Here is a 135,970-nt window from a genome sequence, read left to right on the forward strand (position 1 = left end):
AGTATTTGTGGCTCGTGGGCTCTAGAGCGCAGGCTCAGTAGTTGTAGCACACGGGCTTAGGTGCTCTGCAGCATGTGGGATCTTCCCGGACCAGGGCTTGAACCGGCATCCCCTGCATTGGCAGGTAGATTCTTAACAACTGCACCACTAGGGAAGTCCCAGGATTTTAGCAATGAGGAACAGGGAGCCATTTTTGGAATGTAGGAAAAGAGCAGGTCTAAGGCAGATCTAAAGAAGAAAGAACTATTTGAGAGTTAATGAGAGAACATGGCTGGTGTGGCCACTTTTCTTATTAGAGTTAGATTGGAGAGACGGGTTTGGAAAGTAAAACCCAAGTGGCAAGTGGTTGGTTGGTGGTAATTTCAGGTAGTGATGGGTGAGGTGGACTTTAGTGACTTAGGGACGGGCCCCAGAACTTTCGCTGTGGGGATGAGGTAATTCTGAATTCGGATATGAGAGAGAGGTATAGAAGGCAAGGACAGATGGAAAGAGCCAGGTGTGGGAGTTGGAGAGAGGATGGTCAGATGTGTGCAGTTCTGGGGGAAATATGAAGAACCATTTAAGATTTACTAAGTTGGGATGTCTAATTTGGGGAAGTTATTTTCTGGCCAAATAATACTGGACCTCAATTATGAGTTTTACGCTAAAAGTGAAGGTTTGGTGTGAAGATGATTGAAGAGGTGCCATTGGGTACATCTCCAAGTTAGATATAAAGGAACATCCCTCATGGAATTTGAGGGAAAAGCATCAGGGTCTTGTGCCAAGTAAAATGTTACATGTGAAAGTATTCTCCAGAATTCCACGAAGTAGGTCTGCCATAGAATAGTGGGAGCAGGCTTCAAGTCCACTACTAACGGGGTGACCTTGGACTTAGCCTCTTGGTACCTGTTTCCTCATTTGTAACATGAAGGTGATAAAAAGCACCTACCTCACAAGGTTATTAAGGGATTAAGTAATTATTTGTGAAGTGCTTTAATTTTTTTTTAACTTTTGTTACACGTATTTCATGTACACTCTATACTTTGCACTTAAATTTTTCAGTTCAGTAGTCTAGATGAGATGTTATACAAAATAGCTGGGAATGTTGTTTATAAAATGAACACCAACATTTTGCATTTTAAGTGTTTGATCGCTGATTTCACTACAAATACTTCAGATGCTCCAAAATAGCTTCCATCCATGGGCACAAGTTTTATTTCTTTCCTCAATATATATACTATAATAATGCACTTTAAATATGGGCAAAAGAATGCCACTTTTTCAAAAAGAGCAGCATAGAAATGGAACTCGAAAGGAAAAAAATTACACATTTACACAGTAGTACAGTATGTGGGTAACCCAAAGCCTGAAAAATGGAATTTAGTTAACAATTAAATATTTTTATTCATGACAGTCTTTATCACGTACAAATCATGCACTAATGTGGTTCATAATGAGCACCGTAGAAGTGTTTTAAAGATTACTTACTCTTCTCCACACCTTCCTAATGAGGAAGCAGACTCAGAGACGCTGACGTGCCCATGGTCACCCAGCCTGGAAAGGAGAGTTTCCTGGGATGGGGGCCCTAGTTTTCTGATGCCAGTGCCCTGGGCGTCCTCCCTCATCTGTAGAATATGGACAGGATGACAAAAGGATGAGTCCTTGAGGGGCACGAGAGCCAAGGCAGGACTGTGTTTTAGGAACATGTGAGACGTTTTAGGGAAGACTGTCAGCACTACAGCGGGAAAGATGAAAGTCAGGAAGGAGCCCTGTGGCCGTACACAACTCAGAGGAGGCCTGGGGATGTGAGAAGTTGCCCTTGTGCTGCCGGTGCTGGTGCAGCAGCTGAGACGCTTGAACTGGTGGCTGTTCTAGGGCAGTGGTTCTCAGAGTGTCCTAGACCAGTGGCAGCGGCATCACCTGGAGTTTGTTAGAAGTGCAAAGGTAGGAGCTCAGTGGTGCCTTTGGAGTATGTCACAGGAAACATGGTGTTAGGAGAGAAAGGGTAGGGATCACCTTTAGCTTGAGTGATTAGGGAAGACTTCTCAGAGGAAGTGACATTAATTAAAACCAAGGCCTGTAGGTGGAGAAGGAACCAACTAGATGGGTGAGAAAGAGCCTTCAGGAAGGCACCAGAATGTGCAGAGGCTCAGAAGCTGGAAAGAGCTTGACTTGGTCAGGAACATGGCTTGAGCTTAGAGCTTGAGCAGTGGCCAGGACACATGGGGTCTTATTAACGTTGATAGGGAGTTGGGATATGGTTCTAGGAGTAATAGAAGGCAGTGTGTACGCAGGAGTGTGAATTGACCTGGTTTTCATTTTCACAAAATTGCTCTGGCTGCTAGGTGAAGAGTGGTGGGTGGGAGGGAGACAGGGAGAGGAGATGCCAGGAGAGGCGAGCAGGAGGAGATATCCTCCTTCCTCTAAGAAAGGAAAGGAGATAATGTAGACTCATATTTTCAGGTGAAGAGAAGGGGAAATGGTGCTCACATAGGATGGGGCTCACTTTCTCAGGAGATTTGGTGCCAGAGAAGGGAGAGGAGTTAGGACTTGCCAGGCAGCAGTGAATGTTGAGTCAGTGCTAGTAATTTGTACTGGGCCAAGATGGTAGGATTTCATGGTTTTTCAACGTTATGTTTACTGCCTGGGAGCAGGAATGGGAGAAATAGAATAATGGTGATTCAGAATTGGAGATTGCACTGGTGTGCTTGGGGAAGAGTTGGCAGAGAAGTCAAAAGTTAATAGGTTATTTAGGGGTGGGGGTGGAAATGGAATAAGGAAGAAGAGACCAACAGAAGCGGTCGGGAGAGGTGTGCTTGCAAGGCTTGGTGAAGAAACAGAAATGGGTCAGTGGGTACAGTGAAATGGATGAGATGCTCAAATTGTCTCCCTGCCTAAAAAAAAAATTAAAAAAAGGAAAATCGTTGTAACAGGTAATTTGGATTTTCATGGAGAATTTGAAAGAAAATGACTGAACTCATTTTTAAATTAAAATAGAAAAAATTAAGCTCTCTGTAAAGGTTCTTGTGGCCTGTTGCAGGAGGTGGAGGGAAGAAGGTGAGAAGCAGGCAGTAGATGGAACCAGAAAGAAAGAAACACAAGAATTTTTTAAAAAATTATTTTTGGCTGCGTTGCGTCCTCATTGCTGCGCACAGGCTTTCTCTAGTTGTGGCGAGCGGGGGCTACTCTTCATTGCAGTGCGCAGGCTTCTCATCGTGGTGGCTTGTCATTGCAGAGCCTGGGCTCTAAGCGCACAGGCTCAGTAGTTGTGGCTCGCGGGCTCTAGAGCACAGGCTCCATAGTTGTGGTGCATGGGCTTAGTTGCTCCGCGGCATGTGGGATCTTCCCAGACCAGGGCTTGAACCTGTGTCCCCTAGCATTGGCAGGTGGATTCTTAACCACTGCGCCACCAGGGAAGCCCAAGTTAAAGAATTTTTAACTTTTTTTCACTTGAGTTGTGGACTTCGTTGGTATTTCACCTCTTAGCTTGGCCCTTAGATTACATCTTTTCAGGACCTCTCCGAGTGAAGAACAACAGTAGGCTGACTGAACACCCTCTTTCCAGAGAAGGGGCAAAAGGGAAGATAAAATTAGCACCACTGACCTAAGTGTAGGTGGGGCCTGTGAGGTTTAGGAAGTTGCTCCCCTCTTGTGGCCAATCCTGGAAACAACAGCCAAGAAACGTGTTTTAGGGCCCTGTCTTTTCAGTGTTTTCCAGATCAGCAGTCAGCAACACCTGGGAACTTGTTAGATATGCAAAATCTCGGAATTCATCCCAGACCTGCTGAATCAGAAAATTTGCTGAACCCCACCCCCAATCTCTTTTAAAGGCCCTTCAGATGATTCTGATGAACGCTGCAAGTTTGGAAACCACCATTCTCAACCTATACCCCAATATCCCTACCCTCCCTTTCCCTCTCCCAAAATGTAATCTCCTAATTTCTGATTACGAGAATAGCATAGCTTCCTATTTAAAGTTAATCCTTCTCCCTCCATGTTCTGGACTCCAAAACCTCCTGTCTCCCCAGGAATCTTTCTTTTTTTTTTTTTTTTTTTTTGGCGGGTACGCGGGCCTCTCACTGTTGTGGCCTCTCCCGTTGCGGAGCACAGTCTCCGGACACACAGCCTCAGCGGCCATGGCTCACAGGCCCAGCCGCTCCGCGGCATGTGGGATCTTCCCAGACTGGGGCACGAACCCGTGTCCCCTGCATCAGCAGGCGGACTCCCAACCACTACGCCACCAGGGAAGCCCTCTTTCTTTTTTTTAAATACACTTTTTTGGCCATGCTGCACAGCTTGCAGGACCTTAGTTCCCCAACTAAGGATCAAACCCAGGCCCCAGCAGTGAAAGTGCTGAGTCCTAACCACTGGATCACCAGGGAATTTCCACCCCTGGGAATCTTGTTCCACCAACTAGGCCCTCAATACCTGTCCTTAAGGTCTAAAAATTATCTTGATCCTGCATCTTCTAGCAGCAAGCCTATTTCTCTCTACCCTGCAGAGCCCCTTTTTGGGGGGACAAGCAGGATCCACCTATTTTTCCTTCCTTCCCCAGAAACTGCTTTTGGATTTTTCCTTTTTCAGCCACTCTTCCCTACTCCTCCCTTCTGCCCACCCTCACGTAAATCCCTTCCCTAAGCTACTCCACAGGGCTGTTAGGATCAGCTAGAATGGATGTGCCTGCACCTTCTGCAGCTCAGGTGATCTGTGAGCTCTGCCTTCCCCAGCTATGGCGTTTTATATTCAAAGTACTCCATTAGTATTTCACTTAACACCAACAAAGGATTGAAAACCACATTCCACAAAGGTTTGTATTAATGAACTTTCAACAGCTGATAATGGCTTTTTTCTTTTTAAACAGTCCAGGCACACCAGGGATTAAATACTTCTCTTTCCACTGTTTATTATTAATGTACAAAATATACAAAACCAAAAGAAAAAAGAAAATACTCATCCTCAAATCCATTGTGGCTCTAACCCAAGACCCTGCACAAAACCCAACCAATCCACTGTTTTCATAGAAAACAACTGATGCTGAGACAGGTGAAGGAGAGGGCTGGGAGAGGGCAGGTCATCTTATCGAATCCACCCAGGAAGGCACCTGGTGGGGACTCAGAGGTGGCTGACAGGACAAGGGAGCTGGAGGCCTCACACCCACAAGGTTCCAGATGGGGGCCAGGAGCACGCTAACTCCCAGAGGCAGTGCATGTAGTGTGACTGGCATGCCCAGCACACCGGGCTTCAGTTGAAAAGCTGGTCTCACTGAAGTGTTTTAATTTCCAGAATGAGCTGCAGGCAAGGGTGGACCACCACCAGTGGCCTCACCTATGCCAGCTAAAACTTTTCACCGGATGCCGATGTGAATTTGCCATCATTGAACCTAGCATACCCATGATGCAAACTTGGGTGTTCACGGAAGATTGCAACGTCTTACTTGAGTAAGGACTCAATGTAAAGCCTGTGTCAGGGGAGGGGTGGGGATGATGTGTTCCAGAACTCAAATCCAGCCTGATTTGAGTCCTCTCAGTGCAGTGGGATACACAATACCCCTTTCACCATCTCCCCACCCCACGAGGAAGCATGAATTTGGCGGGGATGATTTCATAAGTGCAGCTGATCCCGTGTCAGAGTTCTGTGTGCATGTGGAGGACCCACAAGAGGAGAGTAGAGGTGTTCTCCAGGATAACCAGCTTTAGGTTCTCAGGCATAAAGGGTAATACCGGAGAGGCGCTTGGCATAAAGGGCAAATCTCAAAAAGTGAAGCCAACCGGGTCTCCTCTTCAGCAGTCCAGGGTACAGAATGTGTCCAGTCTCTCTCCTCCCCATACTGGAGGAAAATATGTACATCAATGTGCACCAGTGATCAGAAAACCCCCAGGAACCCAGGCAGGTGGGCACTGAGGGGGCCGGCTCCTCATCAGCTGGGGAAAGGGGAAAATGGGCCTCACAGAAGCCATAAAAGGGTGGAAGGAGCAAGGCTGCAGTCCACAGGAGTGTGGGCGGGGCGGGCAGGTGGTCCCTAGGGCAGGGGGGGGCCATTGACACCCGGGTGGTAGAAGGCACAGTTGTTCTCATAGCGGCAGTTACCCTTCATCATGAAATGTCGACAAACAGGGCGATTTGACATGTCTGTGGGAATGATGGTGGAATAGTTAGGAAATGGCCAAGAGGTCAATGCCACCCTCATCCCACCCATCCAAGGCATCCTGAGAACTGTCTTTCAGAGAGACCTAATCTTGGAGACCTGGGGGAAGGGCTAAAGGAAGGAACTGCCATGCATGCTGGGAACTGGGAACGGGGTGACCTCATGTTCTGCCTGGCAGACCCGGGGTAGTGACGTTCCCCAGAAAGTTGTAATGGGACAGCAAGAGCCATATGGGGGACAGGGAGCATCCTCACCTCCTCCATGGCTGTGGCCTCCATCATGCCCTCGGTGGCCCCCTCCGCCATGGCCAGGGCCGTCATGGCCACGGTGCTCGTGAGGGGGTGGCCCTCGATGGTCGTGGCCTCGGTGACCAGGGCCATCATGAGGCCGGTGGCCATGGGGCCCCCCATGTCCAGGGCCTTCGTGGGGCCGATGTCCACCACCAGCACCCATTCCTCCACCAGGGCCTTCATGAGGACGATGGCCACTGCCACCACCCATGCCACCGCCAGGGCCTTCGTGGGGGCGATGCCCACCGCCCATGCCACTGCCAGGGCCTTCATGGGGACGATGTCCGCTGCCACTGCTCATGCCTCCACCAGGGCCTTCATGGGGACGATGCCCACCACCTCCGACCATGCCCCCACCAGGGCCCCCTCGTCCATTTGGAGGTCCTCCTCCAGAGCGACCTCCTCTGGCCCCTCGGAATGGAGGAGGAGGAGGAGGTGGTTCACTCCCGCCTCGGCCACCACGGCCTCTATGGTATGGCCCCGGACCTGGTCCCCCACGCATCGGGCCACCCCGCATGGGGTCACCTGGGCCATCCCAGAAGGGATCACCCCCCCGGGGAGGGGGTGGGGGACCCAGGAGACGTGGACCCACTGGCCCACCAGGGCCCCCAGGGCCCCCATGGGGACCTGTTGGGGGAAAAAAAAGGGAGAGAGACAGTATCAGCTACCTGTTGCACCCAGGGACCGCCATCTCCCAACCCAAACCAACCCCCGGCTTTGGTCAACCCTGTACTGTTACCAGGCCAAAATCAAGCAGACAAGCCCATTCCGACCTCTCATTCACCACCTACCTGGCATAGGTCCGCCAGGCCCAGGGGGGAAGTGCTGCATGCCCTTGGGGCCCCCAGGGCCTCCCGGTGGGAAACCATTGGCTATGGGACCAGGGCCTAAGAGTCCATGAGGCACTGTTAATGAAAAAGGCATGAAGCAGTCAGCAAGATGATTCTAGAAGAGCGGCATGACGTCTTCCTGCTTAGGTGTGCCCAGCTGAGCCCCTCAAACCAACCTGGCAGAGCACTGCTCTCTCTGTCCAGTCTTCCCCACCATGTCTTACCGCCTAGTGGCAATACCCCTGCTCCCCCAATTCCACTGCAGGCCTCCTCGTCCAGGCCCCGGGGCTGGCCCTGAGGATTACCCAGCATCTGCTTGATCTTGTCTGAATAGTCCGGTTGCTTCAGCAGTTCCTCTGAGGGATGACTGTTAGGGCTACCCTGTGAGGCAAGGTCATTAAGGGACAAGGTCAACAGAGAATAAGGGTAACACCCGACAGAGAAGGGAGAGCCCGAGGAGAAAGCAAGCGGGCAGGTGAGCAGAATGGGAGTAAGGAGAAATGGAGCCAGTGGGGAAGAAAAGGGAGGCTCGTACCATGATGGAGGTGAGGATCTCCTGCACATTGATGCCTCCTCCTCCAGGACCCTGGGGGCTCTTCCCGGCACCCATGCTTCCCATAAGATTGGCCAGAACAGGAGGCAACTTGGAACCGCCCGCCCCATCGGGTGAGCCACCGGTTCCCCCAGGCTCCAGGGTCTCAACATACGGGGTCTCATCCATGGAACATTCCTGAACGGACAGAACAGTCAGGACCAACAAAGAATAAAGAAACAGTCTCACATGAAAGACGCATTAATGTCAATCACAACCTCCATCACCACAAAACTCACCTCATCTAGGGGGATGAGTTTTGGGGGGATAGGCTCATAGGGCTCAGGATCAGGCTCGTGAGGACTGTCAGGAATGCAGCAAGCGATAGGAAAAAAAAAAAAAAAGAGTGACAGTCAAAAATTATTTATTCAAGCTCTTGATTTTCTTCTTAACCCCCACCCCCCTTCTAATTACCCCAGGGCACGTTCCCCTCAAGGGCTCAATACCTCAGGAGGTGAACCCCATTCTGCTTACCTTTCCTTGTTCAGGAAGAGCTCCTGAAGGATCCCCTTCTCCCGCTCAGCCTGGATGTACCGCTCCTGGCTGTTGCTTCCAGGGGTGACAAGAGGCGAGGGCAGCACCAGGGGCCGGGGGCACACCCAGGGCACCTTCTCCTCCATGTTGTCGTGGCTCAGACGCCGGGCCGTCTCAAACGCGTGTCGGTCTGACAGTATCTCTCGCTTAGCTGCCTCGCCAAAGTCCTTGATCTTATTCACATTCACTATTGCCAAGGAGAAAAAAAGCAAGAGGGAAAGTAAGCCCAACCAAGTCCTTTTTAAACTCTCTATACCCCACCTACTACAGAGGAAACTGGATCTCTAACCTCGTTCAGTTTCATCCAGTTCAAAATAGAAATACTCTCTCAGTTTGCCCTCCTCAGGCCAGGTCACAGCTTTCCTCTTCCTGCCTTTCCGGGTCAGCTGGCTAGGATCTCCGGGACTCTCCACTGGCTTTGCATCCAGAGCTCCTGGCTCCAAAGAGGCTGTAAACAGAAGTAGTTTCAGAGCAGATCCTTCCTTCCAGAAAACCCTGAAACCTGAACCAGTTTCTAGACTTACCAGTATCCATGAGCTCTGGGACTTCAACAGGGGGAACTGGGGTCCCTGGACGTTCTGTGTCCATAGCCTCAGAAGGAGGTGCTGGCTCTGGGGAAGAAGGTTTGGCTGTGCTCGGTTCTGTGCTCGGTTTCCCTTCAAATGGGCTTGGCTATTGTGAAAGAAAAAGAAGTTAATGAGCTGATAGGAAAGGCAAGGTCAAGGCAAGGCAATTAGTCCAGGGGCCTTAGCAGGATCACCTAACGGTTCCTATAAAGGAAGACTCTGTCTCTAACAGTGCTTTGCCACCAGTCTTCGTCTGAGATACAACTCCTCTTGTCCTCCCCAAGCATCCTGGCTGCCGGGCCCTTCCTTCACCTGTACCTTTTCTACCTGGTCACTGGCGCCCACTGCGCAGCACCCATACCTTGGCAGCTGTGGGTGACAGCACCTTCTTCTTCTTCTTAATTTTGATGCCTGGAACAGGGGCTGAATTGAGCGCATCCAGAAAGCCCAGGCCCTCCATAGCTACAAAAGAAAAGAGCATAAAATGGAATCATCAGACCTCCTTAATAATCCTATTCCTATAGACACAATCTGGGCAGAAAATTGGCCAATAGAGACCCTGCCTCAACTTTGGACACAATAAGCTCAAGGTGACCAGGAAGCATATGTAGGAGGATTTACACAAGAAATTCTTGTCATTATTCTATCTTTCTTTTAAAGGCAGGCAAGCGTGGCTTTGGATAGGAATCAGAGCTCAGGTAATTGACAAAGCCAGCCCCCATGACTGTGACAGCTGGGAGCGCACCCACCAGTCACTGAACAGCACGCCTCCCTACTTCATCTCTAAAATCACTCCTAAGCAATCCTATGAAGGACTCGTATGAAGGGAGTTCCAGGGGTGTAAACATTAAAGGACACCAAGAAACCAGATGAAAATGGAGGAAAACCCTTCATTTCCATGAAAAGAGTTTGCTCTCAATCCAAAGCACATCCCCCCCCTTTAGACTCACGCTGTGGCGGGATGATCTTCACTTTGATCTCTTTGGTGGCATTGGGTGTTGTGTTGAGTGGCTTGTATTTCTTCTCTGCAGGGGGCACAGCATCTCCTGCGGCAGCTATGGAACTGTTAGAAAGGGACTGGTCAACAACACCTGACTCGCCCCCTCTTCTCCCCTCACGTCCACAGACTCAGCCCATTCAAAAACCAAGAAGGTGGTCCATACCTCTGACGCTTGAGGGGGATGGGTTTAAGGTTGTACTTGTCAGAAACCACCACTGCACTGGCATTCTTCTTCACAGGCACCAAAGACGGGGTCTCCAGCTCTAGTCCTGGTGGAGAAGACATGGTGTTGGGGCTGGACTCACTCCACACTCTCCTGACTCTTCCTCCCTTAACCTTCATCAAGCCCTATAAACTCCCACAATGCTCCACCCACTAATCTTCCCTCTCTCCAGATTTACCGTACCATTAAGTCCAACTCTTCCACCATTAAGGCCCGGGCTGTGCACCTACCCACAGACCCTCCAGAGGCCAGACGGCAGCCTTACCAGTAGAGCGGAACTTGGCGTGACTGGGCGCCGTGGTTCGGAGGGACTTGGGCTTCTCCCTCTTCTTCTCCGGGGCCTCCTCGGCCCGAGTCTCAGCCTTCACCTCAGTCAACGGTCGCTCAGGAGGGGTGGTTCGACTCTTTCCCTCTTCTTTCCGTTTCTTCTTATCTTTCTCTGTTGTGGAAAAATAGAGCAGAAAAGGATTTTATTTAGATAAAGAGAAAGACTGTCAGTCAGAGGTAAAAAGCAGGTTAGAGGCACGGAAGGCCATATCCCAGTGGGAAAGAAAGAAATACAGGGATAAAGGGCCAAGGAGCTTACCAGCAGGCTGGGTACTGCTCTGGGAGCGGATCACTGCCATCCAGTCGCTGACAAGGACTGAGGCCAATTTCCGGAGCTCTGCAGGTGAGAGAAAGGGGAAATGCCTAAATAATGTAAGATACACTGAATCATGGAATTTTCCTCTATTCAGATAACTTTCAATCCTGATGCCATTATAACACCAGTGGCGGGGGGGGGGGGGAGCAAAAAGAAGAAACATTTATTAAAGTATGTTGTAAAAACTACACTAGTTGCTTTGCATACATCTCATGTAATTGTTATTACAACCTGAACATTTTTAATCTCCCTTTATAGACACAGAAGCATGGAGATTAAAGTCACAAAACTAGAAGATGGCAGAATGAACCTAGTGCCTATGCTCTTCCCCTAACCACTTATTACAATAAAATAAGGAGAAAGGCAGAGGGGCTCAAGTATCCAAAGGGCTACCAGATTTAAAAAATTTCAAGGAGGCAGATTTAGATCCTCGTAAAAAAAAAAGATTTTCTAGGGAAACTTTCTTTCCTAGAGTGTCACTAGTGATGACAGCCCTTAAAAGAATCAATTAAGTGTTACAAGAGTGAAAAAAGAGCTTAAAAACAAACCGATTTAGGATGAAGGAAGGAGAGTTTATCTAGAGAAAAAAGATGGTCAGAGAATTTAAAGATAAAAAACAGAATTTATTTCTAAATATATGGAAAAATGCATTTGTAGCTCTTTCCTTCTGTACTTGGCAAATAATATCTCCTATCTACGGGACCTCTCTTCTTGCCAACATTTCCACTATGGGCTGATTTAATAATGAAATTGTTGTAGAATATTAAAACTTAACTTTTTAAAACAGTCACACAACTGCCAACTCCTATACCTAATGCAATATGAACCCCAGTGCCCAGTGGGGGAATATCCTGAAACCTCTTTGAAGCAATCGATACTATGGTCCAGTAACACTTAACTACAGTCAATAAGGAATGTACAAATTTCAGTATCTAAAGGAAGCACAGAATAATAATTAAACCTATACTCAAAGACGGCAACACAATTAAGCCAGATGGAACAAGGACCAATATACCTCAGTGAAGAAACAAAAGATAGGCAATGATTTAATGGGATCTTCTGTGTTAGTTTATCCTACAAAGCTACTCTGAGATGTCAGAAAAACAGTGAAGTGCTCATTATATAAAAGGACCTAAAAACAGAATACATACAACTAAAATAACGGAAAGCTAGGGAATGTTTTTCACTTAAACAATACTGTGAGTTAAAACAAAATCGTGATCCTTTATCCTGGAAAATGTTCCCAGTGTTTTCTCCTCTAGCTAAACTTTCCAAAGGGACCTAGCATACCATTCCCCATAGACAAAGAGCGGGGATCAGCTCTGCTACAATGCTGCTCACTTGCGGGAAACCAGTGTCTTGTGCTCACTGGTTTATGCCTTGGGTGTAAAACTTTTGGGTTAACTCTTGGATATAAACCCTTTTCTCCTCTAAAGAAAAGCCTGTGACTTTCTGGCGCCAGGCTCTGTCTTCAAGCCAGAGCTGTATGGCCCTCGCCAGGAGCTGCAAAACCCTTTGTCTTAGCAAAGGAAAGAATCTGTTGCTGTCAAAGCTCTGATATACTCCAGCAGTCAGGATTCTGCCCATGCCCCACAGCAGGGTGTTTATTGGTAGAATGAGCATACCTGTTGTTAGGAAAATAGACATTGAGGGTCCCAGAATATGCTCTATTTAGTGATATTTAGAGAAACACAAGTAAACGATGACGAGACATTCTAGGATGACACTATTTCCCCCAAAGAATTTTAAGTGTATGGCTTTTACACCAAGAGATCTTAAGAAATGAAGGTAACTGAGTGGAAGTAACGGAAGAAGGCCCAGCACACAGAGGAAAGGACTGGCCCCTACCTTCATCCTCACTTGACTTGCTCAGCTGCTTCACCAGTTTGGCTGTGTTGTTCTACGAAAGGAAAGGAGCAGCAGGATGGTAAGTGCCAGAAGGAAAAGCAGCCCATTCAGAGCTAACCACTCCCACAAACGCACAATCTCTTAACAGCCACTAACACTGAGATAGACCTTCTCTCTTACACAGCCCTTGGAGACGTATTCTTACTCCTTAAAACAACCCAGTTAGGTAGGTTCAACCATTTCCATTTTACAAATGAAAAAACTGAGGCTCAGATATATAGAGTGCCCCATGTCACACACCTATTAAAGGACATAAATTTGAACCAAATCTTGATTCCAAACTCCTATTTTTTTCTACCATTCTACCTCACAGGCCCAAGACTGTAGCCACATCAGAGTTGATATGAGTTTTTCATCTGTTAGCCTAAACCAAAAAGGAAGAACCAGGATTGTAAAGACTGAAGGTACCTGCTTGAGATGGTCAACAGTGAGTGGTAGGTGCTGCAGGGTCAGGAGAATTTGCTGCAAGAGGGGAATGTTGTTGGTTGTCTTTGAATATGTCAGCCAATTGTTAAGAAGCTTGTAACCACCAACATCAATAAACCTGCAGGCAGGGAGGAGGCTCTGTGATGCCCTTCCTGGGTCTTGGGAGTATACCCCACCCTCCTAGTCCCCCATCAATAACCCAGGAACCCCGTGCCTCACCTCCCCCCGCCTTCTAAGTACCCAGCCACCCAGGTCCCCACTTACTTGACCAATATTTCTGGTGAACGGGTCTGCAGGAGAATGTTCAAGTAAGTGCATCGACTCACCATCTTTCGTGCTTCCTTCATCAGACTGTAAGAGATAAGTCAAGGTTAGAAATGAAGCAGCCTGAAAGCACCTCTTCTTTGAGCAGAAGCCTCTAATCTGGAGTACCTCGAGATGCCTGATGACTTGGGACTTCGCTACAGGATGGGGGGATCACACAGGCCCCTAGGAGGATGAGGTGGATCAGGATTGATGTGGAAACACCCAGAGGGATGGAACACACGGAGGAGATGCACTGAAGTCTCCAACCTGAGGAGGTAAGTGTCACTGCTTCTCTAACCCACAGGACACATTTGATTCTGCTTCCAGGTGAAGAGCCCTAGCCTTCAACTACCATCTCTTCCGACTGGCTTAGTCACTCTCTTTCTCCTGGAAAACTTGAGGATCCCTGAAGGAAAATGACATTTGGAGCATGCAGAATGCAACCCGAAACAGAACTAAGAATCCTGTCACCTGACTCCCCTGCTTGCTTCCTTCCTTCCCTTGGGACTGTGGATCTCCAAATATCCAGATGCCATAATGACCGGGGACCAAGGGGTCATCTTTTCCTATCACTAGTTCTAACATAATTGGATTTGAATCCTATTCCACTGACTCCCATTCCTCTTAGGGAACACTTTCTGCTATCTACCTTAATTATAGTCGTATTACAACACAAAATATTCTCTACTCACAACGAATTCAAAGGGTACAGACTTACCTGAAGATCTTCGAAATCCCATCCACACTCTTGACTTCCCCATCTCGGTTAAGGAAGCTATCCAGGCCCTTGAGAAGCTCTTTGGGGTCTATGGGACCCGAACCCATGATCGAGGTTTTCTAAGATAAGAGGATAAAACCCACAGAATAAATGGGTGGCAAGGACAGCCCCAGTTGCCCTCTAATAAATTCCATCTCTGTGTTTGACAAATTATTAGTGATTATTTAATCTACATTCAACTGCACTCACCATTACCTAGATAAGAAAAACCAACAGACCATTGTCCCTACTGAGAAAACAGCCCTGGCAAGTGAAGCACTGTGTTAATACATGACTGAAGGGGACGACAATCGGACCGGAGGACTGGGGCAGCATCTCTCCTCTCGCTCCCAGTTACATCCTTCCTCGGACAGCTGAACTTCACCAGATTGTATCAGAGCTAAGATTCACATTCCCAAAACAAACACTCAACTCTCCAAGTCATTTTTGCTTATTAGGTCCCGTTTCCCCTTAGTTGCTAATGAATCTAGCTTAAAAAAAAAAACACCAAACCTATAGCTTGATAAGAACTGGGCCAATCATGGATGTTGGGCTGTCTTCCAAGAGTCAACTCCTTTCTATCTTAGCCCATGAAGAGTCAACCGCTTGGGAGATTGGGATTGACATATATACACCAATATGTATAAAATGGATAACTAATAAGAACCTGCTTATAAAAAAAAAAAAAAGGTCAACCGCCACAGGTAGCAGGATATGTTCTGCTTGCACCAGGAGACAATCGTCTAAAGTTGTAGGTGAAAAGAGAAGGAAACAAAACTTGAAAACAGAACCTCTCCCCTATGGGAGTTAGGGGTGGCTCCCAGAAATAGAGACAAATGAGCAAAGAAAATCAAGCAGGTCCTCCTAAGCCTTGAAAAAATCTCACTCATTAACCAAACACTGCACGAGTTTTTATTGTTTCAAAGTTAAGGGCAAGATTGGTTTGTGGTTTCAAAAGCAAAGATGCAAATCTGACTCCTACTCCCCACCTAAATCATAATACCACCCAAGATCCCCAAGGAGGGCCTGAAATTAGAAACCATGGAGCCAAAAAGAATGGAACAAATAAAACTAGAAGCTGGCAAAATGCCATTAAATTTTAAGTAGCTGCTTTAGACTAGGTTAGAAAAGGAGTTAATTAAAAGCTGAACACAGCTGTTACGGGACAGAGACATGTGAAACAATTTCTAGGCCAGAACCAAAGTTTGAGAGAGTTAATTTAGAATCAATATGGTTCTGATTAGGATTTTTATCCACAATGCCTCTAAACATTGGCTTCTGAGAAGCAGAAAAGAAAGCCACCTTAGTAATATCGACATTTGGGAAATAAGACGAACACTGGGTAGGAAGGAGGCAAGAAGAAAGCCTCCTGAATCCCGCATCTAGTAGAGATGAAACACATGAGCCAGGCAGAAGGGTGGGAAAAATCAGTGTTTTACAAAGATGATTATATTTTCTGCAGAAAACAGGTTCCTTATAAAATCATGTTAATTAGTTCTATTTGTTCTATTTGTTCTCAAGCCAAAAGAGAAAAACAAGCATAATACTTTCAACCTTTTAATTCTCACAATAAAAAAGTCAATAAATCTCTACATTTACAGGTTCTAACAACCTAGGCCAAGAAGAGGCAGAGGCATGGGGGGAACTTGGTTCCTGAGATCAGAACCTGTGGGCTGAATACAGGGAGAGGAGGTGAGGTAAGAGATACTGAGAGGTGAGCAAGTCTGGGTTAACTGTGCTTTGCTGCTGCCCTGGAATCTCCACGCGGACAGGTAGAACCTAAGGTCAGAGGAAAAAACATCCAAGTCCAATACCAGATAAATTAGAAGTCCAGAGGCCAAATCCACTTAAGTGTGGTGATTCTTATACACAGACAGACATGGGGATAAAGGAATTTTCCCCATGTAGTAAGACACTATAAAATGAAATATAGACACTATAAGGACAGGAATACAATAAAGGGATACATAAAATAGATTTCCCATTTGCTGGAGACTGGAAAAGCAATGAGCGAATCCAAAGTAATAAAATATATCATCAGTAAAAAAAATATATGCAATTTGACAAAAGCTTTCAATTAAACTAACTTCACTTCCAACCAATGTCCCCTAAATACAGCTGGCCCCTCAGATTCAAACCCAGTTGAATACACAGCACCTTGGAAAAGCCCCTTTTGCACACCCACCCACCAGTTAAGTAAACAGGCCTGCTCCCCCTACTTCCTTCAGAAACAAAAACTGTCACCTGAGCTCAAATGTTCCTTTGTTTAAGAGGGTAGCAGACAAGAGAGAATAACCATCTTTAGAGAGAAAAGAAACCCGTGAGTACACAGCTAAATTCTATCCAGTGCCTTCTGCTGGAATGGGACCCAGGGACAACTTTTTAATTCCCATTCACAACAAGCAAGAATAAAAGACATTAACAGTCAAGGAAAATTAGAAGACAAAGCAGAAGAAATGTTAAATATTCATTTTCCACTGCACTTTTCCTATTATTTACATTCTGGAAACATAATTAACAAAACTATAAATTTTGTCTCATAAGCACCAATCACTTGGTTTTAAAATGTAAGGGGGTTTTCTCAAGACGGCTTCCTCCAGGCAGATTAGTTTTCACTCATTTAAAATTAAGGACCCCAAGTGTTTTACAACCTATTTCCTTATTTTGAAGTCATTACGTTTAGAAAGAAGTTCCAAGGCACTCAAGTGGAAAGGAATGAAGAGCCTAAATTCTCGGCACAGCCCTACAGGAGAAAAGGCAAATGACTTTACCAGGGAAAGAGGGCCAGTGACCAATTGTCATTAATATATCTGGAGCCTGGAACGAAAGCTTAAGCAAGCTTTCTGAAACCAAAAATAATCCAGGGCATGGTATGTTTTAATTTCCTTGAAGGCAGAACATACGGGGTGGCGGTGCGGAAGCAACCCCTGGCATCATCTCCACCTTGTCCTAAAGCTGGGCTCTCCTTATGGAGGATGTTGCCGGCAGACACGTGCAGACTCAAGGCACTGGGGAATTTTCTTACCAGAGATAAAATTAAGTCCAGAAGTGACACCAACTCCTGCCTCCAAAATAAATAAGGTGAAAAATATCTAGCTTGGCTAAAATTATTCCACACCCATCACCAATGAAACGAACTGAATTGGTTCAGGACAAAAATTCTAGGCGAGTTTAAAAACAATCACAACAATCTTCTAACAAAGGAGGAAGGTGTCCAAGCTAACCTTCACTTAGAGGTCTTAGCACTTCTGGAAATGAAGTGCTTTGTAGCTTACATTCCCCCCTTCCTTTCCAAGGTAATTGAGGCATTTCCTAGTCTGACTCCAGAGTGGACTGAATTATGTCTCTCGGGTGATTCACAAGGTCGCACCTCTCTTCAAATAGTAAGCTGCTCCCCCTCAAAATCATTCCAAAACCTGGTAGCACATGCCCTTCCCAAACGCTTATTTGCCTTTCAATAAGGGTGTAAAGTAACCCCCCACCCCTGCCCTCATAGGACAGGATCCCAGGATAGAACTGTGGCCACAAACTATAAGGATCAGGTTCTCCGACGTTCTCTGGATGGATGTGGTTTCCCTAGAAGACCTTTTTTTCCCATCTCCCATGTTAATGCAGATCTTCTTTATTATAATCCCCTGCTCACTAGAGCTCAGGAACCCCAGTGGGTAGAATGTTCAGCTCCCAAGGAAGGTATGCTGCAGAGGCACATGGCAAACTGCTTAAAAGATAAAAAACTTGTGGTCAGTAGGACATGTGGAAGAGGCCCTCCCATCCAATCCAGAAGTAATAGTTTGAGAATCCATACCCAGTAGAAAATTAGCCCTAAAGTCTCACCAAGTCACCACAGAACAGTTGTACAAAATGGCTTTCCAATTCTGCCTAGAACCTTCACACTTCAGGGCAGGACTTTAAAAAATGAAAAGTATATGGAGAGTCTGATAAAGATTTGACTTTGAAAAAGTTGGAAGAAGAAAGGTAAGATAGGGACAGGACACCCTCAGGTAGGGCATGGCTTTCGAACATGCACCAATTGCTACAGCACTGCACAAGTTGGAAAACGAAGAGGACATTATTTCCCCATTGTTTTTAAGGAATTTCTTTCAGAAGGGAAGGAAAAAGAAATTCAAAAAGGGTGGCTCTTTGGAAAAAAGAAATGAAGGTTGTGAAATGTAATACCAGAAAGGTTTTGCTTACCAGAAACCGTGGCTTGAATCCCCCTGCCTTGAGTTTACAACTGCCGCCTCCTTTCCTAAAGATTCACTTCTCATCCTAGTTACCAATGTACAGGAGCTAAGCAACTGGAGAACGTGATACAGCACTGAACACAGAGAGCTCACCCCCAAACCCAGAGGCGGGAATAAGGGCGATTTAGAAGAAAGTCCTAAAGTACCCACTCTCCCCCAGATTCTCATCATACAAAGCGACCAAATGCAAGAGGCCCAAGGACTGATTCCTGAGCAGAAACGGCACATTTCAGTGTCATTAGGCCCCAGCTGTCTATTCCAGTTACTCATTCACAAGCCCTTGTGTCTTCCTCCAGTATCCCCCAACACACAGATAAGACACACACACGCTCACACTCCCCTCAAAAGCTTCCAGTCCTGAAGTATAGCTGTTTGACTGGTTTCCACCCCTGGCAACTGAAGCGGGGAAAAATTCCAAGCAGTAGTGATGAAAGAGGGTGAAAATAAAAGCAACAGACTCGGGATCGTTAAATACAAAAACCAGAGCTGCCCAAGGAGACGGACAGCTTCAAGACCTAATTCCTATAAGCTTTTTTCCTTTTAAGATAATGGCTATAAAAGGTTATAAAGAAAATAAGGAAAATGGCTTTTCCTGTCTAGCAGCAGCATGCACAAGAGTCCAGAAGGCATCTGCGCGGGGTGGAGTTTGAAGAGGGTGGAGAAAGGAAGCAAGCTGATTACATCACCTTTCAATGCTGCTCCTCCCCCTTGACCAAGTTTCTAGGGCGGCCCTAAGCTCTGGATGGCAAAAGGGGGAGAAAAACAACAAAGCAGGGACGCCATCTTGTTACGGAGAAGAGGACTCAAACTTAAAAAGCTTTCCCGGCTCTGCCGGCGGCTTTTTACATTAAAAAATCTTGTAGTAAAAAAACCCCAAAACCCCCAAAAAGCAGCCCCGATCCTGAATAATCTTTGACCTACTTTGAATAAGAGCAGTGTGAAAATAAAAGCAATTAAAAATATTAAAAAGAACAATTTTCTGCGGGGAAGAACTGAATTTGCAATTGAGGTTCAACCTGCTACTGTCGAACACCCCCCATCCTCCCTATAAAGGGAAAGGGGGGAGGACTTGGACCCCTCTCAACAAATAGGGTTGAGGTGGGAGGACAGGAGAAAAATGGGTCAAGACACAACCTGCAACGCCGCTTGGAAGACAAAAGGACAAAGAAAGTCGCCATATTGAAGCAGGGAAGAAAAAAAATTCCTTTTAACGACACAAATCTTTTAGAAAGCTAGCATTCAATTGCACTAAATGGCTTTTAAAATTATACTCCTGAATTCCACATTTCCCCAACCTTTCCACCCTCTACTTAACTGTATTCCCCCCACCAAAAATCAAATTAAAATGTTACTTTTTGCTTTTAAATAACCTACGCAATCTGCAACAATTACAAGACATTCTTTACCTCCCCAACTATTATCTTGTTATGTATTGGCACTAAGATTATATTTTGCCCTGAACTAAGTGTCTTGCAATCTTTATTCCTAGATTGCCACCTATATTAACCACACAAATATACCCCAAACAAATTACATTAAAATTGAGTTAACAATCATTTAAAAAGTCATAGCCACCTATTTCTCTCTGCCCATCTCCTTACCCTGCAATCTTTATGTACAGATTGCTTATTAATCTGGCAAATTGAAAGGCGCCCTGCTTGTCTCACACACAAAGAAGTGGGACTTCTGGGCCACAAAATCCACCATCTTTTGTATGTGAGCTCATTAACCCTTTTGAAGACTGCTGCTAACGAGAGGAAGGTAACCATACCTCCTTATAAAAAGCAAACACTTATGGCTTTGGCAGTCTGGAAACTGGCTGGATTACCAAGGGTTAACCATCAAAATCTTAACTTGCGGGCCCTCCCTCCACCCTCTCCTAGCCTGCAGCAGAGCAGGGAAGAGGCAGGTGGTAGGGGAGAGAGAACACTGTTTAGACCCAAAGGCCCTTTTTAATGGAGATTAAGTGACCGCATCGGTCCTTCTCCAGTTCTCTATTTTGTTCTACGGTCTCATTTCTTCCTCTCATTATTTTTGGTTTCACAAAGGGAAACGTTGATTTCTTGTTGCAAGGCTGGTTTTTGAAAATTCGACACTTACTATCCAATTTTTTTGCGACGTCAGCACCTCGGGCTCAGGGGGGGAGGGGGTTAAAATTTTGGAGAAAAAAAATAAAACAACCAACCAGGACCCAAAACTCAATTATTTGGGGGGCCTCATTGGATCAAAAAGTCTCCTTAAAAAAAATAAAGGCCAACTCAGTATTCATTTCCCCCCCCACCCAACTCCATGTAGGGAGGGGGGTCTTAGAAAAAAAGTTCTGAGTGGATTAAAAAAAGTAAACGCTGGATGAGTGAATTTGGGTGGGTTTGGGAAGGGAGGGTGGTTGATTATTTTTGAAGTTATGTGGTGACGGTCCTTCGGCCACAGATTTCAAGTCCCAGGCAGCGTGGGCTGGTGGGGTGGGCAAGATAGGTGGGAAGGGGCAGAAGACACAAGTGGTTGGGCTGGTGGCTGCTGTTTTCCCTTTCCCCCCTCTCTCAGGATCCTTTCAAGGGCTTAGATGTTGCTGCGGCTTGTTTCTTTTCTCCTCGTGGCCGGCCCGTCTTTCTCCGAGAAAATTCAAACCTGGGATAAAAGGAACACAAGGGAGAAAGATATAATCAGTATGGGTTGCTCTTAAACACCCAAAAGTACAATCTTTGTTGTCCCCAAACACCTCCATGTCCCATCCCGAACACAGCCGCTTAAAAAGAGTCACGGCTCTCAACCGAGCCCTCGCCTAACCCATTTCCTAGGCCAACTGTCCCAGCAAAATTTTACCCTCCAACCGACAAAATGCCGAGACTTACCTCTAAACGAACCCCAGAATGGCGGCTGCCCGTTCGGGCTGAGTCTTTTATATCCGGACACCGCCCAACGCGCCCAAACGTGCTAGTGAAACGCCCTTGCGGCGAGAGACTGTGAGCGGGGCGTGAATTCATTGGGCAATCAATAAGACAACTCACCAGCTGATTGGCTATCCTGCCTTATCCTTCGCTCAGTCTCTTCCCCCGGGCACCCTCTTCCGCCTCCTTCCTGGCCTCCGAACGCGTGCGCTTGACCTAGCGGCCTAGCACCTCCCTTTCCTCTGCTTCCACCACTTCCGCCGTCGAGATCATTTCTCACCAAGGGTTGGTAGAATCGGACCAGCGCATGCGCAGTGAGAGGATCGCGGTCAAAATCGACTTCAAAATTGCTTAAAGTACAAACTGTAAGAGTGGGATCTAAGAGTCGTAGTGGCTGGTTCAGCAAAAACGCAATTGTGTGGCCGAATTCGGTTGTGACGCAGTTGAAATTGGCCCCTCCCTACGGCTCCCCTTTCACGCTTCCGTCCTGACGCAGATGCGCTGCCGCCTTCCGCACTGCGGGGTCGTCCTTGGCCCTACCCGCACCTATTTCCTGGAGCATGCGCAGTCGCTTTTCCTGCTTTATGCGTATGTCAAGATGGCTGCCTCCATATTGAACGTGTTGCTGAGGCGGCTTCCTAGCATTTCGCCCTACAGAGGTGCCTACGGAGTTCAGGTAACTCCTTGGGGCACATTTTGTACAACCCCAAATTTGGTTGTACCTTTTCGAGGTCGTCGCTCCACTTCTGGGAATCCAGGAGCGGAGGCCTTCCCGAGTGCTTCTACCTTGGCTGTCAAGGCAACGCTTTGCTTCCACCACCTTCCTCCTTCCCTTCTCATTCCTCAATACAGCGCACGTTTTCTAATCTCGAGTCGAGGGTAAAGAGCAAGGGTTGGATGTCCTCCTCTTCCCAAGTTTCCATGTCGGCTGAATAATTAGGCGGTGGAATGGATCTCTTGGCCATACACAAACCAACTCTTAACTGTACAGGTGGTGTCTAAATCTTCGATGCCAGGGAGTGTTCTTGGGTTGAGGGACACTAACTTCTACCAGCCCTACTATCTTCCAATAAAGCCAGGATACATTCTCATGACCTGGGACCAGTTACTCGGCTCTTTATCTCACTAAATCAGTTTCTTCTCAAAGCATACATGAGAACTTAACTTTGGATTGAGTTTTCCCTCCAGCCTCACGGACTCACCACCCTGGAGGTTATGGGCAGGGCAAATTCTGGGTGGGGCAGGGTGAGATGGGAAGGCTTGCCCAACTGCCACTCCCTAAAGTGGGACTGAAAAGTGGTGACAGGGGTCACCACAGAGTTAACTACAGGCCTGGTAGCTTTAGAGGTGGTAGCGTTAGGACTCAAGTTTGTTCTGCCATATGGAATGTTGACCTTCAACTTCTTAGAAGGCTGGGCAACTGAGTGATTGGATTGGATGGAGTTGGAGACTCGCATGTCCTTTGCATCCCCTTCCAGCCACACATCTTAATTCCAAGAAGATGGACATTCTCCCTTTTCCTCCAGTAGACATCCCAGAGTTTCCTCCAGAGTTCATCCCAGAAAGCATGAATACCTTATACGTGCCAGGTTTTTGAGGTGTCTTTTCAAATAAATTTGCTTCCCAGTCACCTGTGCTAGTTTATCTTCTAATGTTACCTTTTCTTTCAAGATCCAGTTGGAGGTAGGGATAGTCGTTGTTGATGTAAACAATCTCTCACAAAATGCTACCTCCCATATACAGCATATTCCTGCTGTATTTCATTTACACAGTGGGCGTGCCTTCCCCTTTCTCCCTGAAGCGTGGGCAGCAAACCAATCAGGTTTTGTCCTTGAGCTCATTGTCTCATTTCGCCTCTGCCCCTCCTTTTATAGGTTCCCCTCCAGACTCTTTGCACCAAAGCCCCCCTTGAGGAAGATTCTTTGCCTCCACTTCCTGTTTCCCCTTATAAGGATGAACCCTGGAAATATCTGGACTCAGAAGGTACTAAATGGGGAAGGGGAGGGTCAAGTGAGGTCTGAAATAACTGGACAGAGACCCGCCCATCACCACCACCCAGGAATAACTTGTATGGTCTTTCATTTCAGAATACCAGAACCGCTATGGTTCTCGCCCTGTCTGGGCTGACTACCGTCGCAACCACAAAGGGGGAATACCCCCACAGCGGACTCGAAAGACATGTATTGTGAGTTTCTGAGTGTGGCACGTGGATGTGGAATGGGGCTGGAGGCCATAGTGACAGCGGCAGCAGCACTTTTTTTTTTTAATTTATTATTTATTTATTTTTATTTTTGGCTGCGTTGGGTCTTCGTTGCTGCATGTGGGCTTTCCCTAGTTGCAGGGAGCAGGGGCTACTCTTTGTTGCAGTGCATGGACTTCTCATTGCAGTGGCTTCTCTTGTTGTGGAGCACGGGCTCTAGAGCGCAGGCTTAGTAGTTGTGGTGCACGAGCTTAGTTCCTCGGCATCATGTGGGACCTTCCCAGACCAGGGCTCGAACCCGTGTACCCCTGCATTGGCAGGCGGATTCTTAACCACTGCGCCACCAGGGAAGTCCCCAGCAGCAATCTTTCTGACAGGGCTTTGAACAGCTTCACCTGCCAGTTTCTTCTCTCTACAGCGTGGAAATAAAATTGCTGGGAATCCCTGCCCCATCTGCCGGGATCAGAAGTTGCACGTTGACTTTAGGGTAAGGAGAATCTTTTCTCCAGGATAAAGACTTGGAGCCTTTTTTGCAATGCTAAAGAGATTACCTTAGGTGCCCCGCTCTTCATATCCTGGTGCCCCTAAAGTCCATTTTGTATTGACTTTCTGGTAATATAAAAACATTCCTCCTTCCAGCCTTTTGCGCTCTACTATGGGTTTTACTAAAAAGTTTCATCCCTTATCTATGAAATTTACAGTCTAAATTGGCAAGAGAAATGCTTGTTTCTAATGTGAGGGCAATGCCCAAAGGTTTATTTATATCAATCACAGTTGTTAGCAAGTAGATTGGACTAGTTTTTTCCTGAGATTTTCTTTATTTCTTTGTCATGTTGATGTGTGGTGGCATGCTGAGACTTGGGGCTGGAGGGCAGATACATGAAGCAAGGTATAATATAGTTATTTTTTCAAAAAACCTTCATTGTGAGAAGGACAGAACTTGTTCCTTAAAGGATTCAAAAACCTTATTAAGAGGATAATGGAAAAGTGCCCTTCCGAGCTTGCAGTATTACGAGGTATTAGGGCAGAAGCTGAGTGGCTGGTCATCAGGGAAGTCAGAGGGCATTCAAGTGTCAGTCAGTCAGCAGATGGGGGTGTCTGACTGCTCTCAGGCTCCTTCTGATAGAGGTTGTAGAGGAGTCCAGAAGATACTTCTCAATTTCAGCTGTGTATAATTGGTTACCAAAAAAAGGCTATAATCATTTGTATACAGTTTATAACAAATTGCATGACTAAGGGAGAGAGAAAGATTACAGATTGAAGATTGCAGATGATTCTGCCTGCCATTCCACTCCACAGATATACCTGCTTTTTCTTCGGGAGTCTCACCACTTGTGATTAATTACTGGCTGGGAGTCATTCTAATAATTAAATCTCTAAAATTGATTTTAGTAAACATATACATTACATATACCATGCTTTTATATAAGTTAATAATTTGTAAATGTACATTATAACACGTACTACATTTTCTGGGTGATATCAGGGATTTTCCAACAGACTGTCCCTAATTTGTTGCATGAAGGGCTGACTTTAGAACCTAACCTCTGCAGAAGAGAATTCTATGTGAGTCTCAGTGACAAAACGTAGGATGTGTATGTGAAATGGTTGGAAGGCCAGGAAAGGGAAAAAGTTTGCAAGAATGTGTTCAGTAAAGGGATGGGGCTAAAACCAGGACCTGAAGGGAAGTAGCACCTGGAGAGATGTAGAAGGGTCAAGATCATTTGTGTGAGTATGCAGGGATTGTGCACTTTTAGTCTCTAATCGTCTTGCTACCTTCCCTTCCCTCTCTCTTGTTTCTCCACCACTTTTTCCTACAGAATGTGAAGCTCTTGGAACAGTTTGTCTGCTCCCACACGGGTATCATCTTCCATGCTCCATATACAGGTCAGCCCATCATCCCTGTCACCACCAGAATAGCTTTTCCTTACAGCACTTCTTATATTTATTAAGACAGACAACAGGTATTTATTTGGTGGTTCCTACATTTTTTAATGGCCTAAAAAATGTGATGGAACCTTTTGGAAATCTTGGCCTGATGGGGATACTCACATGCTAAAACAGTTATATGTGGAAAAAAGATACCGGCGAGTACCAGTATAAGCAAACTATCTAAATGGAACTATTAAAAGGTAAATGGTGCTGATTGTTTCCTTTCTATAGGGTCTCTTCACTTTTACGGAAGGCTTTCTCATAAATTGACCTTACTTTTATTCCATTGACAATTCAGTTAGATTTCCCAAATTTGGTGTAAGCTCACCAATTCAAGATTACATCTATTCCCTAACTACAGTCACAGGCCAAATTGGCTCACTGTCATGTTCATTTATTTTCATATTGTCTACAACTCCTTCCAGGCTACAGTGGCAGAGTTGAGGAGCTGAGACAGACTATAATATATGCCTAAAACATATGCCACCTTGCCTCCAGTATATGGCCCTGTACAGAGAACATTTTGCCAACACCTGCTCCAAAGCAAGATAAATTTGCAAAGAATAATCGGAATCCACCCTTTTGTGGCGTGGTAGCATGAACCGTGGAGTTTGGTTTGTCAAGGAGTTTGTTTTTGTTTTGGCTTAGTTTGTTTTTTTGTGGGGTTTTTTGGCCACACCGCACGCCTTGTGGGATTTTAGTTTCCCAACCAGGGATTGAACCTGGGCTTGCGGCAGTGAGAGCACAGAGCCCCTAACCACTGGACCACCAGGGAATTCCCAAGGAGTTTTAAGAAGAGTTCTATAGTCAGGCTGTAAAAGGCTGAAGGGACTATTTTGCTACTTTCTCAGATCGTTTTGCCCAGATCTGAAATCCATTCTTCCTTTATTGAATCTTTCTCTGTGGATTGTCCAACTCAGCCCTTTAACTAACCACACTTGCCCTTTGAATTGTGTTCTGCTCCCTGTCTTGAAACCTTTACTGTTAAGTGGCTTCTCTATAGTGGCTAGACCCTCCTAAGTCTTCATCCTGGTTCTCAGAGAGAAAGGGAAGGTTCTTCCCACTGGGCAGAAGGGGAAACAGAGCCTTGCCGAGGGGTCAGGGGAATGGGGTCATTAGGTAGAGCTAGGTCTTCCAAATCTAAGCCTCTATCACCATGTAGAAGCAGTTGTGTTCTTTATTTACTGTGACTTATAAAATGATCTCTTAGTTACCTTTTTTCACAGGGGTCTGTATGAAGCAACACAAGAAGTTGACCCAGGCCATCCAGAAAGCTAGGGATCATGGTAAGCATGAGAAGGGGCACAGCACAGTTTTGTTAGGCAGAAGGAAGGTGACTTAGGGCTGGAGGGTGGACATAAATGCTCCCACCTATCTGAGAAGGTAGCACCCATGTTCTTCCAAAGAATCTCTTCTTTCATCACTTCACTGTCCCTTGTTTCCTCTCCTGAGTCTCTTATCTTGTCATTGCCCTGTCCCCTTTTTCTTCCTCTTTCTCTGCCTTCTTATTTTATAAATGTTGCCCTAATGCCATGTCTAAATCATAGGAGGAGCTTTGTATAAATTTCTGACCCTGGGCTCCATGACACTTTTGCACAAATTAGGAAAAGGTACCCCTCTGTTAGGGCAGATGCAGCTTCATAGCCCTGGCACAGGCCTGCACAGCTTGTCAGGCAAGAGCCTGGGCAGCATGTCAGCCCACACTTGCCCCCTTGGCCAGTTGCTTCTGTGCAGCATACCACATGCATAAATGTACCCAGTGGCTCTGACTGGTCCCTCCCTCCCTTTATAGGTCATTTTTCTTATTATTTGTCTTAATCTGAAGTACCTGTCCTCCCTTCCCTGGCATTCTCTTTTTTTTAATCCCCCAGGTCTCCTCAGTTACCACATTCCCCAGGTTGAACCCCGGGACCCTGACTTCAGTACCTCTCATGGAGCTGTGAGTGCCACTCCGCCAGCCCCCACTCTGGTTTCAGGTGACCCCTGGTACCCATGGTACAGCTGGAAACAGCCACCAGAGAGAGAGCTGTCCCGCCTTCGTCGGCTGTACCAGGGCCACCTCCGAGAAGAAAGTGGCCCGCCGCCTGAGTCAATGCCCAAGGTTCCCCTCACAGCCCCAGTTGAAGCCTCCTCCACTGAGCAGGCGGGCCCCCAGACTGCTCTGTAGGAGCTGTAGACTAGGAAGGGAGCCGGAGGGTCCCTTACACAGTATTTCACCTTCAAGAGCTGTCTACATTGTGGCCAGTGGCAGGCCCAGGGCCAGAGAAAGGAAATGATTGTTGGTGAAAGGGATAAATACATCTGAGGCTGAGGGAGAGCAGTACAGACATGTATCCGAAGCCCCAGCCCCTATATGTTGTCAATAGATGGGGCTATACATTCTGCTACTGTTTCAGACCTGTGCCAACTGGGTTTTTCCACAATAAAGCTGTATCCTGTCTCTGAGCTGCATTTCTTTTTTTTTGCGGTACGCGGGCCTCTCACCGCTGTGGCCTCTCCCGTTGCGGAGCACAGGCTCCGGACGCGCAGGCTCAGCGGCCATGGCTCACGGGCCCAGCCGCTCCGCGGCATGTGGGATCTTCCCGGACCGGGGCACGAACCTGTATCCCCTGAATCGGCAGGCGGACTCCCAACCACCGCGCCACCAGGGAAGCCCCTGGGCTGCATTTCAGATGATTGCTATGGAGGACTGGGGGGCAGTGGGTGCTGCTGTGGGCAGAGGAGTGGTCAGGCTTGAGCCAGTCCGATCAGTGCACTCTTGGGACCAGAAGCCACCTGGGATGAGCAGTTGTGCTATTATGTGATGATCACTTGTGCCCCCGTTCCCATCGCACAGTGTTCCCACCATACCCAGCTGTTCACTTGAGGGGCTAAAGGGTTGGAAAATGGGACACTAGGCCTAAGAAAAATGCGTTGCTACGGCACCCACTGCCATGCGAGGCGCGGATGAAATGAGTGGCGTTGCTAAGTGACAGCTGGTCTGGCAAAAAGAACGGGGTCTCTGGGCCGGGTGCCGGGATGCTGGCAGGTGGTGGGTGGGGGGCGGTGGTGGTGGAGGGCGGTGGTGGGGGGGGGCGACCCCCTAGGGACCCGGGGGCGCGGCAGGGGAAGTAACGATTGCGGTGGGCGGGGCGGTGGCGGAGGGGCGGAAGTGACGTCGCGTGGGGCGGGTCCGGTCGCGCACAATGGGCCATGGAGTTCCCGTTCGATGTGGACGCGCTGCTCCCGGAGCGGATCACGGTGCTAGACCAGCACCTACGGCCACCGGCCCGCCGACCCGGAACCACAACGCCGGCCCGGTGACATCTCAAACCTGCCCCACGGCCCTTCTCTCCCGGTTCCTCTCGAAACCTGGTCCAGGCACCACGCCCCCTTCTCACTGACTAATGTCTGCTCCTTTTGATGTCCTGGCTCGGCTTTTTGGTGACCTTTGATCCTAGAACTAGTGGGGTTGATTGGGGCTTGAATCTGTCACCTTTCATTCCTTGGCCCTATGGTGGTCCCAACCAAAGGATGTGGTTGACCTGCCCTTCCTGCTTCCCCACAATAACTTAAAGGGAGGAGGGAGTGTACCACACTGAAAGGAGGTGTGGTAAAAGTTTGGGTTCCAGAAGAGTGGGGTGGGAAATCAGGTTGGAAGATTCCAAGGTAAAGGCAGAGGGCCTGAAGTACTGAACTGGGGTTGCTGTTATCGCCCAGATTCCCAGGGAGTGAGTGCCCAGGACCCTCTAATTCAGTGAGTATCTGACTCTTGATCTCCTCTCTTTCTGTAGTGTTGATCTGCAGCAGCAAATTATGACCATTGTAGATGAACTGGGCAAGGCTTCTGCTAAGGTAATGGGGAGTCTACATGGAGTAAAGGGAGGCCTCTCTGGGGACAGTTGGTAAGGGAGGCCTGGGTCCTGTGGAAGGGACTTGTAGAAAGTCTGTCTTCAAATTCCTGGCAGGCCCAGCATCTTCCTGCTCCCATCACCAGTGCATCAAGGATGCAGAGTAACCGCCACGTTATGTATATACTCAAAGATACTTCAGCTCGACTGTGAGTGCCAAATACCGTTCTACCCTATACTTCATTCCTCCCTCTCCCTGTTTTGACTCTACCTCTTCCAGATAGCTGCTCATTATTGTTATTTTCCCCAACCTACAGGGCTGGGAAAGGAGCCATTGTTGGCTTCCTTAAAGTTGGATATAAGAAACTCTTTGTACTGGTGAGTGTCATTGGAAACTGAAAGTTCATATGCCTTGGCTCCTGAGAACAGAAGTGCTGGAGATTGGAAGGTGGCCATGATGTCTGGGTCCTAGACGATCTTTCTTGTTCTTTTACCTCTTAGGATGACCGTGAGGCTCACAATGAGGTAGAACCACTTTGCATCTTGGACTTTTACATCCATGAGTCACTTCAACGCCATGGCCATGGACGAGAACTCTTCCAGTGTATGTTGCAGGTATTACTTATCTCTTCACGAGTTCATCCAAAATGGAGATCAAAGGCCCCTTGTCCTGAGTCCTTCCAGAGGCCCTGCTTCCCACCCTCCCACCCCCCATGTTCCCATATCCTTCCCAGGTGACTGGGTTCCTGTTGGCCTGCTTTCCTCATGCCTGCTCCTACCCTGAGTCTCCTGTTCCCTGCAGAAGGAGCGAGTTGAACCACACCAACTGGCTATTGACCGACCCTCACAGAAGCTGCTGAAGTTCCTGAATAAACACTACAACCTGGAGACCACAGTCCCACAGGTTAGAGGTTTCAGAGAGTAGACCCCACTGAGCATTCCCACTGAATTTATTATTTTTTTATGGGCAAACAAGTGGCACCTTCCAAGCACTCCTTATTCCCCATTATATAGGACTTATTTTATACAGCTAAGTTCTGGGGGGGCAGGGTACGATCTCTCATCCTGCAGCTATTTCACTCTCATCTATTTTTTTTTAAATTATTTATTTATTTTTGGGTGTGTTGAGTCTTTGTTGCTGCGCGTGGGCTTTCTCTAGTTGCAGTGAGTGGGGGCTTCTGTTCATTGTGGTGCTCGGGCTTCTCATTGCGGTGGCTTCTCTTGTTTCAGAGCATGGGCTCTAGGTACCAGGGCTTCATGAATTGTGGCTCACAGGCTCTGGAGTGCAGGCTCAGTAGTTGTGGTGCACGGGCTTAGTTGCTCTGTGGCATGTAGGATCTTACTGGGCTCGAACCCGTGTCCCCTGCATTGGCAGGCGGATTCTTAACCACTGCACCACCAGGGAAGCCCTCTCATCTATTTTTTTTTATTCTTCATCATGGGCTGTTGTGTACACCCAAAAATCTGTTTATGCCCCAAACATAGTCAGCTCATTTTCATCTCCTTGTTTTCACATAGACCATTACCCAGTCTATCAAGGTTTAGTAAGTGCTCAGAATAATATACATTCCCTGTCCTCAGGGAGATTTGGTCTATTTTGAGGAAGGTGGTTTGTTTATAAGTAGATGCAATATAATGGTGCTAATGCTGTCCATTCATTCAACATATATTTATTAGAGTACCTGGCCCTGTTCTGGGCTCTAGAAACACTTTATTCAATGAAACAGATAAAAGTCTCTGTTGTCACGGAGCTTATATTCTACTTGGGGAGACAGACAAACATAAACAAGTATATACTATGATTGATGATAAATGCTCTAGGAAAATGAGAGCAAGTAAGAAGGCTTGGGAGTGCCATGTGAGGATGGGAGTGTGTGGGACTGCAGGTTTAAATGGGATACGCAGGAAAGGCCTCACTGAGAAAGTGTCACTTGAGCAGTAACTTAAAGAAGTGAGACTATGAGCTAAGTAATATCTGGAGGGGGAGCATCCCAGGCAAAGGGAATGGCTAGTGCAAAGGCCATGAGGTGGGAGTGCGCCTGGAAAATTGGCTGGTGTGCCTAGAGCAGCATGAGTGAGGGGGGAGTGTGGTAGATGAGATCAGATCAGAGCAGTAATGGGGGAGGAAAGACATTTAGGACTCTATAGGCTATTGCAAAGACTTTGGCCTTTAAGTGAGAAAAGGAGAGCCATCAAAGGGGTTTGAGCAGAGGGAGAATATGATGTGACTTACTTTAAACCAGAGCACTTTGCCTATTAAGCATAGGTAGTAGAGGGGTGAGGGTACAAGCAAGTTAGGAAGCAACAATCCTGCTGGAAAATGGTGGTGGCTCAGTCTAAAATGGTAGCAGTAGAGATGGTAAGGAGTGGTCAGATTTTAGGTATTTTGAAGTTAAAGCAAATAATTTTTCTTGATAGATTGTTTGTGAAGAAAAAAGAGGGAGTTAAGGGTGATCCCCAAGTTGTTGGCCTGAGCACTTGGAAGGATGGCATTGCATTAACTGATGGAAGGTGGAGCAGCTTTGAGGGAAAATAGTAGGAGTCCATCTTGAATATGTTAATTGGAGATGTCCGTGATGAGTCCAGGTTGGTTACTTCCCTGGAGTTCAGAGAAGAGGTTCGGGGTGGAGAGTTTTCACCACACGTAGGGTACTGAAAGCAGTGAGACAGGATGAAACCGCCATGGAGTGAGTATCTGTAAAGAAGTGGTCCAAGGACTTGAGCCCTTGGGCACTCTTGGAAAGTCAGGAAGGAGAAGAAGCAGCAAATGCAGCTGAGGAGTGACTAGTGAAGTAGATGCAAACTTAGAAGTAAAGTGACCTGCAAGGCCAGTGAAGAAAGTGTTTGCAAAAGGAAGGAATGGCTTATTGAGTCAAATGCTACTGATCAGTAAGGTAAGAAGAGGTCTGAGAAGTGACCATTGGATTTAGCTGCCTGAAGCCACTGGTGTTCCTGACAAGCGGTTTCAGCACACTGGTGGGTGGAAGCCTGGATGGAGTGGCTTTAGGAGATTGAGAAGCTCAGAACTGGAGGCAGCAAGAATAGGCTACTCTTTTTTTTTTTTTTTTTTTTTTTTGCGGTACGCGGGCCTCTCACTGTTGTGGCCTCTCCCGTTGCGGAGCACAGGCTCCGGACGTGCAGGCTCAGCGGCCATGGCTCACGGGCCCAGCCGCTCCGCGGCATGTGGGATCCTCCCGGACCGGGGCACGAACGCATGTCCCCTGCATCGGCAGGCAGACTCTCAACCACCGCGCCACCAGGGAAGCCCTAGGCCACTCTTTTAAATGCTGCTTTAATGTGAACAGAAATAGAGCAAGAGCTAGAGGGGGATATGGATCAAGAGAGGGTTGATTCTTTTCAGTTGCATAAAAATGAACAGCATAAGAATGACTCAGTAGAGAGAAAATCTGATGATGTCAGAGTAAGTGGGAAGAATTGCTGAAGCAGTGTTGTTGAGTGGGCTTGGGATTGGGTTGACAAGCGAGCCTTGGGTAGGAGCACGGATAGTTAGTCCCTTGTAACATGATTAATTGGTGTGCTTACAGAGGGGGCATAAAGTGAGTTAGGCTTGACTTAATCTTGAAAGGTGTTCATCAGGTGGACAGAAGTGGGCAGGCTAAGGTGCTTTTCATGTAGGAACCAGCACGAGCAGAGTCAGAGAGAGATTAATCTACCTCTCAGGGCACTGCAAGCAGTTTTGTTTGGCTGGAGTGCTGGGCATGTGCTTGTTGGGGGAGGATGAGGGTGGGTGGGCTGGTAGATATTACAGCAGGGTGAAGGCAGGAGATAGACAGGGTCTCCTTAGAATGTGCTCCCAGAGTAGGACATCATTTTTCCATTAAGAGGCAGCAGAGAGCAATGGAAGAAACACAGTATCCAGCATCAAATGCATTACCCAGGTAACATGTAAGAGCAGGGCAGTAAAGAGTGTAAATAATATTGGGTTGGCCAAAGAGTTCATTCCAGTTTTTCTGTAACATCCGTCTGGAAAACCCAAACGAACTTTTTGGCCAACCCAATAACAACTGATGTTTCATGAGTTCTATGTGGTATCTACATGCATTATCTCTGTTGATCCTTGCACATTTCTTTGAGGTAGTTGCCATTATTGACCCCATTTTGGGTTTATACAGATTAGTGACTTGACCAAGTTTGCACAGCTACTAAATGGTAGAGCTTGAATTTGAACCCATAGCCCCCTCTAATGACTACACTGTATTCCTGGCTGAAATGTCTCAACTAGAATCAGGAGTCTGGGATTTGAGACCCAGTTCTGCCACTTGTAGCTACTAGACTTTGGGCAAGCCATGTCTCCAAGCACATATATTTCCAGTTTTCCTGGGTATATACCTAAGAGTAGAATTGCTGGGTCATATGGTAATCCTGTGTTTAACTCTTTGAGGAACTGAGAAACGGTTTTTCCACAGTGACTGCAACATTTTGCATCTCCATCAGCAGTGTGTGGTAGCTCTGGTATCTTGACATCCTCACCAAAATTTCTTTTTCTTTTTTCTTTTTATAATAGCCATAATGATGGTTGTGAAGTTGTATCTCTTTGTGTTTTGATTTGCATTTCCCTAATGACTAATGATGTTGAGCATCTTTTCAAGTGCTTATTGGCCATTTGTATATCTTCTTTGGAGAAATGTTTACTCAAGTCTGTGCCCTTTTTTTAAAATTAATTATTTTATTTTTGGTTGCACTAGGTCTTTGGTTGCTGCATGCGGCTTTCTCTAGTTGCAGTGAGCGGGGACTACTCTTCGTTGCGGTGCATAGGCTTCTCATTGTGGTGGCTTCTCTTGTTGTGGAGCATGGGCTCTAGGCACACGAGCTTCAGTAGTTGTGGCACACGGGCTCAGTAGTTGTGGCTTGTGGGCTCTAGAGCGCAGGCCCCGTAGTTGTGGCGCATGGGCTTAGTTGCTCCGTGGCATGTGGGATCTTCCTGGACCAGGACTCAAACCCACGTCTGCTGCATTGGCAGGTGGATTCTTAACCACTGTGCCACCAGGGAAGCCCTATGCCCATTTTTTAAATTATGTTTTTTGTCTGTTTGTTCTGGAAGAGTTCTTTATGTTCTGGATACAGTACCCTTATTAGATATATGATTTGCAAATATTTCCTCCTATTCTGTGGGTTTTCTTTTCTTTTTTTTTTTTTGCGGTACACGGGCCTCTCACTGTTGTGGCCTCTCCTATTGCGGAGCACAGTCTCCAGACGCGCAGGCTCAGCGGCCACGGCTCACGGGCCCAGCCGCTCCGCGGCATGTGGGATCCTCCCAGACCAGGGCACGAACCCCTGTCCCCTGCATCTGCAGGCAGACTCTCAACCACTGCACCACCAGGGAAGCCCCGCTTTTCATTTTCTTGATAGTGTCTTTTGACACACAGAAGTTTTTACTTTTGATGAAGTGTAATTTATTTTTTCCTTTTGTTGCTTATGCTTTTGGTGTCATATTTAAGAAACCATGTCCAAAGTCATAAAGATTTTCCTCAATGTTTCCTTCTAAGAGTTTCATAGTGTTAGCTCTTACATTTAGCTGTTTGATCCATTTTTAGCTATTTTTTGGTCCAAATTAATTATCTTGCATGTAGATACTCAGTTATCCAAACACCAGTTGTTGAAGAAGTTATACTTTCCCTATTGAATGGTCTTGGCACCTTTATTGAAAATCAATTGACCATAGACACATGGGTTTATTTCTGAACTCTATTCATTCCATTGGTCTGTATGTTTATCCTGTGCCTCTACCACACTATTTTGATTACTGTAGCTTTGTAGTAAGGTTTGAAATCAGGAAGTGTGAATCCTCCCCAAATTTGTTATTCCTTTGTTAATCTTGAAGATTATTTTGGCTATTCGAGGTCCTCTGCAACTCAACTTTAGGATCAGCTTGTCAGGGTCTGAGATTTTGACTGAGTCTGTCAACAAGGACAGGAAGGCTGGCTTTCGTTCCTCTCACTGTGGTTTTTCTAGCACAGGGTTCTATACGCAAGTATGTGCTGAGTGGCTGAATGGACAAATATATTTTGCTTGTTTCATCTTACAGGTGAACAACTTCGTGATCTTTGAAGGATTCTTTGCCCATCAACATCGTAAGTTTTCTCACCTTGTGTGTGTTGGTCAAGCAGTTGGGGTGAGGGGAAGGAAGGAGGTGGATTCTTGGTCCCACCGGACCCCTCACTGAGGGGCACCACCGCTTCCTTCCTCACAGGGCCCCCTGCTACCTCTCTGAGGGCAACTCGACACTCTTGTGCTGCTGCGGTCGATCCTATGCCCGCTGGTAAAGCTGCATTGAATGGGTGGATCTGTAGTGCTGTGATGGCTAGTCACTCTGGAGGCCACTGGGAGCTCAGGGCAATCTGTGGGCAGTTTGGGAGAATTCTAAAGCAACCCAAGTCCCCAGCAGACATTACCCGTATCCTCTGCTCTCATGGGAGCTCAGTGTATTTATACTTGGCAAGACTTTCAACTAAGCAAGCTCATTAGGAGCCTGTTTGACAGTTGACATTGATGGAGCCTCTTGCTGCTTCAGGCCCATCAAAATAGGCCAGAGTCATGTTCCTTCATAAACTCCTCAGGCTTCTGTCAGCCAGTGAGGGACAGGCAAGTGCAGTCAGCCCTTCCATTTCCAGTCATAGAATAGTGACATGAATGGTCCAAAGCTTAAATACTAGTTTTAGAAGATGACACTCAGAATTTATAACATTTCCAACCAAATAATGAAATTGATCTGGAGAAACCATACCTAGGAGGTACTGAAATGCTGCCCAGGTTCCGCATTCCATCCTCATCCACACACATGCTCCCTGCCGGGCTGAGCCCCACCCCTTCCTCCTTCTCAAGGCTGAGGGGCACAGCCTTCTGCTGGCCGTGCTGTGCGCACTTGCACAGAAGGGCCCTTTCCTGAAGGAGCTGGCTCTGTGGCTAGCTCTCTCACCTCCTCCGTGGCCAGGAAACAGAGTGACCACCACCCAGACAGCAATCTGTCACCAGTGATTAGCATCTACCAATGTCAGGCACGGAGAGGCAGTTCATATCCGTGACCGGCTCTGCTTTCCAAGGCTTCCACCATCTAGCTCCTGCTGACCAAAGCTGTGAGAGGGAGAGAGAGCCAACAGGGACGGTGAGGACCAGGTCCACACGGGAGGGACCCTAAAGTTTAAGTGGATCCGCTGGGCAGTCTCATTTGCCACGCATGATGGAGAAAGAAGCTCTTGAGAGGGAAAAGGAGGGGCAAGTGGAGAAGTGAGGAGGCTGGAGGCAGGGCTGGGACAGTCCGTTAGCCTCCCATTTACTCTGTCTGGTAACTCCTTTCCAGGTGTCTGTGTTTTTACCTCATCCTTTTTTTCACCTTATAAAACGTAAATCTCTTTCTATCTTTGCTCTGGAAGGGGAGGTTCTGCCCCACCCCAGCCTCCCCTGACCTCTCCAAAGCAATTCCTGATTAACCAAGGGCTTTGTCCATCTCGTCTAGAGGGACCTGGGGTCCTCGGTGGCCCAGCTGGGACCATTCCACTGCCCCAGAATCCCAGGGGGGCCTGACAGCGCCCACTGACAGTAAGAGCTTGCCTCCCTTGGCTGCCCTTGTGTCTCCCAGGCCCCACAGTCTCCCCAGATCTTTCCCCCCAACTCTGCATTCAGCCTACTCCTTCTGGCTCTCCTCAAAATGCTCCAGCCTTCCCCCCGAATTCCCTTTTGGTGTGATGGCAGTGCCACAGAGCTGCTTCTGCGGTGGAGCTGAAGTCTCCTTTCCCTGGAGAAACTGTGGTGTCAGGGATCAGAGGTTTGGGGTCGTGGGGGTAGTGAAGGGGTGCACAGTATGCCTCCTAATGCTTACCTTGCCTGTGTCCTCTCCACTGCCAGCTCCAGCAAGGAAGCTGCCACCCAAGAGAGCAGAGGGAGACATAAAGCCATACTCCTCTAGTGACCGAGAATGTAAGACTGGGGTAGGGGGTCGGGGTCTGGGCCTGGGGGGGGGCCTTAACCCAGGGGAAAGATTTGTTCTCTCTAAAGGCTCTGATTTCTTTTTTCTACTCTAATCTTTGCTGTCGTGACTCTCTTCCCTTTCCTTTTTCTTCTCTGTCTTGTTCTTTTTTCTCCCTCTCCCCAGTTCTGAAGGTAGCCGTGGAGCCTCCCTGGCCCTTGAACAGGGCCCCTCGCCGTGCTACAGCTCCAGCCCACCCACCCCCACGCTCCAGCAGCCTGGGAAACTCGCCAGAACGGGGTCCCCTCCGCCCCTTCGTGCCAGAGCAGGAGCTGCTGCGTTCCCTGCGCCTCTGCCCCCCGCACCCCACCGCCCGCCTTCTGCTTGCTACTGACCCAGGCGGCAGCCCAGCCCAGCGTCGCCGCACCAGGTAATAGGAGCTGGAGGGTTAGGGAATGTCACAACTGTCAGACAGGGTGTTAGAAATGGCAGAGGGCAGTGCAAATCCATCAGAGACATGAAGCAATAGGACAGGAAGACTGGAGCGTCCTGAAACCTTTCGAGAAGAATATATTGGAAAATATTTATGGGAGTGGTCTGGAAATAAATTACAGTGAAGGAGCAGAATAGGACTTTATGTAGAGTCTAGGGACTCTAGTTTAAGTGAGAGCTGGGAGGAAGCGCAGGAAGAACACAGATCCGTTGGGTGGGTGACTGAGCCTCTAAGATTGGGGAAATCATGGTTTAACATTTCCTGGGAAGGGGCAGGATCTCTGACACAGTTTGGGGAGCCACCAGCCCTGGGTCAGTGCCTTGTGTGGCAAGAGCCCATCCCGGCAGGCAGAGGGTGGGCCTCTCCTTTTTTTCTCTCCCCAGCTTTCTCTTCAACTCTGACTTCTCTTTCTGTTTTTCTCTCCCCCCCTCCCCGCTTCCCCTCTCCCCTCCTCCTGTCCATAACATCCTTCCACAGCTCCCTTCCCCGCTCTGATGAGAGTCGATACTGACAGACAGCTAAGCCCCTCCCCTCCCTGGGAGACCTGGCAAGGGCAGAGACCCCCTCCCTGAGAACCCCAGACCGGATCTTCCATTGTAGCCCCCAGCATCCAGGGGAACCTGACAGAGCCCAGAGGATTTCCTCTTCCCCTTTCTCGGACAACTGGGTTGTCAGGGTCCCAGATGGCCTAATGCTTTGTAGCTTTTCTTACCATAGAAAGCACCCCCTCTCTCCTAACTCGGGCTCTGAACACTCTCCCACAGACAGCCTATTTGCTGCCAGACTTCTTGGTTGGGCGGCTCCTACTAATTATCCAGAGAAGCATAGTCTTGCTTGCAGTCAGATTCTAGAACACCATGGAAGGTCCAAGGGCCTCCTCTACCAGGGAAACCTTTTGAAGAGTCTTGTCCATGGAATGAATCCTATAGTCCCACTACACTGTCTCCTGGTAGCTCTAATACTGCTTCGTGCTACCGACCACAGCTACCCTATCAGCCTGCTGACGCCAGCCAGTGATGAGCTCTGCTTCAGAGCAGTCCAGTCAGGTAGGACAGGGACTTACCAGCTCCCCAAGGGATCCACTCAACATTGCCAAACTCTTAATTTCCACATGTTGTGTGTATGTGTATCTGTCAGGGGACCCCCGAGCTGATGTCTGCTTTGAGGCTCTAGACTCACCACACTTCTACAGACACCACCACTTCCCCTGGGTCCAGGTTCTGTGAGGGAGTTTGTTTCTTGGCAGTAGATCCCAGCAAGCACCCTAGGATCACTCTTAGCCAAGTTTCAGAAGCTAATCCTGAGTCTCAAGGCTCTATTAGCTCCTGGAATACTCTCTCACAGCCATCGCTGCTCGGTCGCTAGATGCTGATAGATTCCTGTCTTGTGAGATTGTCTTGAGATGATGGGGGAACTCCTCCTCTGGCCTTCCTTTCTTCTTTCCTCCATAGCAAGAACCTTCTTCCCTGCTCCATACCCAGGGTATAGAACATCCTTCCCCCTCCCTACCCTCTGGATGTGTGCTAGTTCAGATACCCCTACTGTATTCCCCGAAATCCTTGGGAGCAGGATCTCCCTCTCTTCTGACTCATTCCTTTTTCTTCTCCCTCTCAGTGTTGTCTGAATAAAGTGTGAATTCTTTTGTGTTTTTTAAATGGACATTTTCAATGATAAAAACTACAAAAGAAAAAAAAAAAAAACACCAAACAAACCTTAAGGTCTCAGCCTCGTTTGTGCGTCACCCCTTATTTTCCTGGGATCTCAGCACCTCTGTCCCTCTCTCTCCCTCACCTCTGAGATCTGCAGATCTTCCAGCAAGGAGTCTTAGAGCTCCTCTTGCAGGATCTGGTGTCTGCCTGCCCCCATCTTCATTGTGGGATCTTCTGCGGATTGTCTCCTCTCATGTAGTCGCTGGATCCCTCTGTGTAGCCTTCTATATCTACTCCTCCATTCTCTCCAGAAACCTCTAGCTCTCCCTAGTCACTTCTACCCTTTACCCAGGCCAGCCCTTGCTGAGATGTTAAGATTTACTAACATCTCTGGGATCCACTAATTGCCTCCTGATAACAGTCCCCTAATTGTTTCCTGAATTCGTCTTCCCGCTGATTTCCTGGCCTCTCCCTCACTAAACCCTTGGATCTCTTTCTCAAGACAGTCCTTTTCCTAAATTCAGCCTTACCACTCCCTATTTCCCTCTGGCTGAGGTATCCTAAAATTAAGGTAATCATGTTTTCCAAACCAAACATCAGGGCACCTGGTCCAACAAAAAAATATTTTTTTGCATATATGTGAATCTGGTTATGTGTGTGTGTGTTTGTTTTTGGCCGAACCACGCGGCTTGTGGGATCTTAGTTCCCCGACCAGGCCCCAACCAGAGATTGAACCTGTGCCCCCTGCAGTGGAAGCATGGAGTCCTAACCACTGGACCGCCAAGGAATTCCCCTGAATTTGTTTTTATGACATGATTTGGAGCACATTTGGCCTTACTTTTAACACATTACCTCAACTAGGCATAATAAAGCAGCAAGTCAGGACTGCTTCAGAAAATCTTGGGGTATAAAATGAGCTCCCTTCCCTTTTCTGGGGCACAACTTAGATTAAAATCCCATAGGAATGATAATTACCCCTCTCTCTGTTCCTGTGCTGTTCCTTTTATTATTCTCCTCTGATTCCTCCATACCCACTCATCTTTCATCCTGTAGCCTTTTCCCCATCATCTCACATTTCTTCTACAGCAGGACTCCCCCAGGGCTGGTAGCCCAAAGCTGCAGCTATAGCCGCCATGGGCGGTTGAATTCCTCATCCCCCAATACAGGTAAGTTATTCATCTCCTTATCCTCAAATCAAGTAGGCCATGTTCACTACCTACTCCAGCCTTCCCACGCACATGCCTGGTATTTCCACAGGCAACCAAGAACTGAAGCAGGGGGAGCAGGAAACAGAGAATAGGTGAGGTCTGACCCCTCCCCTACCAGCCTCGCACCACCTCTGACTCCTTTCCTAGCATCACTCTCAGCTACTTCCTCCTCCTAAATCTCACTCTCTGAACTGGACACCAGCTCCTCCCACAAAGCCTTCCACCTAACACCCTACAAGCCTCTTTCCCCATAGGTTCGACTCGAGTGCTTCCCTTTGGCAGTCTCTGAGGGGTTTCAGGTTTGGACATAGCACTAATGGTTCCAACCTCATACCCCATCATACGTCCTCTACACAAGAGCCAGTCAGCCCTTTAAGAAGCTGTGATTTTAATTCTCCCTTTAGTACCCCTGTAACCCACTCTCCATCTCCCACCTACTAGGTCTGCCAGTGAGGAGCAGGTCTTGTCACAGCATGGGTCTGGGGAGGAACCCATGCACACAGTTCCTCCACAGGCCCAGGCTCCACCAGCCCAGTCCTGGACAATGGGTGGGGATATGTTCAACACCAGGTTCATTCGAAACTTGCAGGAACGTCGCAGCACCAGGCCTTGGTGACCACAGCCCCCTCTCACACCTTCAAAGCCAGTATTATTTCTCTCTCACACAGGACCTAGCCAAAGCCCGCCCTCACAATGGATGTATTCATTCATTCATTCATTCGACAGGCTTTCTTATCAGTGCCAAGTCATTTGTATCTTATTTTTAACCACAGCAATAAAGTATTTATTTTTATCACAAGAGTAACTGAAAACCGCGACTGTCATTATTTCAATCCCACCCGTCACTCTTCGCGCGCCCCGTTCAGCCCCATCCTCGCCCACTTTTGCGCAAGCGCCACAGGTGAGAGCAGTACTCGAGGCCGCTAATTTACTGCGCAAGCGCTCTAAGGCAGCCTCTGATCCGGCGAGCGCAGGCGCACTTACTGCAGACCCAGCGCCTCACCGCCTCCCTGGAACCCGCCGCAGTGCGCAAGCGCGCAACATCTCCGTTTCCCTCCCCTCAGCCCTTCACCCCCCCCTCTTTTCCCCTTCAAGAAGCCGGCTCCGGGGCACGCTCACCCCTGTGAGGAGGCCGGACACGGGAGGTGCTCTCTCCATTCCCGGAAGATCATGTACCAGCCCAGCCGGGGGGCGGCCCGGCGCCTCGGCCCCTGCCTCCGTGCCTACCAAGCTCGTCCCCAGGTGAGAGCAGAGGGGAAGCGGGAGGGGAGGAGAGGGGGCGGGGAGAGACCCTCCCCAGAGTCGGCGTGTGGGGCGGAGCGCGCGCCCCGTTTCGCGCAGGCGCAGTGACGTCCCACCGCTCCTTCCCACCTGTGCGGGGCGGCGCGTTTACGGGTTAGGGGTCGTGGGGATCCGAGGGCGGCGCCGCCAGCCCTGTAGAGCACGGGACGTCGGTCTCCCGGGCCTGCGGGGGCAGGCGGGCTGGAAGCGGGGGCGGTGGGGCGCGTCCGCATTTCGCCCGCGTTTCCGCGGTTACCTGTGCCTGGAGGTGATTTGAAGGGCAGGGGGCGGAGAAGTTCGCGGCGCCTCCCGGGAGCCGACCAGACAGACCTGCGGGCCGCGCTCTGCAGCCCGCGCATCTTGCACCCGGATAGCGGTCCCGGCGGGAAGGCCGGCCCGGGTGGACCCTGTTCGGGCCCCTGTGCCCGGGCGGGCAAGATGGCCACGCCCCCGGCGGAGACGGCGCCTCCGGGACACCGTCGGGGACAGAGGTACCCGCGCGGTCCGCCCGCTCTCCCGATAATGAGACCCCTCGGGGGGGTTCGTTGGAAACTCAGGGACTCGGGTCAGGCCTGGCTTTGGGTGACCTCTCCCTCATCGCAGTTTCGACATCAGTAAACCAGGGGCACGAGGTCCAGCCTTTAACAGTCTCCCGGGCCTTTTCGTGTCATTAGAGGAGCCCGAGTGATGAGCTTACTGCTTAACAGGTCGCAAAGTTTTATTTACAGTTATTATCTCATATAGTCCTCATAGTAACTCAGTGTGGTTTCATCGTCCTCGTTTATAGGAGGACATTCCCTCAGGCTGAAGGAATGAGATAGTGCCTAAGGTTACATGATAGAATTGGAACTCAAAAGTCTCCTAGTTCCAGTTGGATGTTCTTTTCTCTATATAACCTCTGCTTCACACACTCGTGGAATTGTGTTAGAGGCCACAGTACAAGAAGACCTGTAACTTATTCATTCATTTGTTCATTCTTCAAATATGCACTCTTATGATTCTTGCTGTGAGAGAGGCAGACCTGCCCGCAAACGGGTTTGGAATCTTAAACAAACCTAAAAGTATTTGCTAATGTTTGGGGGAGGTATTTGTACTTTTGTCACAGGAAAGTGTTTCCTCGTGTTTTAAGTAGAGATGGAGATGAATTTTCCCTCTAGTAGTTCCATCTCTCCTGTCAGAAGGAGCAGGTGGGACTGGATGCGTGTTAATGGGCAGTTTGGATGGCAGGGCATTAGGCAGCTGGATTCTTATCTTTTTCCCTTTTGTTCTTCCTCCTTAGGACCAGCTTTCTCCACGGGCCCTACCATTCCCACCTCTTTGGCCTCACTCCATGACAACCACTTCTCCATCTCTGCCTCTTTTCTGGTCTCCCCCACCCCCAAGCCCTCCCACCCGGCTGCTTCCCCGAGCTCCCCCACTACCTCTCCCTCAGGTCCAAGCCCTCACCTCACCATGGGTGGTTCTCCCCCCAGGAAAGGGGGAGGAGGGACCAGGACCCGAGTTACACAGCGGCTGCCTGGATGGGCTTAGGAGCCTATTTGAGGGACCTCCCTGCCCCTGTCCTGGGGCTTTGATACCTTTCCAAGCCTCTGGGACTGCCCACTCTTCCCCGGCCACTCCATCAGGAGATCCGAGTATGGAGGAGCACCTGGCTGTCATGTATGAGAGACTGAGACAAGAGGTAAGTCAGTTCAGAAGTGGCCTTTGTCCGAAATGGGAAGGGATGTAGGTGATTCTTAAAAATAGGGAGTCAGTCAACTGGATTATTTCTGGGAACCATGAGACGGGCATAGAAATATAAACATTTCCCAAGGAAAAGATGCTTCTCAGTTTGGATTAGGGAAGTTAAACATGGGATGAGATGACCTTTCACTCATGAATAAGGAGACACTAAATATAGGAAACTGAGAAATAGGATCATTTTTTCTTTCCTCCTGGTCTGATGCCTTCTTCCACCTAGCTTCCCAGTCTCTTCCTTCACTCCCACGACTACACTCTCTACTCATCGGATGTGGAATTCATCAATGAGATCCTGAACATGCGTACCAAGTGAGAATCCACGAATGGGTAGGGCCTTGGGGAGGAAAAGGACCCAATGCTGTTTTCACACATTAGAGAATGTCCCAGGCTGCTTCTCACTGCTGCTCCCCATCCCACTGTCAGATACCAGTTTGGTTTTCTGATTCTGCCGTCATGAGATTTCTTTCCCATTCCTTCCTCCCAGAGGCCGGACATGGTACATCCTGTCACTGACCCTCTGCCGCTTCCTGGCCTGGAACTATTTTGCACAGCTTCGGCTGGAGGTTCTGCAGCTGACCCGCCACCCTGAGAATTGGACCCTGCAAGCCCGCTGGCGGCTTGTGGGGCTGCCCATCCACCTACTCTTTCTGCGTTTCTATAAGCGTGACAAGGAAGAGCTTTACCGGTAAGAGAAGCGAGAAAAGAAACACACTACAAGTTCCTAATCTTACCCTTTTGGGAATCTATGGTCTAGGCTTCTAGACAATCCTGGATCTACCCTGACTTGACTGCAGGCTCCTTGAGGGCAGGATCTTGTTTTTGTCTACTTTAATCTAACAAAAAATAGGGACTCTGAATATATTAGGAAGCTTCTGAACTCCTGAACTCAGTTTCTTCATGTACATTACCTGGCACATAGTAGGTAGTCAAATACTTATTGAACAGATGAAAATTCCCGTCTCGTAAGTGGTGCCTCACAACCTTAGGTAAAGTACCTGGTAAATTTCTGGCACAGAGTAGAATCCCAAGAAATTCTTAGGCTCAGCCCAAACCAGTGGTTCCCAAACTTTGTTGCACAGTGGAGTCATCCAGGAATCTTTTAAAAATATGGGTGCCAGACATTCTGATTTAATTGGGCCAGGGAACAACCTCAGGATTTTTAAAAGATCCCCAGGTGATATAATATGTAGTAAAGTTTGGGAACTACTAGTTTAAACAAATGCTTGAATTAAACTTTGGGACCAGTCCCCTTCTCCCTCAGTGAGCCTTTCTCCCTTCACCAGGACCTATGATGCCTATTCCACCTTCTACCTGAATTCCAACGGCCTCATTTGTCGCCATCGCCTAGACAAAGTGAGTCCTAGGGCTGGGTAGGGGTGGGGTGACGGGGTAGAACATCCCACCAGCTGGCATTAACCTTTCTCCCTGCAGCTGATGCCTTCACACTCACCCCCAACGCCCGTGAAGAAGCTGCTAGTGGGAGCCCTGGTGGCTCTGGGGCTGTCGGAGCCAGAACCCAACTTACACCTGTGTTCCAAGGGCTGATCAGGAACTGGGGCAGAGGCAGCACGGAAGACTTGCTACGCACAAGAGGAGGAGGTGGAGGTGGCCAAAGACCTCAGGAGCCAGCTTCCTCCCCTCTTCTCTCTCCTCCTTTACTTTCCATCTCATGCTGTGTAAAGCTGCTGTGTAATTTAACTTGTAAATAATAAAATCTAAGTGAATATATGAGATCGAATTTCCATGTCACTTTCTCTGAATCTCTAAGGTTCCCCATAGCTTTACTCTAAAAATATTTTTATTAATAGATATTAAATAATGTACAGAAGGAAAAGGAGCTGGTGTTAACGTTCTGTTAGTTCTGTTATGTTCTCTGCTCTTTACCCTAGCTCTTCTCGTGTCTTGCCTACTTTTCTGGGCATTTTCTTAGCATGGGGATCTTCTAGCTCCTTGGCCTTGTAATAGTGGGGCGCCACCTCCAGAAGCCAGCTGCTCTCAATCTCCAATACCTGGAAGGGAAGAGAAAAAAATAAGCAGGGTTCCCTTCTGTCCAACCTAGTTTCTGATGTGTGTGTGTGATTTAAAAGAAGGTTCTCTTCTTTCCCCTTTGACTGCAGGGCTAGGGGAAAGGGTACCTGGCTCTAATGCTCTGGATCCCAGGGGCAGACGTACATCTCTACATGCTATTCAAGAGCACAAGTAAGCTAACCCTAAACAAAAGCCTGAACGTAAAGACTGAAATACACTCAGGATGGAGCTCATATCTGCTTTGTTCATTATCACCCCGGCACCTGAAACACTGAGACAATGGGCATTCAAATACTTAATGAGTGAATAAAGAGTTCTCAGATCTTAGTAGATGCTGAGACAGCTGTTAGAAAGGATGCATTTCTACCTTATCCTACCTTAAACCAAGGTGCTTTCCTGTTTCTCTGCCAGTCCCAGCAACTTGAACCTGGGTTTTTACCTTGCCAGGATACCATCTCCCACACAATCCACCTGCCTGGGCAGCAGGCACCTCCCCTCACCTGTCTCATGAACTCTTTGGTGGTCAAGACAAGTTCGTGGTAGAGCAACCAGCGTGGCTGTTCCTCAAAGAGGGAAGAGTTGGGATGAATGAACACTGTCTGCTGCTGTTTCACTGTGCGGTAGCCGCTGCGAGTCAACCGTGCTGTGTGGTAAAAGTAACCAGCAGTGATGGCCTATGGAGCAGGCGGGAAAGGAAGTCAGTGGGAAAGGCAGGCATCCAGGGACCCTCAGCACTCACTGCCTTTTTAGTTCAGGCTTTGGGAGAACTAGAAAGGTAAGGGCCTTTCAGTGTGGTCCGGGAAGAAAGCCCAGGGAGAGCACACCTTGCACAGGGGAAGGGGCACGTTCTCAGGCCACTGGCCCCAGAGGAGAAGCTTGCTCCTCAGGAGATATTGGGTGGACAGCAGAAGACTAAAGAAACATTGACCTTTCGGACACGGATATAGTCCCCCTGGCAGGAACTGAGACCGACTTCCACGCGTTCCAGGAGCCCCTCCAGCTGTTCCCGCACATCCCGGGCTCGGCGCATCGATCTGAACTGTACAAAGTTCTCGTAGCACCACTGGGAAGAGTAACCACTCTCAGCCCACTGTGAAAAGGGTTGAAAAAGGGTGGCGGGGGGAAGAGGGGGTGTTAAGTATACAGCAGGACCAGAGTCCCCCACGTCCCCCTCACTCCCACTCACCCAAGCCCAGTGACCTGTGTATAAACGTTCAGCAGAACCAGGTGGTCCCCACCAGGGAGGAAGAAGTTGACACGAGCATTGTCGGCATGGACGACCTTGTCCTTGGGTCGGTAGAAGATGGAGTTGTTGACAGAGAGCATGGCAGCCACTGTCAGGATCTCCTCCGAACAGCTGTACCTGGGGCAGGAAGGGAAAGGCACGGGAGTTCAAAGCGAGACACAGCAACAGGAACAGGCGCAGTGAGGAGGAAAGTGACCGCTGTGTGGTGGATGTCCTCACGTGGGGACAGCAAGTTGGGCTAACGGCTACAAATCAGAGAGTAGATTGATTCTGGTGGCAGGGGCAGCGGTATGGGGGTCAAGGAGGTGAGGGTCAGGTTATAGATAAAACGGTAACAGGAGAGAGATCCAGGGAGGCAGGGGCAGGAAGGCACCGAGCCCCTCTGAGGGTTCTGCAGTAAGAAGGTGCACATTATACCAATCCCTTTAAGTCCATGTAATGACCTTTAACCTCAACCATAGCAGAGGAATGGCATTTGAAGGTGGTCCCTCCACAGCTGTTTCTAAATGCTCTAGTCTGAAACCTTGGGAATGAGTAAGTCCCCAAACCAGCCCTCACTCAGCACTCCTCACGACGGAAAATCTTCCACTTTCATTCATGCCCCCAAATTTTCTACACGCTTGTTAATCTCACCCATCCGATAATCATAACCAAAGACAGGACAGCGTCTTACTGATCCCTGTGGGCCTCAAAAGGGGCAATAAAAGTTATCTAATAACTTGTTATTTGTTAAAGAATAATGTGGTGGAGAGAACAAGCAAGGTCACGAAGATGGCCCCAGAGACGGAAAGAGCCAGGGCCAGTGTGTGTGCTGGGGGCCCGGCCGAGTCGGGGGCTTACTTCTCAGAGGCCAGGATCATCTTCGACAGCATGGGGTCCACCGGCAGCTCTGCCATCTTTCGACCAGACTAAGGAGAGGAAAGAGAGAGTTGAGGCCACTCCTCCCTCAGGTGTCCCTCCAACTCTCGAGGGGTCACCCCAGCCTTCCTCCTGCCCCAGCCTGCCGCCCTCCCACCTCACCGTGGTGAGCTCCCCAAGGTGGTTGAGGGCCCCCAGCGCGTACAGCTGCTCCAAAGCCAGCAGCAGGGTCTCATATGGCGGAGGGTCCAGGAAATCAAAGTGCATTAGGTCGTGGATCCCTGGAGAAAGATGTGAGGGGGTAGAACAGAGTCCCTTCACAAGGACCAGCTAGCCCCACCCCTTCTGTCTCAGGAGGACTGGGGGACCCCAGGCACCTAAACTCTTGAGCAGCAACACGACATTGCCCAGGCTGGTCCTCTGAATCTCGGGCACTGTGGTTTCTTCCAGCTCGTGCTGATAGGCCCAGGCGGTATACAGGCGGAAGCACTTCCCTGCAGCCACCCGACCCGCCCGACCAGCTCGCTGACTGGCTGAGGCCTGGAAAGAAAGACAATTTGTCAGGCCCACGGACAATCTGGTGATGGAAAAGAGAAAGGGCAGTATTTCTGCAAGAAATCTGGGAGGGTGTGGACCGCTAATGCCCCTTGCTCTAAGCAGCCTGCACCGCTTCTGAGCTGGCCTGTTCTCCCCTTCGCCCCGTGGAAACCCTGCTCAAGCCCAGGCCAACCTTGCTGCAGGGTGTGACGGTGAGCGATTCCATGCCCGTGCGCGGGTTGTAGCTCTTCTGCTTACAGAACCCCGGGTCCAGCACGTAAATGATGCCCTCGATGGTGAGCGAGGTCTCGGCGATGTTCGTTGCCACAACTACCTGAATGAGAGGATGTGGGATCGCCGGTAAATCCCACCCACCTAGTTACCCAGAGGAAGTAATTCTGGAAGACGTGGAGTAGACAAACAGGTGCAAAGGAGCAGGAGCTGAGGGGATTTGCGGCCAAGGCCGGGAGAGGGGGACAGGCCAGTAGAAGCGGGGAGAGATGTGGGGATTAGCAGGGCATAAGGCGGAAAGGACAGGAAAGGATATGAAGGGGGTTCAGGGGTTTTTTCAGAGGCGGGAGCTGGGGGTGTCAGGTTCCGGCCCCATCTTCCCCACTGTCACTTTTTTTTTTTTTTTTTAATTTGTTTTTTAGTTTTTGGCCGCGCCGCACAGCATGTGGGATCTTAGTTCCCCCAACCAGGGATCAAACCCGCGCCCCCTGCAGTGGAAGCGTGGAGTCCTAACCACTGGACCTCGAGGGAAGCCCCACCGTCACTTTCATGTTCACCTGTACACGTTACTCCCTAAAGTAGCCCCCGGTGAGTCTCCCTGCTCTACCCCTAGCCCTGGTTACATGGCATCCAGAATGGTCCTTTTAGAGTGTAAGCCCGTCACCTCACCCCCCGCCATCCATCAGCGGCCTCCCACCCTACCTGAGAATCACATCCAAGCCCCTTCAGGCCCCGAGTCCTCCAGGCCCGGGCTACTTTCCTGATCTCATCTCCTAGCGCCAGCGCTCCTCGCTCCACCGCTGCCCACTGCTGGGCACGCCTCACGCCCATCCTCACGCCCGCCCTCCGTGTGCGCTATTCCCTCGACTTGGCGCGCTCTTCTCCCAAACGTCAGCCTGGCTCCTTCCCTCACCTGACTGAGGCCCCAGCTTCACTCTCACCTTATCAGAGAGGGAGAGGCCTTCCCTACACCGTAAGGAAAATCCCTTCCTGACAGTCCTCTCCTGACACCCCCGGAGTCAGCCTCCGTCTTCGCATGCCACGCTGTACCTCTTCAGAGCATTTGCCACAAATTGATATTAGGTATTTATGTGTTCATTGTCTCCTAACTTACATTAGACTAAACTCCATGAGGCTAGGGACTTGTTTGTTTTGTTCATTGCTGTATCCTCATCCCCTAGAACAGTACCTGGAACGTGGGAGGAACTCTTTAAATATTTGCTGAATGAAAAGTTACATCTTTGCTCAAAATCCTTTGATGGCCACTCACTGGTCTAAAGTCCACACTCTTCCACCTGCCATCAAAGGCCCTCTCTAATCTCCATTCAAAGTTGTTTTTAGCCTGTCTCCCACTACTTCACCATGTGAGCCTTCCCCTAAGCCTGCTGGAGTACTCTGACCTCAGACACCCCTTAAGCCTTCCTCTGATATTCCCCCATCATCCTCCCTAAAGGTCCTCCAGACCAAATCCCACCTCCTGGCACACCAAGGGCCTCCCTTCTCCTCTGCACCTCTACCATGCTCACTTTCTGGATCACGCATTTGGCTATCTCGCCATTCCCGCTGTCATCACCCTCTCTCTCCAGCTCCAGAGGTGAGGGATTGCCACCCAGCCTCGCAGCTGCAGCAGTGCCAAGGACACACCTTGCACAGGGCAGGCACACACTTTCCTTTTCACTACTAGTTGCGTGAACCACAGGGGTGAAGAATGTGGGTTTCTCCAACTGACCTTCCGTGCCCCAGGGGGCGTGGGCTGGAAGATCCGCGCCTGCATATCGGAAGGCAGGTTGGCATAAATGGGCAGCACCAGGAGCTCCCGGATTTTGGAGCCCAGGCGGCGGCAGCGATCCTGGAGCATCTCACAGGCAGCCTCAATCTCCTCCTGGATTTGGGTGGGGAGAGCTGCGTGGGACCCAGAGTCACGAGAGGCTGACCTGCCAGCCCTGTCTTCCCCTGGGATACACACATCACACCCCCTCCCCCACGCCACACACCTGTCCTGTCAGGAACACCAGGATATCCCCAGGGGGCTGGGTCACATGAATCTGCAGCACAGACACCACACAGGCCTCCAGGTAGTCCGCCTCTGGAGCCTGCGGGGGGAGGAGGCAGGGTCACAGGAAGGTCACCTGCTCAGGCAAATCTCTTCCTCTCCTCCCAGCTCGACATACACTTTATCCCTTTGGACTCTCCATCCCGTCCTCCCCTCCTTGGGACAATCTCCTTCAAAGGCTCCACTGCCTTTACACTTAAGCCCATCCTCCCTGAGGGGGCACCTTGGTATAGAAGATGTCAACTGGAAACCTGCGTCCAGGGATCCGGAAGACGGGGGCGTCATCAAAGAAGGTGGAAAACCGGGCAGTGTCCAGTGTGGCTGAAGCCACCAGGACCTTGAGCTCAGGTCGGAATCGAGCAACATCCTTGATCAACCCAAAGAGAATGTCTGTGTGCAGGGTCCGTTCGTGGGCCTCATCCACCATCACCACGCTGAGGAAGGAACGGGGGCACCAGTGAGCGAGGGGAGGTGGGTAATGCAGGAGGGGACACTGGGGTTGCCGGATGAGAGGACAGGCCCCCAGCCTGGCTAGGAAGGAACAGACAGACCTGAAGCACCATGACGTGAACAGCCCCGAAGCTCCCGGGGTCCTCTGGGGCAGCTGCCGTGCATCCCTGATTGACCCTGATGCCTCTTTCTGGAGAGAGGGGCCGGGTGAGCCCTCCCACCCCAACCTGAGAGGACTCTGCAGGCTTCCTGGTTTCCTTGTAACTTAGCTATATGTGTGTCACCTTCTTTCTCCTTGCTCTAGTCTTTGGATTTCCTGCCAAGCCCGCAGGAGCTCATCGCCCACTTCAACCCTTTGTAGCTAACTGTGACCATGATGGTGAAGTCCTCAGCCATTTCACAAAGCAGGCTGGCGTGATGGGAAAACCCCACACCCTGAGCACTCTCGCATTAGCTGGCCTTCCATGGGTTCTCAGAGGTTTTTCCAAGGGATGTGAAGGACCAAATCATATCTGTCCCATTGCTCCACTGTAACCTTCTAGGACCGGAAATCCAGTCTCCTAAGAGCTGAAAAGGCAAGTACTGCTCAGCTGGCCTGGCTCCACCCTCATCCCATCCATGAATCACTTCTCCCCCACAAGACATGCTCATCCAACCCCTGCTTGGCCAATGCCGGCACTGAGAACTCATTATTCACAGATCAAGCCACTCCAAGACGTGGGCCAGAGGCTTAAGAGTCAGGGCACAAGCACTCTGACAGCCCCTGCAATCTCTGCCACTCTATGGCTTGTCGGTATTGATCTGAAATCCGCCTCCCTGTAACCTCCCCCATGGCTCCTAGCTGTGTTCTCTGGGGTCACATAAAACAAGCCTGGTCCCTTTCTCATGTAATAATAGCCCTTCACATATTTAGAGGGAACCAGGATGTCTGAGTTTTCCCCTCTAAGCTGAACATTCTAAGTTTTTGCATTCTAAGTTTTGGTCTTCAAGTGTCTTCTCAAGTCCCCACAGCACCATTCTACCATCCTGGTTGTTTTCTGAACTCTGGGAACAACTGGGGAGACACAGAAAGGTTTTCTCTGTAGCCTCTTCTACCCTCCGGGCCCATCTCATTTCTAAGACTGTTCGAACCATAAAGATTCAAAAACTGGTGGACAGGACTTCCCTGGTAGCGCAGTGGTTAAGAATCCGCCTGCCAAGGCAGGCAGGGGACACAGGTTCAGGCCCTGGTCCAGGGAGATCTCACATGCCGCGGAGCAACTAAGCCCATGCGCCACAACTACTGAGCCTGCGCTCTATAGAGTGCAGGAGCCACAACTACTGAGCCCACGTGCTACAACTACTGAAGCCCGTGCACCTAGAGCCCGTGCTCCACAACTAGAGAAGCCACCGCAATGAGAAGCCCGCGCACCGCAACCAAGAGTAGCCCCCACTCGCCACAGCTAGAGAAAGCCTGCGCGCAGCAACGAAGACCCAACGCAGCCAAAAATAGATAAATAAATAATTTAAGAAAAAAGAACTGGTGGATAAATCAGAAGAGAAGACAATGGCCAAACTGGCCAGGTGGGAAGATAGGAGGGAAAAGCCAGAGATTAAAGGAGATGAAGGAAGGTACTGAAGAACAGGAGGGCAGCAGACCGGAGGGAGGCGAAGGTGGGCAGCGCCCCCTCTCGTGGGAGCTGGGGGGCCTGTGCATACCTGTAACTCGCAAGGTCAGGCTCAGAGAGGAACTCTCGGAGAAGCATCCCGTCCGTCATGTAGCGCAGGACAGTTCGCTCTGATGTGCAGTCCTCAAAGCGGATGCTGTAGCCGACCTGTCATGTGGGCCATTAGTGATCGACAGTTGGGCTGGTGCCCCCAGAAGGGAGGGCAAAGGGACAAGGGTGAGCACCTGGACCGGTGGGGGTTGAGGGGACCTGCAGGCAGCGGAGGCTGAGTCCCAGACCCTAGGGGCTCCCCTCGTCCCTCAGTCCTCACAGATCTCACCTCATTCCCAAGCTTCACACCCATCTCCCGGGCCACTCGGGCAGCCACACTCATGGCTGCCACTCTCCGGGGCTGGGTGCAGGCAATCTTCACACCTTTCTTTGTGTAACCCTGAATGACAAGAAGAAAGAGGAGGTTTCCCCTTTGATAAATTTGCAGCTGGGGCCCAGCAATTCAGAGAAGTTGGAAATGCAGGGAAGGGGGGACAGAGAAACAGACAAAGCAGAAAACCAGACAAGAAGGGCAAACGGATAGGACGGCAGACCCAGGGCCCACAAAGGGTCCTCACCCAGCCCTAGGCAGTCCCAGCCCTCTGGGTCATCAAGTTCGGGGCTCTGCGAGATTCAAGCTGGAAAAGGACTGACCAGCTGGGCAGACCCAAAAGCAAGGGGGACAAGGGAAGGTATAAAAGCAGGAAAAGTCTTTTCACTCCTCATTCCTTGGCCCTGCAGAGGAGCAGAGGCCAGGCTGGTGGACTGCGGTCCATGTTCACACCCACACGCCACCACCTAACCGTCTATACCTCCTTCCAACGCTAGCCTACGGAACACCTATCAGGCATGGACACCGTGGCAGGAAGTGAGAACAGAAGCATGAAAAGGGCGTGGTCCTTATTCTCGAGAACCTCACCACTTAACAGAAAAGACTAAAGGACTGAAATGGAGAAGGAAAGTGACTACTCAAAATCCCACGTAAAGGAGCCGACAGGACTGTGCTGGTCAGTGCCAGCTGAGGCTGAGGCTGCCATACCTCCTCAAAGAGGTACTGTGGGATTTGGGTGGTCTTGCCCGAGCCTGTCTCGCCTTCGATAATGAGGACCTGATGACTAGCAATGGCGGCCAGGAGCTCCTCGCGGAACGGGAACACCGGGAGGCTGCGGCGGACGACCTGGATGGACTCCTTCTGCTGGGCCTGGGTTGGAGCGGGTGGGGCTGACGGCTCCTGAGAGGGAGGAGAAGGGCAGTGAGCTTCAGGGCCGGCTCCCACGCTCCTCGGGACATCCCAGCGCCCCCCCCTCACCTCGTCACCCTGGAGCTGAGTGGCCCGGACGAACTCGATGGTCTCCTCTTCCTCCAGCACCAGCTGATACTTGGGCTCCTGGGAGGCAGCATCTCGGGCCCCAAACTTCAGGGATGCCGCCCCGAGCCGGGCCTCCTCCCAGCGCCGCTGCTCCGCCCCAGGGGCACCGGACTCCTCCTCCACTAGATCCACCGCTCGTGCCGGCTAAAGAGAGAGGGGCACGTGGAGACAGAGCTGCCCTCTCTGCCCAGCACCCCCTCCCCAGCCGCTACCCCCACCCCCGGAGAAAGGCAAGACAAGGACGGGGCCAGCCAAGCCACCGCCCAAGCCCCGGAAGCCTTCCCTCCCCTCTGCTTGGGGACCGGGGCTGAAGCGGTGACCCCCTCGCCTCACCTGTCCTCGCGTCTCCTCGGGCATGTGGTAGCGATTGGTGGCCTCCAGCTTCTCCTGCTCCCCAGCCGCCCGGTACTCCCGGGCCAGATCCCGCACTCGCCGCTTGTACCTGAGCTCACGCCGCTCGTGTTGGCTCAGCTCCACATCCCCAAAGAGGAACTCCTCGTCCACCAGCTCGGCCTCCAGGTCCTCAAGCTTCTCGCGCTCCCGCTTGGCCAGGTATTCTCGGCGGGATTTCTTCCGCAGCTCAGGGACCTGGGTCAGCCCAGGGCAGTCAGAACCTCTTCTCGCTGGAAGAGTGACCCTTTTCCTCACCTACCCCTGAGGGTGACAACCTCCGACAGGCCGGCAAGAGAACCTAAAGATGTGTCCTCTACCTTCCTTCCCTCTGCGATGGACAACGCGACTGACGACATGCCCAACGCTGGGCCCACACGCTGCCTTCCAGCAGGAGGACCCAGCTGGATGTCCTTCCAGGCAGCCTGACCATCTTCGCCAATATAAATTCACTAGGGCGAAGGTGATTATGTGCATATTTTATATTGTACTCTTGCTATTTTATTCGACTTAGTGGAAAGGGGAAAAACATAACAGCTTATACCAGCATTTGGAAGCACAGGTCTCACACTGAAAACAACTGAGACAGTTGGAAACCACTGGGTGAGCCAAAAATAGGTATTCTTCCTCCCCAGTGATATGCTCCCCGGTCTTGAACCAAATGACTGCAGTTTGAGGAAAAGGGAAAAATAAATTACACGCAAAAAGGTTGGAAGCATCAGAGAGTGGTTCTGTGAGGCAAAATGTAATGAGGGATGTTTAGCTCGGGGACTAACTTCTCCCCCTCACACAATGGGTCATTTGGCTTCTACGTGTTTCCTTTCAATACAGGCTTTTCAGGACACATTGTGGATGACAGAAGACTGGCCACATGCTGAAGGCCTTTCTGGACCCTAACCCTAAGCCCTCCCACTGTGGCAACACAATCTTCCCTGTGTTCACAACAAGCTCCTCTAGTGCAGTGACAAAACCCCACTGCTGCCCTCCCCTTGGGGGCCCTGATTTGATTTAATTGCTTGGTTTTTCTTGTTTGTCCTGTCACGTCTTAAAATGGAGTTTATGCTCATGACCTGATCTGAGTACCACAATCAAATACTCCTTCGGCCTGATGGGTGAGGCAGATGGATGTCTTTTTAAAATATGGGCAAGAAATCAGGGCAATTTGAGCATCGAAAAGAATAATGATATGCAATTATAAAACACTGAGAAATAAAAATTCACGAGTCCAACATGACACACGTACAAACAACGGGAAAAAAACTTCTGTCACCGGTGAGGTGACTATTACAGCAGACTCTTTACTCGGAAACTTAGTAATTAAAAGGAAACAATTAAGCATTTGCCCTCACTTTGAGGAAGGCACTGTAGCCCATTCCTTGTTGTTGAGGAAAAGTTCTTCTTTATATAAAAAGGCTAGCCGATAAATGTAGAAGGAATGTCAGAATCCAAAAATCACCACTTTGCAATCCCCCATGACATAAGTGATTCAGAAAAGGATTAGCAGTGGTTGCTAAACCACTGGCTGAGAGGCTGTTGGTAGGAAGGATACCAGCACTAACATGCACACAGCTGTACAGTGTGTCCCCCTGATATGACGTGCACATGACCACCCAAGAGGTGTTGCTGCCACAGCTGTTTAATCTGAGTCTAAGCAAGCTGTGGACCCAATTTCCACTTTAAAGAAAGCACTGGGACAGAACTTAATACCACAAGATAAGGATCAGATAAATCCAGAATGTAGGACATGGTACAAGATGAGACAGAAAGAAAGAGAGAGAAGGGGGAAATGAAACAAACTGAAGAAACATAACAACCAAATGCAATGCGTGAACCCTGACTGGATTCCAGTTTGCAAAAAGCAGTTATTAAAGACATTTTGGGGTAACTGGGGAAATCTTACTGTAGGCAGGTTCTTAGTTGATATATGAGAAACATCAGCCTGGGTGTGACGATGGCACTGTGGTTTTACAGAAATATCTTACCCGGTACATGCTGATGGGACAAAATGCCATGATGTCTAAAACTTTTAAATGGTTCAAAAAGAGAGGAAAAGAAAAAAGCCGCCATTTACATAGGCATTGCAGGGACTTCCCTGGTGGTGCAAGGGTAAGAATCCGCCTGCCAATGCAGGGAACACAGGTTCGAGCCCTGGTCTGGGAAGATCCCACATACCACGGAGCAACTAAGCCCGTGCGCCACAACTACTGAGCCTGCGCTCTAGAGCCCACGAGCCACAACTACTGAAGCCCGTGTGCCTACAGCCCATGATCCGCAACAAGAGAAGCCATCGCAATGAGAAGGCCGCGCACCACAACGAAGAATAGCCCCCCCATTGCTGCAACTAGAGAAAGCCCACGCGTAGCAACAAAGACCCAACTCAGCCAAAACATAAATAAATAAATAAATAAATAAATTTTTAAAAAATTGCCTTATACTATTCTTTCAATTTTCCTATTTGTTTGAAAATTTTCATAATTGAAAAAGAAAAGAAAAATTCAGGAAAGTAAAAACACTACACCAGCATCGAGAGATGTCTCAGAAGTCTGGCCACAGTCACTTTGTGGGGTGTGAGCTGAGATGGATATGTCAGGAGAGACCTGTTGGCCACTAGGCCGTTTTCAGGACACCAAGAGTCTCAAAATTCTTTGGGGAAATCTAAGTGTGACTTAATGGGAAGACCAGGCCTTTGGAAAACTGCAACCCTACCTAGGCTAACCCCGTAACAAGTCCAGTTCATGAATTACAAGGGCTCTGTCCCTGTGCAGTGAGAAGACCAAATCAGGAAACCAGTGGGAGATCACAAGGCCCCGTGGGGCACGGAGGGATCAGGTGGTAAGAAGGTATGTGGAGATGCTGTACCCAAGCTCAGGGGTCAGCACGTCCGTGGGCAGCAGGACTCTGCTCTGCCCCTGTCCTCCAGCCGCCCCTTGACCACCCAGCTGCCTTTGGAATACATCTCTTTAAGTCTCAGGAACAGGGAAAGCTCACACTCCCCTCACTAACACACAGTGTGATCTGATCCTAGGATTCAAAGAGGGTTTCTGGGCCGTTTTCTTCCCTCTACAACTTAAGTCCACCCTCAGCAGGCTCCTGTCAACCAAGCCCCCTCCTCCAGAGACCCAACACCCCACCAGCAGCCCCACTGCGCTTCCTGTGCATCCTTTCTCCCTATCGTTAACCACACTCCTTCAGTAAGTCTTTCCTTTTGTCTTCCTGGGCACTGGGACTCACCATGGCTTTCCGGTCTTCCTCAGCCATCTTGAGGCGCTTCTGAGCCTCTTCATAAGCCTAGGAGAAGAAGGCAAGAGTGGCCCAAAGTCCCCACACCCACAGCCATTGTCCTTCTAGAATCACAGGTATCATTCTGATGTTCCCTAGCAAAAAAATGTTCCCCAGCACAAAGAAGTGTTCCCCCTTCACTGAGGAATCTCTGGGGCTGCAGGTTCAGCAAAGAGCCACCTCAGCCCGAAGACCCAAAGACATTACCAGATCACTGGAGGCAGCCCCCTGTCTTCCCAGAGATCACTATCTGCAATCACACCCCACCTCACACTGGACCCAGGGATCTTCTGGGCACTGACGGAACGTGCTGCCCCTACGCACCTTCTTATCTGACCGCTCCAGGACGTTGCGAGTCCGGTCCTTGTCCCGCTGCCGAACCCGCTCGGCGAACGCATCGCGCTCCTCCAGGTCCTGAAGGCGCTCTCGCTCTGTCCGCTCCCACTCATCCTCTGACTCTGACTTCTCCGTCTGCTGTTTACTGCCCCTGCAGCCCAGCCCGGAGCATTAACTAAGGGCATCCAGAGGCTGACTGTCCCATCATCCACCTGCCCCATCCTCTCTCACCCTACTTCTGACTTACTGTGTCTTCCTCTTTCCTGTCTCCGAAAACTCTTCCTCCTCTTCTTCTTCCTCTTCCTCCTGACGTTTCTTCCTGAGGTGTTTCCGTTTTTTCCGCTTCTTCCGGAGACTGCTCCCGGCCCTGCCTACAGTCTCCTCGCTGCTCTCCTCACTGTCCTCCAGCAACCTGTAGGATCGGTTCTTTTCCAGCAGGGCTCTGGCCTCTCGCTCAGCTGCCCGAGCTGGCTTTTCCTCCACAGCCTTCCGTGGGACCTGTCAGAAGAGGAGAGGATAAGGGGGTGTGAGCAACTCCTGATCCCTGCCCACCTACTCTGCCCTGCTCCTAATTTAAGAAGTAACTTGACCTTAAACCGGCCTTCATTCTCTCTCTTCCCCAAGGCTTCACACCACGTCCATCAGCCTGAATGGGGCCTCTCAGCTTCCAAACTTCTTTTCAGTCGTTCATTTAACAAACATTTATCGAAGCCTGTCCCATGCTCCCACTGCTAGGTACCAGGGATACAGGGATAAATAAAGAGACAAAAACTCCTGCCCTCACGGAGTTTACATTCTCATATCCAATTCTCAACTGCTCAGCCTCTGTTCTTCCCAATGACTAAGTCATTCCTACCCAAGGACTGGCCAGGATTGTTGTGCAGAGGCCAGACTCCAGGGGTACACTGGTGAACAGATTAACATAAAGTTCCTACCCTCCCATCCCTTACGTTCTAACCTCATTTCTCACCAAGCACCTTATGGGATATCCACACCAGGTTATCCACCATTCTCTGAACAAGCTCAACACTTTTAGTATTACTGGATACTTTCTAAGCTCTAATTCTGCAAGGTGCAGTTAGGTGGTAGGAATACAAAGACAAGAAATACAGTCTTGTCGGGCTTCCCTGGTGGTGCAGTGGTTAAGAATCCGCCTGCCAACGTAGGGGACATGGGTTTGAGCCCTGGTCTGGGAAGACCCCACATGCCGCGGAGCAACTAAGCCCCTGCACCACAACTACTGAGCCGGCACTCCAGAGCCCACAAGCCACAACTACTGAAGCCTGCGCACCTAGAGCCCATGCTCTGTAACGAGAAGCCACTGCAATGAGAATCTCGCACACCACAACGCAGAGTAGCCCCTGCTTTCCGCAACTAGAGAAAGCCCACGTGCAGCAACGAAGACCCAACGCAGCCAAAAATAAAATAAATAAATTTATTTTAAAAATTTTTGTTTAAAAAAAGAAATACAGTCTTGTCTTCCAGGAGCGAACCTTTACACCTTTACTCTTCTCCCTTCTCTACCTGACAAATTCCAGGGAATCTTTGGGTCTGCTTTTCCCGATCCCAACTCCCACCCCTTCTGCCCTCCCACAGCAAGGGCCTACACATCCATTCTATAGCCTCGCTATTCAAAGGGTGGTCTGTGGACCACCAGCCATCACCTGTAAACTTGTTAGATTTGTTAGAAATGAAGAAACGAAGAATCCATCCCAGACCTACCGAATCGGAACCCGCATTTTAACAAAAGCCCTGGATGAATCCTGTACCTGTTAAAGTTTGAGAAACACTGCTCTACAGCGCTTAATCCAACACACTTAAACCATCCTCAATCTTCTCCACGGAAGTAGACGTCCAACCCGTAGGCGATAACGGACAAAGAATAAATGCTGGTGAACTGAGCTTACTTAATTCTCGGTTGGACAGTTAGCCCGACCTCACCAGGACAAATAACCTGGGGGCGCCGCCCCCGCTCCACCCCCTCTCCTGCCGCTCCCATGCCCGCCCCCCCCCCCCACCAACCCCGCACCTTGTTCCAGAGTCTCAAGGCGAAGTCCCGGGCCGGCCCACTGAGGTCCAGGGTATCGGTGTCTCGCAAGCGCTGCACGAACTCCTCTGCCGAGGCGCAGCGCTGCGCGGTACCGATGAGGAACTGGGCCACATGCCGCTCGCTCAGTCCCAGCACCGAGTGCAGCTCGTCTTGCACCCAGCGCTCCAGCCCCGCCGTCGTCGCCATGGCGACTCACGCTCCCTATTCCCGGCCCTGAAAGTGTCTCGAGCAGCCCCGCTGGCGGCCGGGAGGGTCACCCGGAGGCCTGAAGCCCCGGGCCGGAACCTCTGTTCCACAAAAAAGCTGCCTTAGAACCTGGGGGTTCGGTTTCCGACAGCCCAAAGCAATCTTCCCGGACCTCAGAGGCCGGAAGTCGCTGCACTTTTCCGGCCTAAGCACTACGGTGGCCGAGAGAAGTCAAATCTTGCGGAATTGTACTCGAAGCTTGGGATAAAACATTTTCATTTCCTCCCCCACCGAATCTCTCTTTCGCCCTCTGTTGGTCATTCCTGGGTGTTACACTCACTCATTTCATTCCACAAATGCTGAGCCTAATGTGTGCTAGGCAGTTTTAGTTCCCGGGGGTACACCAAAGAACAAATCAGAAACAAATCCCTCACAGAATTTACAGTGGCTTGAGGGGGGCGGAGACAAGATACATAAAAAATAAAACATGTGGGCTTCCCTGGTGGCGCAGTGGTTGAGAGTCCGCCTGCCGATGCAGGGGACACGGGTTCGTGCCCGGTCCGGGAGGATCCCACATGCCGCGGAGCGGCTGGGCCCGTGGGCCATGGCGGCTGAGCCTGCGCGTCCGGAGCCTGTGCTCCGCAACGGGAGAAGCCACAACAGTGAGAGGCCCGCGTACCGCAAAAATAAATAAACAAACGAATGAATGAATGAATGAATGAATAAATAAATAAATAATAAATAAAACATGTAAGTTCTATGGAGCCAAAAATAATGCAAGGTGTATGTGTGTGTGCGCGCGCGCGGCTGGTGGGGCAGTCTTTCAAATTAGAGGATCAGGTCCATGCTTATTACAGATTAGGCCGTGCTGATTAGAAGTGATCTTTGCTAGGACTGGTACTTTATGTTTATTTTTGGCTGCGTTGGGTCTTCGTTGCTGCGCGCGGGCTTACTGTGGTTGCGGCGAGCGGCGGCGCGGGCTTGTCATTGCAGTGGCTTCTCTTATTGCGGAGCACCGGCTCTAGGCACGTGGGCTCTAGACCGCAGGCTCAGTAGTGTGGTTCATGCCCTTAGTTGCTCGACAGCATGTGGGATCTTCCTGGGCCAGGCCTCGAACCCGTGTCCCGTGCATTGGCAGGCGAATTCTTAACCACTGCACCACCAGGGAAGCCTTCACTGACTTCTTGAATGCACTGTTTTCTATTTCTGAAATGGACTGTGGACACCCCTGGCACCTCAGAGCCTCTTGCTTCTGCTTTCCTGGGTCACAGCTGATCAGCATCTTTACCTAATTAGCTACTAATGTAAGTATCCTGCTTCCCTCCTACCCACATCCTCTCTGAAGTGGCTCATTCTTTTGACACCTTGCTTGTTCCCTTGCTGGTAAATTAAAGACCTTCGGCGTATGTTTAAGATCAATTTGTCTAATACACTTTGTTTTTAATAAAGGAGGAATCTCCTCTGACTAGTCTGAGAGGAGCATCCTCTAGTGATAGAAGGACTACAACTACTTAACCATGTCTTTATTAGCCTGGAGAACTTAAAAAAAAAAAAAAAAAAGACTGATAAGTAAAATGCAGATATTCTACATTTGTAGAAAATAAAAATTCATTGAAATGGGGAAACCTCCCAATACCAACTACACTTGGGCCACAAAGCCATGAACTATCCCATTGTCTGTAAGAGGAAACCCTTTTGAGGAATCTGCACTTCTGTACATACACTATACTTGCAGCAATTTCAGGAGACATTATTTATGGTCCTGAGTCTTGGAGGAAAATCCCCTGGATTAGCCACTACTAATCACGTACTATCTGGCTGCTTGCATTTCACTAGGCTTCTGAATACCAGAATCCTTCAATTCAGAGTGTCCTTTGCTTCCAAGTTTTTAGCTCTTTTCATCTTTTCATTCATTTGTTCAGTCATTCATTTTAAAAATAAATTTTTGTGTCTACGAGGTGCCAGGCGTGGGGATGCTGCAGTAAACCCAACCAACACAGTTTGTCCTCATGGTACTTCCAGTCTAGTGGAAGCTTCAACTGCCTTTTCTCAAACCAGCCTTAGACTAACAAAAAAAGAGAATTAAAAAAAACCAGGGAGTTCCCTGGTGGTCTAGTGGTTTGGATTTGGCGATTTCACCGTGGAGGCCCAGGTTCAATCCCTGGTTGAGGAACTGAGATGCTGCAAACGGTGAGGCGCAGCCAAAAACAAACAAACAAACAACAACAAAAATCCAGTCCTTCACCTGCTAGTCCTTTGAAAAACCAGTGCCAGGCTCTCCCAGAGCCCTTTCTACAAGTCATTGCTGAGTTCCTGGTTCACCTTCGTCATTTTCCCCTCCCAGAGCCGTGGCTGCTTCCTCTTCACGGCTAAGAAGAAGATGGGAGGGAGAGGCCTGGAATGAGGAGCCCAGAGCCCAACCCACCCCCAACGTGCACTTTTTCTAAAGAAGCAGCAGCAGGAGAGTCGGAGAGAGCTCCACTTTATTATGGAAAGTTAAAAAAAGACAAACAAAACCAAAAAACCAGGCAATTGAGAAGGAAGGAGAATTGGGGGAAGAAAGTTGAGGTGCCTCATTACTCACCCCACACCCTCGCAATTCAGTTCAATTGTGAACCACTAGGAGGAACAGAATTAAATAACTAGAGGGGGATACAGAGTTAAGGTTCCCAGCCTTCCCTCTTGGGGAAAACTGAGACAGTAATACTGAGCAAAGGTGGAGGAAGCCATACCCCCAGGTCACCCCAATGAGGTGACTTCAGGGGACAGGGGAGAGGATTCTATGTGGACACACAAGTAAACGTGGCTTGTCAACCCGGGACTTTGGCAGGTGGGGCTGGGAACTGGGGGGTTTTGTAAACCAGGCTGTGGTCAAGAGAGGAGGCAGGCGCTGTAAACAAAGGGGCAGTGACCTAAGGAACAGGAGGGAGAGGTGCCTGTAAATGCAGTGGGGGCCAGGTCTCCCAGGGACATGGGTACTTAAATCCCGAGAGCCCCAGGGGGTGGTGGGGAGTCAAGGAAGGCTGTGGGGAGAGTTACCCTGCCCATGGAGATGGAGAGGGTGCTCCATCCGTACCCCCCACCGCACCCCGCGAGCTCTGTGCTCCTCCCCAGGACTTGATGGGGATCTTGGGTCACCTAGGATGCACCTGCATGTCTGCTGAGGGTGGAAACTGCGCAGTTGCCTCCGCCCCCAGAAACAGGACGAGGAAAGCAAGTTGGAAGGTATTGGTTGCCCTTCCCTGCCAGGCTCATGTTCAGGGTCTGTCTGCTCTGAACCTTCTGGGCTCCAGGATCTTCAGTTCTGGGAAGGAGGGAGGTATATCCCAGTGTTGGAAGAGGGTCACCTCCGGCAAGACTCATCTGTGGGAGAGGAGGCATTAAGGATAGAGAATGAGTGAGGGTCTCTGCTTCCCGCCTTCCCTACCCACTGCCCACACTGAAGGCCAGTTGGCATGTAGGAAATCTTATAATATCTTCCACATCCTGAGTGCCTGGTACTACTAGTAACAGCAGCCGTCACTCATTTAGCCTGGATTCTGTGCCAGCCATTCTCATAACTCGTTTAATCTCACAATAACCCCAGGAGAGGTTAAGTAATTTGATGTCCAGCCATAGTTCCTAGGTGTTCTACAAAAATTACTTAACCCTCCCAACAATTCCAAGAGGTAGTTATTATTAACCCCATGTCACAATAATAAACTGAGGCCAGAGGTCAGGTGATTTCCCTGAGGTCACACCACAATTAAGAGACAAGATGGAATTCAAACTCAGGCCTGTCTGATCCAAACGCTGTGTTTTTAACCACACTAGAGCGCTCAGAAAGAGGCCTGGTTTTGAAATATGGAGACCTCACGTGCACTTCGCTTCCCAGGACCTCCGTTTTCCCATCTGTTAAAGGAGCAGTTGGGCTAGAGGCCCTGCCAAGACCCCTGCAAGCGCCAACATTAAATCCTCCCCCTCCCTCCTGGACCGCAGTGCCCACTCCGAACACCAGGGGGCGCCGTCGGGCCGGCGGAGCCCGCGCTCACCCACTATCAGGGCTTTGGTGCGCAGCCCGCCCTGGAGCTCCGGCTGCAGCAGTAGCAGTTCCTCCTCATCCTCTTCGTCGTCGGGTTGGGCCACTGGGGGACTGGAGGCACTGGGGGCCTCAGGCTCCGGGCCCAGCTCCTCCAGCACCGAACTCTCGGAGGGGTATTGGTACGTGGTCTCCAGGGCTGTCTCGCTGAAGGAGATCTTGAGCTGAGGGTGGGAGAGAAAGGGGGAGGAGGCGAGGTCAGCAGGGGGAAGACCACAGGGTAACAGGTGCAGGATGGAGAGTGGGGACTGGATTTGGGCACTCGCTGACTTTGTCCTCCCCAGCCACTCTGGAAGCCAGTTTTCCTTTCAGTACTCTCTCTCCAGTCCCAGATTTTCCCTCTTCAATCATATCATTCCAAAAACATTGACTTTGACCTGAGCTTTGGCGGGGGCCCAGGTGGCAGAAGTGAGTAACACAGAACCAAGGTTCTGCTTTTAGAGTGTGGGAGGCAGAAGGGTAAAAACAAATTAAAAACATGGAGATAAGTCCTGTGATCAGAACTGAGTCTTTGGGCACCCTGGGAGCAATCAGGACGGCTACCCAGAGGAGGTGAGATTTGAAAAGAGCTGGAAAGAGCTGGCTGGGAGGGATCCCCGCCAAAAGCAAAGACAGGCACAATGGTTTCCATAGCCTCGGCCCCTTGCTGTTCAGGGGAAACCCAGGACCCTGGTCACCAGCCCCTCTCACCCCCCTCACTCCCCTCCTCCAGCTGGAGTGGACCCACAGGAAAGGGTCTTGGGTCTGAGAGGGTAGCGGAGACCAACAGAAAAGTCCAGAGGAAATGAGACTCTCCCCAAAACACAGGGAGAAGATGAGCCTGAGTGCCTGAAAGGTGCAGCTGGGGGAGGTGACAGGGGCAGAGAGGAAAGTCCGGGCAAACATGGGATGGGGGTGGCGAGTGCACCGGAAGGGACGTGCAGAGACAGAGGCAAATGACCAGAAGGGATCTGGACGGGGCAGAAAATCCTTCCTAAACATACTGTCTCAAGAGCAGGCGAGCCCCAGCTGCTCTCACTACCTTTTTACCCTTCCCCTTTGCCCTCCTAAGAAGCTCAGGGGGAAGGGGCAGGGTGGGATTAACTCGGGGAGCCAAAGCGATTAAGGAGACAAACAGGAGGATTCCATGTGAACTGCTCAGAAAGGTCCAGATGAGCTCCCCAGGCCTCCTCTGGCATCTGTTTGGGAAACTCGGGGCTGGAGCCCTGCACCCCTGAGTCTCTGCAGGGACTGGGGTATGAGGAGAGAAACCAGGACAGTGTCTGGACAGGTGGTTGCTAACACCTGGGTCCCTGGGGGAAGCTAGAACTCAGAGACTGTGTGTGTCACTCCCTGGGTCCAAACCTGGCATTGGCCCCCACCTCACTGGGAGCAAAAGCCAGAGACTGGCCAAGGCCTACAGGGGGCTCCCAGTGTGCCTCTCCCCACTCCTCTCCAGCATCCTCCTCCACTCCAGCCACATTGGCTGTGATTTCCTCCAGCCCCACCGGGGGCACTCTTACCTCAGGGCCTTTGCACTGGCTGTTCCCGCCGCCTGGAACACTCTTCCCCCAAATATCGCCATGGCGCCCTCTCTCTGCATCATGCTCTTATAAAGTTGTCATATTTGCTCCTCCTACCTCCTGGCCCTCTAGGTTCCACTTGTCCCTGTTCTAATGTTTTCCCATAAGCACTTACCACCTTCTAACCTAACCTACCAGAGAAGTTACTTATTTGTTTACTTATTTGTGTCTGCTGTCAATAGAAACGTGGAAGTTGCCACAATGGGTAAGGAAGGCTTCATCCAGACCTCAGATGTGGTCCCAACAGAGGACCAACACTGGGGGAATACTGGGGGCGGGGGCAGTCCAGTCTGTACACAGTCAACCCCCAGTCTGTGTCTGTTGAACAGCTGGCTGGTAGAATCAAGTGACAGGAACCAGACCCCTTATATCCCAGTTTCTCAAAAGGAACTACTTCTATTGCTGACAGATTTACCCAAACTTCTGGGAACCCATTTCAGTTTTCTTTTCATATCACCTTTTGAGATAACAAGCTGCGTAGTTTATTATCTGCTCTGGAAAAGGATCCATTTTATTTGCTCTCCCTCCACGTTTGTCTCTCTCCCCCCACCCTGCTTCCCTCCTCACCACCCGCCCCAGCTTCTGACTGGGCTTCTCAGGAATGCACAGCCTGCATGGGGTGTGTGGGGTGGGGGGTACGGAGGGGGTGACTCACTTCTCTCATCAGCTATATAAGGTCACAAGGGGGCTGGAGAGGGGAGGGGCTGGTCTCCCTGCCAGAGGGGCCTCTGGGGAAGGGCACCAGCCACAGCCCAACCCCTGGGCTCCAGTGGCAGGGCTGGGATTTCTCTCCCAGTGGCAGGGATACATTTGATGGAATTAGCCTGCAAAACAGGAGTTATTTAGGGAAGGGGCGGGGGAGTGTTGGGTGGCAGGGTCCTCATATTCCTGATCTGGCAGCTGGGGACAGGACATGCCTGTCCCTGATGAGCAGGGTGCTGGGCGAGTGGAGAAGTCCTGAGGGAGGGCCGAGGGGAAGGTGTCTGGGCCTAGAGAACTCTGTGCTGCTTCTTCCCCACCCCCACCCGGAGCGGCTGCTTCCTTATTCTCTCACCACATCCTGAGCACAGTTCTGGCAGGCCCATGGCCCTGCATTTGCCACTCAGCCCCACCAGCCTTCCGCCCCCCCACCCCCCCAGGCTTCCTGTTTGGGCGATCTGCTTCCGGCTCCCCTGTTCCCTGACCTAGGAGGTATGGTCACCCTCACAGGTCCTGCCCCGCGCTCAGACAGTCCCTGGGCTTTGGGCCCCCAAATTCATGCCTTCTCCTCTTTGTTCCTCCCCAGAGGCACAAGCCACCCTCTACAGTAGGAAGTGACTTCTCTGAACACCTCGCCCTGGTCGTTCCTCACCGACTTCCTTGCATCTGCCCAGCCTGAAGGGGAAGGGGCTGGTAGCAGTCAGAGACCATGGCTCAGGGATGGGAGCTTAAGGTTCATGTGAAGATGAACTGGGGTCTCAAGTGACCCTAAGCTTTGGTCCCTGTGCTTTCCCACCGATCCTGAGGACACAAAAAACAAGTCTGAGGATGTCACATATGAGATGAGGACTGGAGACTAGGAAGGTCTTCCCAGTCTCTGGAGAGATGTGTTAGATGCAGAGACCTCTCTTTCCTAGAGTTTTTCAAGCTGGAAACTGGTGTATGGGGAAGGACTTGGGCCAGGGCCAGGGCCAGGGGAAGAAGTCAGCTTGGCTGTTCCCAACTTCCCTGCGCTGCCGCCTTCTGCTGGCCTCGGCCCCCACCCTGCCCCCACCCCACCCCGTCCTTAACTCCCATTGTACTCCCTGCTCTCAGCACAGTGCCTCCAAATTCACTTCTCTTTCTTTCTACCCCAAGAGGAGGGAGAGGCCGGGATGGCAGGAAGAGAGGGGAAAACCAACTGCTGAGCCAGTTCTGGGGAGGGAGGGGAAGCCCAGGGAGGAAGGACAGGGAGGGAGTGGTGAAGGGGTATTTTGGAAGAGGAGAAGGCTTTTCTTGTCCCAAGAGAGAAGGGAGTACTGTCTGAAGCAGCGGCCCAGCTGGGGGTGTGCAACCTCGAGGTCACCCACTTCAAATGGCCTCTGTGTGCGTCTCTGCCATGGGGCAGACTCGGGGTTCGAAAGCCTTCTCTGCTCCTCGGCCAGCCCTGTTCCACTCCCCTCCCCCTGCTGTCCTGCGGTGTCCCTCCTCCGCACCCCTCGTCCTCGTCCTCGGGTCTGTGAGACCCTCCTCCGCTCACTTCTCCCTACAAGCCCAAAGCCACCCCTCCACCTCCCCAGGCTTCCCGCCCCGACATCCTCCCCCCCTGGAAGGCTGTAAGTGCTTTTGCCCTGCGGACCCTGCCCTCACAGGCTCCAGGCTGTGGCCTCAGCTCAGGTCTCCCACCAGACGGCCTGGGTTGGGTCACAGACTCAGCAGTGGAAAGAACTGGGGGGCTGGGGGCTCAGAGCCTGAGGGAAAGGAGGGTGAGCAGCCTGGGCACACCCTGAGAGCGACACACCCAGGACAGCGCTTGCTTGCGGGGCAGCCTCCTTGGGCTGGGAAGTGAATGGAAAAGAAGGCCTACGAGAAGGAAGGGTGTGTGAGCAGGGGAGGACGAGCGGCGGCAGGAATCAACAGGAACGCATAGACCAAGACAAGAATACAGGCGTATGAGACAGAGACAGGAGCCCACAGAGAGCTGACAAGTGGGCTTCTAAGGAGTCTGACTTGGCTGCTCCCTACCTGTTTGTGGTGCCTTTCAGGGGACCCCTTGACAAGGCAGCTGCGGCCGAGGCGGAGGTAGCCCCCCAGAACCAAGATCTCCTCGGCAGTTGGGTACCGCTTCTTCCCAGCCCCAGCGACTGCAGCGTCAGCTGTGGCTGGGCTGGCCGGAGTGGCAGGGGCTGCAGGGGGCACGGACCGCCGGGGGTTGACTGTGAAGGTGTGTCCGCTGCGGCGGGGGGCCCCCACCCCTGGCCCTGCCTTCACCCCATAGAACAGCCGGCTCATGAGGGGATCCCCAGGGGACTGGGGGGCAGGTGGGGCTGGGGGTGGGGGAGACAGAGGGGCTGCTGGTGGGGGCCGGAGTTCCCCTGCTTCCTCTTCCTGCTGTCTAGAGCCTCCAGTCCCAGCGTCCTCTGGTGGGAGGGGGGAGGGCACAGAGCAGCGGTTCTGCAGGGCGCTCAGAGGCCTGCCCTGAGCCCCTGCCTCCTCCTTCTCAGCTTCCCCTCCTCCAGCCTCTGCAGCGAGAGGACTCAGGTGCTTCTCGGCCGACTCTGGAGGGTCTGGTTTCTGAGTTTGAGTCTCTGTGTCCCTGGGTGTCCAGTCTCGAACCTTCCCAGAGTTCAGCGTCCATTTCCACCCTTCTGTCAGCCTCAAGCCCCTCTCGCCATCCTCCGCAGGGGTGGGCCTCTGTTCTGCTGCCCCCACTCCTCCAGAACCGCTCTCTGGAGCCTCCCTTGTCAGGGTCTCTGAGGACGCTGTAATCTCTTTTGGGACCATCCTTGGACTTGGCCTGTCTTCTTGTCTCCCACATTCCTCTGAGCAGTCTTTTCTTTCTTCTCCTGAGCTCAGCCTCCACTCTGATGCCTCCGGTTGTACCCAACTCTGCTCCTGAGACTCTCTGGAGTCAGGCCTCCATTTATGGGCCTCTGTCAGGCCCAACTTCTGGTTGTCTGACTCCACTGGGCTCAGTCTATCTTCCACCACCTCTTTTCTCCTGGGGCTTTGTTCTTGAGGCTCTGCCAGTCTCAGACTCCGCTCTGGAGTTTCTCCAGGGCTCAGCCTCCATTTCCTCACCTCTGACAGTCTGGAGCTCCTGTCTCCAGCCTCTCCTGGGCTCTGCCTCCAGTCTCGAGCCTCCAAAGGCCTGGGGCTCGACTCTCGAGCTCCCCCTATCCCCAGCCTCCTCTCTCGGGCTTCCCTGGGACTGAGCCGCTCTTCTCTTGACTCTCTTCCCTTGGGGCTCTGATCCCGCATCTCCCCAGGGCTGGGTCTCCGCTCCCAGGCCTCTAAAGACCCAGGCCGTCTCTCGGCAAGTAGCTCTTCACTCCGCTGCTGTTGCTGCTGCTGGCGCTCTTGCCGAATAAATCGGTTCTGGTGCACTGGCCCAATGGCCTCCAGGAGGACAGCAGACTCGTCTGGGTCTGGAGGTCCAGCCTCCGTAGTCCCAGGCGCAGAGCTAGGCTCCCCGGGAGACAGACCAAGCCTGGCCCGGCGGCGCTCCAGAAGCCCCCGCTTCCAGGCTGGCATCTGGGACAGCCGCTCCTGCTCTGCCTTCTCCCGGCCACGAACGGCTGCCTCCTCCTGCCGGCGCCGGGCTAGCAGCTGTAGCTTCCAGTCCGGGATGGTGGCCATGGTCCCCTTGGGGAGGGTGGGGAACGCTGGGGGCAGAGAACAGGAAGGAGAGGCTCCAGAGAGGCCCAGGGGGTGAGAATGGGGGTGGGAGGGGAGGAAGTGGAGCGGAGAGGTGGGACACAGAGGAGGGCAGAGGAGCTGCGGGTGAGGACAGAGGGAAAGAGGGGGGAGCAGAGAAAGGGGAAAAACTGAGAAAGTGAAGGGGAAACTAAGAGTCAAGTTGATGGCGGTCGGGGGATGGGTTGAGAGGAAGAGTGGAGATTCAGGGCAAAGAGGCAGGAGTCAGATTTGTCAGTACAGGTTATTGGGTATCAGAGACAGTCCCCAGGATGTGAGAAGAGAGAAAAACGAGGGAAGTTGGCGCGAGGGCGAAGAGAGAAAGGAGAGGCTGGGCGAGAGGGGGACAGGGTCCAGGCGAGGTTGCCTCACCGCTACCCCAGGAGCGGTGAGAGTGGGAAGAGAGGTCAGGGAATCCCGCCGGAGAGGGGGCAGTGGGACCTGAGGGGGTGTCGGGGAGGTGGGAGGGCGGAGAGTGGAGAGGTCTAAGGGAGAAGGGGAAGTCAGGGGGCAGAGGGGCGACGGGGTTCCGCGGCTGCAGCCCGGCGCGTCTCAGCGTGGGCCCAGGAGGTCCGGGCTCCCCTTCCAGCTCTGTTCGGGCCACGCCTCTCCGGCCCCCCAGCCCCCACCCCTCCGCCCCGCACTCCGCCCCGAGGCGTGTCAGGGGAAATACCCTCCCCCGGGGACCTTCGGAACCCGGGTGTCGGACCTGCCAGCACGTTCCCAGAACCCTGGCGTCCACCCCCACCCTAACGCGGTCCCGGCACCACCGCCTGTCTCCCCCACCGTCGGTGCCCCGGGACCCAGGCGTGCGGAGCACCGGCACCTCTTTTTTCCGGAGCCTGCCAGTCCCGTGCCCGGGTCTGGGCTCTCACGGAACCCCGACATAGCCGGCCATCCCCACCCGGCTCTGACCGCACAGACAGGCAATCTCGGCACAAAGAACAGACAGCCCAAGGTCCGGGCCGGGGCCGGGAGAGGAGACACCCCCTCCCCAAGGCTGAAGCCCCTCAGTCAACTCACACGCCGCGGGGCTCCCAGGGGAGGGGGAGCGAAGGAGCCTGACGTCCGGAGAGCGGAGGAGAGAGGAAGAGGAGGAGAGAGGGATCGAGGGAGATCCGGAGACAGGAGGGAGGGGAGGAGGGAGGGAGAGGAGGACGCAAAGAGGGAGCCAAGGAGGAGGGACGGAGACAGAGACCAGGGGGCCGGGCGGGGGGAGACGGCCGCTTTGTCTGAGGACAATGGGGAGAGGGAAGGGGGCGAGGGGCGGAGCCGGGCGAGGGGGCGGAGCCTCGCTCCCTCCGACCCCGCGTGGGACTCGGCTCCGGGTCTCCTCTCTTCCCGCCGCCAGCCCTGGCCCTCTGCCGTCTGTCCCCAGGGCCTCTCACCCGGCTCCCGGATAACCCAGGTGTCCAGACCTCCGCCCCCAGCTCGCCAACCCAGGGCGGCGGCCCGTGACTCAGGTCCCTCGAGGGACTTGGGGAGGAAGCAGCAGCTGCTCCGAGCCGGGCCCGCCCTTCCCATCTCCTGCCGCTCCTCCCCACGCGTTTGCCTTCCCGGGCCAGCCTTTGTTACCGTGGGGGCCGGGGCGGCCGCCGGGCTGCGGGGACCCGTAGGGAGGGGGCGGCAGCAGGAGCGGCGCTCGGAAGCCAACGGATTTGGAAGCTAGCTCCCTTACCCGAGCCGCTGCCCCACTCTTCCGCTTCAATCTGTCTGCCGAGGGTCCCCAGGTCTGCAGCGAGGAAATTGGGGGATTTTGAGGAAGGGAGACCGGGTGCTCCGGGAAGGTGCGGGGCGGGGGGGGGGGGGGGTCCGCGGGGAGTGGCCGCCACCCAGCGGTCATCAGAGGGCGCGGCCGATGCCCAGACTCGAGTCTGGCTCGCCTGTCCTTCCCAGAGTCAGCCCTGCAGCTTGAGAGACACTGACAGACTGCATGCCACACGTAGAAAAACCAGGCTGAATTTTATTTTCCTGTAGCGCGAGTTACTCGGGAGAGCAGGGAGCCCTTAGTCACCCGAATTAAGAGCAGGAGAATCCGCTCAACTAGGTTCATGAGTCTGGAGCCCAGGGGGCAGGGCCTAGGGAGCTGGAAAGGCCAGACAGTGGGGCTGGGCTGCAGCTGCAAGGTGTGGAGCCTGATGGGGCAGCCACTATCGTCAAACTTGCAGACCTTGGTCCAGCTCCTAGGAGGGGAGCTAGACATGGAGAAGAGGATCCTTGAGGCGCAGAGGCCAGAAATAGGACCAGGGGAGTGGTCAGGCCAGACCCTTCTTGTGAGGAGGTTGTTAATGGAGGGTCAAGCCCTAAACTCTGAGGAGACAGATAAGTTCCCCACTCCCTCTTCCTGGCTGGTGAGAAGCAGCCCTTGGAGTCCAATGGCTGAAACTCAGAATTTAAGATATGGAGCTGGACCCAAGGAGTGGAGGCTCAAGCAAGGGAAGGGACAGCTCCTTCAGTCCATGGATTTGGGCCTCTGGTCTGAAGCAGCCAAGGCCTGGATGTTAAGGGGATTTGGAATTGGAGGGGGAAAGGAAGTACAGGGCTTGGAACCAGGGTTAGCCCCTCACTCAGCCTCCCCGTCCTGGGGCCGGGAGAGCAGGTGGAGTTTTCTTTGCAGCTGGGCCCGGAGGTAGCGGAGATCTTGCTGGTCAAGTCCGTGAGCCAGGCCCAGGTAGAGGGTAAGGAGGAGAGCAAAGAGGAGGCGGTCAGTGCCCAGGGTGGGCACCACCCATAGCACAGTCAGCAGCTCCACACACACTGGGTGGCGCAGGTGGGAGAAGAGTCTCAGAGCCCGGGGAGACTTCAGGGCCAGAGGCTCACCCAGCCCCAGCACATGGTAGTACACCTAAGAGAGGGAGAATGGCTTAGAAATGGAGTCAAGCCCTTGTCGCAACTTAGCTGCCTCTTTCCTCCCCTTCCAGGCACGCTCCTTCTATAACGCAGGCCCAGGAACCACCCTTCTGAGACGGGGGTCCCTGACCCTCATCTCTGGTCCATGAAACTTCCCCAGGCCCAGGAAGCCCATGGTTTCCAGCCTTTGAGGGAGGACTGAGGGGAGACTATCTTACAAGAAAGGGAGGTGAGGGAGTCAAAAGCAAGAGGCAGGTGGAAGAGTAGGGGAGGAGGAGGGACATCCTTGGAGGGGAAAGAGGTATTCTAGAAAGGATCAGAGGTCTTGGGTAGGGATCTGGGAGCCTCACCTGTTTGAGGCCCATGAGCTCTGCGTAGTCAAAGACGAGAAGGATGCTGAAGATGAGGAGCCAGGAAATGACGTGGAGCACAAAGCAGAGGAGGGGCACCCAAGTGGCCCATGGCTCGGCCCGAGCCTCCCACAACACGGGGCCCCTGGGCACGGGCTCCCAGTACCGCATCACCAGCTGAAGGAGGATGAGGGACTGGGTATCCCAGCAGCCCACCCTTGAAAGACCTAGACCCAGAGGCTGCCCCCATCCCAGGCTGGCCTGCTGCTCTCCCCGCCTCTACCATGAGCATGTTCAACATAGGGAGGGTGCTGGGTGGGGTCCCAAGTATGTAAGAATGACTTGTCTCTACAAGGACTTAAAGTCCTTTAAGTCTCTGAGGACTTAAAGAATGGATGAGAGTCACCAGATAGGTACACAAAGTAGCCTAGGCCAAGCACCCACTGAGAAACAGATGAGTACTGACTGGGAAGCTTTCTCTTGCGACCTAAGGAAGTGATTTGAAGAAAGGATAGGACTGAAGAGGAGTTAACAAGGGAATCTCAAGCAGGACAGCGTGAACAAAGTTGCAACGGTGAGAATGCACATATCATGCTCGGGGAATGACAAGCAGTACAGCATTCTTGAGAAGAAGTAGGATATGTACTGTGGAGGAATGGGAGCTGAGATTACGGTCCTGAACACCCTTAGTTCTCCTCCTAAACCCATGTTTTATCAGAAGCCTAAGGTCCTTGCCTCTCCAGTCGACGGAATCCTTCCCACAGACTGTTTCCCTTGAGGACTCAGCTGCCAGGGCTTCATACCTGCAAGGCCAGGGCAGTGCATGCCACGTACAGTGACCTCTGAAGGACCCCAAAGTACCGGGACATCCATGACTTCACTGTCTCAGTTGCCATGAGGCTGTGCTGCCCCACAAATAGTAGCAGGAGCCCCAGATCCCAAGCCAGGGAGACAAGAATGCTTTGGTCCTGCAGGGCAGCCAGCCATCCCTGGCGGGCATCTAGCGGGAGTTGGAGAAAGGGACAAAAGATCAAGAAGACTGTGGGAAAAACTCCCTACCCTTATCTCCTCTTGGGACCCCAGGCCATGTCCCTTAATGCTTTCAAGAGCCTTAATGCTTCCTCTCTAGGCTTTGCCCACCTCACTTTTCTATTCCCTGTTTCTTCCCTCTTCCCCAGGCCTCCTTCAGAGCTGGGGAAGAGGATTCATGCTGGTCAGTCAGGAAAGGCATGGCTGGAGTGCCCTTCTTGTTTCGGTTCTCCAAATGCTCCCTCTTTATAACACTCTCCATAGTCCTCTTTACGAAGCCTTTCCTTAGAATACTCTGCTCATCGCCCTCTCTCCCCCTCAGTCCTCACTCTCCCGCCTCTCCAAACCGCTAATCCCTGAGTTCCTAATTTAGCCCTCTGGTCTCCCCTGCAGCGTCTCGGCGGCTTTCACGGTTCTAGTTCCCTCTCCTGGACTTCCCCTGTCATTTGTCTCCAAGCCCCGCCCCCGCTCCCTCTGCTCCGGCTCCACCTCCCTACCCCAGAGCTCATCCTCGGTCCCTCCCGCTCACCCGGACCACCAGACTCCGAGATTCCTCCAAGAAGTGGCCGAAGGGAGGTAAAGCGCACGAACTCCACTCCAGTACCAAAGGCCAGGATGAAAGAGGCGAGGGCAGCAGGGACGAGGAGCAGTGCAGGGGCCATGGCGAGAAATGGAGGGGTGGGGAAAGGGGCGGGTTTGGGATTCCCGCGGCCGCAGGCTCCGCCCCGACCCCGCCTCCCGCCTGGGACCCTGCCCAGGAGGGCAGGGCTCCCGCGCGCCGACGCCCAGGCTTCCGGCCGGCGCGCGCGGCTCTCTCACACAGGGCTTCAGGGCCGATCCCTGAGTGCCATTCCCCGGTCTGCGATCTCCGCGTCACAGAAGGGAATGTTAGAATCCCAAGTGAGAGGTGAGAAGGGCAGCGGCTGTTCAGTCAGTCACATGGTTTGAATCGCAGCTGGGCTAGTTTTCGCATCTAAAATGAAGACAGTTCCTCTCTTAAAGGGTTCTTGCAGAAACGGCATTATGATCCCACTTTCCTTTGACAGCTTTGACTAGAAAACAGCCAGAGTCAGAGGTTACAAAGCCTCAGCGAACACTTTAATAATGAACGGTGAGAGGACGGAAGACTGTTGACCCAGGCTGAGAACCCAAAGCTCTGAATCACCCATTACAGCTTGTTAGATGAAAAAGAGTGACTATTTTACCACAAATTAACGCTTAGTCTGTAATTTATTATAAAGTTGAGTTGTTGCCTCTCCACTTGCTAAGGGGAGAGAACTTGTCTGTAACACTGAAAGATTTTGTTCTATTAATGCCAAAGGCTGTTACTTTGTAATCATGAGAGTAACAATATGTTAAAATATTTGTGATAGAAAACTTTATTACAGTTGTAAACTTTGTAGTATGTTAATTTTATCCAAGCCTGTGATAATTAGCTACCTATACAACCTCATTCGTTTGCCTCCACTTACTAGTCAGAAAGCACTAAGATCTTTTGTCCAAAATTTTCCCTACAGACCTGTTTGTAATACCTGCAGACTAACATTCACATCTAAAAATCAAAGTAAAGTAAGGTTTTTCTCCATTAGAGTTAAAGATCATGTAGCTAAGGACCTGGTCACAGTAGCTATGACTATAGTAAGGAACTTAGAGATCATGAAGCTAATTCCCTCAGCTAATAGATAGAAGAAACATAGGCCTAAAGAGATCAAGAAAATTTCCCAAGATAAGAATTAAGGAGCTGCTAGTCCTGTGGGCTCAGGGATGACAAAATTGCCAAACAGCATCCCACAGGCTCTACATTCCTTCTCCCTCCCGGAGGCTTAGTATTCCCATTCTCCTCTGAATCAGTGCTATTTTATACTGTACCAGACATCATTATGTTTTCCCTCCTGATTCACACTCCATCCTGCTTTCTGCCTCAGGAAGTTGTCCTGAATGGACTACATCAAAGAAAATCACAGCATTTGAGGGAAGCCTTTCTATGTAACTGTTCCCTCCTCTCAACCTTTTGGGTTTACAGGTGGCCACAACAGAGCTGTGGGTACTGGCAATATTCTTTGTGATTTCTCTACACTCTGCCTACTTCTAATTTTCACTTCATTAAACTCTCTCCAAATTATCCTAATTTGACTGTGCCATAGTTTCCTCTTAGGATCCTGACTGACATTACACAATGTGCTATGAGCTGTAGGATTCATTGGAAGTGTAAGAAAAGACCTCTCTTCTCTAGAAATTTAAATTGGGGCACTTAAATTGTACCAGTCATGAAGTGGGTGTGCACATGAGTGCTAAGTGGGGCTATAGAGACAGCAGGTGCTGTAAGGAATCCAGTGGACCTCAAGGACACAGGCAGCTTCACACACTACAAGGCTTTGAGCAGTGCAAGGGGACTAATATTTATCTGGGTCCTACTGTGTGCCACACCCACTATGGCTATGCTTAATATATATTGTGAGATTAGATATGTCTAAAAGCCAGCACAGTGTTTGGCAAAGCTCATGCTGTTTCTACTACACCAAAGTTTTCCAAACTTAAGTATAACTTACCTGCAGAAAAGTGCCCAAAACTAATCAGTATTTTTTTAGATTGAAGTGAAATTCACATAACATGAAATTAACCACTTTAGAGAGAACAGTCCAGTGTCATTTAGTACATTCATAATGTGTGCAACCACCACCTCTGTCTAGTTCCAAAGCATTTTCTCTTCACCCCAAAATAAAACCCTGTACCCATTAAGCGGTCATTCCCCATTTTCTCTCCCTGCCAGCCCTGGCAACCACCATCTACTGTCTCTATGGATTTACCTATTCTGCGTATTTCCTACAGGTGGAGTCATACAATGTGACCTTTTGTGTCTGGCTTCTTTTACTTAGCATAATGCTTTTGAGATTCATCCTCAAAACACCGTAGCACAATTAGTACCTCATCCCCTTTTATGGCTGAATAATCTTCCATTGTATGGATATGCCACAACTCGTTTATCCATTCATCTGCTGATGAACATTTGTGGTGTTTTCATCTTTCAGCTCTTGTGAAAGTGTTGATATGAACATTTGTATACAAGTATTTGTTTGAACATCTGTTTTAATTCTTTTGGCTATATACCTCTGAGTAGAATTGCTGCATCATATGGTAATCCTATAATTAACTTTTTGAGAAACTGTCAAACTGCTTATCACAGTGGATGAATCATTTTACATTCCCAGGAGCAATGTAGATGGGTTCCAATTTCTCTACATCCTTGTAATCAACCAACTTCTAAAATTTACAAAATAAAACTGTACTACACCATAAGGTACATAGTGAATATTTATTTATCACAGAGGTTAAGCCTAAGCTAACTTAATAAATACTGGAAAAGCAGACCAGAAAAAAAAAAGGGGGCAGAGATTTGCTCAACGTCAAAGCTAAAGGATGCTTCTAATGAGATGGGGCAAGGAGAGGGGAAAATATTTTAGTAGCATTCCGTAACTCCACCCTCAAATTTACTCACTCCAAGCATTCTTTCAAGTTCTGGACACTAAAATTGTTTCCACTATCTTTTGCAGGATGAGTAAGAATCCCAATAAGAAAAGGAGAAACAAATGGTTTCCAAACAGGAAGCAGGACACTGTGCGTGCCATAGAGCAATAAGCATGTCAGTCCAGCTAAATATGAGCAGCAACTTAAGATATCTGAGCGTGGGATTGGCCAACTTTCAATGGCCATTTAAGAAAACCTGTGGCTCCCAATCTCCCTGTCTTTGTTTACCAACAAGCTTTTCGGCCCCACCCATGTTCCAAGACAAATCAGGTCAGTACACCCCAATCCTTTCTAAAGCCCTAAGTTCTTTCTTCCAAATATTTCTAACACTTTATATATTGGCCTGGGCGGAAAAGCATACTGGGGTGGGGTTTTCAGGTGGATGACATTTCCAAAGTGGAGAGGACAAAGGCCTCTGGCTTGGCTTCCTGCTTTAGTACTCCTGTGAGCAGGAACTCAGGTGAGAGGATGGGCAGCCCAACCCGAAATGGAATGGCACATCGAGAGAAGTCCTGGGAACATGTGATCACAACTCTCTGAGGCTGGAAGAAAGACAGAGAAAACAGAAAGTCAGGGGTGAAAAAGAATCCTAGAAATAGGTTCGGGACCCACTAATCAGTCTTAGCAGCACAAAAACAGTACCTCCTCATGGGAAGCCATATGACACACACTGTCTATGAAGAACTCTTGCCACAAAAGTTGAGCCTGAATTTGTTCAACCTTTTTTTTTTTTTGGTGGGGGGCTATACGCGGGCCTCTCACTGTTGTGGCCTCTCCCGTTGCGGAGCACAGGCTCCGGACGCGCAGGCTCAGTGGCCATGGCTCACGGGGCCCAGCTGCTCCGCAGCATGTGGGATCTTCCCAGACCGGGGCACGAACCCGTGTCCCCTGCATCGGCAGGCGGACTCTCAACCACTGCGCCACCAGGGAAGCCCTGTTCAACCTTTTAAAGTTAACTACGATTTATAGGAAATATAAAAGATAGAAAAACAATATAAATGACACAACAAGGGAGCAAACAGAAAAATCCAGACTGTGGAACATTCTAAAGGACAAGTGACCTAGTTTCTGCAGGAAGTCAATGGCAGGAAAAAGGCTAGGTGGGTTGGGGGGTATGCTCTAGAGTAAAAGAAAATTAAGAGATACAGCGCAATTGTGGGGACACATGGACCTTGTTTTGAGTCCTGATTTGAACTGTAAAAAGACATTTTCAGATGACTCGAGAAATTTGATTAATGGAGTAAGACAAAGTGACCAGGACACAACTGTTAATTTTGTTATTGACCAATAACGGCATGTGATTATGTAAGAAATGTACATATTTCTTAGAGATGTATATTTTAAGTACGTAGGAAAAAATAATGACCTTTGCAGTTTCCCTTAAAAATTTCAGCAAAGAAAATGAAAGAAAAGGAAAAAAAAAAAAGGGATAGAGCAAATGCAGCAAAATCTAAATTAACCTGTTGAATCTGAGTGATTGGTATATGGAGGTTCGCTACATTATTCCCTCTCCCTTTGTGTATATTTCAAAAAAATTGTAAATACAAAAATAAAAATAAGTCCATTTGGTATCAGCAGTCCTCTTCCTTCTCTATCCCTCTCTATACCAGAGGTCTTCCCCCAGCCTCTCACTACTCCGTGTTCCCATCTGTACCTCCATTTCCCCCCTAACCTGTTCCCATTCCAGCCACCTCTCTAACTGCCACCTCACCAGATCCTGAACACACCACCCCTACCTTATAGGACCGGGGCATGCTGGGTAGGACGGTGCCTCCACAGCAGCTGATGATCTCTCCCATCTGAGGTGGTGGTGGCTGGACTCCTGGGGTCACGTGAATCTCATAGCCCTAGGAGGAAGAGAATGGTGGAGACAGTAGGTGATGCACTGAGAGGCCGTGGACCGCTGGGCAACAGCTGAAGTGTGGGGCAGAAGATGGCCTCTCACCTCCAGCAGCCTTCGCTCCTGAGCCCGGCTCAGGGCCTCCCGAAGGCTGAAGCCAAAGTTCTTCTCCTGCTCAGGATCAGTCACCACATATTCAGCAGGGGGCAAGAAGCAACCTGCCTTGCGGGACTAAGGACGGTAACAGTCAGTATCAAAGCTCAGCCCCGCCCTTCACCCAGCTCTTCTGTCTAGTGTTTACAGGGAGCTCACGAAATGTTTTCAGAATTAAGCCTCTGCTTCACTAACCTCGTCTTCCTGTACCCACGTTCCTCCCACCGCTTTCTAGAGCCCCATGTGAGCAACCTTCTCCCGCCACTATCTCTACGGGTCTGTCATCATCTCCTGGCCTCTCACCTGATGCAGCCAGTCCAGGGAGATGATGGGGATGCCCCGCCCCAGGGCACACAGGAACTTGACCGTCCGGCGGATCCGATCCGTCACCAGGTGGGAGGCCTCAGCCACTGAGCTGGCCAGACTGCCCCCCAGGGCCAGCACTGCCCGCTCTCCATAAGCATCCACTACGCCTGTGAAGAGCACCTGTGAAGGGGGTTAGCCTGAGCTGGTTACGGCAACCAGCGCCATCGGCACCCGTCTCCCAAATCCCCTAGGTCTCCTCCCGTCCTACCACATCTCCATCTCCCACAAAGCCCCAGGGCCCTTCTCTCCTACTTTGGGGGCCGTGGACTCTTGGATAGGTTTGGTCCGTCGCAGGCTGCGGCTCGGTATTTCCTGGGGCTCCTCCTCTGTCTGCGTTCTCTTTCTCTTGCCTGGTCCTGGAATCACTACATCCTGGGATTGAGAGAGAACTTGGTGGGAGTTTCCAAGCCCCCAAGCTCTTTCCAAACTAGGTGACTCCAGCCCCCTCCTCACCTCTTCCTTCCTCAGCTTTGCTGCAGGATTTTCTTCTTCCTTAAGGAATGCTGTCTTCTGGGGAACTTCTCTTCGGAGCCGTTTTTGAAGTGGAGGTGAGTCCGCAGTAGCTAAAGGCCTCTTGCGATTTTGAGAGGCCTCAGGCTGGGGCTCTGGGGTGAAGGCAGATCTATCTGCTGCCTCCCCCTTCGGGATCTGGGTAGCACGAGTGGGTGCCTCGGGGAGCTGGGCAAAGGCAGGCTCAGGAATGGTGCTAAGGGACTGGGCTGCTCTCACTGCCCCTCGTCTCTGGTTCCTTGAGGACCAGGAGTTAGGTTCGGAGGGTGCAGAGTAGGGTTCATGAACGTGAGCTGTGAGAGACCCATGTTTCCTAGTGGCCCTTGGCCTCCTGCTGCAATTGGTTTCAGGGATGGGCTCAGGGGGAACAGGCTGTCCTGTGGGGACTGGAGAGTGGGATTCAGGGGTGGTAGGAACTGGCACAGCACTTACTGTAGAAGACCTTAGTGTCCTGCTCTGACCACCCTGAGCTATGACTTTGGGGGTGGCAGGCTGCTCTGTGGGGGATGAAGGTTCAAGGTCAGGAGCTGTGGGTTCAGTTGGCTGGGATGTCTTGACAGAGGATCTACGTGTCCTGCCCCGAGTGGCCTGAGATGTGGGCTCAGGGGTGAGAGATTGGTCTTTAGAGGTGGAAGGCTGGGGCTCAGGAGTTATGGGGACAACTGGTTCAGGGGTCTTAGCAGAAGAACTAAGTGTCCTGCCCTGAGGGGCCCGAGATGTGGGTTTGGGGGTGACAGGCTGGTCTGTGTGGGCAGTGGGGACATTTCGTTCAGGGGTTTTGACAGAGGACCTAAGTGTCCTGCCCCGAGGGGCCCGAGATGTGGGTTTGGGGGTGACAAGCTGGTCTGTGGAAGCCTGGGGCGCAGGGGCTGTGGAGATAACTGGTTCGGGAGTCTTGACAGAAGCCCTCTGTGTCCTGCCCCGAGTAGCCCGAGATGTGGGTTTGGGGGTGACAGGCTGGTCTGTGTGGGCAGAAGCCTGGAGCTCAGGGGCTGTGGAGACATTTTGTTCAGGGGTTTTGACAGAGGACTTAAGTGTCCTGCCCCGAGTGGCCCGAGATGTGGGTTTGGGGGTGACAGGCTGGTCTGTGTGGGCAGAAGCCTGGAGCTCAGGGACTGTGGAGACATTTTGTTCAGGGGTTTTGACAGAGGACTTAAGTGTCCTGCCCCGAGTGGCCCGAGATGTGGGTTTGGGGGTGACAGGCTGGTCTGTGGAAGTGGAAGCCTGGAGCTCAGGGGCTGTGGAGACATTTTGTTCAGGGGTTTTGACAGAGGACTTAAGTGTCCTGCCCCGAGTGGCCAGAGATGTGGGTTTGGGGGTGACAGGCTGGTCCGTGTGGGCAGAAGCCTGGAGCTCAGGGGCTGTGGAGACATTTTGTTCAGGGGTTTTGACAGAGGACTTAAGTGTCCTGCCCCGAGTGGCCAGAGATGTGGGTTTGGGGGTGACAGGCTGGTCCGTGGAAGTGGAAGCCTGGAGCTCAGGGGCTGTGGAGACATTTTGTTCAGGGGTTTTGACAGAGGACTTAAGTGTCCTGCCCCGAGTGGCCAGAGATGTGGGTTTGGGGGTGACAGGCTGGTCTGTGGAAGTGGAAGGCTGGGGCGCAGGGGCTGTGGAGATAACTGGTTCGGGAGTCTTGACAGAAGCCCTCTGTGTCCTGCCCCGAGTGGCCAGAGATGTGGGTTTGGGGGTGACAGGCTGGTCTGTGTGGGCAGAAGGCTGGAGCTCAGGGGCTGTGGAGACATTTTGTTCAGGAGTTTTGACAGAGGACCTAAGTGTCCTGCCCCGAGTGGCCCGAGATGTGGGCTTGGGGGTGACAAGCTGGTCTGTGGAGGTGGTAGGGTGGGGCTCAAGGGGTACAGAAGAAACTGGAGAGGACCCTTGGGGCTTGACTTTGGGTTTTGGGTGGAGAGAATCCAGCTCTGAGGAAAAGGGAGTCTCCAGAGCTTCCTGACTCTCATTTTGTCTGGTCCTGGGAATGGGCGGTTCTAAAGGAGGTGGAGAGGGCGAAAGGAGGGACTGAGGGGCAGGATGTTTTTGGCTCTGAGAGGTGAGGGGGTTTTGGAGAGGCGCTGAAGCCTCCTGCAGTGCAGGAGGCCGACAAGCATCTGGGGATTCCTGATCACCCTGGGGAGAAATGGAAGCCAGTGAGGGAGGAAGAGACAGAGAGAGGAGAGACAGGACTTGGATACTGTTCTTGACCCTTGTTTATAGAGTGTACTCGTGGCATTTCTCTTTCTGTCTGTTCCATTAGACTGGGAATTTCCTCTTTCCCAAAGACCTCTCCCCAAAATGCCAGTATAGTATTCTCCATATATGGATGATGCTAATAAAGAGGACAGTTAGGAGGAAGAGGGAAGGGACTTGAAAAAAGGAGCTTTCTGAGTCAGGGAGGGGGAGACAGAACTTGGGGAACAGCTGTGGAAAACAACAGGTGTCAAGGTAAACGGATAGAAGCCAACTAAGGAGCCAACTAAGGAGCCAACTAAGAAGCCAACTAAGGAGCAGTGAAAATGGAAGAAAAGTTGAACATATGGGGAAAGGAGTAGATGAAAGCAAGGTCAGGGGAAGGGGCAGTGGAGGAGATGCAGAGATGACCTGTGGAGTGGGGAGGTGGGTACAGAAAGCAGCTCTCACCCTGGAAGCCTTCTCAGCAGGTGGCATCTTGCAATTCAAGTAGCCTAGACAGAAGGGAAAGACAAGTAGTTGAGGTCTAAGCAGTCAGTCACTTAGGGGTTGATTATCATGAGGTCTGTGTACCACCTTAGGTTCCCCTCTACCTTCACTTACCTCTCTGCTGCCTCCCGGGGCTCACTGGGGCGCCCCTTCCTCCACCTGACTGGCTTCCAGAAGCTATGGGGTCTGAAGCAAGTCCCTGAAGGTCTCCCGCCCACGCTCCAGGCTCTGGTGTCGAACCTGAGGCCTGGCCTTTCTGGTCCTGGCCCCCCGCCTCTGTCTCCCCTGTCTGTGGGCCTCTGTCCAGCATCACTTTGGGTACCTTCCCTTGTAACCCACCTGCCTCATACTCTCTCTCTGCTACTGGTTTCTCTGCTTCTCTGTCAAATACCTCTCTTGTAAGAGTCTGCTTTTCTCTCTCTTTCTCTTGTATTTCCTTGGCTGTCTCAATTTCTACCTTCAAACTCTCCATATCCCTTTCAGTACTTGCACTTTTTAATTTTTTGTCAGACTCTTGTTTCTGAGTATCTCTAGCTAACACCTGTTTTTGTTCTCTGTCCTGTATCCCCCTGGTTGATTCTTCCTCTCCCATCACATCTTCCCTCTCTCCTTCCAAGGGCAGTTTCTCAGTTTCCTTCTCCAATGGCCCTCTCTCAGGGGTCACCCTCTCTGCTGTTTCTCTTGGTGTACCCATGTCTTCCTCCACAGTCTGTATCCCTCTGCCTTGAATCCCCAGTGGCTCTGCATGAACTGGACACTCTGGATGTTGCTCTTGTGGTGCTGCCATAGGTGGAGAGGGGCAAGATGCATGGGCTTCAATGTGGGTGGCAATGGGCTGGGTCTCAGAAGCTTCAGACTCTCTCGGACAGAATGGCTGTGTAGCCAAGACCTCCCATGGCTCATCCAGGGAACCTGAAAGCAGGGTGAGCAAGAGAGAGAGAGAGAGAGGAATGTAGGTTGAAAAGGTAATAGCTTGAGAAAAGATGAAGACAAATTCATGCATAATAAATTTAAATGGGTTATTAAAGGAAAGCTAGGAGTAAGGAAGATAGTCATAACATTTAACATTTGTCTCAAAAAGTAAGCCCAAACCTTCATATAAAAGCTCTCCCAGTAGCCTCTTAAAAACTTATGCTAGACTAGTTGCTCTATGGGTCTGACTTAACATGGCATTTTTTTCCTGATGAGATGGAGGAACATCAGCAAAATGTCAAGGAATATAAAGGAAACATGTAGGGGGGAAAATAAGGATGCCAAGTTAGGGACACAGAGGAGGGGAGTTTCTTATACCTGTGGCCTGGAAGCTGCAACGGGAAGGGCCAGGCTCTTGGGGCAGAGTAAACAGGAAGGCCTGGGTGGGTTCATCCTCCATGCTGGGGACTGTTGCACAAGAAAGCATGGCCTGAGCACTGCTCCACAGGACTCCAGGGTCCCATTCTTAGTTTCCCACCCTGACCGTCCCAGCTTTCACACACTTCAAGGACTACCAGTCTGATCTCCAAGCTCCTGTTTGTACCAGTATCCACATGACACAGATGTCCTCACCTTCCAGGCTCTGATTCTCTCTCTCCACAAAGCACTGGGTAGCTTGTAGGTCCAGATCTTCAGAATCTGGTGGGGGAGGAATATAGGATAATTAAAAAATCACAGCTGACCCTTAACTCCTTCCTTTTTCTCTACTATTCTCTCCTCAGCCCCAACCCCATGCAATAGACTGAATCTCTGTGTCTCCCCCAAAATTCTTACATTGAAACCTAATTTCCAATGTGAGGGTATTAGGAGGTGGGGCTTCTGGGAGGTGATTAGGTCATGAGGGTGGAGCCCGTGCGAATGGGATCAGTGCCCTCAGAAAAGAGACTCCAGAGAGCTTCCTTGGGCCCTTCTGCCATGTGAGGATATAGTGAGAAGATGGCTGCCTATGAAGAAGGAAGCGGGGCCTCACCAGACACTGACTATCTGCTGGTATCTTGGACTTCCCAGGCTTTAGAACTGTGAAAAATAAACTTCTGTTGTTTATAAGCTACCCAGTCTATGGTATTTTGTTATAGCAGCTCAAATGAACTAAGATACCCTAGAAGCATTCTTTATTGCAGGGGTTAAGGGAGGAAGAAAGGCCAGCACTAACCATCGTGGTTGTCTCCAGAGTCCATGGTCCTATCCACATGTGGTCCTCTCTCCCTTTCTGTGGGCGTCTGGGCCCCCCCACTCTGTGGCTGGGTGGGTTCCCCTGGAGTGCCTATGTCCGCCACCAGATCTGCTATGTTATTCCTTGAGACAGGGAGAAGGTCCTGCTCCACTTGGGCTGCGGGTGACCCACCCTGGGCCCCAGCCATAAAAGCTCTGCCCTGTTCAAGAACGGCTACAGCGCACTCTGTCCCAGTATCTTCTTCTGCCTGAAGCTGGCTCTTTCTTACATCTGCCACTGCTGAAGCTGCTAAGGATGTGTTCTCCTCCGCATTTGGGTCACAGTCCCCAGCTAGAGGAGGCCGGGCTTCTTCTAGATACACCACAGGCAGCTTTGCTGGGCCTCCTTCAGCTTTCACATCTGTCTGATGTGTCCATGCTACAGGTACTCGATGCTTCTCCAGAAGTATAACAGCTGGCCCTGGTGGGACTTCCTCCACCACTTGTGTGTTGACATGCACTGTGGCAGAGGCTTGGCTTCTCTCCAGGTGGAACCCCGGTGAGCTCTTCTCTTCCGTCACCTCTGTATCACTGTCCCTGAGAGGAGGTTGACTCTTTTCTGAATATGCCTTGCCCGTGTGACCCCTGGGAACAGTTCCTGTCTTCTCCACTGGGAGCCCCTTTTTCTTCAGGTCTGTGTCACTGTCTCTCCCAGCAGAGGCTTGGCTTCGCTCCAGAAGGGCCACTGGTTGGGCCCTATCATCTTCTGCATCTGGATCTCTGTTCCACGCAACGGCCCGGCTCTCTCTTAGATGTGCCAGCGTGAGCGCTGCTGAGACTTTTTCCTTGTCATCTGTATTGCTATGGATCACGACGGAGGCTCGGCTTCTGTCCAGAGGGACGGTCAGGGGGGCCTCCCCCTCCTCTATATCTGTATCACTACCAGCCGGGCTCTCCTGCCGATGTGCCATGCCAGGTACCCGAGGACTCTCTGTACCAACTTCATGGAAGATGTGCCTCTTCCTCACAGGAACTACAGCTGGGGTCGCAGGGATCCCCTCTTCTTCCATATCAGTATCACTGTCTATGAAGCCACAAGGCTGGGCCCTTTCCAGATGGACCCAAGTGAGCCTTCTCAGAGGCCCGCTCTCATCATCCACATCTGTGTCACTGTCTTCCCCAGCAGGCTGGCTCCTCTCCAGAATCACTCCAACTGGAACCACCCCACTCCTCGCCTTCCTCTCAACTTTCGTGTCATTGTTCTTCTCCTTCACTGAACACTGATCCTTTTCAAGCTGGATTTCAGTTGTGACAGGTTTAGGCTGTTCTGTCTCTGCAGTGGTGACTCTTCTGGCAGCTGAGGAGCCCTCCCCTGCTCCTGGTTGCTGACTTTCTTCCTCATCTGTGTCACTGTTCAAGTTGAAGGCAAAAGGTGGCCCAGGACCATCCAGGGCAGAGGAAGGTCCCTCTTCATCGCTGTGAAGGGAAGAGAAGAAAAAGTCTATAGAATCTATTTCCCCAGAAGGGATACCCCACTCAACTAGGAGCTCCTTGAGGGCAGACATGAGGTAGTGTTTTCTTTTCTATCTCCAGCAGTTAGTTTTCTACTTGGCACATCAGAGGTGCTCAATAAAAATTCAGTTAATTGAACGAGTATGTGTAGCTCCCCAGCCCAGACTTTCATGGTAATACGTTCTCGTAGAGATGGATCCTCCAGCCCCTGATTCCTCCTCCTTTTGAAGACTCAGGTGTCTGGTCCTTTGGCACTCACCTCTCTGGAACTACTGTTGCCAAAAAGGAGGTCCTTGGTCCTTTCACCACACACTTTTCAGAAAGAGAATCTGTCAGTTGTAGAAAGGAGTAAGTTGACAGTTTTACACTCACAATCCCCATCTCCTCACCCGCCCTCCCAATACACAAACTTACCTACTTCTTCCTCTGAGTCCTCAGCCAACAGAAGCCTGTGGGGTTGAGTTCCTCCCTGTACCCTGGGTGTCTCCTCTACAGTTAGAGGGCCCCAGAAGACAAAGGGCAGGGGGACATCCAAGCGATGGTACTGGCAGGGCAAGTCAGCAAAGAGAATCAACTCCCGGTCCCTCAAACGATGACTCACCCCAGGGCCCAGGACCTTAGGAGGCCTCAGGATTTGAGTACCATTGAGGCTCCCACAATCCCGGAGGACAGGCGCCTTGTCCCAGGCCAAGATTTCAATCACCGCATGTTGTTTGGAGATAGATGAATAGGGCAGGGCCACAGAGCAATCAGGCATTCGGCCTACCACATTCTTCCCGAGGTATAGTGGGAAATCTAAGAATTAGAGAGGCAGATGGGTTCCAAGGCCAGAGTCCTGACCTGCTATTAGGAGAATGTTCCTGTTAAGTACCTCACTACTCACTCAAGGTCCCTCCATGCATTAGAAAAATAAAAGGCCCCAGGATAACTAGCTAATAAAGAATACATGCAATGCATTATTCATAATCAATATCCCATCCATCCACACTGGATTATTTTCTATTGTGGTAAAATATACATAAAATTTACCATTCAGCCAACTTTTCAGTGTACAGTTCAGTGATGTTAAGTACATTCACATTGTTGTGCAAAACATCACCACCACCCATTTCCAGACCTCACTGGATTTTTATCTGAATCCCTTCATCTTCTCCTACCAAAGTAAAATCACCCCCAGTGAGTAAAGGGCACTTGCCTGGAGCAATCAGATCAATCAGCCCCCTCTTCTCCATTCCCAGTAAAACCTTTTTTCAGATCTCCCAGATGCATATCTAAGCTTGCAACCCTCCAATTACCTCCCCACAGAAATAAGAGGCCTATACCAGTACTTCAGCACCCAATAACCCCTGACCTTTTTCTGGTCCATAGGAACTACTGAAGATACGCAGTCGCCCAAGGGGCTCCAAGCTACACCCCAAAGATTCACTGGGTCTCTCTTCAACCTCCTCCTCTTCTTCAACTTCCCAGTTAATAACCTGGGTGTCTTCCATGATCTGAGAAAAAAGCACATTATTATCACCTCTTTCAGTGGGTCACACACACAGCCTCAGAGAGGAGACTGCTAACTGCTGTAAACCTGGATAGCTATGGAGGCTGATGCTTCCCTTTCTGCCAATCATTCTGTTGTTATTCTTCTGAAGCATTTAAGAAATATCTTTGACCATGATACAGAATAAGAAATAAATATTATAGAGTCCCCAGTACAGAAATATATATAAAAACACATGCTTGGAACTTCCCTGGTGGTCCAGTGGTAAAGAATCTGCCTCCCAATGCAGGGGACTCAGGTTCGATCCCTGATCAGGGAACTAAGATCCCACACGTCGCGGGGTAACTACACCCGTGTGCCACAACTACTAAGCTCGGACGCCTCAACTAGAGAGACTGCGTGCCACAAACTACAGAGCCCACGTGCCCTGGAGCCTGCGCGCCACAACTAGAGAAGAGAAAACCCGCACACTACAACTAGAGAGAAGCCCCCACACCGCAATGAAAGATCCCACATGCCTCAACGAAGATCCCGCGTGCTGCAACTAAGACTCGGCACAGCCAAAAATAAATAAATAAATAATAAATAAATAAATCTTAAAAAAACCAAAAAGCAAAAAAACCCCACATGCTTATTTATAGACAAATATTTTGAGAAACAATGTTAAGCCTTTATACAACACACTAATAGTTGTCATTCTGTCTTTTTCTCTTCTCAATTCTTTAAACGCCAATTTGCAATCCATTAAATTGATTTCACTATCCACTATTGGGATAACTTTTGCCAAACATCAACTATGTATCAGGCATACTAGCCATGAGGCAGGCATTTAGGACACTAAGGCTAAAAATATTCAATCAGGATAACATAGCAGGTAAGTGAAAAGGGTAGGAATAAATGTGCTTCTGGCTGCAAAGCCCATGCTTTTTACACTTTATCAGATCATCTCAGTGTGATCAGACTAAACTGCAAAAAATCATAACAGCCAAAAGAGAGGCTTGGTAGGTGTCAAGCACTGCTCTAATTGCTTTATATTCACTGACTTATTTAATTATCACAAGAACCCTGTAAACTATTATTACTTTTTTTTTTTTTGGTTGTTTTCCTTTTGGACACGCAGCATGGCATGTGGGATCTTAGTTCCCCGACCAGGGATCGAACCCCTGGCCCCTGCAGTGGAAGCACGGAGTCCTAACCACTGGACCGCCAGGGAATTCCTTATTATTACTTTCTATTTCTCAGATAAAGAAACTGCAATACAGATGGATTAAGGAATTTGCCTCTCCTCTGCTTAACATTCTTTGATGGATTTCCATGCCCATAGGATAAAATAAAATCTAAACTCCTTAGCAAGACTCTCCACAATCAGAACCTCATATCCTCAAATGTATGTCCCACCCGCACCTCACCCAAGCCTATGATTCAGCCACATGGACCTTCTCCCCAGTCTCTGAACACATTGCTCCCTCTCATCTGCAGGCCTTAGCCAGCTCCTTAGCCCTTTGCTCATAGTTTTCTGGTCCAAATCCTACCCATCCTTTATAATTCAGTTCAAATGTTACTTCCTCAGCAAAGCCTTGCCTGGAGTCTTCTCTGCTTTCTGGTGTTCCCCATGTTCCTAAGTGTTTCACGGTGGTTGGTGGACTTGTACTTATCCTGATAGTTCTCACCATAGTGTAACTATTACATTCCATTTCTGCCTCACACCCCCCGAGAACTGGACCAGGCAGAAGAACTGTATCTTTTCCCCAAGGGTCCATCGTATTCATTCAACAGTTATTGCGCACCTGGTACCGCTGTAAGTATTCGGGATACATTCCTGAACCAAAAGTAAAATTAACTCTGCCCTCCTGATTAAAGAACAAATAAGATGAAAACTCAAAACAGTATGAAAGACGCTACTCTAAACGGAAACTGTTGACAGGTTGGGAAAGTAGGACACCTCCATGGAGATAGTGTTAACTCCGCTCTTATGACTGGCGAACTCAGCTGGTGCCCATGACCCTCGTCTCCAATCCATGGGCCACCACCTTTGATCCCCCTCCATCCCATGGGTTCCCTCCTAGCCCAACGTCTCCCTGTGTCTTCATACCTAAGGTCAGGGAGGGGCGTCAGGTAAGGATGAGTATTATAATCCGAGAAGCAAATTTCCAAGTATCCTCCGCCCAGTCGTACCCAAGGAACGCCCCTCCCGCCCACCGGGGAAAACCAAGATGGCACCCGGGGAGCCGTGGGCGAGGCCCCCCAGAACTCACCTACTTTGAGTCCCCGCGCGCGCCACCAGTAACGGCCGCGACCGGGGTGGCGCGAGTGCCTGAGCGGGGCGGGGGGCGATTCGCTGATTGGCTCCTGCCGCTGTCTTTCACAGCCCGGCTGCACGCCGACAGAGCAAGCCGCCAACTCGGAGGCACAGCCAGAGCCCCGCCCCGTCCCCGCCCTCTTACCCCTCAAAGGGGCGGCTTCTCCAGGGAGGCTGAGATCAGTTGGCTGAGGCTGTAATCAGAGGCCGCCGAAGGCGCACAGAATAGCGCACCTCGATTGGGCAGCTCCAAAGGACAACCCACTGCCGCTTCACCGCACCGCCCACTTCCCGCGCAGATTTCCAAATCGCGACCACAGAGTCTGGCCGCCAGCGACGGATAGAAGGGCTTACCATAGTCGTCGCCCCAAGCATCTAGTGCGGCCAGAGCGTCCTTCCCCGGTCCTCCCAGACATGGTGTCCGCTGACTCATGAGAAATGAAAATGGGTTGCGGGTTGCAGTCGTGGCTGAAGGCTGCAGTTTGGAAAATATCCCGTAGGCGTGGCGCTTGAGGGCTCATTGCAATGGAAGTTCATTTTCTTATGAGTTAGCTCGTCTTGAAGTCATGTCATTTCCTCTCAGAATACATTCCTGATGGACATTTTGAGGTCATTCTCCAAGAGTAAAGATTCCTAGGCAAACAGAACTGTTTCGTTAACCATCTTGAAGGCTGACCGAGGTCTTTGAAGGGTTCAAGGATGATAAATATCATTTATTTCATTAAATGTCATACTAAGACAAGAATAATAATTTGACATGAACAATTTAGGAAGAACTTTTGCATTCTTCTCTCACTTCATTCTGTCTACAATAGGCAGAAATAGGTTTTATAGAAAGAATCGAAGCTCTGCCGATAACTTGCCTACAACTAATGTAAGGTGGAGACAAATTGAAACCAGTTCCCTAATTGTAAATCCTGAACTCTCTTCACTACCACAAAATATGTAATTACTTTCATTGTGATCATGCCCTAAAACATGAACATTCTATTTTAAGTGTAGACGGGTCTTACACAACTTGATGTTCTTTTATTTATAAAACGACTGAGAAGTGTGTGTTGAATCCAATGTGAATTAACAATGATGACCTTGATATAACATGTCCTTTATCACAGTGCTTACCACACTCAATTATTGTTTATACACTTCTCACGAAATTGCAAGATCCTGAAGAACAGTGAGCTACTTCTTAACCATTTTTGTATCCCTAGCTCCTGGTTTGGTGGACACTTAGTATCTCTCAAGTTGAATTAATCCCCGAGATGAAACATGCCACTCAGACTTCAGCTCATCCAGTTTTTTCCCCATCACCTCCCTACGCCTTTTATTTCAATCCTGAGGCTCCTGGAAGGTTGCAATGGTCAGCCACCTAGTCAGTGAAATCAGTGAACTGAAAAAACACTGACTTCATCAGTGTCTAGAGAGGCAGGCTGGAAGACACTGAAATTCTATCAGGTATCTCACCCCATAGTTCTCCGCTGGACAATCGTGTGTTAAACGCTGCCCTAAGGCCCAGACCCTCCACATGGACAGACACTTCTGGCATATCAACTTCTCTAAACCATTCAACTTATTCTTGAACATACCCTTCACACAATTACTTCTCTATCTTGAAAAGCCCTTGCTGCAATTTTGTTTCTAAACGTTATCATTAGAAAACTCCCAAGGAAATAGCAGGAGGGCAATCCCCTCCTTCTTCCTGAGGTATCTGGGGGAGCAGCAGCTTACTGAAGTTCATGCCTTGGGTCACCAAAGGACCAGCTGTTAGATAGCAGATCAGGATGCCGCATTTCTCCCCAGTTTTCGCTGAGCTAAGCAGTCCTGTCTTCCCAAGAGCTGCCGCAGCGGGGAGCTTTCAGGGCGTGCCCCCACTCCACCTTCCAACGCCTGGCACCCCCGGGTTCCCAATTTCTGTATCCGTAAACTACTCTCTTTTTATACCAGAAAAGTCAGGCATAGAGGAAGGAACCCTTGCGCAAGGTCATTTTTCATTAAAAACTCCCAAACCAAACCCCCCATACCCAGTACCCACCCATTTGTTCTTTCATTTTGCAGCGTGGACAACAATAGAGGACTACAACTCCCAGGGAGGACTGCGCTCGTCCTGCCGAGCAGGGACCAATGGACGTCTGATACATGACCAGCACGGACTAATCAGGGCCAGCCTCGATGAGGCTTTGTCTCCCCACCACCTCGCGGGGCGCGTTCTCCCGCCTCCCGGCCCCCGCGCACGCGCGCCCCGCCCTGCCCGCCTTTCCTCCCGTGCCCTCCCCTCTTCTTTCTCCCTCTCAGAACCTTCCTGCCGCCGAGTTCGGACCTCGCTGCTCCAGCCTCCGGGCCCCGTCCCATCCTTCCAGCCTGCGACCAGCAGCAGAGAAAAACTAATTACATATCATTTTCTTGCCCCGTACACACTTGTGAGGCGAGCAAAAAGATTACAATAAATTTTTAAAATGAGGGAAATCGTGCACATCCAGGCCGGTCAGTGTGGCAATCAGATCGGTGCCAAGGTAAGGATTTTTAACCTCTTTTGACTATATTTATTTTTGAGAAGAAAAAAATCCAGGTAAATTATGACTAATGGCTCTGGGACATTCGCATCCTCCATTCTTAGTCAGGCTTTGCCCCTTAAAAGTTGTATGTATATATAATACACGTTTGTATTATGCAAAGCTGGGATTTGCTTTTGAAAAATGGGGTATTTTTCTTGGCAGGCTTATTTTGGGGAAGCTGTTAAAAGCACCCTTCAGGTTTAGGGGGCGGGAAAACCGAGTTTCTGTAAAATTTTACTTAAAAAGGGCATCTGCTAACGGTCCGAGGACCGGGGAGCGAGGGAGATGCGGAAACGGCCCGAGACAAAGCGAGATGAGGTTTTCCCCATGTGCATCCCCTTTGGCGGGGCTTCGGAGGGCTAAGCCGGAGGGGGAAGGGGCGAGGCTGGCGGGCAGCTGCAGAGAGGTCAGATCCAAATGTGGGGGACGCGATGCGCCAGGGTGGGCTGCACTACGCGATATCCTTTACAAAAGGTCAGATGTCCCCGGACACCCGCGGTCCCCAAGGGGCGGTCCCCCAGTTTTTCATGCATGGAAGGCTAATATGTGCTGGACTAATTTCAGTTTCTTTCATTTGCCCTTAACCGAGAGACCCTTTTAGGGCGTGAACAGATATGGAGAAAGAGCGAGGGGAAAGGGGGAGTGCTTTCTTTAAAAGGACTCCTCAGGGCCAAAGCAGGACAAAGGAAGAAAAACCTCATTTAAAGCAAGGGGGTTAAAATTAAAAGCTAGAGAAAAAATGAAATTCCGAGGCCAAGGGGGAGGTTTTTTTTTTCCTTTGCGCGCGGTTACAGTGTAGAGGGGGAGGGGCGGGGAGGAAGCGCGGCTGCTACGTTAGAGCAGAAGGGCGGGACCCGGGCGCCCTGGCGCGCTGGGACAATGCGGCCGGGCCAGCCCGCTGGGGGCGCGCGAGCCCGAGCCAAGTCCCGCCCTTACCGCGCGGAATTCGCGCTTCGGCCCCGCCCACGGGCGGCACCTCCCTTTGTCGGCGGCTCGCACGCGCCTGCGCCGCGGTCACGTGCCGGGCGGGGCGGGCGCCTGCGGCAGTGGCTTCGTTCTCCGGCCCCCAGCTCTTTGTGCCCTGCGAAGGGGGGGCGGGGAGGTGCGCTTCTCCGAGCAAGTCGGCCGCCTCCATCTACCCACCTCGGTGCCTACGATCGCCGGGACCTTCCACAGCATCTCACATCCCAAGCAGTGAAAGCTGCAGTTTTCCCGCGTGTGCAGGTGTTCAGGGGAAGGGTGTGGCAGGCAGAAGGAATGCCAGGCCCTAGGGGAGGGCCCGCCACAGGCGTATCTGGAATTAAAATGGCGGTAGAGGGCGTATAATTGGCTGGAACCTGAGCTGTTGAGTACCCGTTGCTCTCCCCCGCCAGTTCTGGGAGGTGATCAGTGATGAACATGGCATCGACCCCACCGGCACCTATCATGGGGATAGCGACCTGCAGCTGGACCGCATCTCCGTGTACTACAATGAAGCCACAGGTGAGGGCAGGAGGCCGTGAATCACGGGTCCCATCACTCCCACTTCTCGGGTCTCTGCCTCCCTGGGAAACCCTTTATCCCCTTTGAATGTTGAATAAATCCATTCTCTCCGTTTGGAGGCCTTTCTTCATTTCCCCCATAGGGCCTCACAAGTGGCTCTGCTGCCACCTGGTGGCAGTGCCTAGAATCACAAGTTTGGGTCCCCAGCTGCCTCCCAGCCCCAAAATATTTACCTTTACGTCTGTCAGTTTTTACAACGCTACTTTATTCCCTGTAGGTGGCAAATATGTTCCTCGTGCTATCTTGGTGGATCTAGAACCCGGGACCATGGACTCTGTTCGCTCAGGGCCTTTTGGTCAGATCTTCAGACCAGACAACTTTGTTTTTGGTGAGTTACACAGACAATAGTAGATACTTATTCAAGTTATTTGGGGTGCAGCAAGAGAGGAAATGATTGTACTGAAGAACTTACACAGGGCTGTGTTTTGAAATCTAATGGAGGATAGAGGTAGTGACTGCTTTAAATAGTAAATTGTGTGGGGGTGACAGGTGTACCACAGGGTGCGGAGAGAAGATACATCCACTGGCGTTACTGCAGAAGTTGAAAGGTAGAAATGTGGCCATGTATCTTCCACACGTTACTAACCAAGCTTGCCTTCTGACCCCATTGCAGGTCAGTCTGGGGCAGGCAACAACTGGGCCAAGGGCCACTATACAGAGGGGGCCGAGCTGGTCGACTCAGTCCTGGATGTGGTTCGGAAGGAGGCCGAGAGCTGTGACTGCCTGCAGGGCTTCCAGCTGACCCACTCGCTGGGCGGGGGCACAGGCTCTGGAATGGGCACCTTGCTCATCAGCAAGATCCGTGAAGAGTATCCTGACCGCATCATGAACACCTTCAGTGTGGTGCCCTCACCCAAAGTGTCCGACACTGTGGTTGAGCCCTACAATGCCACCCTCTCCGTCCATCAGCTGGTGGAGAACACTGATGAGACCTACTGCATTGACAACGAGGCCCTTTACGACATCTGCTTCCGCACCCTCAAGCTGACCACGCCAACCTACGGGGACCTGAACCACCTCGTCTCGGCCACCATGAGTGGTGTCACCACCTGCCTCCGCTTCCCTGGCCAGCTCAATGCTGACCTCCGCAAGCTGGCGGTTAACATGGTGCCCTTCCCACGTCTCCACTTCTTCATGCCTGGCTTTGCCCCTCTCACCAGCCGTGGAAGCCAGCAGTATCGGGCCCTCACTGTGCCTGAGCTCACCCAGCAGGTCTTCGATGCCAAGAACATGATGGCAGCCTGTGACCCCCGCCATGGCCGGTACCTCACTGTGGCTGCTGTCTTCCGTGGGCGGATGTCCATGAAGGAGGTGGACGAGCAGATGCTCAACGTGCAGAACAAGAACAGCAGCTACTTCGTGGAGTGGATCCCCAACAACGTCAAGACGGCCGTCTGCGACATCCCGCCCCGTGGCCTCAAGATGGCGGTCACCTTCATTGGAAACAGCACAGCCATCCAGGAGCTGTTCAAGCGCATCTCAGAGCAGTTCACTGCCATGTTCCGCCGGAAGGCCTTCCTCCACTGGTACACAGGTGAGGGCATGGACGAGATGGAGTTCACCGAAGCTGAGAGCAACATGAACGACCTCGTCTCCGAGTACCAGCAGTACCAGGATGCCACCGCAGAAGAGGAGGAGGATTTCGGTGAGGAGGCCGAAGAGGAGGCCTAAGGCCGAGTCCCCATCACCTCAGGCTTCTCAGTCCCCTCTGCCTTCTTCCTCAACCGCCCCTTTCCTCTCCCTCAGAATTTGCGTTTTCTGCCTCTTTTTTTTTTCTTTTTTTTTGGGGGGGTTCTAGAACAGTGCCTGGCACATAATAGGCGCTCAATAAATATCTGTTTGTTGAATGTCTCCTCTCTCTTTCCACTCTGGGGAACCTAGATTTCTGCCATTCTGGGTGACCCTGTATTTCCTCTGGTGCCCACTCCTCCCATCTGTCCAGTTAACATTTCCCTCTCTGTTTTCAAGATAAACTCTCAAGAAGCTGGGTCTCATCAAATCCCATTCAGATCCATGTGCTGATAACCCGGATAGATGACCACCATCCTAGGCCCATGTGGTAGCCCAGGGGAAAAGAAACGAAGCAGCAGGTAGAAGTCCCTACTGGGAAGGTAGGGTTTTGGAGAGGGGCATCCAGGCTGTTGAAGTCCTAGTTTCCAGGTATCTCTCTGCTCCTCTCAGCTTCTGGGGAGGTGTTAACAGTATTATCTCCATTTTCAATCTCCCTCCAAGCTCTGACCTGAGCTATTTCCTTTGTAAGGTTCTGGCTACCACCCTGTCAAGGGGGGGATCCTTCCCTCTTCCACTTTACCTCCTTCATAATGTTGGATTCCTTCCTTTCCCCTGGTCAGAAAAGGGGGTCAAGAGGAGCAAGAGAGACTAGTCTCTAAGCCTCCAGAAAGCCCCTCCACAGCCCTGTCTTTTCTTACGGAAAAAAATGACTATCAGCCCTTCTGTACCTATACGGAAAGCTATGTGCTACCACCTAAATGTCATTCCCCAGAGAGGGGACAGGACACCCTCCATCTTTTGGCAACACCTCATCTCTTACTTTTGCTACTGCCTTCCCCCCTACCCTTGGTTTTGTCCTATTCTACACTTCAGATTTCTATTGTGTTGAACTTGCTTTTTTTCATATTGAAAAGATGACATTGCCCCAAGAGCCAAAAATAAACGGGAATTGAAAAAAAAGAGTTGCGAAATGTGTGCTCATTCAGGGAAAGGTTGCTGGTGGAGGCATGGGGCTCAAGTTCAGTTATATAATATATTCTACTTCCCATAAACTAATGAGAAGAATATCCTTACACCTTAATCCCTGGTACCCACCACCTGTACCTGTCTTAGTAACTGGGGTAGGTATAGGCCCAGATGCAGGATCTAGGGACAGAAAAGGGAACTGAGATGAATGTCAAGTGGTTGCAAGATCAGCATCCCCTTGAACAATCCTGCCCAGATGTACTGAACCAGAATGGGTTGGACCCCAGCAGTCTGTTTTTAACAGTGCTCCAGAAGAATCTCGAATGCAGTGTATCCAGGGTTCCTTTCTGTTATGGGTAACGCTGATTCCTGTAATCCTGTGGATTTTCTCAGCCTAAGGCAAAAAATCACTAGTGAGGGGTGTCACACCATGGTCCCATTCTAAACTATGTTCCATCTAATACCTCATGCTTCAAGGAGCACAATGTAATAGTCTCAAAGCTGCCCCGGAAATTGAACAAATGTAACAATTTCCCTTGGCCGTATTTTCAGTAATTCTAGGGACTAATGCGATTATTGATATTGCTTCCACTTCAGCATGCTTTGCTGACTATAACCAACCTCAGGGTTGGGAGGGGGATTAATTCTATAACAACATATACAAGTAACTACTGCCTTTCCCATTGTAAAAAGCCTATTGAATGCAAAGGCGAAAGCTACACTCCAGCATTCATTTTGAATTAGTTCTGCTGTATTAACTTCATAAGTATCAGTACTTATTAATAGCAATTTATTTGACAAAGTTGAGAACCTGCAGACCACCCCTTAAGGCTTGGTCAAGGAAGAATTCTGGACAACAGGCTCAGACAGTAGATTAAGTTAAATAAGTTGGGGGTGGGATCATCAGAAGGCTGGCATGGGACCCCTGCGGGACTGGCGGTCTGCAGTATGGGGCTGGAAAAGGGAGCAACCCTTCCCTTCCAAGGCAAGGGACAGGCTATTTGGCAAGGAGAGACAAGCGGTGGAACTCCGCTGTCAAAGGATGCGCTTGGGGAGCCAGCTGAAGTGCATGCAATATTGGGACTATTCAGGCAACTTGAGTTATCAGGCTGGGCATCGCGAAGGTCGAGGGCTCAGGCTGTTCTCAGAGGCTTGTGGTTCACCTGGCAAAAGACAACAGTGATGACTATGGGAACCAGGTGCCCTGCTCTCCCAGGCTCCCATCTGGATGAACAGGCTGCAGGGAGGATGCAAACTTCCGTGAGTATTCTAGTTTTTTCTGGTACCCTACCTCACCCCCTTTGCCAAGCAGTCATTTGGATTCTTGTATAATAATGAATTACTTAGTGCAAAGGGGTAAAGGGAGCCAGATCCCTGCTTGCACAGGCCCTCCTTAGCTCCCAATTATCCACTGCAGACCTTAAGGAGACTCCAAGGAACCCAGCTCGAAGGTCACTGATTCAGTCTGGTGCTTTTATTTATATATGCATTTTTTATTTAACACACTCTTTGTTTTGTTTTTGTTGTTGTTTTGGCTGTGCAGAATGCGGGATCTTAGTTCCCCGACCAGGGATCGAACCCACACCCCCTGCATTGGGAACGTGGAGTATTAACCACCGGTCTGCCAGGGAAGTCCTTTAACACGCTTATATAGTACTTACTACATGCTAGGCACTGTTCTAAACACTGCAAATATCTACTCATTTAATCCCCTTAACAATTCAACACGGTAGTTACTTTTATTAACCCAGTTTTAAGGTGAAGAAACAGGTGCAGAGAAGATTAGCTTGTCCAAGGTCACAGTTAGCATGCATTGGGGCCACGATTCACACCAAAACAGTCTGGCTCTAGGTCCTACTCTGATCTCTACCATAATCTACAGGTGAATGAACAGGCACCAAGAAATGCAGTGATATGCCTTGGAATTAACTGTCAACAGGCTGCAGCTAGTTCCTTCTACTAGTGGGGTGACCAAGAGCACAGGCTCCAGAGATAGCTGGCCTGGGTTTGAAGCCCAGCTTCACCAGCTGTATGACATGGGCTAAACTGGAAGTTCAGTTTCCTTACTTTGTAAAACTCCACATAACCCAAAGGAAGTTTGATTTAAAAAAATTTTTAAACCATCTGTGTAGAAGCTTAGCACTGTGTCTGGCACACAGAAAGCAATTAAACGGCGGCCCCCAGGCCTCCTGGGTGCTGGCCCCATGCTAGGCCCGCTGCATCACATGCCATAAGAACCTGGCGATTCGGCTCCACAGCCCATGCCCTAGAAACCCTCACCTGGGAGATGCTGACGCCTGTGAGTCTCTCCACGCTCTCCGGCAGGCGGCTCAGGATGTCCAGCACTTCCCCGGTCACTTTGGCCGCCCCCATGGCCCCACTTCCACTGGACACCAGTGTGATCTTATTGGCCGAGGTCAAGGGACCACTGATCTCTTCTGCCACCTGGTAGATAAGATGCCCACTCAGCACTTGCGGTCTGACCACACCCGTCCTAAGACTCCTTACTCTGGGTTTTAAGATCCTTGTCCTTCACTTTTGTGAGGATCACCCTTCCTCACTCTGGTCACTGGCTTGTAATCCTCACCCCGAATTTAAGGCCCCTAGGCTGATTCTCCCCCAGCCCCTCATTTCCCCCACCCCTCATTCCCTCATCCTGTCCCTCCGCTGCTTCTGCCCACACGACCCCCAGACCTGGGGCAGCTTCTCCAGCAGCATGTCCAACTGGGCAGCCTCCTGGTACAGCTGGAACGCCTCTGCCTTCTTGGCCATCTGCTCAGCCTCAGCCCGGGCTCGGGCCCCTATGGCAAAGGCCTCGGCTTCCCCACGCATCTGAGGAGGGTACAGGACGCCTGGGGTACTGATGGCGGGAGTCAAGGACAAGAAATCCCAGCCCAATCCCAGCCCAATCCCACTCCCTCCACAAGCCGGCAAGAGCCGCCTGCTAACTCACCCGCACAGACTCGGCTTCTGCCTCTGCCTGCATGATCAGCTGGGACCTGGGCAGGGAAGGGAGTGGAGGGAGGAGCTGAGGAAGAGCCCTTGCTCTGGGAGAAAGACTCCACAGGAGGAGTACAGGTAAAGAAGGCCTCAGCAATTCGTCTGGGGGCGCCCAGGTGGTGAAGGAGCCGCAGGGGGCCAGGAAGGGGTGTTTACTTCTCTGCCGCTGCTAGGCGCTCCAGCTTGTAGCGCTCGGCTTCCGCCGGCTTCCGCACGCGGGCCTCCAGCTCCTTCTCCCGGCGGGCGATCTCCTGCTCCTGCACTGCCACCTGCTGGGCCCGCTCCACCACCTGCACCTGGACCCGCTGCTCCTCGATCTGCTGCTTCGTCTTGGCCACCTGGGAAGGAGGGATGCTCAGAGTCAGAGCTGAAGAGCAAGCGGCCAGGAAGCAGGCAGGGAAGCTAGGGCCGGGGCTCCCGGGCGGGATGTAAAAATAGAGCAGGAGGACTTCCCTGGTGGCGCAGTGGTTAAGAATCCGCCTGCCAATGCAGGGGACACGGGTTTGAGCCCTGGTCTGGGAAGATCCCACGTGCCTTGGCCACAACTACTGTAGCCCACGCACCTAGAGCCCGTGCTCCGCAACAAGAGAAGCCACCGCAATGAGAAGCCTGCGCAACGCAATGAAGAGTAGCCCCCACTCGCCGCAACTAGAGAAAGCCTGCGAGCAGCAACGAAGACCCAACGCAGCCAAAAATAAATAAATAAATAACTTACAAAGAAAAGATACTGTGTCAATTCAAAAAAATTTTTAAAAAATAGAGCAGGCACATGAAGGTGGTCCCAGTGGGCTCAGCCTGCCCAAGGGACTCCATTTCCCGTACAGATCCAAGGCATGGCCTGAGGAGCGAGCAGGGGGTGGCCTGATCTTCCCTACCAGAGCCAATATCAACGGTTAGGGCTGTTCCCCACATAGTCTCAGCTTCAGGGCTGGATAGGGCTGGAACCCAGCCGCTCTTCTCCCTCAGGCCAGGTGAAGTATCCCTCCACTGAACTCCTATCACCTTGTTTCTCCACCAAGTCTCCCTCTAGAGTATGAATACCTGGTGGGCACTGAGTGCATGGTGGCCATCCTCCACCTCCAGTCACGCTCAAATCCATGTACTTCTCTCCATCTGTGTGGTGGTTACCTTAGTGCAAGCCACTGTCAACTAACTCCTGAAAAGTTTTCTCACCAACTTTCTTTTTTTCTCTCTCTCACCAACTTTCTTTTTGGGGGCTGTGTGTGTGTCATTTTTATCTTTTGTATGTGGTCCAAATTTTAAAAAAAAGTAAACAGTGATAAGCAAGGTTTCCTCCCACCTATTTCTCAAGCCACCTGGTTGGTTCACTTTCCCTGAAACAACCACCGTGACCAGCTTGTCGTGTATCCTTCCCAGGATATTGTAAGCAACTACAAGAACATGTATACATAGACTTCCTCTTACTTAGGCAGATTTCATTTTCTTATCCCTTGCAGAGTAGAGGGATCAGAAGGCTCTTGCCAAGATGTCGGTGAGGAGAGGTTCGGGGGAGGAATACACTTCTTGCCTCATTGCTCTGGCTCAGATGTGCACCATCTTCCCTGTGGGGCTCATCAACATAAGAGATGGTGCCCCTGCCTTTACAGTGAACACCCATCTGTTCACTCCAGAGGAAGGGTGCTTCTGGATGTGGCACCCTGTACTGTCTTTGACCCTAAAAGTTCAAACCTGTTCCAAATTGGACTAGTTGCTCTTGGCCCCCATATGCAGCATCACGGTGTTCCTGTGTTGGAGCCCCTCCTTCTCTCTGTTCTTCAGACTCAACCTCCGGCAGCTCCCTCAGAAAGAGTATGTGGGGGACTTCCCTGGTGGCGCAGTGGTTAAGAATCCGCCTGCCAATGCAGGGGACACGGGTTCGATCCCTGGTCTGGGAAGATCCCACATGCTGCGAAGATCCCACATGCTGCGGAGCACCTAGGCCCGTGCGCCACAACTACTGAGCCTGCGCTCTACAGCCCGCGAGCCACAACTACTGAAGCCCACGCGCCTAGAGCCCGTGCTCCGCAACAAGAGAAGCCACCACAATGAGAAGCCCGTGCACCGCAACGAAGAGTGGTCCCCGCTCACCGCAACTAGAGAAAGCCCACGTGCAGCAACAGAGACCCAATGCAGCCAAAAATTAATTAATTAATTTTTTTTTAAAAGGAAAGAGTATGTGGGCAATAAGTTTTTTCAGATCTTGCTTCTCTGAGATTTTCACTCCACTCTTCTATTTAAATAACGATTAGGTTGAGTACAGGTTACTAGGTTGTTATTAATCTTCCACCAGAATTTTTAAGGCATTGTTCCAGGGTCTTCTAGCTTCTTGAGAAATCTGAAGTCATTCTGATGCCTGACCCTTTGCTTGAGATCTGTTCATTCTCTCTGGAAGCTTTTAGTTCTTTTCTTTATTCTCAGTGTTCTGAAATTTCACAGTGATGTTCTTCAAGGTAGATGTTTTTCATTCACTGTTTTGGGCACTTGGTGGACCATTTCAATCCAGAAAGTCACATAAACATGTTTGAATCTTTTCACTGATGATTTCCCTCTGTTTTCTTTGTTCTGTTGGGTCTCCTGGGCTGGCCTCTAATATTCTTTCCTGATTTTTCCATCTTTCTTGTTCTATTTTCTGGGAAATTTGTTAGAATTTCTCTTCCACTGTGATTTTTTTTTCAGTCCTTCCATTTTATTAATTTCTAAAAGCTCTTTTTTGTTTTCTATGTCCTGATTTCCTAGATGTGAATTACTACTCTCTTATCACTGAGGATATTAATTTTTTTTTAAGCTTTCTTCTCCCTGCATAGTATGTATCCTGCAAATTGCTTTGCTCTGCTTGTGGTTTTGGCCTGTCTTCCATGTTGCAGGACCCCTCATATGTCAGGGATTCCTTGCTTGTCTGCTTACAGGGAGGAAGGTCTGAAACACGGAAGGGAAACTCTGGGTATGTGGGTGAGGCTCGTTGGCTTTGAGCTTCAATCTAGGCTGACCTAGGCAGTTCATCTGCTGAGGAACCTCAGGTTCAGGATCTTCAAGTCTTTCATGTTGGATTGGTCATGTTCCCCGGAGCAGTCTTCTGATCTCTTCTTTGGAAGATGGGGGTTCTGAGAGCCATGTGGGGTGAGTGGTTAGGGGAAGTGGTCAGTATTCAGTATTCAATAGGCAGACAGTCTCTTCAGGCCTGTTACTGGTTAAGTACTTAGGCCCTCACCTGTGTCTGGCTGGCCCCAGGTCATGCCCTCTGGTTTACTCTCATCAGATAATAAACCTCCAGAAGTCTACTGGGGCAGAGAAGGGAGCATTACCCAGAGGCAGGGAGCCAGAGCGCTCTAAGAAGTCACTTTTCACCTGTTTCTCCTTATTTCAACAGTCTTCATCACAGCTCCAGAGGCCCCTGGTGCTGCCAGCTCCTGCGCCTCAGATCATTTCATTGTTTTCTCCCCTGCAGCTTTGGGCTCAGCTGTCTCAGACCTCCTTGGTCAATTACCATGGCTTTCCAGAGTCCAAAATGATGCTATGGTTTCTGTTGCTTCTGTTCCTATTCTCTCCATCTATTTTTTTTTAATCACCTTATGTGGATTTAGTGAGGTTTTAAGAGGGAGTGCAATTAGCTGCATTTATGCAATCCATCATCTTTGAAAAACCTTCTAACTCATCTCCCTGCTTCCTCTTTTTCAAAAAAAATTATTTATTTAATTTATTTATTTTTGGCTGCGTTGGGTCTTCGTTGCTGTTCTAGTTGCAGCGAGCGGGGGCTACTCTTCGTTGCGGTGCGCGGGCTTCTCATTGCGGTGGCTTCTCTTGCTGCGGAGCACGGGCTCTAGGCGCGCGGGCCTTAGTAGTTGTGGTTCGCGGGCTCTAGAGCGCAGGCTCAGTAGTTGTGGCGCACGGGCTTAGCTGCTCCACGACATGTGGGATCTTCCCGGACCAGGGCTCCAACATGTGTGCCCTGTGTTGGCAGGCGGATTCTTAACCACTGCGCCACCAGGGAAGCCCCCTTCTCTTCTCTTCTGACAATCAATTCTTCACATAACAGCTGTACTGATCCTTGTAAAAATGTAAATTAGACCAGAGCACCTCTCTGCTTAAAGTTCTCCAATAGTGGGCTTCCCTGGTGGCGCAGTGGTTGGGAGTCCGCCTGCCGATGCAGGGGACACGGGTTCGTGCCCCGATCCCGGAAGATCCCACATGCCGCGGAGCGGCTGGGCCCGCGAGCCATGGCCGCGGAGCCTGTGTGTCCGGAGCCTGTGCTCCGCAACGGGAGAGGCCACAGCAGTGAGAGGCCCGCGTACAGCAAAAAAAAAAAAAAAAAAAAAAAAAAAGTTCTCCAATAGCTTCCCATTGTGCTTTGAATCTTCTAAGTCTCCATCACGGCCACTCAAACCCTAGGAGACCTGGTCCCGCCTGCCTCTCCCTACTCACAGCACACCAGCCATACTGGATCAGAAACCTCCTTTCTGTTCCTGGGACACGCCGAGCTCTTTGCTACATCAGGGTCTTTGCGTGTGCCAGTCCCCTGCCTAGTCACTTGCCACATATAGCTATTTAAATCAAAATAAAAAATTTAAAAATTCAGTTCCTCAGTCACACGAGCCACATTACAAGTGCTCAACATCACAGCACAGATATAGAGCATTTCCATCATTTCAGAAAGTTCTATTTGAACAGCACTGGACTAGAATGTTCTTGGCCCACAACTCTTTACATCGTTGGCTCTTTCTCATCTTCAGGGTTTATCTCATGTATCACTTCCTCACCGAAGCTTTCTCTGATCACCCCCAACCTGATAGAGTATCCCCCCAGTAAAGTACCACCTATGTATTTCCTTCATAGCACTTCATGTAATTAGAGCCAGTGAAGGTTATTTGCTTATTAGTGGTTTCATGTATTATGATGTAAAGCTCCATGAGGGCAGGAATCTTATTCTGTTTCATTCATACTTATATACTCACCTCCAAAACAATGCCTGGCACATAACAGGCATTTAACAGATACCTGTTGAGTAAATCCTTATTTCCCCAGCACCTAGCACAAAGCCTGGCTGGCACAAAATGAGGAACTAATAAAAGCTGAACAGAACCCAAACCAGCCCAACCCTTTGATGTGCAGACAAGGAGAGCCATGTTGAGAAGAAGATTAAGGACCTTATCCTTGGGTGGGTTAAGTCCCACCCAAGCTGGTGGTTTCCACTATGTTAATGCTTCTCAAACTCCAATGTGTATCAATACATGAATCACCTAGGGATTTTGTTACAATACAGATTCTGACTTGGTCAGTTGGGCTGGCACCTCAGATTTTGTATTTCTAACAAGCTCCTCAGGGATACTGATGTTGCTGGGAGGCAGACCACACTTTGAGTAGCAAAGTACTATGCCACACTCAGGTACCTGTCAAACCATCCAGGGATTTAACATCATAACTAAAGATGTGTTGCATTTCATAATTTCACCCTGTACCAACTCTTGGCAAAAATGAATTTCATAATATTGCTACCCTTTGGGTAAAGGTCTCAGAGTACAGTTGATTCTCGTTATTTATGGTAGTTCTGTTTTATAAAGTAGCCATAAACACTGAATTAACAAAACACATATTTTTTTCCTAAGGGAAATACAGGTTTAGGTTCCTGTGAGCCTCTGGTCATAACAGATAAACAGATCAATATATATCCTTTTTTTTTTTTTTTTGGTCAGGATGTGCAGCATGTGGGATCTCAGTTCCCCGACCAGGGATCGAACCCACACCACCTGCACTGGAAGCATGGAGTCTTAACCACTGGACCGCCAGGGAAGTCCTATATATCCTTGTTTCATGTGTTTCTGCTTAAAGACACCATATGTAACATATCTGTTGATTCACTAACAATGAACTCATGGCCAGCAGCACTGTAACTCGTGCCTAAAAGAAGCTTATCTAACATATCTTCTCCATCAGGCACATCACAGCCTTCTTGCACTTACGAACACGAGACGGCACTTCAGCACTACATTTGGGGACATTTTAAACTGTGAAATCACCAAAAAAAAGCACAAAAGTGCAAAAAATGTGGCAGTGAATATGCTATGAAAATGACACTGTTTACAGTATAAGCCGAAACAAGAAGGCAGAACATCTTCTTGTTCAACCTCAACTGGGAAGCACATATCAGGCAACTCAAATTTTTCTGCACTCTGCGCATGTTTGCAAATGGTCATCAGTACAAAAAATACTGGTTCTGAGGTAACCAATAAATTTTAGTGATGAGGCAAATTCTCAAATATGGGATCCACAAATGAGGAGGATCGACTACACCTCCCTGCATTTTCAAGGGCCCCCATGTCTCATTTTGTGGGATTCAAAGCCCACGTTTTCCTTCCTCACACACTTCTGTGATCACCAGGGCTGCTGTGGGCCCATGGAGTACCCCGGTGCAAATTAGAAAAAGGCACCCCTTCCTCTGGGTGGATGCAGACCCATTCACCCAGGCCCGATGTGGAGCATGGTTGGATCTTAGCTCTGGTTCACCCCCTCATCCAGGTGCCCTGGCACAGGGCACAACCTGCCCCAAGCCCGTGATCAGCCCTATCGAGCGCATCCTTTCTAGGCCTTTTCTTTGCTTTTCAGCTGAAACGTTTAGGTCTTTTAAACCTTCCTCATAAGGAGGAGCTGTGTCCGAAACGGAGGGCCAGAATAAGGGGATCAGAGTTAGAATATGAGAGAGAGTGGTGGCCTGAGAAGAACGGGGAGGGAGTGAAGTCCAGCCTGGCCACCGGGCCAGCATAGGGGCTCTGACCTGAAGCTGATAGGCCAGGTCAGCCTGTGCTCGGCGGGTGTTGACCTCAATGTCATATGCAGCCTTCTTGAGCTCGTAGTCCCTCTGTGCCTTGGCCATCTCGATCTCACTCAGGTACTGAGCAGATACCTTTTCCTGCTTGGCTTTCGCCTCCTGTCCATGCAGAGATCAGGCAGGGAGTCAGAGTAGGGAGAGGAAGGCCCCAGGGAGAGAGCCTGCTCTCCACCAAGCTCCTCTGTCTTCACCCCAGGCCCGGCCTCATTTATATCCTCTGCCAGACCTGCTCCACCAGCCCCCACGCCATCCCCTCTTCCACCAGGTGCACAATAAGCCCATGGTGACCAAGCAACCCCCAGATCTCTCACCCGGATCCCAGCGTCTCTCTTGGCCTCCGCTTCCCCAATCCGAGCATCTTTTTGGACTTGAGCTGTTCGAGCCTTCCCCAAGGAGTGCAAATAGTCCTGTGGGAGAGTTGCAGATATCACAGTCCTCGGGAAGTTTTAACAGATGGGAGCAGGAAAGCGGGGAGAAGCAACTGCCTAGGTTTACCTGATCGTCGTGAATGTCCTTCAGGGTGTAGCTGACCACGCTGATGCCCATGTTGACCAGGTCTGAGGAGGCCACTTTGAAAACTTGCTCTGAGAATTTCTGCCTGTCCTTATAGATTTCCTAGGATAACACGATGGAGGGAAGAAGGAACGTAAGCTCTCAGATCCTCTGACCACTGTCTCCTACAGACTAGCTCGGTCCTTAGGCCCCTCTCACTCTGGCACCCCTTCCAGATCTTTCCCTGCCTTCAGGCTCACCTCCACAGTCATGTGGGCCATGATAGCCCTCTGGTGGCCCTCCAGCGTTTCCAGTGCGATGTGGGCAATCTCAGCCTCTGTCTTACCCAGGAACATCTGGCAGGCAGCTGCCAACATTTCCTTATTCTGGCCCTGAATTTTCACCTGTAGCCAGAATAGGGTTAGGGAGGGTGTGGTGAAGTTCTCATGAAGACAGGGAGGAAGCAGGGAGAGTCAAGTGCCTTGGGGATCCCTGGAGAAGCTGAGACTAGCAGAGAAATTTCTCTATAGGCAGAGGTAGGGAAGGCCATGGTCAGAAGATTCTTAACGTCTGGGGACAGAGAAGGTGATGGGGGAGTGGACTTTGGAGGAAAGGCTCTGAAAGCCTCACCTGGGCAATGCCAGTGACTGAGATGGGGACCCCGTGGCGAGTGTAAACCTTTTCACTCTTGACATTGAGGGTCAGTGTGTTGAGAGAGATCCTAAGGGAAAAAGAAGGGGTGGACAGTGTGAAAAGGAGAAAAGAGAGAAAACGGGGGTTCCCTTTCCCTAGTTCTCTTGTTACCTACCTCTGGATTTGCTGGATGCAGGGCAGGACAAAGACACGTCCTCCAGCCACCATGACTGGGGGGCTCCGGCAGAAACCTGCAAGGTGAGGAGGCAATGAGCTGTGGTGGCCGGTGGCCACGGTGGAGCTGGAATGTGGAAGACAACTGGGGAAGGGAGGGGGGAGCAATCCCCACGAAGAAATCTGGGCGCTGGCAGGAGCGGCGGGCAGTGTAGGCTTTGGAAGGATAGCGGCAGGGAATCACCACAAGTGGGTGGCTTGCAGCCATGGGGGTGGGGTGGGCAGAAGGTCTGGCGCTGGGGAGCTGGTGGGGAAAGGGGGAAGGGACCTCTGCGGGGACTTGGGGGTCACTGGCTGAGCAGAGAACAATACTTACCGGAGACCACCATGGCCTCGTTTGGGCCACAGGTGAAAAACATGGCTCAGGCTGGAGCTGGAGGAGGGGGAGAGAAAGCCTTTGCTGATAGCAAGGGGCACTGTGGAGTCCACAGGAGTGAACCCTTTCGCCTTCCTGTCAGTCCCGCCCCGCCTGCAGACAATGCGGCCCAGTACCTTCCGCGCCCACGGATCCGCTAAGGCTTTACCCTGTGAAATTTCGCAGTCACCCAGCGACTCCCAGCCCCTTGCCGCACCCCACCTTCAGTGACGACGGTTTCTCCCTTGTCTGATAAAGCTCTCCCGGCCCTTGGAGACCCCCAGACCCTTGCGCCACCGTCCCTGCTCTTCCACAGCCCGACTCCATCTCCCCACCCCACCCCCCACCTACCTTGCCGGACGCGGGCAGCGTCCTGGCCGGGGTCCGGGGCAGGGCGGGGACGCGCAGGGGACCTGTGAGCCGCCGAGCAGGGGCCGCTCGCGCACAGCCTGCCTGGGAGCTGGGCCCGCGCTGTCGCCCTTGCCCCCAACCAGGCCGCACCCTGTCGCTGCGGCAGACGCGACCCCGCCCCCGCGGCGGACCAACCTCCCCCCCACCTCGGCCCGCCCCTTTCCCAGCAGGCCGCGCTCCGGTCCTCAGCCCGCCCGGGCCCCGGCTCGCCCGGGCTGCCGAGCCAGCCCGGGGTCGGGTGGGGCGGCCCCCAATTCGCCGCCCTTCCGGGGTCCGGAGCCCCGCCCAGGCCGCTCCACGCCCCGCCCCACGGGACGTGACCTCAGTGGGTCTGGCTCCCCGGGGCAAGGGAGATTGACTCACCTCGGATTTGCCCCGCGAGAACTAACTGGGAAAACCGCAGACTGGACAATGTACGACAGCATCCGATTACCGGATGCTGGGTTCCGTGACTCGGGAAAAAGGGGCTCAGGGGCCCGGGGAGGAGCGCCCGCTGGTGACTTGGCCGCGGCTCCTCCGGCCCAGGCGCTTGAAGGCCATGAGGAATGGGGGACCATGGCTTGCAAAGAGACACTCACATGACTGCTGACGGTAAATCAAGTTTATTTGTGTTCACAGAACATACCGGGCGACCCCATAGCCGCCCCCTGACAGCCCACCGACCCCGCAGCCACCCCTTGGGGGCAACTTCGAGGAGATCGAAGGCCAAGGACCTTATTCTCAACGGTCTGCCGAAGCCTCACACAGTAGACCCGCGAGTTGAGATGCTGGAGGGCTTAGTACGTCACCCGCTAAACCTACTACGACCCACCACCGTCCTTGACTCCCAGCTTGGGCGCCTTCTCGGACCCGGGTTTCCTCCATCCCTCTTCCCAGCCTCGCTCAGTTCTGGACGCCGGCCTCCACCAATCCCCCAGAGCCCAATAAATACCCAGAGATCTGCATTTGCAGCAAGGAGCACATCTCGCACTCCTGCATAAGTTAAAATAAATATTGCATACACCCCTCCATCACCTAGGGGGACATACATAAATACATATAAATATTAATAGGAGCAATGAGAAATAACGACGCTCTCCTGCCACCCGGCCTAGCCGGGTAAGTCTCCTGCCACCCGGCCTAGCCCCGGCGTGTCGGTGCCTGTCTTTCCCAGGCTAGGGCTGGCATCTCCGCTAGTGTTCTCAGTGCGAGTTGCCTCGGGAGTCCCAGTTTGGGATACGCTCGCTCTCGCACCAGGTACACCCAGTGTTTCTTGGTTTTTCAGATTCTTCTGGGGGTGTGGGGAGTCCGGTTAGAAGGCGGCCGGGTGTTGCTGGAGAAAAGTGCTGAGGTCCAAAGCGTAGTCCGAGGGCTCCGAGGTCAGATTAAGGGGCTCGAGGACGGGGGGCACAACGGTGGGCGCGGGGGACTGCGCGCTGGGGGTGTCCTCTGGGACCAGGGGTGTCGACACACCCTCTTCAGCCATCAGGATCTGGCAGAAGATGATGGTGAGCAGGAGAAAGAGCAGCCTTTTGGCAGGGTTCGGATCCTCGACTGGCAGCTGACGCCGGACCTGTGGGGAGATAACAAAGGCAACAGGTCAGGTCGGGGCCCCGGCGTCCGGCGGTTCACCTGCTCTTCCCTCGGGCTGTCCACTTAGGCGACACTCACCACTCGTGGGTAGAGGACCCTGCGGCTGCGCTTTCGGTGCCCGCGGGAGGCGCTGGGGCGCGCAGCGGGGGCCACCGCGGTCTCCGGGAGAGGGTCGAAGGTGAAGATCTCGGGGCCGGAGCCCCGTTGGGGTCCCGGGCTGGTGGAGGGGACCGGGGTCGGAGCCCGCAGGACGGTCATGGTGGGGAGGGAGCTTCGAGAGTGACACATTGTGCGCAGAGCTGAAAGACAAGTGGCCGCGCAGTCCTGCAGAGCTAGTTTTGTACCCCGAGAACTGGGCGGGCCCTTCTCAACTCCACCCGCTGCTGGGAGCGGTTGGCCGGTCGGCTGGAAATTCCGAAGTTTAAGCAAAGGGAGGGGGTGGGGACTTGGCCAGTGCAACCGTAGGCACCTAAGTGTGTGTCGTGAGTGTGTGAGTTGTGAGTGGAGGCGGGTAAAATTCCGGACTGCGGGCACATGTCGGGACATGTGGCAGCTGGAGAGGGATTCACAGACAGTTTGAGAAGGTTCAGCCATAAGCCCCATCTCTGGAGAGGCAGCAAGGCTTTCATAAGGAAGTCTGCCCATCCTACTACAATACTAACTCAGCAAAGTCAAGGAACCAGTTACAGGTGCACATGCGCAAGTCTGTAGGAACACGGAAAACACACAGCCTAGGAGGGAAGTCACTACAGAAATAGCCAAGATGCCTAAGAGAAATGAACACCCTAGCACACACAAACAGACACAACCCTGCCTGCTTTAGCACACACACACACTCACAAGCACACACACACACACCACATTGTAGAGGCGGAAAAATTTCTCCTTTCCTTCTAGTTTCTTTGGCTGGTCTAATAATTAGACATAGGACAGATTAACAGGAGAGAACAAATTTAATTGCGTACTTACAGGAGCCCATGAAGACTGGAGACTCAAAGGCAGTCAGTCAGGCAATTGAGGCTTACAGGCCATCTTGAGCTAAGGAATGGGAAAGAGGCCTGGGGCTTGAAGGGGAGGTGGGTAATTCACAGGAAGGTGAGAAGAGCAGATGTTTGCTAATTAGATGTTTGACCTGCTAAGCAGGTAAGTCTTTCAGGTGAAAGCTACCTCTGGGTCAGGCCCCCTACCTAAATTATTTAGGCAGTTGTCTGCGGGGTCTTGATTTCCTTCAGCTCCAAATAATTCACATGCCAAAGTGGCACATTTCGGGGTGGCATATTCTGCTCCCCTTCAATATGCACATCACACACACACAGAACAAAGGTGCAGCGACTGCACAGGGGCAACCCAGCAATGTGCAGACATGTTCATACATGGCTGGAGCAGAGACCACAAAATACAGAGGTGAGAAGTTAGCAGCCATCTGGGTTTAAGTGTACGTGAAGAACACTGAAACTGTGAGACATTACGCAGATGTTGTGGGAATGATAATAACACAAGAGAGAACTGACACATTTTCATAACTGCCTTAGAGAAAGCTGCTCATGGACACAGAATTTAACATCTTTTGAGCACTCAACAGGTCCAGACACCCTGTTAAAAGGTACTTTTGAGTACTGAGGTAGGTTTCAGCATGTATGCTGCTGGGTGAGCCAAGTGCTTTATCTAAAGCAAACACATCAGGTTCTAAGAAAATGGAAGACTAAGTATAAGGGGAACCCAATAGAGCTGCTGTTCCTGTCTGTCTAATCAATCACATGAGGCATCAGGGGAGAATGGCATTTGAGATGACCTTAAATGGTGGGTGGGATACCACAGAGTCAGATGTGTAAGATGACTGAGAAAGAGAATGGAATCAGCAAAGGCCTTGAGCTGGAAAAGTACAGGATGTGTTTGGGGAATCACAAGAAAAACAATCTCAGGACAAGTTTCCTGTAATGGAGTAGTGGTGAAACCCAGCAGGACCCTGTGGGGCCCTCCTGGGTACCAAAGCCTTTCCGTGTCCCTCCTAGACCTTCCCTGGGTTCCAAAGGACAGATTCAAACAGTTGCTGATTAGGGAAGGAAGGGAATGCAGAAACAGGAGTAGTCAAGAAACAATAGTGCAGGACTTCCTTGGTGGTCCAGTGGTTAAGACTGAGCTTCTACTGCAGGGGGCGTGGGTTTGATCCCTAGTCCGGGAAGATCTGAATGCTGTGCATCGAGCGCAGCCAAAAACTTAAAAAAAAAAAAAAAAAAAAAGAATGGTGCAGTTAAAGCAGGGGCCTGGTTCCTCCTCAAGGGATATACATAACAATATATCTTTGAGTTCTTCTACAGGAACTAAGGCCCTCACTCAGTTGGAGGATGGTAACTTCAGGCTGAGTACAAGATTCCTGGAGCACCACCCTGTTACCTCACCACCAACCAATCAGAAGAAAGTCACACACCCCAAATTTTACCTATAAAATCTTTTCCCCAAAAAACTGTCAGGGAGTTTGGGGTTTTTTGAGCACAAGCCACCCATTCTCCTTGCTTGGCCCTGCAATAAACCTTTCGCTGCTCCAAACTCCGACGTTTCAGTTTATTTGGGCTCACTGTGCACTGGGCACATGAACTTGTTCCATAACAGTGTCTTCAAAATCTCATTTCTTCCTCTCCAAACTCATTTTCACCCCTCTTCTCCTCTTGTGCTGTGCTCCAGCCAGCCAGGGCCTCCTCCTTTCAGTTCCCAGGACTTGCCAAGCTCTTTCTCACCTTAGGTCCTCTGCTTAAATTGCTCTGCCCTGGCACTTGCAGTTTTTGGCAACTTCTCATCCTCATAATAAACAGGAGGGAAGGGGGCAGGGCACAACCTTTAAAAGACTGACATAGTCCTTGAGGATCCAAATTTTGCCTTTAAAAACTCTTCTCTGAAAACCATCAGGGAGTTTGGGGTTTTTGAGCAAGAGCCACCTGTTCTTTTTGCTTGGCGCTTGCAATAAACCTTTCTCTGCCCCAAACCCAATGTTTCGGTTTGTTTGGCCTCACTGTGCATCAGGCACACAAATCTGGGTTCGACAACAGTGGGAAGTGATGATGGCTGGAAAGGAATTAGGCAGTGAGGAGAGCTTAGCTGTCAGGCCAGGGGACTGGGTTTGACTCTAGACTGTGGAGCTTGTGGGTCATGGAATGACATCAAAGAAGGGCAAGTTCAAAGCTGGGAACTGAGTGGGACAAGGAGTATGCTCTGGATGTGGAAACACTAAGGGAGAGACACGATACTATTGGAGAGGCTTGGGTAGGAGGAAAGGGCCTGAAATGGGCTATGACACAGGGAACATGAGGAGGGGTGGCTTTAAGAGACATTCCTAGCATAAGATTACCAGAATTTAGTGATAAGACAGGTAGCATTAGAGTCAGGGAGCATGAAGGGACCAAAGCTGTCTCCATGGATTTGAAATGCATCTGCCACAGAGCTTTGTACCAGATCATATTATGCCTGGTGCACAGGATGAGAACATGTATGACCTCTTCCATTAAAGGCTGCATCACACATGTCTTTGTGTCTTCCATAGAGCCTAGCAGGGTGCCTTGCATGTACTAGTTGTTCAATAATCTTGATAAGTGAAAGATGAAAATGCAGAACTAAAAAATGCATGTATAGTATACATACACTGGCTGGATCACCCCAAGATTTTGAGAGAGGCATACACTCCTTCAAATCCCACATATGAATTTATAACCTCTTAAGAAAAGTTGGAACAAGTCTTACACAGACACCAAACAAAGAACACCTAAGGGCATTTCTCAGCCAAGGATGTGCGGGGTTGCAAATAAGGGGACGGCCCACAGTTGGGCTATAAATAGAGACATTATTGCTGTATATACTATTGTTTCCTGGGCTTATAAGTTGCTTTATTTTACACCCACCACTCCTGTTTAAGCACACTAGAAACTTTCAGCATTACACACTTCTTCCTGATGAGGCATAAAACACACCTCCTCTACAAAGACACATCCCTTTCCCACACCTGCCTTTCACATCTGCCATCATCGTTACATTTACAACCCAAGCACAGTGAGCCTACCCACCCACCTACACCCTCATTCCAAGGCAACCTGCACACTACACAACGATCAACATAAATACATGACAATTTACATGTATGGACAGGCTCACATGCTCACACAGACATAAACTGGGGATGGGAGAGATAGTGATGATGGAAGAAAACTGCTTGGTGGGAGAAGGGGAGAGTCACCCAAGGTTAGGAATGCATAACTTGTTTATGATGGAAAATTTCTCCAGGGCATTAGGCAGGGGAGGGGAAATGAAGGGGATGTCAAGACCCTGTCTCATACTCTACCTCCTGCATCTGGAATCTGGGCCTCCAGCCGGCCCTAGTTATCCTCACTGTCCTCCTGGCACAGAGAGACCTTTCTTTGTGGCAAAGTCAGAATGGGACCGAGAGAAGAACCAGAGAACCCAGACGGCTCACCATTCCTTCTCAACCAATCCCATCCCCATTCTGGTACTCTCAGAGAGCCAGGGCTCTGCCCCACCCCCTCCCTGCCACACAGGAAGCTGGGGAAGGTTGAGAGTGAATCATTAAGTCAATGACAGGGTGCAGGGGTGACAGCTGGGGGATGAGTTAAAGCCAGAAAGGGCCAGGGGCGGAGACCAGCAGCTGCACGGGTTCTCACTGCCCTAATCCTAGGGAAAGGCCTTTGCCCCTTTCCATTTCCAGCTCTCCTCATATCATCCCTATCTGCCCAAGATCACCAAGTGCTTTCATTCCCCTCCTTTGACCTGTGTTCTTGACCTCCCACTAACCTCTCTCTTAGCCCCTTGTTTGTTTTCTTGTTAATGCTTACCACAGTAGGGAATCATTTTACATATTTGTTTACTTTTTGTTGTGTCCCTCCCCCGCTGGAATATCATCTCCTCGAGTATACGGGACCACATCCTCCCTTTTTCCTCATGGTATCTCTGTGGTTTCTCCAGTACTTGGCGTTTCACCCAGTAGGGGCTTAATTGAAGTATAGTTTATTTACAATATTTTATTAGTTTCAGGTGTACAACATAGTGATTCAATATTTTACAGATTGTACTCCATTTAAAGTTATTACAAAATAATGGCTGTATTTCCCTGTGCTATACAATACATCCTTGTCGCTTATCTTTTTTCTTTTTTGTTTTTGTTTTCTGCGTTACGCGGGCCTCTCACTGTTGTGGCTTCTCCCGTTGCGGAGCACAGGCTCCGGGCGCGCAGGCTCAGCGGCCCCGGCTCACGGACCTAGCCGCTCCGTGGCATGGGGGATCTTCCCGGACCAGGGCACGAACCCGGGTCCCCTGCATTGGCAGGCGGACTCTCAACCACTGTGCCACCAGGGAAGCCCGCTTATCTTTTTTATACCTAGTAGTTTGTATCTCTTAATCCCATACCCCTATCTTGCCCCTCCCCCATTCCCTCTCCCTATTGGTAACCACTAGTTTGTTCTCAACATCTGTGAATTGGTTTCTGTTTTGTTGTATACATTAGTTTTATTTTTTAGATTCCACATATAAATGATAACAGAGTATTTGCCTTTCTCTGTCTGACTTATTTCACTAAGCATGATACTCTCTAGGTCCATCCACAGTGTTGCGAATGGCAAAATTTCATTCTTTTTTATGGCCGAGTAACATTCCATTGTGTGTGTGTATACATATATATATAAATATATACCTCATCTTTATACTTTCATCTATTGATGGACATTTAGGCTGCTTCCACATCTTGACTACTGTAAATAATGCTGCTCTGAACATGGAGGTGCGTGTATCTTTTCAAATTAGTGTTTTTGTTTTCTTTAGATATATACCCAGGGGTGGAATTGCTGGATTATATGGTAGTTCTAGTTTCAGCTTTTTGAGGAACCTGCATACTGTTTTCCATAGTGGCTGCACCAATTTACATTCTCACCAACAGTGTACAAGAGTTCCCTTAATAAATATTCTTAAATTCATCTCTTCTGAGGAGCTACCCCTCACCCCCAGAGGTGTCTGTCCATACAGCCGTGTCTCTTCAGAGGCCTCTACATTTCCTCTTCAAAGAGGAAGTTGGGGGATACTCAACTGTGGCTCAGGGTGACCTGCCATTGAGTCAGGAATAACTGTGCAGTTGATGGATGGCAAAGCCCTGGCTCTTACCCTTTATAAGTAACATAAGAGTGAGTCATGCCTACTGCCCGACCTGGAATACTGCTGCATTGCTAACCACAGGCTAGAATGGGGGACAGAGGTAATGGGAAGGAGGCAGAATGGGCAGAGGAGAGGGAGACAGATATTCGGAAGTGGGTGCTTCTGAGAAAGGGAAGCAGGGATAGAGGGATGGAGCCAGGGCCTTGGGGTCAGGGAATGAAAATTAAAGACTCTCAGCTGCACCTGGCATTTAGTAGATGCTCAATAACTATTTATTGACTTGAGGTGGGTTTGAGATAGAAGGGAAACATGCAGTAGCAAAAAGAGTATATTATCATCTAGTGGCATTAGAGGAAAGTAGGTTTAAATTCCAGCTCTGGTACTTATCAACCACGAGGTATTGGGCCAGCTACTTAACTTCTCTGAAAATGTTTCCTTAACTGAAATATGGGCCAGCTGGCCTTAAGGTTGTTGTAAGGACTAAGAATATGAATAGGCACAAAGTGGGTGTTTTTTCCATAGTGGCCATTATTATAATTATGGGAAGAGGGACTGCTTTGGAGCAGATGTGGACAGTAGTGAACTAACCCAGGAGTAGGAGACCAGGATGATAAAATAGCCTCCAAGTGCTAAGATCATCAGGGGATACAATTTCTCTTTCTCTTTTCGTCCTCCCTTCTCTCCCTCTCCATTTCAGGTAGGTTTTGTGGCTTTTTCTTTTCTCCAAGGAGAAGCAGAGACTTCTGCATTCCTAGTTCTTGTTCAGCCAGTGAGAATGACTGTAAACAGCTTTCCCCTGGCCCCCATATGCACACACATTCTAGCCAGAACAATTCTTGCCAGAGGCATGGGGCGGGGGGGGGGGCGGTGGTGAGTTCTAGGCAGCAAGTTAATAAATGACCCCCAAAGACTTTCATCTGGGCCTTAGGAGGGCCAAGATCAGGCCCTGGCAGTTTTCCCTGACGCAAAAGGATGGCAAGGGTGCCTGGAGGCCCAAGGCAAGGTCACAAAAGAACATGATATCCCCTGCCCTGGATTCAGCCCAGCCTGGCCCGGCCCAGCCCAGTCCAACTCAGCCAAACTTCCCCAGAGGCTGCTGAGAGTGGGGAGCTGGGAAAAGAACCCAGCATCCCTGTTCTGGTCCAACACTGGCTTCCTAGGACCCCAGGGTTGTGGCTCCTCCCTCTGGCCTCAGTTTCCTTCTCACCAGATTATAACTCCGTGAAAGCAGGACTTTATCCATCTTGTTCATCGTTCTATTTTCAGTGTCTAGAGCATACAGACTGCCTGAAAAGGCTAGAAACATAGGGCTCCTTAATTCATTAATATTAGAGGTGTTCATGTGGGAGTCTCTCTGTAGATTGCTCCAATGTCAGCATTGGAGAATATGACTGAGATTTAATTCAAAGCGTAATGTGGGGGGGTGGGCAGGAAGGGTGACAAATAAAGCATGTCCCCTTTTGTCCTGCCTTTTCAGACACCCTGTATTTACTGAATGAGTTGATCTGTAAAGTCAAGGGCTTAGATTAAAGGCTCTCGAATGGGCCTCCCTCCCCGGCAGCTCCTTGATTCAGCAGCTCTCCCCTGTGTGTTCAAAAGTTAGCCAGTGCCTCCCTCCTACCTCCAAAGCAGCTGCGTGCATAGGCCATTTTCTTTGAAGGTTAGGAGGGGTCCAGCCTCTGCCCAGAGATGCCTCGGGGGCGGGGCGGGTGCTCCCGGCTGGCCTGCCTCCAGCACGAGTGGGGATCGCGTGTTAGGACTGGAGCTTGATCGGCTGCCCCGGTCTTCTGGGAAGGGTAGATGCCCTGTGTGACTCAGAACCAAGTTAGGGAAAAAACAAGCTCAGTCAATTGCTGGCACCTTCCCGGTCTGGCCTGGCTTTGACTATGAGCTCATGAAAGAGGAAGCTGGGCTGGGCTGGCCAGTAGCCCTGCTTTCCCTCATGTTCTCTCTCCATCACTCACGGATTCCCTAGAGCGTCTGGGCCCCAGGCTACCGTCATCCTGGCTCGGGCGGCCCTGGCCCTTTTATGACACTCTCTCTTCCCAGACCATCGGTCAGTTGTTTCCCCAGGTTGGAAATACCACCCGACACTGAAGAGGATTGCTCACAAGGGGAGGCTGAAAAAATATCATGTGTCCCTTGGCTCTGATGATCTTATCCACTGCCAACCACGACCATTTGGGTTTGCTCCTGTGACTGCTGTATCTCCCACACAGACCAACTGGTGGTAATCCTGGGAGCCCGAATGAAGAGGTTGCTTGAGAGCTAGGGTTCCCCAGTTCAGGAAAGAGACAGAGGGTCCCAAAGTACTGGGCACCTGAGCCACCTTCGGGGCTGATGTATCCTAGTTGAGACCTACTTACCTAATACTTTTGGTGTTCAGAACAATACACTACCAGAAAGGCACATTTGATTTCAATGGAAACAATGACAAGGATGGGACACAGAGAACCTTCCTAACTCTTCTCCCTCCATTCCATCTTCTATCTTCTATGCCTTCCCCAGAGCTTTCTTTTTTTATTCTTTTTTCTTTTTTTTTGGCCATGCTGCATGGCATGCAGGATCTTGTTCCCCCAAACCCGTGCCCCCTGCAGTGGAAGCGCGGAGTCCTAACCACTGGACCACCAGGGAATTCCCTCCCCAGAGCTTTCTTGTTAAAAGAAGGACTTGACCAAGTCAGTGTCTGGGTTGGTAACTTCAGTGCCTCTAAACTCTCTAGTGGGGCTGACACTGGCCTCCCAACCCGAATCAGGCAACTTTACAGGCTTCTCTCTCCACTCCCTGACTGCTTTCCCTGCTCCCTGAGCTAGGGCACCATATACGATTTTGTACTTTTTCTCATTCATGCCAAACTCTTACCCATTGGACTCTTCACATGCTGTTTTCTCTCCAACCTCCTGGGGGAACCGTGCCCGTGACTCCTCCATATAGAATTAGTCCATCTACTTTGTATGTAAATCTCTTGAGGCACCAAACACAGTATATTATAGATATTTGTCTGTTGATCTTTCTGATTGCTTAGAAGTGCACATGGCATTGTGATGCAGCCATTTTGATGCCAGGGACCTTTTGACAAGGCCCCCTAAAGTTATTATATTGTCAGCATTTAGGGACTTCTCTGCCAATCCACTGGCTAATGGACTTTGTGGGCACGGGTTTGATCCGTGGTTGGGTAATGAAGATCCTTCATGCCGCATGGAGGAACCAAAAAAACAAAAACAAAAAAAAAGAAATGTACAAACCAGATACTCTCAGCCCATCCCTGTGGGCTGTGCTCATCCTGTCTCTCTCTGACTCCCACCCTTTCACATAGAATTTGGTAGTGCTTGGCGATATTACTTTTTTTTTTTAAGCCAGGTATATTGGGGAATTCCCTGGCAGTCCAGTGGTTAGGACTGTGCGCTTTCACTGCCAAGGGCCCAGGTTCGATCCCTGGTCAGGGAACTAAGATCCCACAAGCCTCGCGACACAGCCAAAAAAAGCCAGGTATATTGAAGTATAGCTTATATACAGTAAAATCCATCCTTTTTAGGAGTACAGTTTGATGAGTTTTGACAAATTCATATAGTTGTGTAAATGCCACTGCAATCATGATATAGAATATTTCCATTGCCCCAGAAAGTTCCTTATGCCCCTTTGGAATCAATACCCTCTCTTCGCTCCTAGCCCCTACTGACCACTGACCTGATTTCTGTTCCTGTAGTTTTGCCTATTCTAGAATGTCATATAAATAAAACTACAGTAGACACTCTTTTGTGTCTGGATTCTTTTGCTCAGTATAATATTTCTGTGATTCATCCATATTCTTGCATGAATCAGTAGTTCTTTCCTTTTGATTTCTGAATAGTATTTCATTGTATAAATATGATACAGTTGGCTTATTCATTCACCATTGAAGGACATTTGTGTTTTTTTTCTTGATTTTGGCTATTACGAATAAAACTGCTCTGAAGAGTCATAAACAACTTTTTTTGTGGACGTGTGTTTTTCTCTTGAGTAAATATCTAGGAGTAGTATAACTCAGAATATATTTAACTTTATAAGAAACGGCCGTGGTTTACCATTTTACACTCTGACAGGACTGTTCTAAGGAAGCTGCATCAAAATGTCCCTGTTGAAAGTTCCTGCATCAAATCTGTCAAGTCAAAATGTTTTCCTTGTCAGAGAACAGGTTGACATGTAGGTTACCTCAGGGGACAGGGATAGGCTGGAATCCGGCAATCTGCACCCTGAAGGACTGGCATGGCATGTCTTCAGGAGGCCACAGCAGTTTCAAGCCACCCTGCTGTTCAAGCAGCTCCAGGAGCACACCCCACCTCCCGGCCCACCCAGCCCACCCTGTGGCTCAGTATCTCTCTGTCTGCCGCTCTCCCCAGCCTCAGTCTCTGCCACGTGGCCCTGCATGGGCCCTGGTGCACAGTGTGAGGTAACACAGGCCCACGCTGCTTGGGCACACACAGTGCCCTGTAGGCACCCTCCTGAGCACTACCCAGGAATCAGTCCATTAAACCTTCACAAACCTCCACTGTCATCATTGTCTGTACCCTCATTTTACCAAAGAGGAAAATGAGAAGTTCCATGAGGCAGCTCACTTTCTCGAGATTACATAGCGGGAGTTAGATTCGAACCCTAGTCTACCTCATCCCAAATCCAGCAGTGTACCCCATCGATCAGAGAGTGGACGCTGGAACCAGCTTACTCTGGTTCAATTCCATGTTCTATTCATCTAATTTTCGTGCTAAGTCTCTGAGAAGAAGGCCTTTACAACATCCCTTTCACGTGAGGATACAGCACAGAAACTTTGCATGGCAGCAAGGGCTAGAGCTGGGATTGAATTCCAGGAAGTCTGGCTCCAGAGACAAAGCCACCAACCTCTAGGTTTCCCCACCTCTTAGCAGTCCTCATTATTAACGTTATATTTGGCTCACTGCCCTAGCTCGTTGTCTTTGGGGTTTTACGCTGCTCTGATATTTGCGTCCTTGCTTGTGTTTCACTTTCAAACTCTGAATGGGTTATGCACACGTGCCCCAGGGTAGAATAACATTGTTGGGCAGCCCTGTTGGGCATTCTCTCCTCTGCTCATATCGCTGGACTCTTGCCAGCCCTTGGGAGCTGCCTCTAGCTCAGGCAAGGATCCTAATGCAGCAGGGGAAGTCGGGGAGGTAAGGACATCTGCAGGGTGACCCATGCCTAAGAAGTCTCCAGCTACGTTTTTCAGGAGGACATGGTATAGTCAGAAGACAAATGAAGGTCTTGAGGTCATCTTAAAAGATCATTTGTTTCCTCAAACAATTTTTTTTTTTTTTGGCCATGCCACATGTGGGATCTTAGTTTCCTGACCAGGAATCAAACCCATGCCCCTTGCAGTGGGAGCACAGAGACTTAACCACCGGACCACCAGGGAAGTCCCTTCTTCAAAGAAATTTTGAGCTCTTTCAGATGACAGACTAACCATTGAACCCCCTGTCAGGGCTGAGTGCTGTGCCTAACTTATATTAGGTACTCAGTAGACTTTGATTGAATGATAAATTAATGAATGAATAAAAAGACCCAGATCCTCTTAAGTTAGCTCTGTGCTGTCGCATATGGTAGCATGTGGCTATTTAAATTTTAATTGATTAAAATTAAATACAATTTAAAATTCAGCTTCTAGGGACTTCCCTGGTGGTGCAGTGGTTAAGAATCCGCCTGCCAATGCAGGGGACACGGGTTCGAGCCCTGGTCCGGGAAGATCCCACATGCCGCGGAGCAACTAAGCCCGTGCGCCACAACTACTGAGCCTGCGCCCTAGAGCCCGCGAGCCACGGCTACTGAGCCCACGCGTCCTAGAGCCCATGCTCTGCAACAAGAGAAGCCACCGCAATCAGAAGCCTGAGCACCGCAATGAAGAGTAGCGCCTGCTTGCCGCAACTAGAGAAAGCCCGACCACAGCACCGAAGACCCAACGCAGCTAAAAATAAACAAATGAATAAATTTATTTAAAAAAAGAAATAATATTTTTTTTTTTTTTTTTTTGCGGTATGCGGGCCTCTCACTGCTGTGGCCTCCCCCGTTGCGGAGCACAGGCTCCGGACGCGCAGGCTCCGGACGCGCAGGCTCAGCGGCCATGGCCCACGGGCCCAGCCGCTCCGCGGCACATGGGATCCTCCCAGACCGGGGCACGAACCCGCATCCCCTGCATCGGCAGGCGGACTCCCAACCACCCGCGCCACCAGGGAGGCCCGAAATAATAATTTTTAAAAATTCAGTTCCTCATTCGCATCACCCACATTTTAAGTGTACAAAAACCTCATGTAGCCAGTGGTTACTATATTGGAAAGTGTAGGTATAGTGCATTTCCGTCATCACAGAAAGTTCTATTGGGCAGCACCGGGCTAGATGATGAGTGGGGTGAGAGAAGGAAAACTGCTGCACTCTGAAAACGTTCACTGTGAGCTGATGGCTTTCAGTGAGCTGATGGCTTTCATTTGCTTTCAACACTTTTTTTTTTTTTTTTTTTTTTTTTTTGCGGTACGCGAGCCTCTCACTGTTGTGGCTTCTCCCGTTGCGGAGCACAGGCTCCGGACGCGCAGGCTCAGCGGCCATGGCTCACGGGCCCAGCCGCTCCGCGGCATGTGGGATGTTCCTGGACCGGGGCACAAACCCATGTCCCCTGCATCGGCAGGTGGACTCTCAACCACTGCGCCACCAGGGAAGCCTGCTTTCAATACTTTTAAAGCAGTCAAGATCAGTCTGCTCTAGTTGGATGAGGTCTCCTACCGCCCATTCAGAGGTCTAGAAACGACTTCTTCAGAAATCTATTACTGAAAAAGGGAAACGTGGTTCTGATCATAGCCATGACCCAAACTTCCGTGAAAAGGAAGACAAGAGGTTGAAGGGGGAACTAAGAGAGTTTTTTTCTGTCATAGGCCACACGGAGCCAACTAATCCAGGGTACTCTGCATCCATTATCTCATTCAGTCCTCCTAGCAGCCCTGTAGGAAACAGGAGGGCAGTGGAGATAAGTGGCTGAAAGTCATAGAAATGATGGAGGCGAGTCCCTGCACTCAAATCATCAGTAGATTGACTGTCAAATGTGTTCCAACTATGAGCAGTGGAAGGTAGAAAGATGGATAAATGGGCCTCAAGAAGTTTATAACCTAGTTAAGGGAAAATAAGAGACAAATAATAACTATATAACTGTAACTGTACACACATATACACATATATGTACAATTATATGTATATATTTTATACATGTACACACTAATATATGCACATACACAATAACATAATAACTAACATTTGTTTGGTATATTAGAGCTTAGCAAGTACTTTTCCTCATCTGAAGACCCAGCAAATCACCGTGTTGAATGTCAAACGAATGGAATGTTGAGACAGAAAGCGAGCATTTTAGGAATTCAGAGCAGGGTGAGATCACTGCAGGAAGGGGTGATGGGGAAAATTTTGGTTGAGGCCTAGAACTAGCAGAAATGCTGGGCAGTCACACAAACCCGAATACAACTCCTGGCTTCCCTACTAGAAACCTGCCAGGATCTCTACTGCTAATAGTTTTAAAGGAGATAATTGTAAATTCATCTTACTTTCTAGAAGATAAAATGCTAACTAAGAGTGCTTAGCGGTCTGTGTTTTCCCTCTGGTCCTCCACCCAAATGATCAAAATATTAAAAAAAAAAAACTCTCACCTGTTTCATAGTGATTCTAAAATCACAGGGTAACCTGGATACTTTAGATGTGAAATGGTTTGAGTTGCCTTTACTTAATAACCCTGTGATTATTAACCCAGGGCACTTCCCTCGTGGTCCAATGGTTAAGACTCTGCACTACCAATGCAGGGGGCCCGGGTTCAATCCCTGGTTGGGGAACTAAGCCCTCATGCTGCAACTACTGAGCCCACGAGCTGCAACTAGAGAAGCCTGCACGTCACAACAGAGCCCACGCACAGGAACGAAGACCCAGTGCAGCCTAAATAAATAAATAAATAAATAAATAAATTTACAAAAAAAAAAAAAGCTTAAAAATAATAATAACCTGTGATGAGCATCTGATGGTACAGCTCAAACACCTTATTAACACCCAGAGTTATATAAGGTCAGCTCTGCCCATAATTTCTGCAGTGAAATGCAAGAAAATCCAGCCCTGCATTTTGACTGGGCTTGCCTAGTTTCTCCTTACATAATCGTAGTCACTTCCCTGCCAGTAATAATTTAGAAATGTCTTTCTAAAGTCCTGTGCACTTTGCCTCAGCTTCCTTTAAGTTTTCTAAAGCTTTTACCTTCCTTCCTTAGCATTTGGTTTCCTTTGGTTGTGAGCCACAGAAGCTCATTATGGCTAACACACAGAAAAGTTTAGTATGTGTGTCAGCTAGGATTAGAATCAGCTGTGAGAGACAAAAAATTAGAATAGTGGTTTACTAGATATAAATTCATTCTCTCTGATAGAAAGTCTAGATCAAGGCTGGCAGTTCAGGCTTGGCTAGAAGCTCACTTTGTTGCCTCACGTCCTCAGTACGTGGTTTTTACTTCATGATCTAAGATGGCTGTCCAAGCTGCACATTCCAGCCAGTAGGACAGAGAAGGGCAAAGAAACACATCCTTTCCTCTTAATCCATTGACAGAAGTAATGCACAGCATTTCTGCTTATATGAAATAGGCTGAAGTGAAGTCATTTAACCATATCCAGCTGCAAGGGAGGCTGGGATATGTGTTATTTACTCCAGGCACCCCTGTGCCCAGCTGGAAACTGAGAAGAAGGGAAGGGTGGATACTGGGAGACAGCTGGGTGGCCCTCCCACTGATGGGCAGGGTTTAGGAAAGTGTAGGAGAGAGGGGAAAGTGGGGCTGGTGTGATGGGAATAAGTGTGCTTTGTGGAATTTTGAAGGAGCTGGCTGGAATAGAAAATTAGAAATACTGGAAAATGAGGTTAGGTAAACAAGGTGAAAGCCAGATCTCAGTGAGGGTCCAGGAAAGCAGACAAAAGAATCTTTATCTAGTGCCATTAGAAACAGGAGGCATTAAACTTTTGGGTAGGGGAGCTGTTTGATCAAAGGCATTAAAGAGATTTTAATCTGGTGTTTACCTGCGAGTCATGTTGTGTGGGGGGAAGGAAAAACAGGAAAGGGCAGGGAGGTTGGAGAGGAGACCAATTTCACAATCCAGGTGTGAAGTGATTATGTGGTGGCAATGGGAACAAGCAGGAAGAAATAAATCTGAGAGGCATTTGCCAGAAAATATGTTAGGATTGATGGCTGGCTTGATAGGGAGTTTCAGGATGGGGCGGCCAAGAAACAAGTAAACAAGTGAACCTGCCTTGATAGGTGTTTTAGGTTGGGTCACCTAGAGGCAGAGCCTGGCACAGAACTTTTGTCCAAGGGATTGATGCGGGGAGGAGAAGAGCGAGAGGGACAAGATGGCAAAGCCAAGAAGCTAAGCAAGGATGTGGGCTAAGCTGTAATCCGAGTCCACAGGGAGACTCTCAGCGCAAATCACCCGAGTCGGCTCCACCTTGAGAGAAGGGGGCTGGTGTTTTACAGCTGCGCATCAGGCTGTCAATGGCTGAGATCTGTCCAAAGTGTGTGTTGTGGGGATGGCTTGTCTCCCATTCGGTCCAGGCCAATTCTCCAGAAAAGGGGCCAGCTGTGTGTGGTTATCAGACAACATGCCTGGTACCTGGGGGATGAGTAGACCAGCTGGTAAAGAGGATCTGGGTGAGGCCCAGATAGCATCCATTACAGTGGGTCCATTTTGGATGTGTTGGACTTGAGGTGGCAAAGAAATAAGGTATTGGCACATGACTAGAGGGAAATTGGCAATACAAGATAGGAGTTCATGTCGATGAACAGGACTGGTTATGGAGGTATTGGAGTGGGAGACTCTGCACACCGGTGATAGTTTCATCAAGAAGGAGTGAGCCCGGGACTTCCCTGGTGGTCCAGTGGTTAAGACTCCATGCTCCCAGTGCAGGGGCCCTGGGTTCAATCCCTGGTCAGGGAGCTAGAGCCCGCATGCCACAACTAAAGAGACTGCATGCCACAAGGAAGATCCCGCACGGCAGCAACGAAGATCCTGTGTGCTGCAACTAGGACCAGGCACAGCCAAATAAATAAATATTAAAAGAAGAAGAAGAAGAAATGAGCTCTTTGAGGGCCATGGATAGAGAGAGGGGAGCAAGCCTTTGGAAAGTAAGTTGGTTACAGCCTAGTGGGAAGGTGGGAGGAAGAGGAACCAATGGGTAAAGCAAAGCAGAGACCGGTAGAGAAGCATGTCCGCGTGGTAGTTGACCTTATATTAAGACTGGAAGTCAAGGAAAGAAGTTGAAGGAGAATGAGTATGGAGAAAAAGGTGAGGTGTTTTTCTTTTTTTTTCTTTTTTTTTTCCTGTACGCGGGCCTCTCACTGCTGTGGCCTCTCCCATTGCGGAGCACAGGTTCCGGATGCGCAGGCTCAGCGGCCATGGCTCACAGGCCCAGCGGCTCTGTGGCATATGGGACCCTCCCGGACCGGGGCACGAACCCGTGTCCCCTGCATCGGCAGGCAGACTCCCAACCACTGCGCCACCAGGGAAGCCCAGTGAGGTGTTTTTGACTTTAGTCAGTTGGGAGGTTGTTGGTGGTCTTTGAGGGAACAATTTCACAGCAGGACAAGGTTAGAAACCATGTGGTCGAGGCTAGTTTCCACATTTAATGTCATTCCATCTGACTAACTCAACTCGTCTAGGGTACTTTCTCCTTCAGTTTCTATGCTGCTCATTCTTGCTCCTTCTAAGGTTACTCTATGTTCTGCTTATCTAATGTTGCCTAAAAGATTACCCCAAGACTTAGCGGGCATGACACTCTTTGTTACCTTTATGGGTTCTGTGGATCAGGAGTTTGGATGGAGTGCAGTGGGGATGGAGATGGCTTGCCTCTGCTCCATGATGTCTGGGGTCGAAGCTGGAAGACTCGAAAGCTGGAGACTGGAACCATCCGTCTGCAGGATCCTTCATTCACACGTCTGGCAGTGGATGCTGGCTATTGGCTGGGGGCCTCAGTTCCTCTCCCTTGGTCTAGATTGGGCCTCTGGTGCATGGTGTCTGGGTTACTGAGAAAGAGAACCAGGCATGAACTGTACACTTTTTATGACCTTACTTTTTTATGATCGACATTGCTTTCCCCCTACTCCATTGGTCACGGCAGTCACAGCCCCACCCAGATTCAAGGGGAAGGAACACGATCCCACCCTGGTGTGTCGGTCACGGGATAAGCAGAGTATCGGAGGAGGATACCCATCTTTGGAAAATATAGCCTTTCATCCTCTGTCAGAACTCTCCATTTGCTTCTTATGAGTGGCCCCATTTATTCAACAGTCATCAGTAATAACAGCAAGTGGAGGAAGTTCCTGAGGACAGGGGTCTGGCCTGTTACGACTGTCTTCTTTATCTTTATATCCTGAACATCTTGAGCAGTGATAGCCTCACAATAGATTCCTGTGGAAGGAAGAACTCCTTTTAAGTCTATTTTTCTCAGACACTGCATCGTTTGATCCTAAACTAGCTATCGTGACCATTTCACAGTTGAAGAAACTAAGGGGCTTAGAGGGGTAAGTGGGCTACCCTTCAGATGACTTAGCTAGCAAGAGCTCAGCTGTGACATGAACCCAGGTCTTCTGGGTTGAAGTTACTTTTATTAAGAACTTGATGCCTCCAAACAGCGGGACTGTTCCTTCAGTGCCCCTGTCTCCTCCATCCTCACAGTAGCCCAGGGCCAATTACGGGGCAATGGACAGTGATCCCTCAGCTGCTGACTGACCAGTCCTGCACTTGATACACTGATTTAACATGGTGATTTAATATCATCATTTAATATGATTTTGCATCTCTTTTCTCAAGAGAGCAGGAGAGGGCTAGGGCACAGACTCTCGTGCTGCACTCAGCTTCCGGGCTGGGTAGAAGGCCAGGACGAAGTTGGTCCTCATCTCTCTGAGTGGGCAGCACCCATGTCAGGAGTGTGGGGGGAGAGGAGATGCCAAGAAGAGTTCTGTTGGGGCAATCAGATGGTGATCTGAGGCAACCACATGGGAAGAGGGGGGAAAAGCCTAGAAGGGAAGTGGCTGAGGTAGTTCCTGTAGGTTCAGCTCAGAGGGGAGTGGGGAGCCAATTTCCGCCCCCTCCCCAACTCACATCCCAGCCCTAAAAATGCTTCACAGCCTCAGGAGGAAATCCTGGCCAAGTATCCAGTGTGGGTGGCAGGGGTGCTCATCTAGATCAGGAGTGGGTGGGAGCACATCTTAGAGCTTATATCAGGCCCCAATTTTCCAAATCCTGCCTGTGCCCTGCCACCTCTGCCCCCGCAAACCAATTTTTGACTTTATCTCTTTAGAAATGTCCCCAGGCTAGCAGTTTATTTCTCAGAGATTGCAGATCAGGAAGGACCTTCAGAAACCACAATTTCCACTTCCACTGTGGGACAGAAAGCATAGGGCAGCCTAACCCCTCGATGCCCAGGAAGTAACAAAGGACCAGCTACTCTGGGTTGTAGGACTACTGGCCTTACCAGGTCCCCGCTCTCCCCTACCAGCCCCGAAGGGACCTCTTAGAGTCCTTCTCTCTCTGGTTTCTCCCCATCCTGCTCCCCTTTGCTAAAATGCTTACTTTCTCTGCTCAGGCCCTTTGAAAGTAGCTCACTATGACTTTTCATATCACCTCCAACTCTTCAGCCTCACCTTCATGGACCTTGGTGGCCCAGCTTCAACTGTATCATACGTGAGTCACCCCTGCTCTTTTGTTCTAGCCCCATCAACATGCCTGTTGCTCTCCCCCACGTAGGGATTACTCACCGCTTAAGTCACCAGTCCCTCTGGAATGTGCCCCCTCCTCCATGACACCCATTCTCCCCACATCCTTTATTATTTTGTTTAAACTAACAATGCTTTCCCCCCTCCAATGATTAAAATAATGTGTGTTTGTTGTGGAAAATCTGTGAAATGCAAAATGTATACAAACACAAGAAAATAAAAAGTACCCAAAATTCCACAATCCCAATGTAGATAACATTACCATTCCAGCAGATTTCCTTCCAGTATTCTCATCACAACTCCTTCCTGCTTCAGCCCTTCATGCATGCTTATTATTCCTTTTTATTATTCCTTATTATTCCTAAAAGTCTCTCCCTCTGTCCCCCTCTCTTTCTCTCTTCCCTTCCTAGTTCTGTGAGTCAATCAACTCATCATTATCATAAAGGTCACTCTCTCAGTTAGGTCTCCCTATTACACATTCACAATACCCAGTACTTTTCCTTGTAGCACTTGCCACAACTAGAAATAAACCATAATTTTTGTCCTCGTGTGTTTAACGTCTGTCTTGGCCACTTGACTTGACGTAAGGTCCATGACTGGCTTTCTTGTTTATTCAGATGACCCTAGCATCCACCACAGTGCTCTGGATACAGAAAAAACACAGTACATGGCACCAAGATGCCTTCTTGAATAACTGTGTGTCTGTCCTCTTGGCACTTCAAAATAGTCAATTTCGCAAATACAGTGAATCAACTGCCATATGCCTGACCTGGTTCCAGGTACAGGATACCCAGTTCTTGCCCTCAAGGAGCACTTAGCCTTCTGAAGGAGACAGACCAGTAAATGCAACATTTGAGTACATCTTTAAGTACATCTTTATGATGATCAATGGTATTGAGTAACACATAGAGGAAGGGTCCCTAAACCTTGGGGGGAGGTCACACCATTGTTTTATTTTGTCCTTGGTAATGCATTTACTTTGTAGAATCAGAGGATAGTAGAATTGAGTGGTACCATAAGATCAATAGACCTTATCTTGTCCTACAAGATGAGGAAACGAAAGCAGTGCAGGGCAGTAAAGTGACTTGGCCAAAGCCATTGGGTAGTTGATTGGTGGTTGATCGGGAAATAGACCTCGATCTTGAGATTCCCAGCCCAGTGCTCTTTTCCACTGTGCCTTGGGGGCCTCTGGTGCATCCCCTTCCTTCATCAGCCCCCAAGTCCCATTGATTTTCCCTTGTAAAGATCTCTCCAGTCTGTCCACTTTCCCTCACCTCCCTGTCACCACACTCCAAGTCTCCATCACCTCCAGCCTGCGTGCCTACCCTACCTCCTACCTTATCTCACTGCCTCCAGTCTTGCCCTGCTCAGATCCCTTCTCCGAGTTGCAGCCAGAGTGAGCCTTCCCAGATCTGAGTGTGAGCATGTCTATCCCTTGCTTAAAGCCCCAGAGGCTTGCCACCAAGCTTTTAGGAATATGTTCAAAAGTCTTCTGTTTTCCTCTTCCATTTCACTGAAATATAATTGACATACAGCACTGTATAAGTTTAAGGTGTACAACATAATGATTTGACGTATGTACTACATGAAATGATTACAATAGGTTTAGTGAATATCCATCATCTCATATAGATACATTAAAGAAATGGTGAAAAAAATTTTTTCCTTGTGATGAGAACCCTTAGGACTTACTCTCTAACAACTTTCATATATAATGTACCATAGTGTTAACTGTATTTATCATGCTGTACATTACATCCCTAGAACTTATAACTGGAAGTTTATACCTTTTGACTGCCTTCATCTGATTCCCCCTCCCTCCCACTCCCTGCCTCTGGTAACTGCAAATCCGATATTTTTTTTCTATGAGTTTGTTTGTTTGTTTTTGACCTATAACTGACCTATAACACTATGTTAATTCCTGATGCGAAGCATAGTGATTTGATATTTCTATACATTTCAAAATGATCACCATGATAAGTCTAGTTGTCATCTGTCACCAAAGATATTATGTAATTATTAACTATAATCTTCACGCTACACATTTATACCTGTGACTCATTTATTTTATAACTGAAAGTTTGTACTTTTTGTACCTCTTAGTCTCTGTTACCTATTCCTCTTATTCTCCCACCCACCTCCCCTCTGGCACCTGCTTGTTCTCTGCATCTATGACTCTGTTTCTGTTCAGTTCTGTTTGTTCATTTGTTTTGTTTTTTAGATTCCACATATAAGTAAAATCATACAGTATTTGTTTTTCTCTGTCTGACTTATTTCACTTAGCATAACATACTCTAGGTCCATCCATGTTGTTGCAAATGGCAAGATTTCATTCTTTTTTATGGCTGAGTAATATTCCTGTGTGTGTGTATATATATATATATATATATATATATATATATATATATATATATATATATATACATGACACATCTTCTTTATCCATTCATCTATTGGTGGGCACTTAGGTTACTTCCATATCTTGGCTATTGTCGATAATTTCTGCAATAAACATATGGGTGCATATATCTTTTCAAATTAATGTTTTTGTTTTCTTTGGATAAATTCCCAGAAGTAGGATTGCTGGATCATATAATGGTTCCACTTTTAACTTTCTGAGGAATCCACACTGTTCTCCATAGTGGCTGCACCAATTTATATTCCCATCAACAGAGCACTAGGGTTCCCTTTTCTTTACTTCTTGGCCAACACTTACTATTTGTGGTCTTTTTGATAATAGTTATTCTGACAGGTATGAGGTGATTGTGGTTTTGATATGCATTTCCCTGATCAGCAATGTTGAACATCCATTCATGTGCCTCTTGGCCATCTGTCTATCTTCTTTGGAAAAATGTCTATTGGATTCTCTGCCCATTAAAAAAATTTTTTTTGATGTTGAGTTCAAAATTCTTTCTTTTTAATTTTTATTTATTTATTTATTTATTTTTTGAGTTCAAAATTCTTAATATGGTATATTAATCTGCTCAGGCAACATAACAACATACCACAGACTAGGTGGCTTAAACAACAAAAATTTATTTCTCATAGTCCTAGAGGCTGGAAGCCCAAGATCAAGGTGCCAGCAAGGTAGGTCTAATTCTGAGGCATATTCTCTTGACTTGTAGGTGGCCACCACCTCCCTGTGTGCTCATATGGCTTCTTTCTTCTCTGTGCACACATGGGCAGAGAGAGCTCTCTTGTATCTTTTATAAGGACACCCATCCCATCAGATTAGGGTCCCACCATTAGGACCTCATTTAATCTTAATTACTTCCTAGAGACCCTATCTTCAAATATAGTCACATCGGGGTTTAGGGCTTCAACATATGAATTTTGAGGAGCACAATTCAGTCCATAGCATATGGCCTACCAGGTCTTTCTTTCTTTTTTTTTTTTTTGTGGTACACGGGCCTCTCACTGTTGTGGCCTCTCCCGTTGTGGAGCACAGGCTCTGGACGCTCAGGCTCAGTGGCCATGGCTCACAGGCCCAGCTGCTCCACGGCATGTGGGATCTTCCCGGACCGGGGCACGAACCCGTGTCCCCTGCATTGGCAGGCGGACTATCAACCACTGCACCACCAGGGAAGCCACCCAGGTCTTTCTTGATTAGTCCACCTCACCAGCATCCTCTAAGCCCCACTCTTCTCTCTGCCCCCATGCTTCTGTAACTTGAATTTCTCTTGGTTCCTCAAACTTGTCCAGATCTCTTACAAATCTAACCCCTCCATCACCTTCCTTTCGTCCTCTGCCTGTCCCACTGCTATTGGGTCTTTGTAAGAAGAAATCTATCTAGCTTTAGAATAAGCAGATATGGTTTTGCCACCTTTTGACTCGAGTCCATCGAGGCATCACAGGACCTGTCTTGGACCTCTTTGAGAATCACCTACTCTTTTGAGAACTGAGAACTGAAGATAGTAGAGTGTACAACCCCCTTTGTGAGCCAGAGACCAGAACTCAATTCCTGCTTTATTGGTGAGCTTCCTCCTTTTGGATCTATATTTTGGCCTTTCAGTTTCTTCTTAGGGAGACCCACTGGACTCATTTCTTGAGGGACATGGCTCTCCCTTGCCTGTTAAGCAATAAACTAGCTTCCCCTCCCCCAGCCCTGATGTCTTTCTATTTTGGTTTGTCACTTGCAAGTCTCAGTTTAAAGGTCTGTCTCTAAGGGAGGTCTTTCCTGATACCCCATCCTGTGTTTAGTTTTCTGGCTCTGCATTCTTATGGCAGCCTGTACTCTCCCTTTTTTAAGAGTTACCACCTCGTTTCTATATGTTTTATGTCTGTCCTTCTGAGCTCTGCAGGGCAGGAGGCATCTCCATCTGGTTGGTTGTGGTATCCCAAGGGCTAGTACGGTGCCTGACACCTAGTAGGCTATCAGCAAATATTAGCTTTTATTAGTAGATGCTCCGTAAGTATCCACTGGCCTGCATTGTCTTCAAAGAGTTTCTCAGATAGTGTATGCATTTTGTTTTCTAAAGTGGACTAAAATTTCTCAGAAGAATCCTCTTTTCCTTTCTCTAAATCTCCCACACTATGACCATTATGGGTTTCTTCATCCAAGAAACATTTCGTCAATGATTATTAATTGATCTCCCTACAATAACTTTCCCAACAGGCATCATATTTGAAGAAATAAGAAAATTTAAACAATATGTTATATAGCAGAACCACTTATTATGAATTTATTGTAAGAATAATCTATTGAGAATTAACAAGGAATAAAGGAATTCTTCTCTTCCTCTTCTGCGTAGTCAGGACTTTGTGTCCTTGAAGTTGTGGGTTTCCTGACCGTTGAGTGGTTTGGCTTTTTTGTGTGTTTTAGAAAGAAAGGTAAGAATCAGACTGGGTGGGGGTTTATAGGAAGCCCACACCAACGTAGGCCTTGGTTTTGGAAGGTGCTGGATGTCTGGTCTGAAAGGGAAGGATGAAGAGGCAGGCAGTAACCTACCTCTTGGATGGCGCTTGGACCTCTGGGGACTCAGAGGAAAAAGAGGGGATCCAGTTTCTCCAGGACATGTGGAGAACTGGGCCTTTTCAAGAGCAGCCTCTCGGATGGTATTGGCTGCCAGCATCCGTGAGAACTGCGCCCAGGTGCTCTGTACTGGGTATTTTCAGAACTTCAACAACTGCCCCCAGGTAAGGCCAGATCAAGACCATAGAGAAAAACAGAAAATGTTATGTTGCCCCTCCCCCCAGTGTAATTAAAAATAAAAGAACTACATAAAACCAAAACGAGCTTTAAGGATGTACTATAGATTTGTGATTTTTCCTAGAAGCCTGACTACTTGGATTCCCTCCTGCTCTCTCCATCTCCTCCTCCTCTTTCTTCTTCTTCTTGAACATCAAATTTCCAAAGTTGATGGTTTTTTTTCCTCTCTCCTAGCTTTGCCGATGCTATGCTTGGGCGATTAGGAATTGCCCAGGCCAGCCTAGTGGTCTGTTTCTGTTGGACCCCCGAGGCCTGGATGAGGAGCAAGGCAATGCTGACCAGGTGGTCAGAGGAACAGACTCTCATCTGTTTCCTCAGGACTGCAGAAGCCTTGTTTGATTGTTTGATCCAAGGGAGGGAGTCTGAAAACTGTCAGACACTAGAATACCATCAGTGATGGGCAGGGTGGAAGCCAGATTTGATACGAGTGAGTCCGTACAGAAACAGGACATTACATGTGCCCCAAGAGCTGTGGATCAATTCATTCATATCTATTACATATAT

The 135,970-nt window shown here is 50.0% G+C and overlaps 11 protein-coding genes and 1 non-coding gene across 32 annotated transcripts; 5 read left to right on the forward strand and 7 right to left on the reverse strand.

Moving 5' to 3' along the window:
* Positions 1–4,857: 4,857 nt before the first annotated feature.
* Positions 4,858–21,910, reverse strand: PPP1R10 (protein phosphatase 1 regulatory subunit 10). Of its 5 annotated transcripts, none has more exons than XM_060109518.1 (20): positions 21,452–21,910; positions 20,544–21,071; positions 14,161–14,279; positions 13,401–13,487; positions 13,119–13,254; positions 12,651–12,702; positions 10,746–10,823; positions 10,425–10,598; positions 10,100–10,205; positions 9,887–9,999; positions 9,298–9,398; positions 8,895–9,042; positions 8,660–8,818; positions 8,311–8,557; positions 8,076–8,139; positions 7,780–7,974; positions 7,550–7,625; positions 7,206–7,319; positions 6,379–7,041; positions 4,858–6,108 (listed from the first exon to the last, which is right to left on the reverse strand). In XM_060109518.1, exons 3-20 carry the CDS (start codon positions 14,265–14,267, stop codon positions 5,999–6,001), a joined length of 2,730 nt encoding a protein of 909 aa, XP_059965501.1. In that variant the 5' UTR covers positions 14,268–14,279; positions 20,544–21,071; positions 21,452–21,910; the 3' UTR covers positions 4,858–5,998. The 5 variants fall into 5 exon arrangements, with proteins under 5 accessions (XP_059965501.1, XP_059965502.1, XP_059965504.1 ...); XM_060109519.1 differs by lacking the exon at positions 21,452–21,910 and adding an exon at positions 21,296–21,352; XM_060109521.1 differs by lacking the exons at positions 20,544–21,071; positions 21,452–21,910 and adding exons at positions 13,569–13,625; positions 13,710–13,848 and having other exon boundaries at positions 14,161–14,227.
* MRPS18B (mitochondrial ribosomal protein S18B) lies at positions 21,859–27,908 on the forward strand. The gene is made up of 7 exons (XM_060109523.1): positions 21,859–22,007; positions 23,206–23,314; positions 23,419–23,516; positions 23,950–24,018; positions 25,352–25,418; positions 26,690–26,749; positions 27,335–27,908. Exons 1-7 carry the CDS (start codon positions 21,930–21,932, stop codon positions 27,628–27,630), a joined length of 777 nt encoding a protein of 258 aa, XP_059965506.1. The 5' UTR covers positions 21,859–21,929; the 3' UTR covers positions 27,631–27,908.
* Positions 27,909–28,655: 747 nt separating this feature from the next.
* Positions 28,656–41,352, forward strand: ATAT1 (alpha tubulin acetyltransferase 1). Of its 8 annotated transcripts, none has more exons than XM_060110566.1 (13): positions 28,656–28,762; positions 29,237–29,297; positions 29,411–29,502; positions 29,611–29,671; positions 29,795–29,908; positions 30,096–30,197; positions 35,340–35,385; positions 35,505–35,573; positions 37,157–37,228; positions 37,404–37,647; positions 40,446–40,525; positions 40,617–40,659; positions 41,157–41,352. In XM_060110566.1, exons 1-13 carry the CDS (start codon positions 28,656–28,658, stop codon positions 41,332–41,334), a joined length of 1,269 nt encoding a protein of 422 aa, XP_059966549.1. In that variant the 3' UTR covers positions 41,335–41,352. The 8 variants fall into 8 exon arrangements, with proteins under 8 accessions (XP_059966549.1, XP_059966550.1, XP_059966551.1 ...); XM_060110567.1 differs by having other exon boundaries at positions 41,009–41,272; XM_060110569.1 differs by having other exon boundaries at positions 28,739–28,817.
* Positions 41,353–41,594: 242 nt separating this feature from the next.
* C10H6orf136 (chromosome 10 C6orf136 homolog) lies at positions 41,595–45,319 on the forward strand. Its single transcript, XM_060109956.1, is given in 9 exon segments — positions 41,595–41,920; positions 41,922–42,048; positions 42,051–42,143; positions 42,146–42,339; positions 43,128–43,529; positions 43,809–43,897; positions 44,073–44,273; positions 44,872–44,941; positions 45,020–45,319. Coding segments are annotated over 9 exon segments (1,473 nt in total). The 5' UTR covers positions 41,595–41,737; the 3' UTR covers positions 45,134–45,319.
* A 49-nt stretch (positions 45,320–45,368) lies between these two features.
* DHX16 (DEAH-box helicase 16) lies at positions 45,369–60,519 on the reverse strand. The gene is made up of 20 exons (XM_060110010.1): positions 60,092–60,519; positions 58,310–58,560; positions 58,051–58,213; positions 57,679–57,735; positions 54,391–54,645; positions 53,998–54,201; positions 53,728–53,919; positions 52,978–53,088; positions 52,690–52,805; positions 50,765–50,975; positions 50,483–50,581; positions 50,218–50,370; positions 48,451–48,591; positions 48,098–48,260; positions 47,883–48,001; positions 47,703–47,770; positions 46,817–46,979; positions 46,545–46,706; positions 46,117–46,290; positions 45,369–45,597 (listed from the first exon to the last, which is right to left on the reverse strand). Exons 1-20 carry the CDS (start codon positions 60,296–60,298, stop codon positions 45,469–45,471), a joined length of 3,138 nt encoding a protein of 1,045 aa, XP_059965993.1. The 5' UTR covers positions 60,299–60,519; the 3' UTR covers positions 45,369–45,468.
* A 2,245-nt stretch (positions 60,520–62,764) lies between these two features.
* On the reverse strand, positions 62,765–71,703 carry PPP1R18 (protein phosphatase 1 regulatory subunit 18). 2 transcript variants are annotated; one of them, XM_060109904.1, is made up of 4 exons: positions 71,336–71,703; positions 68,642–70,281; positions 64,330–64,540; positions 62,765–63,661 (listed from the first exon to the last, which is right to left on the reverse strand). In XM_060109904.1, exons 2-4 carry the CDS (start codon positions 70,253–70,255, stop codon positions 63,642–63,644), a joined length of 1,845 nt encoding a protein of 614 aa, XP_059965887.1. In that variant the 5' UTR covers positions 70,256–70,281; positions 71,336–71,703; the 3' UTR covers positions 62,765–63,641. The 2 variants fall into 2 exon arrangements, with proteins under 2 accessions (XP_059965887.1, XP_059965888.1); XM_060109905.1 differs by lacking the exon at positions 71,336–71,703 and having other exon boundaries at positions 68,642–70,940.
* A 552-nt stretch (positions 71,704–72,255) lies between these two features.
* Positions 72,256–75,212, reverse strand: NRM (nurim). 2 transcript variants are annotated; one of them, XM_060109741.1, is made up of 4 exons: positions 75,071–75,212; positions 74,316–74,512; positions 73,513–73,689; positions 72,256–73,157 (listed from the first exon to the last, which is right to left on the reverse strand). In XM_060109741.1, the coding sequence occupies exons 1-4, from the start codon at positions 75,201–75,203 to the stop codon at positions 72,876–72,878; spliced, it is 789 nt and encodes a 262-aa protein (XP_059965724.1). In that variant the 5' UTR covers positions 75,204–75,212; the 3' UTR covers positions 72,256–72,875. The 2 variants fall into 2 exon arrangements, with proteins under 2 accessions (XP_059965724.1, XP_059965725.1); XM_060109742.1 differs by lacking the exon at positions 73,513–73,689.
* Positions 75,213–77,657: 2,445 nt separating this feature from the next.
* MDC1 (mediator of DNA damage checkpoint 1) lies at positions 77,658–93,113 on the reverse strand. Of its 7 annotated transcripts, none has more exons than XM_060109471.1 (16): positions 93,065–93,113; positions 91,387–91,665; positions 88,596–88,737; positions 87,659–88,039; positions 87,504–87,573; positions 85,734–87,208; positions 85,154–85,219; positions 84,899–84,988; positions 83,723–84,520; positions 83,570–83,613; positions 80,879–83,059; positions 80,678–80,797; positions 80,363–80,545; positions 80,012–80,137; positions 79,803–79,913; positions 77,658–78,608 (listed from the first exon to the last, which is right to left on the reverse strand). In XM_060109471.1, the coding sequence occupies exons 2-16, from the start codon at positions 91,405–91,407 to the stop codon at positions 78,441–78,443; spliced, it is 5,976 nt and encodes a 1,991-aa protein (XP_059965454.1). In that variant the 5' UTR covers positions 91,408–91,665; positions 93,065–93,113; the 3' UTR covers positions 77,658–78,440. The 7 variants fall into 7 exon arrangements, with proteins under 7 accessions (XP_059965454.1, XP_059965461.1, XP_059965455.1 ...); XM_060109478.1 differs by having other exon boundaries at positions 84,299–84,520; positions 93,065–93,112; XM_060109472.1 differs by lacking the exon at positions 93,065–93,113 and adding an exon at positions 92,761–92,776.
* Positions 93,114–93,307: 194 nt separating this feature from the next.
* On the forward strand, positions 93,308–96,973 carry TUBB (tubulin beta class I). The gene is made up of 4 exons (XM_060110183.1): positions 93,308–93,542; positions 94,958–95,066; positions 95,344–95,454; positions 95,740–96,973. The coding sequence occupies exons 1-4, from the start codon at positions 93,486–93,488 to the stop codon at positions 96,795–96,797; spliced, it is 1,335 nt and encodes a 444-aa protein (XP_059966166.1). The 5' UTR covers positions 93,308–93,485; the 3' UTR covers positions 96,798–96,973.
* A 1,623-nt stretch (positions 96,974–98,596) lies between these two features.
* On the reverse strand, positions 98,597–109,885 carry FLOT1 (flotillin 1). Of its 2 annotated transcripts, none has more exons than XM_060110346.1 (13): positions 109,709–109,885; positions 109,319–109,375; positions 108,944–109,019; positions 108,766–108,856; positions 108,396–108,539; positions 108,139–108,258; positions 107,955–108,050; positions 107,590–107,742; positions 100,980–101,161; positions 100,777–100,822; positions 100,518–100,655; positions 100,104–100,268; positions 98,597–98,986 (listed from the first exon to the last, which is right to left on the reverse strand). In XM_060110346.1, the coding sequence occupies exons 2-13, from the start codon at positions 109,359–109,361 to the stop codon at positions 98,957–98,959; spliced, it is 1,284 nt and encodes a 427-aa protein (XP_059966329.1). In that variant the 5' UTR covers positions 109,362–109,375; positions 109,709–109,885; the 3' UTR covers positions 98,597–98,956. The 2 variants fall into 2 exon arrangements, with proteins under 2 accessions (XP_059966329.1, XP_059966330.1); XM_060110347.1 differs by having other exon boundaries at positions 109,319–109,527.
* A 469-nt stretch (positions 109,886–110,354) lies between these two features.
* On the reverse strand, positions 110,355–111,662 carry IER3 (immediate early response 3). The gene is made up of 2 exons (XM_060110025.1): positions 111,419–111,662; positions 110,355–111,320 (listed from the first exon to the last, which is right to left on the reverse strand). Exons 1-2 carry the CDS (start codon positions 111,626–111,628, stop codon positions 111,060–111,062), a joined length of 471 nt encoding a protein of 156 aa, XP_059966008.1. The 5' UTR covers positions 111,629–111,662; the 3' UTR covers positions 110,355–111,059.
* Positions 111,663–125,279: 13,617 nt separating this feature from the next.
* On the forward strand, positions 125,280–125,352 carry TRNAG-ACC (transfer RNA glycine (anticodon ACC)). The gene has a single exon. It is a non-coding gene; the product is annotated as a tRNA-Gly (tRNA).
* The last annotated feature ends 10,618 nt before the right edge of the window (positions 125,353–135,970 follow it).

Source organism: Mesoplodon densirostris, chromosome 10 (genome assembly GCF_025265405.1).
Source record: "Mesoplodon densirostris isolate mMesDen1 chromosome 10, mMesDen1 primary haplotype, whole genome shotgun sequence".
In the NCBI taxonomy this organism is placed as follows: Eukaryota; Metazoa; Chordata; class Mammalia; order Artiodactyla; family Ziphiidae; genus Mesoplodon; species Mesoplodon densirostris.

Bases quoted from the DNA above. Each gene is read 5' to 3' on its own strand.
- PPP1R10 (XM_060109518.1), bottom strand. From the start codon at position 14,267: ATGGGTTCGGGTCCCATAGACCCCAAAGAGCTTCTCAAGGGCCTGGAT. The intron at 13,255-13,400 runs GTAAGTGGGGAC...CCCTGCCTGCAG, and splicing joins TCACCAGAAATATTGGTCAA to GTTTATTGATGTTGGTGGTT. The intron at 10,206-10,424 runs GTAAGGCTGCCG...CTTCTCCACCAG, and splicing joins CGCCAAGTTCCGCTCTACTG to GACTAGAGCTGGAGACCCCG.
- MRPS18B (XM_060109523.1), top strand. From the start codon at position 21,930: ATGGCTGCCTCCATATTGAACGTGTTGCTGAGGCGGCTTCCTAGCATT. The intron at 23,517-23,949 runs GTGAGTTTCTGA...TTCTCTCTACAG, and splicing joins GGACTCGAAAGACATGTATT to CGTGGAAATAAAATTGCTGG. The intron at 24,019-25,351 runs GTAAGGAGAATC...TTTTTCCTACAG, and splicing joins AGTTGCACGTTGACTTTAGG to AATGTGAAGCTCTTGGAACA.
- ATAT1 (XM_060110566.1), top strand. From the start codon at position 28,656: ATGGAGTTCCCGTTCGATGTGGACGCGCTGCTCCCGGAGCGGATCACG. The intron at 35,574-37,156 runs GTAAAGCTGCAT...CTCCACTGCCAG, and splicing joins GGTCGATCCTATGCCCGCTG to CTCCAGCAAGGAAGCTGCCA. The intron at 40,526-40,616 runs GTAAGTTATTCA...GTATTTCCACAG, and splicing joins TTCCTCATCCCCCAATACAG to GCAACCAAGAACTGAAGCAG.
- DHX16 (XM_060110010.1), bottom strand. From the start codon at position 60,298: ATGGCGACGACGGCGGGGCTGGAGCGCTGGGTGCAAGACGAGCTGCAC. The intron at 50,976-52,689 runs GTATGCACAGGC...TTCCTTCCTCAG, and splicing joins CCTGACCTTGCGAGTTACAG to CGTGGTGATGGTGGATGAGG. The intron at 45,598-46,116 runs GTGAGGGGAGGT...CTTCCCTTCCAG, and splicing joins CCAAAGAGTTCATGAGACAG to GTATTGGAGATTGAGAGCAG.
- PPP1R18 (XM_060109904.1), bottom strand. From the start codon at position 70,255: ATGGCCACCATCCCGGACTGGAAGCTACAGCTGCTAGCCCGGCGCCGG. The intron at 64,541-68,641 runs GTAGGGAGCAGC...TCCCACCCTCAG, and splicing joins CTGAAAGGCACCACAAACAG to CTCAAGATCTCCTTCAGCGA. The intron at 63,662-64,329 runs GTGAGCGCGGGC...CCTCTCCCACAG, and splicing joins CACCAAAGCCCTGATAGTGG to ATGAGTCTTGCCGGAGGTGA.
- NRM (XM_060109741.1), bottom strand. From the start codon at position 75,203: ATGGCCCCTGCACTGCTCCTCGTCCCTGCTGCCCTCGCCTCTTTCATC. The intron at 74,513-75,070 runs GTGAGCGGGAGG...AACTCCCGCTAG, and splicing joins CTCGGAGTCTGGTGGTCCGG to ATGCCCGCCAGGGATGGCTG. The intron at 73,158-73,512 runs GTGAGGCTCCCA...TCCCTCTCTTAG, and splicing joins AGCTCATGGGCCTCAAACAG to GTGTACTACCATGTGCTGGG.
- MDC1 (XM_060109471.1), bottom strand. From the start codon at position 91,407: ATGCTTGGGGCGACGACTATG. The intron at 87,574-87,658 runs GTAAGTTTGTGT...TACAACTGACAG, and splicing joins GGACTCAGAGGAAGAAGTAG to ATTCTCTTTCTGAAAAGTGT. The intron at 80,546-80,677 runs GTAGGAGAGAAG...CCCCCTTCACAG, and splicing joins AAGAGTCCACGGCCCCCAAA to GTGCTCTTCACAGGCGTAGT.
- TUBB (XM_060110183.1), top strand. From the start codon at position 93,486: ATGAGGGAAATCGTGCACATCCAGGCCGGTCAGTGTGGCAATCAGATC. The intron at 93,543-94,957 runs GTAAGGATTTTT...CTCCCCCGCCAG, and splicing joins GCAATCAGATCGGTGCCAAG to TTCTGGGAGGTGATCAGTGA. The intron at 95,455-95,739 runs GTGAGTTACACA...ACCCCATTGCAG, and splicing joins ACCAGACAACTTTGTTTTTG to GTCAGTCTGGGGCAGGCAAC.
- FLOT1 (XM_060110346.1), bottom strand. From the start codon at position 109,361: ATGTTTTTCACCTGTGGCCCAAACGAGGCCATGGTGGTCTCCG. The intron at 108,051-108,138 runs GTAAACCTAGGC...ACTCTCCCACAG, and splicing joins AGGACATTCACGACGATCAG to GACTATTTGCACTCCTTGGG. The intron at 101,162-107,589 runs GTCAGAGCCCCT...CCTCCTTCCCAG, and splicing joins ACCTGGCCTATCAGCTTCAG to GTGGCCAAGACGAAGCAGCA.
- IER3 (XM_060110025.1), bottom strand. From the start codon at position 111,628: ATGTGTCACTCTCGAAGCTCCCTCCCCACCATGACCGTCCTGCGGGCT. The intron at 111,321-111,418 runs GTGAGTGTCGCC...ATCTCCCCACAG, and splicing joins GGGTCCTCTACCCACGAGTG to GTCCGGCGTCAGCTGCCAGT.